Genomic DNA, 108,579 nt, shown 5'->3' with positions numbered 1-108,579 from the left:
ATATCTTGTCCTACGATTCCTTTGGGGGGATAAAATAGTGATCTGTCAATGCATGAGTACAATGGCTATAGGCTGAACTGCCATGTCAAATCAGTTGCATTTGATTCCTGCTGGACTATCTGTAAATATTAGCCTTGTTAAAACCTCCTGACTTGACCACTCTGCCAGTTTAATCAACCTCTGCTTCATTTATCGATTGATGCATTTCTGTTAAATTGTTCTTCCAGACCAATGGTACAAGAGTACAGATTTGTGTTGTGGGCTTTGAAAATGCTGATCAAGTCATTGCAGGTCTTGAAAGAATGCATGGACGTAATGTTTAATTTCCTGTCCCTCTCTCCTCCCCTGTGGTCTTGTCACATGCTGGTGTCTGGTCACATTTTGTAATGTTCCTACATGTAGTTAAATGAGCAAACTGTTGTTCCTGCTCTCTACAGTAAAAGCAAATCACCCATCCCTTACTGTGAGTGCAAAGGGCTTATTCACTTGTTTGGAGTGGAGACTGTCACCCACCTCTTTGCTGAATGCAGATTCATAAAGAATGTGTAGAGGAAGTTGCGGTGGGCTTTGTCATGGTTTGTCCCCAGTGGCAGCGTGACTGAGGACTCTCTCATGTACGGGCTTTTTCTGGGGATGCATTCCTGAGTCCATTTTCTGGAACTGCTGGAAGGCCGTCAACTCGTGAAAGATGTTCTTTGGTCTTTCGAGATGGCGATCCGGGAGTGCTGCCGACTGACACATTCCAGGCTGCAAGAGTGTGTGCTGAGGGACTCACTGAGGCTCGGCACAGCCAACAGAAGGGCGATGTGGAGAAGGACCACTCTCTTGAGTCATATCATGACTCCTCTCATTACCGGGCACAGAGGGGAAGTCCCTCAGCCAACAGAGGGGGGAAGAAATGAGAAGGTGCCACAGGGGTGGTAACAGAGTATGGAGAGAGAAAAATATGAGAAAATATCCATATGATTGACATTATGAACATAAAATGTCTTGAACAGTTTTCTTGTATTGCAAATAATTTATTGTGAATAAAGTTTTTTTGGGGGGGAATATTTTTTTTTGCCTGTTGGTCTCTAATTGGAGTTCCTGGATACAGGCAGTTACCTTTCACATCCATTCCTAGAGTCTGCCTAAAACTCTAGGGGTGGGGATAATCAGTCTGGGCTTGCAGAACAACATTACCCAGAATTACTTAAAAAGACTTAAATAAATGCCACAAATAAAATAATATAAACCATCGAATCTGTAAGGAGTTTGCATGTTCTCTCTCCGTGTCTGTGTTGGTTCTCTCCCGTACTCCAAAGACGTATGGAATTAGTTGGCTATTTGGGTGTATTTGGGCTGCGTTGGCTCCCGGGCCAGAAGGGCCTGTTATCGCAGGGTCACTCTAAATTAAATTGAATTTAAAAAGTATAAAATAAATCTTTGGCTTGGCTTCGCGGACGAAGATTTATGGAGGGGGTAAAAAGTCCACGTCAGCTGCAGGCTCGTTTGTGGCTGACAAGTCCGATGCGGGACAGGCAGAAAATAAAATAAATATAAACAATACAAACAACATTATGTGAAAAGAAACGACTGAAGATTATATGATGCAAAATATCATGCACTAGTGTGACCTCTGCCCTCTTACAAACCAATGTAGCTTTAACTGTCACTGAGGCCTCTGCCAACTGATTCGGAACCCTCTGGCATTCGTTTGAAGGAATACATCCCCATTTATAACCATATAACCATATACAGCACAGAACAGGCCAGTTTGGCCCTACTAGTCCATGCTGGAACAAATCCCCACCCTCCTCATCCCACTGACCAGCACCTGATCCATACCCCTCCAATCCTCTCCCTTCCATGTAATTATCCAGTCTTTCCTTAAATGTAAATAATGTCCCTGCTTCAACCACCTCCGCCGGAAGCTTATTCCACATCCCAACCACCCTTTGCATGAAGAAATTTTCCCTCATGTTCCCCTTATAATTTCATTCTGGCAGTACAGGCAAATATCAAGTGAAGACTCTTGTCACCCTTCAGCAAGTGTGCTCTTAACCAATGGCAATCAACATCTCAAACCATAGCCTCTGGTTTGAATATGCCCCCACTCTTAATTGAAAAAGCCTATCCACGTTGACTCCCTCTGTCCCTTTTAAAATCTTGAATACCTCCATCAAATCCCCCCCTCAATCTTCTACGCTCCAGAGAAAAAAGCCCCAGGCTGCTCAACCTTTCTCTGTAACTCAAACCCTGACATCCTGTCAACATTCTCGTGAACCTTCTCTACACTCTCTCTGTTTTGTTTATATTCTTCCTATAATTTGGTGACCAAAACTGCACACATAATAAGGTGATCATCCTTGACTCCAGTTCCTTTCCAAATGGATCTTCAAAAATTACCAGTTCTTTAATGTCTAGATCCCTGAAAGTTATTAAAATTTTCCTTGAACTGTTTTATATTGAAATGACTGAACCTGTAACTTGTCCTCCCCTCTCTAATTATAACATCTTTAGCCAGTTTGCCTTCTGCAAGTCCATGCAGAATTGGCATTTGATCATTCACACATCAAAAGGATTGGAGAGAAATTTAAGCTTATTAGTCTTCCTAAAAGTTGGTGCGTGGGCTACGAGAATACAACCAGACCACCTTTGCGACTTCTGCGTTGATCTATAAATTTTGACAGTCATGGCACAGAGTTTAGAGAAGAGCACAGAGGTAAATTCCTGCTTCTCTTTGTATGAACAGCTTCACGATCTCCTCCTGGTTCACAACCCGTTTGAAAAGTCCACCTCTACTTTTTCTTTTGTGGCAGTTGAATCATGTTGATTGCCATTGGTTAAGAGCACACTTGCTGAAGGGTGACAAGAGTCTTCACTTGATATTTGCCTATACTGCCAGAATGAAATTGCATGTGAACCCATCCATGGTTGGATGCTTCAGTGTTGGAATTTGTGGTCAGTGTTCCCTGTTAATATATAATGTCGTTTACAAGCTCTCTGCTGGTAAGTAACCCATGTGCTATGTCTGAAAGGGGACCTATGCAGAAAACTTTAGAATGTATGCACAGGCAAGCAATCCTGTGATTAAAAAGCTCTTTGTAAAGGGACATTTTAGCAGGGCAGCAGAAAGCTTTCCTTGCAGTTCTTGACCTTGCAACCTGTCGAACATGTATTGTGCTTTGGATTCTAAATTGTTGTATGACAGAACACTACTTCCTCTGGATATCACCAAAAAATTAATGGTGCAATCACTTCTGTGCCATGACATCCTGTTACCGATTTGTTTATGAAACCAGTCCATCAGGCTGATGAGTTTATGATGCTGGTCTAGGAACCTGGTGCAGTCATGAAGCTTGTATCAGAGTTTATCTCACTGACTTTATGTTGTCTCTGTCATGTTTTTCTGTGAGTCTCTGATACATATAACGGCAGAGGTCTTTAAAGCTCATCCTTTTGTTGCCGTAGTGTGCTTTGAAGTGGCTGAGATTTTCAAACAAAAGGAGAAGGGAGAATGACTTCTCGCTGATTTTAAATTTTAAATCAACTTTAACAGTGAGTTAAGCACTGAGTGACTCCTAATCTTACTCTTGTGGCAAGGTGCTTGTCTTGCAACTTGAATGATGTACTTACAACCATTATAGACCAGAAACCTTGTATAAAGGGTCCAGGATTAGATTTCAGAACGCTTGACAACAATTCAATGTAACTGGGTGAAGTTCATCTTGAAGACCAGAAAGACAAAAAAAAACTCATCTCCTAATTTCAACTGTGAAATCTGTCTGAGCAAGGTTTGAGTGCCATGTTTTAAGAGATCAATGCAATCTCTCCTCCCAGAAAGTGATGAACCTGTGGGATTTTCGACCAATGAAAGCAAATGAGATGAAACATTTAAATCTGTTCGAGAAGGAATTGTGCATTGTTCTTGGAGTCAATGGGGAGAAAGCTGAGACAAGGGACTTGATTTGAATGATCTGCCTTGTCCATGTTGAAAGGTGGAGTAGACTGGAAGGACAGAGTGTCGTACTTCTATCTTCCATGAGTCTGGCTGGCACCATTCTTGAAATACTGTTGGAATGTTACCGCACATCAATCTCCTGTATTATAGATCGTAGGGTTATATACCATAGAAATAAGAATAAATACTGTATATCCTGATGCAGGGCATGACTAGACTAATCATTAAACTGATAAAACTTGGACAATCCCACTAATTGCCCCCTCGGAACCTACCCTGTGACCGCAAGAAATGCTGCACTTGTGTGCACACACACATTTCAGGACCCCAAACAGCCCTTCCAATTGAAGCAATACTTTGTTTGTGAATGTGTAAGGGGCCGTCGATTGCATCCAGTCCTCCCGTGGTGGCCTCCTGTACATCGGAGAGATTAGATGTAGACTGGGAGATGGCTTCTTTGAGCACCTTCAATCTATCTGCCACAATAACAGGGGCCTCCCAAAGAATCATTGAAAAATAAATATGTAAGATTAGGGTTTGTAATAATCAGAATCAAAATTTATTGTCATGAACAAGTCACAAAATACATTATTTTGCAGCAGCGATCACAGTGAAAACATTTATATAAACCGCCTGACAAAAATTTTTAGAAAGTGCACAAAAGGCAGTGCCTTTGGTTCATTGATTATTCAGGAATCTGATGGCAGTGGGGGAGAAGCTGTCCTCGCACTGTTGAGTGCTCGTCTTCAGGCTCCTGTACCTTTTCCCTGATGATAGTAGAGGGCATGGCCTGGGTGCTGGGGGTCCTTGAGGATAGGGTCTGCTTTTTTTGCTAAGACACCGCCTCTTGTCAACCACCAGTCCAAAGTCTGGTGCCCGTGATGTCGCAGGCCGAGTTAATGACCCTCCAGAGTTTACCCTTGTCCTGAGCATTGGCGGCCACATACCAGACAGTGATGCCATCAGCCAGAAAGCTCTCCACTGTACACCTGTAGAAACTTTCGAGATACTTTGGTGACGTACCGAATCTCCTCAAACACCTCACAAATTACAGTTGCTGGCAAGCCTCCTTAGTGATTACATCAACATGGAGGCTCCATTCCCAAATTTGTTCGAATACTGTGATGTTATTCCTTAAATTATATGTTATTTTTTCCAATGGAATACCTTTATTCATTTCTATGTACCATTGCTGTGTTCTCAGGCTCTCTTCTGATTTCCAGGTTGACATTATACATTTTTTTGCTACAGCTAAGACTATCATAATAAATCTTTTTTGTGCTTCATCCAAATCGAGGCCAAGTTCTTTACTTCTTATATTACTTAGAAGAAGGATCTCTGGAGTTTTTGTTACATTATTTTTTTGTGATTTTGTTTAATACCTGATTTAGATCTTCCCAAAACTTTACACTTTCTCACATGCCCAAATTGCATGTACTGTTGTTCCTGTTACCTTCTTACAGCGAAAACATCTATCTAATACTGTTGGATCCCATTTATTTAACTTTTGGGGCGTGGTGTATAGGAACACAACAGAGAAGTCCTACCGCAGACCTCCACCCCCTAAAATGACAGAATGAGAAGAAGGCGAAATGAACTGACCCAGTTTGTAAAAGTAGATGACACAATTTTCTTGTTTATTTTCATTGTGTGATGACATTGTTTAATGGGTTTAATGTATCGTATACGTTGAACTTTTAGTGGGTGGGGAGGAAGGAGGGAAGAGAGGGGGGAAAAGGGGAGAAAATGACACTGTGTGTACACAAGAGGGAAATGTTTATGTGTATTTTGGTCAATATGGTTCATAGTATGAAAAATAAAAAATTTTTTTAAAAACATGGAGGCTCCATGCAGCTTATTCATAGACAGCTTTATATTTTTAATCAATTGTAGCTACGTTAACTCCACGTTACTCATCCATGGCAAACTTGTTTGTAGTTAATTATTTTCAGAAGGTCACACTGCTCTCTGGAAATTGTCATCCAGCTATGAGGGATCTACTTGTATTTTATGTCTGTTCTTTGTTTGTACTGACAGCTTCCATGGACATCAAAGACTCTGAAGTCTGAGTGGTGTTTCCCTGACATTGCTACAGCTGAATTAGATTACCCCACCCCCTTCCCCAAGATCCTAGAAAGATGCCATGGAAGAGGAGCAGTCTGATTGCCAAAGACAGTTCCAGGCTGCTGTGTCAGTCATCCAGGCCCTGCCAAAAAATGGTGAGTGCATTTTGCTTCAAAATATTGTGATGTTTCAGGAATGTTTTCGGTGATGGAAAATGTTTTTTTTAAAATGTAGGCATACAGCAATGTAACAGTCCCTTCCAGCACACACCAGCCCATACCACCCAAAGGCCCCCAATTAACTTGCAACCCTCGTATGTTTCAAACGGTGGGAGGAAACCAGATCACCCTGAGAAAACCCATAGAGACACGGGGAGAACATTCAAACTCCTTACAGACAGCGCAGGATTTGAATCGCTGGCGCTGTAACAACGGTCCACTAACCGTGCCGTCCTCGGTGCTAACTGTGCCACCCCATTTGGGACAAGGTCATGTTTTCCTTTACTTTTAATTTGATTGGGACTAAATCTCAAAAGAGAGAATTTGTAGAATGTCAACAAGATGGCTTTTAAGAGCAGCTTGTTTATAACCCCAGAGGATCAGCTCTACTGCGTTGGGTGTTGTGTGATGCTCCAAAGATGATTAGAGATCTTCGGGTAAAGGAACCATGAGTCGGCAGTGATCACAGCGTAAATGAGTTCAATTTGAGAATGAACCAGGAGAAACTAAAGTCAGATATGTTGGGATTTCAGTGGAGTAAAGGGAATTGGAGTGAGAATGGAGAGGAACTGGCCAAAGTAGATTGGAAGGGGGCACTAGAAGGGAGGAGGGCAAAGCAGCAATGGATGGATTTTCTACCAGAAGTGAGGAAGGTGGTGGATAGATACGTTAAAAAAAAGAATGTATTTGAATGGAAAAATGTCACAGCTGTGGCTGACAAGGGAAGATAAAGCCAACGTTAGCAAGAAGACAGAAGATAGGAAAGTTTTTTTTAAACTTGCAGAAGGTCATTTAAAAAAATGTTAATAAGGAGGGAAAAGGTGAATCAGCAAAGAAGATGCAAGAAGCTTCTGGAGGTGAAAGAATTAGAACATTATCCATGTCACATTTCAACTGCTTCTCCATTGGACGTTTCAAAGGGATATCACATTTGAACTTTCATTGGAGAGGCAGGGTTGTGTGAAATTGATAGGCTTTTATTCACAATAGAATGGAGTGACATCCATGCTGGTCGACTGTCCTGAACTGGGGAGGGGGATGTGGAACAGTCACCTTTATTCAGGAGTCTGTTGGAGGAAGCACAGGAGCAGTCAGCCAATGGGCATGCCAAGACAGTTAAATATACCACAAGTGTCCTTTATGTAGCAAAGGTAGGGATGCTTTGGACCCCCATCAAGATGTAGAAGAATGTTGGCAGGCGTCCAAACAAAAGGAAGGGGTGGAATTGGTGGGCAAAGGCAGGAGATGATAGGTGGAGAAGGGAGGGAGGAGACAGTAGCGATTGGGGAGGAGGGATAGCTGGTGGAGGGGAAGGGAGGGGGGAGAATTGGAAAAGGGAGGGGGGAAAAAAGGGCAAGCAGGTTAGCAGAAAGTAGAATGCTATCTGGCTGGACAGTGCCCAGATGGAAAATCAGGTGATGCTCCTTCAAACTGTGGGTGATCAGAGTGGGATAGTACATAAGGCATATGAGTGTGACCCGGAATTGAAAAATGGGAGGTCTCTGTTGTAGCAGAAGGAGCGGAGGTGCTCAGTGAAGCAAACTCCCAATTTACGACTGTTCTCTCAGATGTAGAAGATGCCACAAATGGAGCACCGGATGCAGTCAATAAACCCTCTAGATATGCAAGTGAAGTGTTCCTTCTTGTGAAAGGCCTTTTGGGAGCCCTGGACTGTGGTGAGGGAGGAGGTGTGGGCGCAAGAATTGTACCTCCTATGGCTGCAGGGGAAGGTGCCGGGGGTGGGGAGGGGGCGTGATCATTTTATTCTTCTTTGCACAAATAACCTGCCTCGCAAATTGAATGCATTCAGTGTCTCCCCATTCTCCATCTGAGACTTGCAGTTTAGCTTAATTAATTTCCAGAGGGATCTGTAGCAAGTGTGGCCTATCCTAATACTTTTGTACCTCTGAGAACCAGCTGCTAACAGATGTCACACACCAGGCCTATGCGCAATTCCTGGCTGACATTTTCTCAGTCCAGTTGCAAATGGAGAGGCAGAGATCACACTGGAAGCGTAGTGATCCATGAGTGGCATAATATAAGACTGAGAACTCTCTTGATGTTTAATTGAACAAACTAACCAGGCAGAGAAAAATACTCAATTTTTTTTGTGTAGAATTAATTAAATTTGATTGATGGAGGTGGAGAGACAATTATCTTCTCACAGGGGATTCCAGACAACTGAGTGAGGTTTAATAACTGCCTACTGAACCACTTCTCTTGAGGAAAGTGGGCTTCTATGTAAAGCAAGATACAATTCAGGCTTTTATGTACAGTGATTTTTTTTTTGGACAGAACCTGAAACTTAAGTTTTAATCTGTTTAGTGTCTAGAATAATTGGAGCATTTGATTCAAAAGGGAACTGAGAATGATCACAATAATTTTGCTTTAATTTGCTTTTGCAAATGAAAGGAGCTGGTAGGTGCATCAGTCCATGTTTGGCCTGTATATTTTGGATCAGCTTTAAAACTGTAGAACATTACAGCACAGAAAAAGGCCCTTTGGCCCTTCTAGTCTGTGCCAAATCATCATTCTGCCTTGTTCCGCTGACCTTCCGTACCCCTCCCGCCCATGTACCTATCCAAATTCTTCTTAAATGTTAAAATTTAGTCCACATTCACCACTTTGGCTGGCAGCTCATTCCACCAACTCCCTGTGTGAAGAAGGACCCCTGATGTTCCCCCCCCCTAAGCATTTCCCCTTAACGCATTTCCTCTGGTTTGTATAGAAGGTACCTATAAGAATGGTACTGCAATTTATACAGAAGGAGTCCAAAAATTCGGATGCCAGAAATCCAGACCACCCGAGACTTTTTAAAAACTCTCAAACTTTTTAAAATTTACCGGGCTTTTGTGTGCAAGTGTAAGCACCACACATCCACAGTGGCAACAAGTGGCCAAGCTTGTTGACTTTGTTGTTCTTTACATTGTTTAAAAGGTATGAAAGTAGGGATGTATTTCAAGTGAACATGTTCGAATGCTCACTAGATCAATTGAGGGGAATTTACAGATGTCCAATCAGTGCTGCCCATGTCCTGTTTAAATTTTAAATTAAATTTAAATTTAGACATGCAGCATGGTAACTGACCACTTCGGCCCACGAGCCCATACCACCCAATTGACCTACAACCTCCAGTACATTTTGAACTGTGGCAGGAAACCGGAGCCCCTGAGGAAATCCCACGCAGACACAGGGCGGACATACATTCTCCTCACAGACAGCGTGGGATTCAAACTCCAGTCCCAATCACTGGTGCTGAAACAGCATTGCGCTAACCTCTACACCAACCGTGCTGACCTCCAAATGGATTTTTAAAACCCTCATGAAGTTAATTAACAAGTTTAATTTTTAAAAGATCATTGGTTTGAGCTCATTGTTTTGAGTTTTGGTGACCTTGAAAGCAATATTTAAAAAAATATTGAATTAGTGAGAGTATGAAATAGATTTTTCAATTGATCATACTTATAAAAGGATGAGTTTGTGCCATGCTTCGTTAATCTTTAAATTATATCTGGTTATCGACTCGTCTATAATAAATGAGTCTAAACTGCCTTAAAAATCTTATTAAGGGATATGGATTGCGATGTAAAATCCATTACAAAAAGCATTTATTCAATATAAATTTGATCAATTGAAAAATGTATTCCATAAAAGTGGAAACTGTACCTAGGAATTCTAGTGGTGCCAGATAGATGTTCTGCACAGTCTCAGCTATTTGGTTCTAACCAGCGTCTTGCTGTTTTAGTTGTGGAGCTGTTGTTGTGCTGAAGGAATAATATGGCTGAAAATATACCGCTCCAGTTAATGGGGTTGAGGAGAGAGGCGGACAATGGCAAAGGCCAGAGGATTTGAGCTGGAGTCAGTAAAGCAAGTGGGTGGGTAGTGGGAATAGGAGAGGTGGGGGGGGGGGGTAGATATCAGATAACTTTCCAGGAGGTGGAAGGTGATGATGGGGAAGGTCAGGGGCCCATAATCCAGGGAATGCTGGGATTGTACTCTTGGACTGATTTGAGGGTAGGTTCCTGGACAGCACAAGGGCACAGCTCACAGATCCAGTAGCACTGGTTCATTCATGACTTTTGGTCAAGTCGAGTTTATTTGTCATCTGATTGTACAAGTACATCCTGATGAAACAACGTTCTCTGATCCTCGGTCCAAAACATGCAGACCCACAACCACTTATAACACACAAACAAGCATATGCAGGTCATGTGTTTATATATACAAATAAAGAACCAAATATTGTTTCATGAATATGAGACTCTTGGGTGGTGAGTGTAAGCAGTTCAACATTCTCAGGTGCACATGGGAAGAAGCTGTTCCTTAGCCTGGTGGTCCTGGCTCTGACACTCCTGTATCTCTTTCCCGTCAGGAGCAGATGAAAGATACTGTGTGTGGGGTCGAAAGGGTCCTCAGCAATTTTTGTGCGCTCTTTTCAGACCATGACCCCCCCCCACCCCCCGTCAACGAGAGGAGAGGGAGACCCCAGTGATCCTCTCTGCCACTTTTATGTTTCTGTGGATTAACCTCTTTGGCGTTATTGGTGTGACGTTTGCATATTCTCCCCATGATCATCTTGTCCATGAAGATGTTACCAAGACTAGAGGGTTTAAATTATAAGGAGACACTCAATAGATGGAGCTTTTTTTCTTGAAACAGAGGAGGACAAAGCTTTGCACACAGAAACCTCCTCAAGATGTATTCTTATTGTACATATGTGCATGGATGCACCTTGGAGGTGCACATACAGGTGACGCACATGCACATACATCCTGCTGCAATGTTTACAGTCAGGGTCTGTGATGCACCATCAATAACTTCATAGACTAGAATATATAGAGAAACTGATGGGCTTTTATTCACAACAGAATGGAGGTCCGTCCAGGCTGGTCGACTGCCCAGGGTCAGTGGGAGGAGCTTCAGGCCCAGTCAGCGAGGGGACGTGTCCTAGTACATCCCAACATATATACAGTGGTTTACTAGAGTCTTAAGTTCTCTCGGACTTTTCTCCCTTTCGACCTTTATTCTGATTCATTTCAACATGTTTCTCTGTCCATAAAATGTCGGAAACTTGCAATCCCTGCCACATTTGATTGCCTGATGCCTGCATTAAATATCTTTGCTATCTTAATTTCTGTCCCTACTCAAGAAAGGAGAGGAGAGGAGAGGAGCAAACAAGAAGTTATTCCACGTACCCTCACTCCTTGTATGTGCAATGTGAGAAATTCACTGTTAAAATAATTTTTTTTAAATTCAACCTATAAAAGTGTTGGATGAACCTGAGAGCCACTTTTTGGCAAATACCTTCCTGTTGCCTTGGGAGACTTAGTTTACTTTTATTATTAAAAAAATTCCCAAGATTAACTACTAATGTCAAGTACAAGGGAAACTGCATCGCTCTTAGGTTTAAATTGGGGAAAGTACAACAAATTATTGGTTAATGATGACATCTGTTCAGTACCTGTAAAGATTAGGCAGTGGTGAACACAGGTAGAAACCTTTTGAACTGAATAAAATTTGTAACATTTATGGTTTTTGCACATAAATAACATTAATTCCCATAATAAATTGGCATACTTATCTCCAGAAGTTCACACAGGGAGGGCATTTACACTAAATAAGGTTGAGTTGCACTGATTTCAGAGACTGGATGTTTGAGGTGGGGGTAGGTTGAATGAAAGTTGCTTCCAAATATAATTGAGTTTTAAAAAATGTGCAAATAATCTCTGTTTTCAGAAGGAGACCCCTCCCCCATCATCCCCGCCTCCTCTTGCCTTCGGTGGAAAGGTGACTCTCGGCCCCGTGCACCCTGTGGGAGAGAAGCAGGCAGCGGCTGGCTCAATGCGGGATCAATGACCTTGTTCCTTCCCCCTAATCCCCCATGTAGCTGGAACCACGCTGAATATCCCTGGCGCTGGCAGAGCGGTTCCAGCTGTGTAGGGGATTATGGGTAATGAAGACAGCAGTTGCTTCCGCATTGAGCCATCGCTGCAAGCCGATGCAGTGCGCTGGGGTCATTTAATGTGCGCTTTTGAAGTTGGTTTATCTTGCGACAAGTAGGAATTTCGATACATACGTACATTTTACTTGTGTATATGACAATAAACTTAACATTAATTAAGAATGCATAATACCACATCCTATAAACGTTTCATTCAAAAGAAAGGCAGGTATTTGGTCTGATGACTTTTCATCAGAATTTATTGGTCACTGAAATACACGTTTTGATGTTTTTCTATTGGACGAGTGAGCATTTCAAGTTGGAATTGTGGGGAGTTGCAGAGAGTACAAAATTGGTGGGAGAGGAATGTCCCCATCTGCACTTAATGCTGCTCTCAAGTTCCATGGCCATGTACTCACCTAAGCTCGCTCCCACAGCCATGCTTTCTTCCTGGCTATTTGCCTCTACTGCCATCTTGTGCCACTTGGCTTCCATTTCCTTTTCCGGGCCTCCCATTTTGTCCCTCACAGGAATTTCAGCTTCTCTCTCCTCCCTTTCTCTCTGCCTATGGACCTCTTGCATGTAGGCCTGTGCTCCTCCCCCTTCCTCTCCTTCCCTTTGCGTTCAGGTGCCCGCCTGCTTTCTTCTCGTTCCTTGACAAAAGGCTCAGGCCCAAAAACATTGGTTGTATACCTTTGCCTCCTCTGGTCACTGCGGGACCTGCTGAGTTCCTCCAATAGTTTTTTTTAATTTATTTACTATCAATTGTAGTGGCTTGACCTTAATTGGTGATGCTCAAGGAGTGCCTTCATCTATCTTCAGTGTGAATCACTGTCTCTGTACTCTGGAACTGGAAGTTTAGGTTCTGCACATCTGAATTCCAGAACATGATGTCACCAATTTTTGATGTTCAGAAATCTGCTTTTAAACCTTCAGACTTTGTTTTAATTTGCAGCAAAATGCGAAGGCTGTGACCCGAATCAGTGCCCAAGTTCTTCTCATGAATGTATGGTCTGTGGTGTCACATTGGTGAACTTCACACACCGTAAGTGCCAAAGGTGGAAAACTATCCAGTCTGATAACTCCTTGGCTCTGAACTTGCTCGATGTATTAAAGGATATTTTCTCTTTTACAAAAAAAAATTATATTGCCATAATTTAAATATCCTCCTGTTTCCGATGATTGGAATTTATGGCTCTCATTAAAGTTGACTGCAGCATCTGGCATCTGCATATAGCAGTTTAAAAAATGGAAATCCCAAAGTTGTCAGTGGTAATTTGTTAGATAACTTGAGCTTGTGTTGTATTCTTTTGAAAACCATGAAAGCATTTAGCCTTTTTGAATGAGGTTTATATGGATCTACTAAGTCCTAATTATTGTTGAGCAACCTCTCTGCCCCTTGTAAAATTGTTGTATTACTGCGAGTTCCCCTTCCCTGCGGTGGGGGAAAATAAAAATGATTTCTTCGAAAGGAAAATTGCATTTTTGTTTTGGTTTGCTCTTTCCGATCTATATTCTATGCCAGACTTTCTTCGGGTCCAGTAGGAAGCTGTAGCCTTTTAACACTAACTGCAAATCTGGATCATCATTCTTTTTTACAATTTAACAATACAACATGATAGAAAGGCCCGTCCCGCGCATGAAACTTGTGCTGCCCAAGTACACACAATTAACCTACCAATCCCCGCACATTTTGGAGGGTGGAAGGACTCTGGAGCACCCGGAGAAAATCCCTAGAGTCCAGGTGTTTTGCTGCAGCGTCATAGTGTAAATGTTCATATAAACCACTTTTTCAAAAATATTTTTTTTTAAATAATGCACGAAAAGTGGGGCAATGTCTTTGGTTCATTGATTATTCAGGAATCTGATGGCAGCAGGGAAGAAGCTGTCCGATAGTAGCAGAGTGAAGAGGGCATAGCCTGGGTGGTGGGGGTCTTTGAGGATAGAGACGGCTTTATTAAGACACCACTTCATGTAGATGTCCTCGTTGGAGTAAAGGCTGGTGCCTATGATGTCGCAGGATGAGATAACAACCCTCTGGAGATTGTTCTTGTCCTGAGAGTTGGTGCCTCCGTACCAGGCAGTGATGCAACCGGCCAGAATGTTCTCCACAGTGCACTCGTAGAAATTTTCAAGAGTCTCCAGCACAGATCCTTGGAGATGTTAAACGCAGGAATTTGAAGTTCTTGACCCTCGATAAAGACTGTGTTCCCCTGACTTCCTCCTGAAGTTCACAATCGTCTCCTTGGTTTTGATAACATTGAGTGCAAAATTGTTGATGTTTCACTGCTCAATGAGCTGATCTATCTCCCTCTTGTACACTTCCTCTTTGGCGTTTATGATTCTGCCAACAACTGAGATGTTATCGGCAAATTTGTAGATAGATAGGATTGGAATTGTGCCTGGCCACACATTCATGGGTTTATAATGAGTAGAGCTGTAGGTTAAGCATGCATCCTTGGGGTGCTCCGGTGTTGATAATTAGTGAGGAGGAGACACTGTTTCCAATGAAGAAGTCAAGAAACCAGTTGCAGAGGCCTAGAGTTTGAAGCTTTTTGACTGGGACTGAAGGAATAATCCAGGAAATTCATGGGGAGAATGTACAAAGGTCTTGTATACAGTCCCGAATTCAAATCTGGGTCACTGGTACTCTAATAGCATTTAAAATTAATAGAATTAATTGTTTTTTAATAATGCAACAGAAAACTGACTTTTAATTTGTTTAGAGGAGTGTAACTTGTTATGAGATGTTCTAACTTGACCAAACAACTCTGAACAGCGGCAAAATGTGGGAAAGACTATTTATTTTAATGTGGTTGCATATTGTACTCAGAATTTTCAGGAATTTGCAAAATGATTTATTAATCAATCATTACCAATGATCTGTGGGGATAGAGTGACTGCCGTTACATGAATGGGCTCTTCATTGAATATACTGAACTCTAAAGGCAAATGGCAAATCAGTCGCCCTCACAACAGGTTAACTTTTCTGGTATTGTTTGGGAAAAAAAATTAGTGCCATCCTGTGAATAAGACCAAGGAACAAAAACAGAGCTAAAAGAGAAATTAGATTATTAAATTCCCCAATCGAAGGTGGCACAATTAGAGCAGTTATCAATGCTGATACAGCGAGCCGGGTTCAAATCCAACCCTATTTGTAAGGAGATTGTACGTTCTCCTTGTGTACAGCGAGAGTGGGTTTCCTCTGGGCACTCCAGTTTCCTCTCTCACTCCAAAAACATATGGGGGTTGTAGATCAATTGGGCAGAATGGCCTGTTTCTGTGCTGTATGTTTAAATTGAAAGAAATTAAGATGGGATGTTCTGTGTAGCCAAGATGTATGGAGAGAGTTTGGGTCTCTGTGCACAGTAAATGATTAATTTCTGTAGATTGTTGTCAAGTTTGATCATCACTAATGGCCAGGAGGTAATTTTACCAGCTCCCAGAGCTCCTCTGTCTACCTTGTTCTTTTTTTCTTTCTTGTAGTGAATTCTGTGTCAATTACCTGGTCAAATTTGCATAATAAGGGTCATCCCTCCTTTCTGTCGTTACCCTATGGATTACCCCCACAGTAGAAAATAAGTGTGCAGGTCGCTGAGCTACTGGTAGGTCTGTATGAGGAGGATTTCATTACCCAGAGGTAAATCTATGGAATTGGTTGCTGTGGAGGCCAGGTCATTTGGTACATTTAAGATGGAGGTAGAAAGGTTCCCAATTAGGTAGGGAATCAAGGATTACAGGAAGAAGGCGTTGAAAAGATTAGTAAATCAGACATGTTTGAATGGCGAGACAGTGTATGTTTTTTTCCCCATTAAAACTAAAAATTGTATTGCCAACATTATCGAGTTTTGGGAACTTGTGTGGTCAAGAATTTGATTTCCTCTTTAACGATATTCTGCTTGTTCCTACGCCTTCCTCTGGTTACCCTCTAAATCATCAGACAAGCTGTATCTCAGTCTACATTGAAGGACATGTGCATCTGATCCAGCAAAATAGACCACGAGTCGATAGAAACTGGATCTATATTGTCAGCTTCATTGTGTCGGTTGTGGCTGAATTGGTCCCCCTCTTGAGCCAGAAGGTCCTGAGATCGAGGGGTGGGAGGGAAGGAGTTTGGGGTAGGAACCCCCACCCCGCCATTCCAGAGATCAGAAGACAGAAATCAAGGCTGATGCTGCAGTCTGCTACTATTAGAAGTGCTGCTGAACAGCTGTTAATTAACTGAGATGGTTGTCAAAGATCACATGAAATAGATTAAAAGAAAAATATCCAAAGTCATCCTGATTTTTTTTTTCGTTCAAACAATTTTTGGGGAACAGATTATTTAGTTATTGTTTAGGGTGACACGTTTCACGACACCCGGTTACAGCGCCAGCAACTCAGGTTTGTATCTGGCACTGTCTGTAAGGAGTTTGCACATCCTCCCTGTGTCTGCGTGAGTCTTTTCCGGTTTCCTCCAAACTTAACAAAAATTTACAGATATTGTAGGTCAATTGTGGGGTATTTGGGTGGAATGGGCTCATAGGACAAGAAGGGGCTGTTGCATTCATTATGAGAGCATTCTGATCAGGAATTGACGCAGCCTTTCCTATGACAGAATAGTAACGAACTCTCTTTGTGGACACACTTCAGGATGTCCTGCGAGGAAGGCGAAAGACGCTCCATGAATGCTAATCTTTCACATTTTCACGTGTGAAAGGCCAGCAGGAAAATGGTCGAATGGGAATTACTCGGAGCGCAAAATAAAGTTCATGTGTTTTTTTAATTTGTCTTTCTATCATCAGGTTCTTATAGCCCGTCCCATGAGAAAATGCTGAAATTTTACAGCTTCTACAAACAGGCGACTGTAGACCCTGTAACATTAGTAGGTCTGGATTCTGGGAACCCAAAGGACGCATAAAGTGGTAACCTTTTGTCTTCTCTTATTTATAAAATGGAGGTGAAGGAACAATGATTTATTCCTCATTAATAGAGATGTCATTTCATAATTTGTATAAAGACTCTGAGATGGTTTTGATTTCTCCTTCTCAGAGAAACTAAAATAAAGGGTATTTCCAGTTGAGTGCACTGTACCAGATAGCTCCTTCTGAGTTATAAATTTCTGTTAAATGACCAATTAAGATCATTTTTTTCACATTTAGAAATGACATATCTGTTCATCATTCACGTTTGCTAATCTTCAAATAAATTTGAAAAAAAACAAATCAGAAATGTAATACCCTTCAACTTGCTCTAGTTTTATTCTTTGTGTCTACATCTGTTTCCGATTGGGAGGGGACTGGATTGCTGGAATCCCTTTGCTGCATTCTGATTGATCGTTGTTGCACCTGGTTCCTCATTGGGCCATTTGGAAGTGAAATAGAAAATTACAGCACAGTACAGACTCTTCAGCCCTCGATGTTGTGTCGACCTATATATTTCTACCAAAAAAAACTAAACTCTTTCTACCTCGTAAACCTCAATTTTTCTTTTGTGCCTGTTTAAGAGTCTCTAAAATGTCCCTAATGTTTCAGCCTCCACCAACACCCCTAGCAAAAAATTATAGGCATCCACAATTCCGTGTTTTTTTTTAAAACTTACCCCTGATGTCTTCCCTAAACTTTCCTCCCTTTACTTTGTACAGTTGTCTCCTGGTGTTTGCTACTTCAGCCGTGGGGGAAAAAGATACTGGCTATTGTCCTTAATTCATGTCTCTCAGAATCTTGTAGGCCTCTATTAAGTTACCTCTCATCCTTCTTCTTCACTCCAAAAAGAAAGGTCCCAGCTCTGCTAACTGTAGTGATAGTGTGCCACCTCTAGGAGGAGTCGGAGATGAGTTTGTGGCATCTTGGGTAGATTCAAGATGGATGCCTCCACACGGTCTTGTTTGAGTGAAGTTCAGCTTTAGTTAATGAATATAGTTATTGAAGAAGAACCTGAAATGGAAGAAACTGTATCAAGAGTGGGGGGGGGGGTGGTGGGGAGAAATAAAACACCCACAGTGTGAGGATATCGAACAGAAACAAAAGCGTCTCCAAAGGAGGCATGACAAGCCAGCAAGAAGCTTGGGACCGCATGCACAACATGACACAGTTAGACCCAGAGATTCCTACACTTGGGAAAAAAATGCTACTGTTCTGAAAGTAAATCCAAGATCCTACACTGTCAGAATAGAGGATGGTCAAATATTGGGAAGGAATCAAAAGAGCCTGCTGAAAATGCAAGAGATACAGCAAGAACAGACAGATGTAGATGCATAGCAACAGAGGGAACACCACCAGTGCTAGACAGTAGTGAACCATCAGAGCTGACACAAGCACCTGTGTTAAGAAGATCTACACAAGTTGTTAAAGCACCTGATAGACTGAATCTCTAAAAGAAAAAGAACTGTTCACTTAAAGGTTGTGCTGCTGATACACATGTTACGTTTTTGTTGAACTTTAAATTGAAAGAAAACTGTATTAGTGTGTCATGTTAGAATAAACATCTCAAGGAAAGGGAATGTAGTGATAAGAGAAGTTGGAGGTGTGTTTGTGGCAACTTGGGTAGATGCAAGATGGATGCCTCCACGCACTCTTGTTTGAACGAATTCTGCTTTAGTTAATAAATATAGTTGTTTAAATGCAACCCAGGTTTCTTTATTGTAATAAAAGAAACAACTCACTAACTTTGCCTCACGATTTATTTTCCAATCCAGGCAACATCCTGGTAAATCTTCTTTGCACCCTCTCCATAGCTTCCACTTCTTTTCTTAATGAGGTGACCAGAACTGGATGCATTATTCTAAGTGTGGCCTCACCAGAGATTTGTAGTGTTGATTCTCTTGGCCTTCACATCAAAGGTGGCACCTTGACTTAGTGGTCAGGCTCTACCTGAATAATTTGTAAAAAAAAAAATTGGTGTTAGAGTGAAACTCCCACCTTACCCAGAATGCCTAGCTCAGTTCTGGTGAGGTATGAGCCTTGGGTTTAGAATTGTTGACCTGATGCTTCTTCTTTGGCTTGGCTTCGCGGACGAAGATTTATGGAGGGGGTAAAAAGTCCACGTCAGCTGCAGGCTCGTTTGTGGCTGACAAGTCCGATGCGGGACAGGCAGACACGGTTGCAGCGGCTGCAGGGGAAAATTGGTTGGTTGGGGTTGGGTGTTGGGTTTTTCCTCCTTTGCCTTTTGTCAGTGAGGTGGGCTCTGCGGTCTTCTTCAAAGGAGGTTGCTGCCCGCCAAACTGTGAGGCGCCAAGATGCACGGTTTGAGGCGAGATCAGCCCACTGGCGGTGGTCAATGGGGCAGGCACCAAGAGATTTCTTTAGGCAGTCCTTGTACCTTTTCTTTGGTGCACCTCTGTCACGGTGGCCAGTGGAGAGCTCGCCATATAACACGATCTTGGGAAGGCGATGGTCCTCCATTCTGGAGACGTGACCCACCCAGCGCAGCTGGATCTTCAGCAGCGTGGACTCGATGCTGTCGACCTCTGCCATCTCGAGTACTTCGACGTTAGGGATGAAAGCGCTCCAATGGATGTTGAGGATGGAGTGGAGACAACACTGGTGGAAGCATTTTAGGAGCCGTAGGTGATGCCGGTAGAGGACCCATGATTCGGAGCCGAACAGGATGTACCAGCTAACAAACTGGCAAACTTCATAAAGGTAGATGTTGGTTTGAATTCTTCCTTTCAAATCTTACATTTGTGTTTTTAAACTCTCACATTCTCCCAATTGAGCAACATTGACATCCAATTAACGTGTCTCAGCTGTGTCCTTTTTTGACCTGGATATGAAGGCAGCTCATACCCCAAAGCAGGATGTAGCCATCACTGTATTTTTGATGGACATTTAAATTTTTTAAAATGTAAATGTAGGTGTACAGCATGGTACAGACCATTTTGGCCCATGAGTCCATGCTGCCCAATTTACACCCAATTAACCTACACGTCTGCTACATTTCAAATGGCGGGAGGAAACCAGAGCCCCAGGGAAAACCTACACAGACACTGGGAGAATGTACAAACTCCTTACAGACAGCACGGGATACGAACCCCGGTCCCAGTCGCTGGCCCTGTAACTGCTAATCCTGATCCCCTTGTTTTCTTCTCCATATTTTTTTCATGACATGCAGAGGCCATTTGTCCTATCACTTCTAGGATAGCCCTAAGCAATTCTATCAATCTCATTCCTTCATTTATTTTCCTGTAACCAGCTGTGTTTCTTTTGTCAATCCCCTGTTGAGGATGGTGATGCCATCAGCTCATGTGATCTTGCCACACACCAGTGAACATCAGGTGTCACAGAGCGCATCATGGGTTCAGCACTCAGTCAGGACTCTGGAAAGATATCAAAGATTGGACTATGGCCCACAAACAATCAGCAAGGCTGAACAATCCTTCCCAGTACAATAACTAACCCTCCAACGCAGGCCAGAACTGAGATTGAGAACTGGAGACTCAGCAGGTCAGAAGACGTTTCTGCTTCTACTGAGCTGTGTTACAGAGCTAGAAACTTGCAAGGGTTGGAAGATTCGTTGCTTTCCTTAGTTAAGAAAATTCTTAACTCCTGTCTCTCAATTTTCTTTTGTGCTATCCGCCAAGTTGTGTCCCGTTTTGAAGAATATATTTCAATGTTTGCAAGTTGGGCCCTAGTTAGATGTTGTATTGAGCAGGAAAGGTCTCTAAGCAATATGTAAACCAGAGGGCATTGCATGGCATTTTCATATCAGAAACTTTCTGGAGCATTCCCATCTTCGTATGTCAACACTTGGGGGCGAATTATGGCTTTCTGGGTAACTAATCCCACCTCTGCTTCAGCAGTAAAATCCTTCGAATCCAGCATCTATTGGGATTGGTAGATGCCGGGTATGTGAATTTTCTGGTTGCTTGAGATTGCGAGTTATGTGATTGGTGAACTAACTACTAGGAGGTGACAATTTTAAAGTTCTGTATTTTTATTTTCGACCAATTTATTTTTCCACTATTTATTTTGCCATTTGCTTGAGTCTGCCGGTTGCTTACATTCTGAATTTTACAGTAGCTTAGTGGCTACGTCCTCACATTGACCCAACATGATGTCAAAACCTACCTGCTTCTGAGGTCGATAACGGGCCACGTGCACCTCGTGGAGCTACAAGTTTAAGTCATTTTGGAAGTCAACTTCCACTTCTTCCAAGCTAGATAGACACTAAAGGATTGGAACTGAAGGGTGAAATGGAATGTCCACCTTGCAGAGGTCCCATTCCATCATTTGCTAGTTCACTGTGTTCATTTAAGGGAGTCCAATGAATTTCCCAGATAACCCAAACTCGCTGTATGCAAATACTTGTGGCACCCTCTGCCACCCCTGCTACTTGACCTGCTATCTTGTTGGTTTGTTCCTAGAGGCTAGGACAGCTTCTTCCCCCACCTCCTCACTGGTCGAGTGCAAAGCCCTGGAGCACCTGGGTTAGTCTGCTGTTCATTTCTCTGATAACTTGATGAATGTCCAAACCAGGGATGGGCAACCTTTTTTAAACACACTTCACCTTAAGCAACCCCTATGCCATACTTGCTCTGCGATTGGTAAGGGATTGCTTGAGGTGGTATGTGAGTGGGAAGGGAAGGTTGAGAACCACTGCTTTAGATCCAATTGTCACTGAAATATTTTGCCTGAGAAAAATTGTCATTGGCCCATTTCCTTTGGAGTTATGAAACTGTGCACATAACGAGTCAATTAGGTACAATTAAAACAGTGGTTCTCAAACCTTTTTTTTTCCACTCACATATCACCTTACTTAGTGGAATGTGAGGGTTTTTTTTTTAAAGTTGTCTGCTCCTGGTCCAAACTTTGGATGGGAATTTTTAACTGCAAATGATTCTTTCTTTAATATCCCTTTTCTGTCTTCAGGTAAATGTCAAGGATTATTTTGTTCTGTACACATGGTGCACAATAGCCAGTTTCAAATTTGATGGTTTTCCAGTCATTATCTTTGCAATCATCCTGCTAAATCTGCACTTAAATCATTAAAATGTCCTTTTTATTTTCAGTTAATTGCGGCTGAAACACCCAAACCAGGCCTGAAATGGTTCTCGTTCCAATCTAATCTGAATTTTCACTTCATCTGTTGTGCAACAGGGCATTCTATGCACCCAGGGGTGCAAGGCATCCTCTGCATAATGCACTGTACAGAATCAGGATCAGACTTTATTGTAATGAACAAGTCACGAAATTAATTGTTCTGCAACAGCATCACAGTGCAAACCTTTCTTACAAAAGAAATTAAATATTGCAAGAAAAAGATAAAGTGAGGTCTGTGGTTCACTGTTCATTCAGGAATCTGTTAGCAGAGGGGAAGAAGATTTCCTTCTGCCACTGAGTGCTCATTTTCCGGTTCCTGTACCTTTTTCCTGATGGGAGCAGAATGAAGAGGGCATGGCCTAGGTGATGAGGGCCTTGTTGGCAGAGGGGAAGAAGATTACCTTGTGCTGTTGAGTGCTCATTTTCCGGTTCCTGTACCTTTTTCCTGATGGGAGCAGAATGAAGAGGGCATGGCCTAGGTGATGAAGGGCCTTGTTGGCAGAGGGGAAGAAGATTTCCTTGTGCTGTTGAGTGCTCATTTTCCGGTTCCTGTACCTTTTTCCTGATGGGAACAGAATGAAGAGGGCATGGCCTAGGTGATGAGGGCCTTGTTGGCAGAGGGGAAGAAGATTTCCTTGTGCTGTTGAGCTGTTGAGTGCTCATTTTCAGGTACCTGTACCTTTTTCCTGATGGGAGCAGAATGAAGAGGGCATGGCCTAGGTGATGAGGGCCTTGTTGGCAGAGGGGAAGAAGATTTCCTTGTGCTGTTGAGTGCTCATTTTCCGGTTCCTGTACCTTTTTCCTGATGGGAGCAGAATGAAGAGGGCATGGCCTAGGTGATGAGGGCCTTGTTGGCAGAGGGGAAGAAGATTTCCTTGTGCTGTTGAGTGCTCATTTTCCGGTTCCTGTACCTTTTTCCTGATGGGAGCAGAATGAAGAGGGCATGGCCTAGGTGATGAGGGCCTTGTTGGCAGAGGGGAAGAAGATTTCCTTGTGCTGTTGAGTGCTCATTTTCCGGTTCCTGTACCTTTTTCCTGATGGGAGCAGAATGAAGAGGGCATGGCCTAGGTGATGAGGGCCTTGTTGGCAGAGGGGAAGAAGATTTCCTTGTGCTGTTGAGTGCTCATTTTCCGGTTCCTGTACCTTTTTCCTGATGGGAGCAGAATGAAGAGGGCATGGCCTAGGTGATGAGGGCCTTGTTGGCAGAGGGGAAGAAGATTTCCTTGTGCTGTTGAGTGCTCATTTTCCGGTTCCTGTACCTTTTTCCTGATGGGAGCAGAATGAAGAGGGCATGGCCTAGGTGATGAGGGCCTTGTTGGCAGAGGGGAAGAAGATTTCCTTGTGCTGTTGAGTGCTCATTTTCCGGTTCCTGTACCTTTTTCCTGATGGGAGCAGAATGAAGAGGGCATGGCCTAGGTGATGAGGGCCTTGTTGGCAGAGGGGAAGAAGATTTCCTTGTGCTGTTGAGTGCTCATTTTCCGGTTCCTGTACCTTTTTCCTGATGGGAGCAGAATGAAGAGGGCATGGCCTAGGTGATGAGGGCCTTGTTGGCAGAGGGGAAGAAGATTTCCTTGTGCTGTTGAGTGCACATTTTCAGGTTCCTGTACAATTTTCCCGATGGTAGCAGAGTGAAGAGGGCATGGCCTGGGTGGTGGGGGGGTCCTTGAGCATAGAAGCTTCTTTCTTAAGATATTACCTCTTCTCGATGCCCTCTATAGAGTGAAGACCGGTGCCCATGATGTCACAGGCCAAGTTAAGCAACCCTCAAAATCTCCTATTTTTGTTTTCCTGTCCTGAGTGTTGGTACCTCTGTACCAGACAGTGATGGAATCAGCCAGAATGATCTGCAAGGTGCACCTGTAGAAGTTTCCCAGAAATCTTGGTGGCATACCAAATCTCCTCAAACTCCTAGAAGTGGGGGAAAAAATCCATAACAAATATTAATAGCAGAAAACTTGATCTTCTCCCAGTATGATATCACTTGATTAGATGATTTGATATTTTTCTGGGCAGATGCATAGCATGTTAAATTTCAAAACATGTAAAAGTGGTTTGTAAGTAAATGGTTATTACTGGTTCCCTTTTTAACTTCACACAACCATTTTGCACAGGGTATTGTGCAGCTAAGGGGCTGCCAGTTTCCCAGCAGCCCTCTGGCTCCCTTTATAAGAATGATCTCATCGTTAGTCGTTTGTTCATTCCACTGGCAGAGGATCGCTGTCAATGTGCACTAGGTCGAATGAGCAAGAGCTGGAAATGAGCCAAGTGTGTGCATGTGTTGCCTCTCGCAGGGATGCGTGGAAAGCTCTGGGGAATATGTCAAAAAAAGAAGCCTTGACAAATTACGTTGAAGAGATGAAAAACGCAGCAGGCGAGGTGGGTTCTTGCCCCTATCAGTTCTCTCTGCAAAGGGCAAAATGATATTGCTTCCACTGAAGGTGTGTTCATGGGCTTTTTTTTAATCTAACTGATGGTGAAGGAATATTTTAATGTGGGACAATGCAGGAAGGTTGGAAGATTGTGAACGTACACAGAGCTTTGTCACAAATTTTTAAATTTAAGATTCCTTTATTGTCATGTAATAAAGATCGTGCAATATCACATGGAATTTGGAATTTGCCATTGGCAGAAATTGCCTGAAGCACCTCTTCCAGTCAGAAAAGGGGAGCAAAAGTAAGTCCCCAAGCATTCAGAGCTTCCAGTCCAGTCCAAACCATCAGCTGCCCAAGCTCCAGATCTGAATCTTCTGACATGTTCAGTGGATTAGTGCCACAGGGAAGGTTCTTCATCAGGGAGAACCGCAAGGACTTGATGGGTTAACTGAATGAAGAGTGATTATTTTCTCAACTGAGGAGCAATGATATTGAAGAGTGGGGAAACCAGACAAAACCACGTTCCTCTGGGCCAGGGTGCACATAATGCACAGCATATACATACATTTTGCCATACAAGTCGACCTTCAGGTAAGTAGTGTCCCTATTTTCATGGCTTTGTCATATATCAGGCGGATAAGTTGGCCTCCCAAAAGTCTAAGCTGCTGTGCGTTTCCTGAGGGTGGTTCTTATCACGGAGCTTTCAGCAAAATGACAGAAGTATGAAGTGAGTTTTAAGTTGAAAGTAATAAAACTAGCCAAGAAATCCAGCAATTTTGCTGCAGTGAGGACATTTGAAGTTGGTAAGAGATTGGAGAAAGAATTAAGATACTTTAAGAAAAATGCCAAAGAAAATTTGTAGATAGCATTGAAATTGTGTTTAACCACAGTCGTGGTTTAGAGTGAATAGAGCAGTGGGCTAAGCACTCATTCTTGACGTGTGCCTGTGTTGATCATCAGTGAGGAGAATTCGTACCGACTGTGGACTTCCAATGAAGAAGTCAAGGATCCAGTTGCAGAAGCCCAGGGTTTGGTGTTTGTTGACCAGCACTAAGGGATTAATGGTGTTGAAGGCTGAGCTGTAGTCGATGTTTTCTTGGTCATCCAGAGTTGAGAGTAGATCTGTTACGGTGGGATTCTTCTTTGGCTTGGCTTCGCGGACGAAGATTTATGGAGGGGGTAAAAAGTCCACGTCAGCTGCAGGCTCGTTTGTGGCTGACAAGTCCGATGCGGGACAGGCAGACACGGTTGCAGCGGTTGCAGGGGAAAATTGGTTGGTTGGGGTTGGGCGTTGGGTTTTTCCTCCTTTGTCTTTTGTCATTGAGGTGGGTTCTGCGGTCTTCTTCAAAGGAAGTTGCTGCCCGCTGAACTGTGAGGCGCCAAGATGCACTGTTTGAGGCGAGATCAGCCCACTGGCGGTGGTCAATGGGGCAGGCACCAAGAGATTTCTTTAGGCAGTCCTTGTCCCTTTTCTTTGGTGCACCTCTGTCACGGTGGCCAGTGGAGAGCTCGCCATATAACACAATCTTGGGAAGGTGATGGTCCTCCATTCTGGAGACGTGACCCATCCAGCGCAGCTGGATCTTCAGCAGCGTGGACTCGATGCTGTCGGCCTCTGCCATCTCGAGTACTTCGACGTTAGGGATGAAAGCGCTCCAATGGATGTTGAGGATGGAGCGGAGACAACGCTGGTGGTTTCAATAGATATTTGGGCTTTCTCTAAATATACAGCAGAACAAGTTGCAAAAATTACAAAAATTTCAATTTTGTAAATGCAGGATTTTTAAAAAAATAATAATAATTAAGTCATGCAGAAAAGAGAAAAAGTGAGGTGGGGTCCAGAGATTTATTGTCTGTTCAGAAATCTGAGGGGGGAGGGGAAGAAACTGTTTTTGTTACATTTGAGTGTGTGCCTTCAGGCTCATGTACCTCCTTCCTGATGGTAGCAGTGAAAAAAGGGCATGGTGTGGGTGGTGAGGGTCCTTGATGATAGGTTCAGCAGAGGTGCCAACTAATGATCAATTGATGGTCGATGTCTGGCTTCTTTACAACTACGAATGTTAGTTTCTGAAATTCCTTCATTCAGGTTGTTAATAAAATGTCAGGGACTGAAAATGCAGAGCAGTACTTCCACCTGTTTAATCAGCTCTATGAAGTTGTTGAGGACGTGCCTCGACCGCTAGGCCTTCCACTGAAGAAAATTCCAGGTGAGAGCAAGAACCAGGTGTGCTGTGGTACCAAATATTCCCTCAAGTGATGATAAAGATTTTGTTTATTTGTGCATGGGTTGAGGAAACCGGCAGTTACAGTCCATCCCTGAACACAGTGCTCTCTCTCGCACGCTCTCTTATCTACCCCCTCCCACCAATAGTTTCTCCCTTTACCTGTATCTCCACTTTCCACGCTTTCTGTGCTTACCCCATCATCTCTGGGGCCTCTCTCCCAGTTTATTTCCCTCTTTTACACAGTAAAACCCCTGGTATATGGCACCTATGAGGATTGCTAAATGGTGGATAGGTGAATTTTCCGATTGCTTGATATTGTGTATTGCGTGATTGGTAAAATGACAATTAAGAGCCACCAATATTAAACTTTCGCTTTTTTTTTAACCTATTATTTTCTGCAATTTTTTTTGCCGGTTTCTTGAATTCTGGATAACTTTATATGCAATCTAACCAATTCTGTCTTAGATCTTTAACATTGTTTGACCTGCTGAGTTCCTCCAGCAATTCTTTGTTTGCATCTTATTTGTGCATTGTCTTTTGCAGTTACATACAAGGCCAAACCGGGTAACAATGATAGATTTTCTTCTTTCTGGTTTATCCTGCAGTTTCTCCTAATAATAGCTTTTCAATCCAGCTTGATTTAATGAACATGTATCACCCATTTGTTCACCCCCCCCCCCCATTCCTTATCTGTAGAGAGATGGCATTCTAAGCGTAGCTTAATGATTTAACGCCCACCTCACTGACAAAAGGCAAAGGAGGAAAAACCCAACACCCAACCCCAACCAACCAATTTTCCCCTGCAACCGCTGCAATCGTGTCTGCCTGTCCCGCATCGGACTTGTCAGCCACAAACGAGCCTGCAGCTGACGTGGACTTTTTACCCCCTCCATAAATCTTCGTCCGCGAAGCCAAGCCAAAGAATGCAATTTTGCCATTCACCGGTAAATGAATCCCACTTCATGGTTTCCTTATTTATTAACCTTTGTTGCCACTTTTACTGATCTTTTTTTCCGCAAACATTTTACTGCATCATAATAATATTTATTTGAAACTGTTATTTAATTGCCTCAAGAAGGCAGCTAATATCATAAAGGACCCTAACACCCAGGACACAGAATCTACTTCCTGCTCCTTCGAGAAAAAGGTACAGAAGTCCAGCAGCTCTACGTACAAGGGCCATCTCTTTCCAATTGGTAACAGGCTCTCTGTACTACCCTAACCATAAACTACTCCGGGACTTCTAACCATAAAATACTCCAGGACTTTCGAAAGATCTGATACCCTATTGAAATCTCTCTTTTTATCCTTGCTGTAACTGCAACTGTGATTATGTAAGTAATCTATATTTTATATATATATAAAAATAATCATCTCGGCATATTGATACTGTCATAGTGTGTAGCTTGTGCATCTGTGAGACTATAGCAAGTAAGAATTTTGGAGCATCTGCATATTGGGCTTTTGTATATCTACATGGTTAGCGTAGGGGTGGCACAGTTAGCAAAGAGTGGCATGGTTACCATAGGGGCGTCATGGTTAATGTAGAGGGCCGCATGATCTGTACATGGCCGGCATGGTTCGCGTAATGGTTAGGATAAAGCTGTTACGGTGCCAGCGACCCCAGGTTTGGATCCTGCTCTGTCTGTAAGGAAATTTGTACGTTCACCCCATGTCTGCGTGGGTTTCCGCCAGGCGGACCGGTTTCCTCCCACCCTTCAAAACATTCAGGGGTTGTAAGCTAATTGGTGTATTTGGTAGGCTCCGGCTGGAAGGTCCTGTTAGCATTATCTTTGTCATCAGATTTGAGTAGTGGATTAGATGGCAGTGATGCATCTCAATGTTGAAATAAACCCTTGTGGATCAGACGGAATTAGAGGTATTTTTTCAGTTAATGTGTAGGATCAGAAGCAATTGGGGGTAAAATAAAGTAAAACAAGGACTTAAATTTGTGGGAACACAACAAATCTTGCAATTAGATGAACCTCTGGCAAATGGAATAAATGTATTCCATTGGAAAAAATAACATATAATTCAAGAAATAACATCACAGCATTCGAACAAATTTGGGAACCGTACATGGTACGCAACAGAGAGGGCCTACCGTGGACCTCCACCCCCTAAAAGGACAGAATGAGAAGAAGACGAAATGAAATGACCCAGTGTGTAAAAGTAGATGACACAATTTTCTTGTTTATTTTCATTGTTTAATGGGTTTAATGTATTGTATATGTTGAACGTTGAGTGGGTGGGGAGGGGGTTGGGAAGGAGGGAGGGAAGGGGGTGGAAAGGGGAGAAAATGACACTGTGTATATTCAAAAGGGAAAGGTTTATGTGTATTTTGGTCAATATGGTTCAGAGTGTGAAAAAAAATTTTAAAAAAGAATGCTGAAGGAGAAATTTCACATTTGTATGGACAATTGTACCATTTTGAGGACCTGAGATCGCAGTCCAGAGAGTGAAGTATTTACCCAAATCTGGCACTAAACTTAAATTTGGAGATGGAATAGAGAAACTTCCCTTGGAACCTTGTGAAGTCGAAAATAAAATGAGTAAAGGCGAAAGTAGTGTATCTTGTTTTGGAAGGATTAAACCCAGAACAGAAGGTATGTATTACAACTGCTGCTAAGAATGTTGAAGAGTTAATGGCATAAAGCGTTATCACAAGGCAGTAATTAGAATAGAGCAGTATGATAATCCCAGATTTTCTAAGGACTAGACTGGGAATTAAAGATGTTAGAAAAGGGAGTTGCAGTCTAATGCAGCCATTCTCAACCATTTTCTTTGGCTATGGACCCTTCGAACTCTACTCAAAGTTTATGGGCCCCCTTCCCAGGGAAGCAGTCAAGTTTTGATTTTCTTCCAACTGCATAAAATATTTTTTTTTGTTACTTGAGGTGAAAATAAAAAAAGGTTTGTTAGTGCTATGGACCCCGGGGTAGTGGGATTGGGGGGGGGGGGGGGGAGGAGGGGGTGTAGGGCCCGCATTGAGAATGACTGGTCTGAACCACAGTGCACATTGAACAGCTTTAGTCCAATGTGATTTTAGAAGATGGATCTATTTTTGCAGGAAAGATGGTCCATTTTCAAGAGGATGTTGGGCAAGATTGTGCCAGTAACAATAAGGTGCTTCAAATGCACGACATTCATTCAGAAGATGAAAATCTTGATCCAGCGACTGAGGTCTTTCAGCTAGAAAATACCAGTGAACTCGGGAGCACCCTGCAGCCCCTGGAGGGCAGCGATGAGCTTCAAGCTGTCACAGGTATGGCAAGTGGGAAATTAATCAAAGAAAGCGTCAGGGGTATTTCATCACCCAAAGAGCGTCGTAATTAGAAAACAACATGCAGAGGTGTGGAAGCCAATCAAAGGGATCTGGGATGCAGATCCCAGATATAGGAAATGTGTTACAAAAAGGATGCAAGGCTGTGGTGAAAGAGCAGGGCGGCAAGATCAATGAAGAACTGGTTCAGAGAGTCTGATGTGCTGGGTAATTTCCAAACCAAACAACTCTTTGTGTAACTTGTGAGAAAAACCTCAAAAATAAAGCCACATTAGATGGTTGCTAATTCTGGAACTACAGTAAAACCCCTGGTGTCCAGCACCTATGAGGGTTGGTAGTGTATTTTCCAATTGCTTGTGACTTTTACAATGCCAAACTAGTGCATCTGCATAAACAGTTTAAAAGGTAAAAATGCTACACTACCTGCACTGAACAAACTTCACTTGTATGCATAATAAACTTACAAAGCATTTCACTTTATTCTCAGTCACATTCTTTAACGGTCGCTGCATCTGCAGGTTCCTCCCCTCCTTGGAGCCGTCCGAAAGACGAACAATAAAATTATGGATAATCAACATCCCTCCCCTCCAAGTTTACAGATAAAGCCTCTGACCGGGGAGACTCTCATTAAACAGGGATAAAGAGAGTCACCCCGACAGTGAGCAACGTGGACGATGCCATTTGCTGTTTCACACAACTTTATTTAAACAGCTGCCCCAAGCAAAGCCTGACCAAGGCCCTCCGCTGGCTGAATATTCGCTCCCATCTTCACCAAAGATTTACGTGTTTCTTCAGAGACTATTTACTTTTACTCTTTTAAACTTGCGTATTTTTTAACCTATTGTTTTCATTTATTTTAATTTTTTTAATTTATTTTCCACATTTTCTTTGCTAGTTTCTTGAATTTTGGATAACAAGGGTTTTACTTATTTGTCTAGAAATAAACAAGGTCTATAATTTAAGCCGATCCCACTATTCCTGCTGAGGAACTTATGTACCACTTGGCCAATAATTTTAACCCTTTAAACTCCACATCCATGCTTATAGGGACTACCAACAAGCACACGTACTCCGCGTCCCTGCTTTTCGGGACCCAACCACCAGCTAGTTCGGTTTACATATTGTAGTTTACCCATGGACCCAGTCCAGAGTTGTACATTATGAAAGGATTGGAGTCCAAAGGGTTAATGACTTATTTTAGTTGCTTCTTACCACTTTTACTCTATCTGCTCTGTAAAAGTCGAGAAATTTTTTTTTTTGGTTATCATTCTTATTTTTGTGTAATTCGAACACTTGAAACATTTCGTAAAATTTTTTGGAGAAAAAAAACATGTTCTGTATCAAAGCAGGCTCAATTCGACAGGAAGGTCTGACTCGATGAATGTTCCCTGTTAAATAATGCCCTTCTTTTCCCAAGTTTTCTCTCGTACAGTAGAGGCCGTGCATGCTGACTGATGGAAACCAGTCGGTTTTTAATTTGAAACCATCGCTTGTGCATTTCAAAGGTGTGGTTTCTCACAGGCATCGTGCTCCATTTGAGGTGCGCAAGTTAACACCCGGATGGAGGATTGTGATCTGCCAGAGAAATAACTCCAGTAAAGCTTGTGCGAAATCTCTTTGTTCTTTGTTTGACGTCGTCTTTATTCTTTGGCTTTCAGGTAGTTACTGGAGTGGTGCAGTGGATGTAATCGATGCCAATCATTACACCCAAGCAACTTTGAAAGCGAGTTCTTCTGTGATTCCGTGGAAGAACTGCACCAGGAGAAAGTAAACCAGCTGGTTAAACCTCATGAAGATAGAATTGACTCTGAAACCGAGTTGTTCTGTGATTCTGTGGAAGAATTGCACCAGGAGAAGGTAAACCAGCTGGTTAAACCTCATGAAGATAGAATTGACTCTGAAACCGAGTTGTTCTGTGATTCTGTGGAAGAATTGCACCAGGAGAAGGTAAACCAGCTGGTTAAACCTCACAAAGATAGAATTGAAAAGCATTTCCGGTCTGCACCGGGTGACAGCAGAATGACTGTCTATAAAAAAACTTTTGGAGTGTTTCAGCTGTAATGTATAATTTTTTAATGCTAATTTACTTTTTGAACTTTCTAATTCACTCTGGTCAGAGCCTGCGCCCCCCCCACCCCCCCCACCCTCCCTCCACTCATCACTGCCACCTCAGACATGCAAGGAGCACACACCTGTTTCTTCTACGCTCAGTACACTTGGTCCATGGGGAGGTGGGGGGGTGCACGATGACACCCTAGTGGCGCTACTGGGCACTGTGGTGATTTGGGAATTAATTCACATGTTTTGATTTTCTTTTGACATCGCATTAAACTTGATGGGCGTTTTCTATCTCATTCCCTCATTTTCAGTATTTACTGACTCTTACTTTCACCCTGGCGCCTGTTGGTGGCGCTGTGTTACTTATTGGCCTTCACATCCCCACCCTTGTTCTCGTGCCACCCCCTACACAGTTAACCTACCAACCGCCGTGCGTCTCAATGTGCACCCAGGGGAAACCCACACCATCCGGAAGAACGTGCAAAATCCACCAGGGGTTCGTTTCGGAACCCCCATAGTTCCCCACCAGTGCAAATGATTTCCTCGCAGAGTTGCAAAGCTAGAATATAGAGACAATAAGTGGAACTTATTTGGAATGGTAGTGGGAAGATGAGCTGCATCAATATCCCATGGACCATGGCTGAGAATATTCATTTCACTTTACGAAAATGGAAACGACATCTCTGTGTGATGTGTTCCCATTATTGCTGAGTTCACTTCTTAAAGGGAATGGTTATCAGATGTCACCCTGCTGATCTTATGAATGTTGTGTGGATGTTAAGAATTGAGTGTTATGTCGCAAGCCAACAGCAATCGAAATTCACCAAGGTATTGTTTTTCTTTTTTTTTAATATATTAATAACTAAAAATAATAACATTACACAACAGTTAACTTAACCCCAAATGTGTGTGGGTGTATGTCACAATTCTGCAAGCTTGTTCTAAAGTTCAGTCTTAGAAATCTTGTTTTGAAACTCAGACTTTGAAGCTGATGCCCAGAAGTAATTACGAAGGAGGTGGGAGACACTGGTCTGCTGGAAATTCACAAATCCTTCTCGAGTTTCTTTCTTCCTTTCATACGAATAGTTGTCACAACTCCCCTTTTCCTTGCCTAGGGGAAATGGAACGTGCGACTTCCACGATGCTTCCAGAACCCACTTGAAATGACCTTCACAATGGTCACAATTCAATACAGGAATTCACCTTCTTCCTTTACCCAGATACAGGTCAATCAAAGTGACCGATCCTTTGGTTACAATGGTTCAATAATTCCCGTTGACAAGGAGAATCAGCTGAATTGTCCATTTCGCACAAAGTCACTCCACCATCATCAGATGGTGGTCAGTGATGAAAAATCAGTTTAAGTGTCCCACTCACGTGACTGTAGTGTCCCATCTGTTTTCGTGGATGGACAACCATTCCAGCATACCAACTTTGGGTAATGTCTCGACTTAATGGTGCCACTCAATCCATAGGTGTATACAGGGTATGGCAACTGGGGCACATGGGCACCACTGTCATCGCTTTGCCCACCCAATATCAGAGCTCACCCACTCAAAATCCAAGTCCCTAGTGAGGCTAGCACAAAACAAATTCCATCCCACTTGAGTGTCCTGGAGCACCGCTCCAGGCCGACATCTATAGGGCAACTTCGGGGCCATTCCAGAATGCAAGCAGCACCTGGTGGCGGCTCAATGCAAGATCAATGGGCAAAATGGCAGTCTTCCCTACCCATAATTCCCCCATGTAACTGGAACCGCTCTGCCAGTGCCATCGCCAACCATGGAAATGCAGAGGCATTCCAGCTGCGTGGGGGATTATGGATAAGGAAGACAGCCATTTTGTCCATTGATTCCCACATTGAGCAGCTGGCGCTGAGGTGCCGGAGGCCGGAGCGGCCCAGTGAGGTGCCGGAGTCCGGAGCGGCCCAGTGAGGTGCCGGAGACCGGAGCGGCCCAGTGAGGTGCCGGAGGCCGGAGCGGCCCAGTGAGGTGCCGGAGGCTAGAGCGGCTCAGTGAGGTGCCGGAGGCCGGAGCGGCCCAGTGAGGTGCCGGAGGCTGGAGCAGCTGGCAGGGCAGGCTGTCAGCAGGCGAGCAGTGAGGCTATCACTGCCCGCCCCAGCCATGAGTTGCCGCCCCTTGATGGCCCCACTGGCCGCGTGTTGACTGCTCCACCAGCCTCCTGATGGCACTGCCAACTGCCCCATGATTGCACTGCCGGCTGCCAACTGACAGTTGGTGTGTAGTGGTCTTTTGTGCGTTTTTTAAAACGGGGGGGGGGGGGGGCGCAGTGTCAGTGCTTGCCCTAGGGCGCCATTTTACCTAGATACATCACTGACTCGATCTCACCACAACTGAATGGTTGCAACCTGTTTTAACCCTTAAAGTGACAGTCACACTATATGAAATGGGAACTCGTAATGTGAGAAATGTAACCCATTAAATTAAGTTTCATTTCTTGTGAATCAATAAAGTGTGAGTTAAGTGGCTGCAGAGTTGTGAGTGAGGTATGCTGGTGGGCATCTTTGTATTGGCCAAAGGAATGATGCTGCGGATAGTGGGGAGTGAAGACTCAGCACTGCGTGGGGTCCAGTTGCCAAGTCTGACAGCAGTCGGCTCTGTACATGCTTTAAACGGCCTGTTAAAGGATCCAATGGTGTTTTTTTTAAACTCTCAGCTGCAGGTTCTGGGCCCAAGGTGGTGGTATCTATGATCAGGAGGGGTGGCAGACTCCGGGCAATCTGAGAACTGGTGCAGGGCACCAGAAACAGGGAGACAGCCCCCACCACCACCCCCCCTAATTTGAGAAGGAGATGACCGATGGGATGGTGACTTGGTGGAACAGTAAGGGGCTCCGAGACTGAAGAACATGTAAGCAGTAGACTATTGGTGGTTCGAGGTGAGGAACTCGCATAGACGGTGGGTGTCTGTGGTCAAGGGGCTCACACCAGGCTGCGGGCTGCTGGAGACTGGATGAAGGGGGTACCAGGTGTCGGAACCAGGCGCTGGAGGCTTCCTGATCGTGTCAGAGATGTGAAATCTGGATTGCTAATTGTTCGGACTCAAGGCTGTGTGGCCGCAGAGACTGCGGAATCGCTGGTGGTGGGGGTGGGGGGGGGGGGTGTCTTTCATTTGCTTCTCCTTCTCAGCCTGAAATGGGCATTGTCAATTTATTATTGATAGCAAATCTTCGTTTGCCTTACGATAGACTAAAGGAAATTTCATGTAATATCACATTTTCTGTTTTATTACATGACAATAATTTTGAATTGCACTGAATTGTTTGGGCAACAGAAGTGGCAAGCAAGTGGAGTTGTTTCAAAGGCCAACAAGTTCTCCCAGTCCCCAGTTCCTTCTTTCAGTCCTTTTCGCTCTGTGAATGAGTAGCTGCAATGTAATCACTAGATGGAGCAGTTGGCTGTGGTTGAGTGCTGAGCTCCTCTTGCGCAGTTGGCCAAAGCTATTTTTTTTCTGATGTGCTTTACTCAGGCAGCACTGAAGCAGGCCCTGTCCAACCCACTTCCCAGGAGAGGCAAGGAGCCACAGATAAATATCCAGCAAAAATGCTGTTGTTTTCCTTCCTTGCCAGATGCAATTGGCTAAGCCCCCAGTGCACTGAACCACTTTATAGCCCCCAGTGGGATGGTATATGGGATGATATTCAGATTCCAGATTTATTGTCAGAGTACATACATAACATGACCTATAACCCACACATTCATTTTCCTGCAGGCGAGGCAGATTTATCATTTATTCCCAGTGCAAAAAGAAACTACTCAATGAACACATGTAAACAAATAAAGAGATGAAGACATACTTCAATACGGTGTAAAAAAAAATCAAGTGCAAAAGTCCTTAATTGAGTCCCTGATTGAGTTTGTTCTTGAGGAGTCTGATGGAGGAGGGGTAGCAGCTATTCCTGAACCTGGGGGTGTGAGTCTTGTGGCACCTAGACCTCTTTTCTGAGGGTAGCCATGTGCTGGGTGTTGTGGATCCTTGTTGATTGCTGCTGCTCTCCGATGGCAGCGTTCCCTGTAGATGTTCTCAGTGGTGGGGGGTTGCCTGTGATGTCCTGGGCTGTGTCTACCTTTTGCAAGGTTTCACGCTCGGGGATATCGGTGTCCCCATACCAGATGGGGATGCAGCTGGTCAGCGCACTTCCCATCAGGGTTCCAGAGTGTCATACGAAGGCCCTGCAAACTCCTGAGAAAGTAGAGGCGCTGACGTACTTTCTTCAACATTTGTGTATTGGGTCCAGGAAAGATCTTCCGAGAGAATGATTCCCAAGAGTGAGTCACCCTCTGCATCTCTGATTCCCCAAATGATCCTTAGATTGTACGTCTTTGGCTTTCCCTTCCTGAGGTCAACAATCAGCTCCTTAGTCTTGGTGACATTGAGTGTGAGGTTGTTGTTGGAGCACCATTCGGCCAAGTTTTCAATCTCCCTCCTGTAGGCTGGCTCATCAATATCAGACTTACAGGGCAATAAAACGATTGAAATCTAAAGGGTTCATGCCAGGAGGAGGGAAAATGTGATCTATGTGTATTTCTTGCTTTTCTATGAAACATGGGATTCGTACAGGAGAGGTAAACGACCAGCCACAATGATGGCCGATTTTAATATGAGATTGGAAGAAATAGTTGTGAGCAAGCCGTCCATCAGCTACATTTTCTTCAATGAAATAGAAAGATTTGTCAAGTCAAGATTATTGTCATCTGATTGCACAAGAACAACCTGACAAAACAGCGTTCTCCAGTCCTCGGTGAAAAACACACAGACTCCCCAACCAGACGTAACACATACAGGCAAATAAAACACATAGAAGACATGTATATATATATTTTTACTTATTTATATACACGTATGCACACATGTGTGAGTGTGTAAGTAAATAAATACATTTTGTTTTGTGAATACGAGGCTGTCAGATGGTGAGTGTGAACAGTTCCTTTGGTCATTCAACATTCTCACTGCCCGTGGGAGGAAGCTGTTCCTCAGCCTGGTGGTGCTAGCTCTGATCCTCCTGGATCTCTTTCCCAACGAGAGCAGCTGAAAGATGTGTGCAGGGTGGAAGGGGTCTTCAGTGCTTTTGTGTGACCTCTTCAGGGAACTATCCTGGTAGATCTCATAGATGGAGGGGAGGAAGACTTAATTGATCCTCTCTGCCACTCTTATGAACGTGCATTTCTCTGTAACAAACATACCACCCTGTGATGCAATCAGCAAGGTCCCTCTCGATAGAACTGTTGAAGGTTGACATAATGGTGGCCGGTAGCCTTGCCCGCTTCAGTCTTCTCAGGAAGTGCAGTCGCTGTTGACCCTTCCTGACAAGTGAGGAGATGTCGAGTGTCCATGATAGGTCACTAGTTAAGTGAGCTCCGAGGAACTTGGTGCTCTCCACACTCTCTCCACTTCAGAATTGTTGATGTGTCGCAAATGGTGGCCATTCCTGATTGTCAGAAGTCCATGATCATCTCCTTCATCTTGTCCCAGATGCACGTTGATACTCTCACGCCACATCACGAGATTTTCCAAATCTTCCCTGTAGTGCGACTCATCGTTGTTGCTGATGCAGCAACGGCTGTTGTGTCATCTGCAAACTTGACGACACTGTTGAAGCTTCTGAAGTCACCAGCTCTTTGGGTTTCGCTTGTCCAGTTTTGAAGATGTAGGCGTCACTGGCAAAGTCAGCATCGGTCTCATCTTTGGGTTCTTTTAATTTTAAATTAAATTTAGACATTCAGCAACAGGCCCATTCGGCCCACTAGCTTGTGCTACCCAATTACACCCATTTGACCTTAAACAGCAGTAGATTTTGAATGGTGGGATGAAACCAGAACATCTAGAATAAACCCATGTGCTCGCGCGAACACACACACACACACACACACACACACACACACACACACACACACACACACACACACACACACAGAGTGCTTTCATACTTAATGAGGCTCTGATAGCTCAGTGGTTAGAGCATTGGCCTTGTAAACCAGCGATTGTGACTTTGTTCCTCGCTGGGGCAATGTTTCTGTGAGGGTCGCTGGGCAAAGTGGCAACTTTCTCTCTTCCGTACGGTAGACAAAATATCTCGTGTAGTTACATTCTAATGTAGTATTATGTGACCATAATGGAACCTTTACCATATTGGTTCATATTGCTTTTTCTAAGTACTGAAAGAAAAAATATTTAAGATGGAGGATGGTTGAATGAGTTACTATATATACTCCTGTTATAGTCTATCCCATGTAAAAGTAGATTCCCCTCCTCCCTCCTTTTGGCCCAAAAATCACATTTTCCATATGTTCTGTGTAAAAGTTAACCCCTCCCCTCACTATTTTTTGCCCCGGCTGGCCGCCAGCCCATCCAAGCTCCCGATGCCCCGACTGCAGATCCTCGCCTCAGCCACCCGTCCATCCGAGCTCCTGACGCCCCAACCCGGGATCCTTGCTTCAGCCACCCGCTCATCCGAGCTCCCGACGCCTCAACTCCGGATCCTTGCTTCAGCCACCCGCTCATCCGAGCTCCCGACGCCTCAACTCCGGATCCTTGCTTCAGCCACCCGCTCATCCGAGCTCCCGACGCCTCAATCGCAGATCCTCGCCTCAGCCGCCCACCCACCCGAGCTCCCAATGCATTGAATGACGCATGTACTTACCACAATCAAAGGTAGTATCCGGGTAAAAGATGGCACCTCCCCCCAAAGCTGACTTGAAAAACTGGTCCCCAAAACCTGACTATTACATGAGTATGTACTTGATGCTGCATGGTGCTGAACATTTTGAGAGTTTTGAGCTTGCCTTCATCCAGGCAAATTAAGCTTATTCTATTGTGATCCTGATGTGCCCTGGAGATGATGGAAAGTCATTGGGGTGCCAGGAACGGAGGCACTTGCTGCAGGAAACTTAGCCTCTGACTTGCCAGGTGTCTGAGTGAACGTGGAGATGTTAGTATGAGGCCAACACACCAGACAAAACCCTGTCAAACCACAAAATGCAAATACCACTCGAGTTCCAGCAGTGCATTTCAAAAATAAAGAACGGGGCTTAGGTGGAGTTTGTTTTGGTCTGTGGAAAGGGTCATCCCTCTGTGGCTCCTGGGAGTTCCTGCTGGATCGACTGCCTTGAGGTAAATCTGAATTTATTCAGGACTGCATCAGGGAACTGCAGAATCTCGCCCAATGTGTTTGTGATTTCAATCTGGCGTCAATCCACATGGGTCCAGTCCAGACTTTATCTGCGTAGGTTGTGTGGCCCGGTTGGCAATCTATACAGACCAATAGGGGTCGTAAGCAGCCACTTTTTTTGATTTAAGTACTAAATTCCATTGGAATGGGGTTGTTGGCAGGCCTAACTATATGGTGTTTGGTAAAGTACATTGAAGTGAAGAGGGATAGAGGGAATTTGTGCGTAGCTGCGAGCCAAGCGAGGTTATTTTGCGTATCAGTCCCAAAACTTCCCATCCCTAAATATCCACATCTCTTCCTTCCCCCTACTAATAAATGGATCAGCGGTCCACTTTGATCTATAATGCTCCTGAACATCCTTCACCATTAAAAAAATTTATAATTAAAAAAAAATTTAGACGTACACCATAGTAACACGCCCTTCCGGCCATGAGCCCATGCCACCTAATTGACCTACAGCCCCAAAACCTTTTTGAAGGGTGTGAGGAAATGCAGGCACGGGGAGAACATGCAAACTCCTTACAAACAGTGGCAGGTCCCAATTCCGGTGGCTGCCGCTGTTACGGCTTTGAGCTAACCTCAACGCTCGCCGTGCCGGACCAATTTGTTCTTCAAATAGATTTTATCCAGTCAAAAACTACTCTAATTTTGTGGCAGTATGATAGAAGAATGTAATATTTTGAACGTTTTGGAAAAAGGCACGTAGGAGGGGTTTCATGTGCTTTCAGGGGAGGGTGTATTATGCAAGATCAAATGTACCTCAAGGGGGGAGGGAAAAATCAAGGTTAATAGCTTTGGAATTCAATTCTGGGTTAAGTGTTTGGGGCAAGAATTACAAATGCCTTCCTGATTAGATTGATTGGATGGATGAAGGAGAGTAGCCAATAGGATATGAGATTATGTGACTAAATCGATCATCATGTAAACTTCCCACTATAACACTTGTATACTTCAATGTAAGATTCAGTAGCTGAGTTGTCACAGGTCATTCTCATCTTTCCTACCAAGCCTTTTGGACAGTGCGAACCTGGAATACTAACGCTCCTTGTCAAAAGGCCCAAGTGAAACATTTGTACGTAAGTAAGTAAGATATTGACTTTGCAGACTCTCAACTAAAAGTAGGCCAAAATCTGTCCAGGTAATTAATCTTCCAAAGAATTTTTAAGAAGTATGGATGAAACTTCAAAGCAGAGATTTGTACATTCCTGTGTAATCTCATATGTAGAAAAAAGATGGTCTGCAGATAGATAATCTTCCTTTTGTGTTTTCCAGGTTTTCGAGTCTCACAGCAGCACAGCGACATCAAAGGATTTTCAAGACATTGAACACCCTCCATCAGTCCACAGTGAGATGTCGTCCAATTGTAGGCCGGCTGGACGCCAGCCCACAGCTGAAGGTTTACATCGTTGCCAACCCTCGTGCACGAGTAGCAACGGAGAGCATGGATTGGTGGCAGGAACTCAGAAGGAGAAAAGGACAGAGTTTGCAAGCCCATTCTTGAAACCAAAAGAAAAGGAAAATGGTATGTGCAATGGTCACTGTGCAAGTTTTAACCCTCAGCAGTAGAAAGGAAGAAGGCTTCAGTTGGGAGGCTGTGACGAGCAGGGTACTGAAGACACCAGCTGTTCTTAATCTATGTCATTGATTTGAAAGAGGAAAGTGAATACACAGATGCTTCTCGACTTACGATGGGGCTGCGTTCCGATAAACCCATCATGAGTGGAAAAGTCGATGAAGAATACCACACCTACTGAACATCATAGCCGAGCCTACCTTAAATGAGCTCAGTCTACTTACCACTCCCTACAGCTGGGCAAATTTATCTAAAACAAACCCAATTTTATAATTAAATGTTGAATACCTTTTATTCCACATGGGGGGGGGGGAGGTAGGGGGTAAAAACAATTTTTAATCATAAAATATAGCGTCAGCGTACTATCGTAACTGAAAAAACTTAAGTTGAGCCATCGTAAATAGAGGTGCGCCTGTGATATATGCGACAATATAGTCAAGTGTCAATGTGAGTTGTGAGGAGGGGACATATAGAGGATTCAAGCAGAGATAGAAAGGTCAGCAAAATCGAGAAAGTCACAGCAGATGGAATATAATGAAGAAAAATATGAGCTCATTTGCTTTGTTTTTTTTTAAATAGAGGCAAAAAGTTTTTTTAATGGTGAGGGTTTGAAGGGGGCTTGTCCAATGAGGGATGATTTAAGATGAAAGGTTGTTTCCCATGGAGAGAGAGAGTTTAGGACAAGAGGACACAACTTCAAGATTGAAGGGCAGAGATGCGGAGGAATTTCTTCAGCCAGAAGGTGCTGAATCTGAGGAACTTGATGACACAGGCTGAGGCCAGATTACTGTGTAAATTTAAGGCAGAGATCAATAGGTTCTTGATTAGCCAGGGCATCAGAAGTTATGGGGAGAAGGCCGGGCAGTGGGGAAATGGACTAGCTCATGATTAAGGGGCAGGGCAGATTTGATGGGCTGAATAGCCTATTTCTGCTCCTATGTCTTATGGTCTTCCAAGTGCTTGGGTTTTGGGGAAAAAAATGCGAACTTGTTTGTTAAAATGTACAACATTCATCAAGAATTCACAGGATGGATGGAGGAATGATGCTTCCCTTGGCTAGAGGATCTAAAGCAGGAGGTCAGCATCAAATTAAAACTTGAATTTTCAGAGGAGGGTGAGTCTTTGGATTCTCTACTCAAGTCCCTGTATGGGTTAGGGATGGTGGGAGTTGGGGTGGGGTGGGGGGGGGAGTGAAAATTATTTGGTATCTATTATGTAATGTTATAGCAAGTTAAATTGAAATGTATGAAGATACTAATAAATAACATTTTCCAAAACAATATGGTCATCCCTGGAGGCTCAGACTCTGAATATATTCAAGACTGAGATCAGTAGTTTTTTTATATATTAAGGGAAACAGCAATGTCGAGTTAGTGCAGAAAATAGCAACTAATGAGATTGAATCCAGGTATGACACAGGTATCTGCCAGTGTTCGTTGAGATCAGTTTCACTTTTCAGTCGCCTGATCTTTCATTCGTTCCCAATCTCTAAGTATAGAGGGAGGAAACTGAGGATGTAATTCAACTCTTTTACAATCTAGAACCAGTGTCCATGCTGAAACATGTCAACTCCTTTCATCTCTGTGATAGATGACTGAGTCAAATTTAGGTCAGACGTTATTTGGCTTGGTCTGTAAACTACTTTATTTCACAAGGAACACAGTGACGGTGTTGAAAACTGTTTGGCACAGTCAGTTCAATGCTTGTACGTGAACTGTTTCAAAATCTAGAACATGGGTATGTTATCTCTTTCATTGGAGAGGAGTGGAATCCTTACATTTTAAATTTAATTTTTGAAAATTTAGACATACAGCACAGTAACACGAGCCCGGGCCGCCCAATTACATCCAGTTGATCTACAACCCACAGATGAACGGTGGGAGGAAACCAGAGCACCTGTGGAAAACACCCGCAGACACATGGAGAATGTACAAACTCCTTACAGACGGCGCGGGATTCGAACCCTGGTCCTGATTGCTGGCACTGAAACAGCATGCGCTAACTGTGCCATCCCATTGCTGATTTGTATTCCCAATTGTCTGGAGCTACAGGAAAAGAAAAGGAAACTTGCTCTTCTGAAGTGGCTTTCAAGCCTTGGGTGAATCCCCAGGTACCTAAAGTCAATTAAATAATTTTGTAGTCACTATAATTTGGGAAGAACACTGATCTGTGGACTGTGAACGAGAGGAGTGTTTATATATTTTTTAAAAACACAGTGGGAGAGGTAGGTGCTTATTTAAATACTTCCATTGGTTAATGAGCTATAGCCACTTAAAGGAAGGGAGCAGACATTGTGTGAGTGGCTCAGTGTAGGAGTGGGAATCTGAGACTTTGCCTCAGGAGGCTTCAGCGAGTGGAGGTGCAGGAGTTGAAGCTAAAGTAAGGACAACCCTGTTGAGGAATAAAATGGTTCTGCAAGGAAGCACTGTTAAGGACAAGTTTTTCCTAACTTGTTTTATTTTCATAGACAGTGGGAATGCTAGAGCCAGAACAGGGATATGCTCCTCTTGCAGAATGTGGATGGTCAGGAAAGCTAACAGTATCCCTGACGACTTTATCCGCGAGTCCATCTAACTGCAGCTCCTTACATAGAGTTGAGTAAGGCAGTTGGTCTTATTCAACTATGACGACTGGAGAGTTTAGTTTGTCACTAAAGGACTACAATTAAATCATTAATTGGATCAGAAAGATGTAGAATCATTTGGGTTGAGTTAAGAAATGGCAAGGGTAAAAAGCCACTGTTGGCAGTTAAATGCAGACCTCCAAAATGTAGCCGAGATGTGGACAATGAATTACAGAGGCAAATAGAAAAGGCTCGTCAGAAGAAGAATGTTTTGGCAGTCATGGGGAATTGTAACATGCAAGTAGATTGGGAAAACCAGGTTGGGACTGGATGTCAAGAGAGAAAACTTGTCGAATGCCTTTGAGATGGTGCATCGACAAGCTGCTCTAAAAAGTCCTCTCGGGAATCGGCTGTACTGCATTGGGTACTGTGTAATGCACCAGATCTTGGAGTAAAGGAATCATTGCGGGCAGTACAATAGCATTGAGTTTAGAGATTTAACAAGGAGAAACTAAAGTCAGATGTGTCAGTATTACAATGGAGTAAAGGGAGTTACAGTGGCATGAGAGAGGAACTGGTTTTATGGGCCCAGAGGACCCCAAAACCCAGCAGCAAAAGAAATTCACCAAGACAAATGGTTACTTAAACAAAAGTAGTTTTTAATTTTCTTTCAACATAAAAAACAGGATCAAACATTAACTTATTACTATTAACTTAAATTAATCCCCTTCTAATTTTAAGCACATGTATGTAATGTATATATGTTCAGGAAAGTTCTTTGATTTACAGTCCAATGTCACTTCTCACTCCTCCAAGTTCACCGGTATCAAGCACAGAATTTAACATTTATGATTTTTCACCAAGCTCTGGTGCTTAAAAGTAATTGGTTACCACTCAGGAAGGTTCTTGTTGGTTTCAGAGAGAGATTTGTTGCTTGTTGGACACACACAAACAAACAACCCCCTGATCAGCCACTTCAGTGTCTTGCTGAAGAAGCTTGCCCCATCAGGGTTTTCCAAATGATGACCTCTTCTTCTGCAGGTCACCACAGAGTTCCTTTTTGTTTCCTTTCAGGTGAAACACTCTAGCCAGCCATTTCCTCTTGTATGGACCATATGAGTTTTAAACACACTGAACTCAGAACTCACAACCCATCTTCAAAATGTTTTTTTTAAACAAGTGGCTAGCTTGCCATTCTGCAGAAACCACTTCTCTCTCTCTCTTAGAGAAAGTCTGGTTGCTCTCTTTTCCCCTCCCTGCAAAACCACATGACGTTCTTAGAACAGCAAACTGCCTTCAGACAGATTGCAGAACCGGACCCGATGTTCTGCGTCCATTCATCGGTTACTTTCAAAACAATAATCCATTACTCCACAACACGTCCAATTAACACCTACTTGTGAAGTCCTTATAGGCATTCTTCAAAGTTTTTGCAAAGGCACTCGGAGCCTGGTCTGTCTGGCTTGAGCAGAGCTCTGGCATTTTAAATGAGATCTGTTTTGTGAGGTGTTTGTTTGTGACCTACACTACCCCCACAATCTAGCTTCTTCAAAAACATATCTATATATAATATAAAATATTATCTAATCCGTCACACTGGCCAAAGTCGATGGGAAGGGGGGACTAGTAGGGAAGACAGCAATCCAGCAATAGATGGATTTTCTGCAAGAAATGGGGAAGGTGCAGGATAAATACAGACCAAACAAGAGGAAATAATCAAATGGAAAAAATGTCACAAGAGTGGCTGACAAGGGAAGTCAAAGTCAGCGTAAAAGCAAATGAGAGTGCATACAAGGGAGCAAAAATTGGTGGAAAGATGGAGGATTGGGAAGTTTTTAAATACTTGGAGATGGTAGCTAAATAAACCTCATAACGAGGGAAAAGATGAGGTTGAAAGTCATCAGCAAATAATATCAAAGAGGATATAAAAAGCTTCTTAAAGAATATAAAAAAAAAGAGGCAAGAGTAGATTTAGGACTACTAAAACATAATAATGGGAGACAAGGAGATGGCACAGGAACAAAGTGAGTATTTTGCTTCAGTCGCTACTGTGGAAGACATTAGCAGTGTGCCAGATGCCGAGGGGTACCAGAGAAGGGAAGTGACTGCAGTTACACTCACTCAGGAAGCTGGGTGGATAAGTCTCCCAGACCAGATGGATTGGACCCTCTGGTTCTGAAAGAATTAGAGATTGTAGTAATGATCTTTCTGGCATAGTCCTGAAGACTGGAAAATCGCAAATGTCACCTCACTATTCAAGAAGGCTGGGAAGCAGCAGAAAGGAAATTGTAGACACGTTAGCCTGACTTCAATGTTTAGGATGATGTTGAAGTCCATCGTCAAGGATGGGATCATGGAATACTTGGAGGCATGTGACAAGATCAGCCAAAGCCAGCATGGTTTCCTAAAGGGAAAATCTTGCCTGACAAACCTATTAGAATTGTTTGAAGTAACAAGCAGATAATGGAGATGCAATGGATGTTGTGTATTTGGATTTTCAGAAGGCTTTTGACAAAGTGCCGCACATGAAGCTACTTAACAAGGTAAGGGCCCAAGGTATAACAGTAAACATGCTTGCATGGGCAGAGCATTGACTGATTGGCAGGAAACAGAGAGTCGGAATACTTGCTGCCAATTCCTAGTTGTGTTCGACAGGGATCGGTGTTGGGCCATTTCTTTGTCTGCTGTATCGTAATTATTTAGATTATGGAATGAATGGCTTTGTGGCCAAGTTTGTGGATGATACGAGGGTAGCTGGAGGAACAGGTGGTGTCGAAGAAACAAGGAGGCTGCAGAAGGTCATAGACCGATTAGGAGAAATGGCAAATGAAATGCAAATGTCAGTAAGTATGGTAAGTAGAAAAAAAATAAATGGGAAGATTATTTTCTAAATTGGGAGAAAATTGAAAATACCAGATGCAGGAGGACCTGGGATGGCCTAGAAGTAAACTTCCATGTTGATTTAGTGGTGAAGAAGGAAAATGCAATGCTATCATTCATTTCATGAGGAAATAGAATATAAGAGCAGAGATGTGATGTTGAGACTTTAAAAGGCACTTGGAGTATTGTGAGCAGTTTTGGGCTCCTCAGTTAAGAAAGGATGTGCTGATGTTGGAGAGGGTTCAGGGGAGGTTCACAAGGATTTCTTCAGTGAGAGACTGCGGAATTTGTGGCCACGTGCAGTTCTGGAGGCCAAGTCATTGGGTGTACTTAAGGCAGAGATTGATAGGATCTTGAATAGCCAGGGCATCATGAGGAGAAGGCCGGGCAGTGGGTTGAGTTGGGAAAATGGATCAGCTCATGATTAAATGGCAGGGCAGGCTCGATGGGCTGAATGGCCTATTTCATGGTCTTGTGTTCTTCTGATAGCACAGCCAACTTAGTCCAATCCTCATTTTCCTTTTGTTGGATAGATGATGACCTGGTTCCAAGAAGTCGATGGTTGTACAAGTTTCGTGTGGGAAGGTTAAAGCCTGGGGCTTCATCGCCCTTGTCAATTACCAGGTTATGGCCAGTGATATTGACACTTAGCCAGGAAGAGCACCACTGAGAGGTGTGCCAAATGATTGTCTTAGTTTCCCCACTACAAGCATTGGTCTAGATGGCTTTACATTCCTTAATTTATGGTTCTGCTAACTTTTTGGGACATAGTGACACACTTGCAATACTCCAGTCTTCCAATACCATTCCTATTTCTGAGGGTGATTGGAATGCGGTTACTGGAGACTCCATTGCCTCTTTTGGCACTTCAGGATGCATTCCATCTCGACTAATAGGCTTTTCTGCTTCAAGCATTGCCAGCAGGTTCAGCTCTGTCTCTAGCTGTTTTAACCTATAGAATCATTTAGCTATCTCCACTGAAACAGTGATAGCATCTTTCTTGATGAGAGATGCACATTTAGAACCATAACAATTTTATTCTCGAGTTGGTTAATATTTGTGTGTTTTGGGCACCTTCTCACTTTACTGGGTAACCCCCCACCGACGGAGACGTCCCAGCCATTGTGTGCTCAGCAATATCTGCAAGCAGCCAGACAGCATTTTTATTGCAGAGATAAGCATTCAACAGGTCACCAGAGATGCCTTGCCTTTCATGCTCTTCTCAGAAGTAGTTCCATAGAGGTAGCTGACGAGGTTTCAGTTTGACATCTCATCTACCAGACAGCATCTGTGGCAGCTCGGTAACCCAAGCTGGGTAACCCTTTATTGGAGCACCAGACTCGATGTGGCATGGAAATATTTCTTCTTGTAGAGCAGCGGTTCTCAACCTTTTTCTTCCCAATCACATCCCACTTTAAGTAATCCCTATGCCATCGGTGCTCTGTGACTTAGTAAGGGACTGCTTAAGGTGGGATGTGAGTGGGAAGGGAAGGTTGAGAATCACTGCTCTCGACCCAATTGCTACTGAAACATTTTACTTGAGAAAAATTGTTATTGGCCCATTTCCTTTGGAATTCTGAAACCGTGCACATAACGAGTCAATGAGGGACGATTAAAACTTTTTCTTTTTCCACCCACATCCCACCTTAAGCAATCCTGAGCACCAATGGCAGAGGGAATACTTAGTGGTATGTGAATGGAAAGGAAAAGATTAGCTTTTACTTGCTTCTGAATGTCTTCCACTTCTCGATGCAATAGATGTGAAATTAAACTCAGTTGAACATTTGGGTGAAAATTAGTTGCTAGACGATGACTTTTACAAACAAGAGCAGATTTTTGCCTACATGTTAAGCTCTAGCACTGAAAGCCTTATGATCATGTGTAGCCTCACTTTTCATGTGATGTTTAAAAAATGGTTCCAGGTGATCAATGCTCCTTGTGTTTGCTCAAATGGAGGGATGTGTTTATATTCGGAATTTTACCTGCAAAGATTTCTTCTGGAGAGGACAATCTGTTGAACTCTTTTACAGTTCCCAGCGCAGTCTTGTGCCTTGAGCTATCCAGTAGCACGTGGAAGAGATTAGGAGGCAAGAGGCTTTTCTGTTTTTGTTACATGCATGTGCTGTGATGACAAAGGACACTGGATGATCAAGTAAGTTTTTTTAAAAAAGGATTTTTTTTATATTTAGTCATGCAGTATGGTACTAGGCCCATGCTTGCCTAATTACACCCAATTGTCCTAAACTCCCGGGATGTTTTGAACATTACATTAAATATGGTTTGACTCCCCCCCCCCACAAGTTCTTGCAGAAACTCCCATAAGAAGACAGACAGAACAATGAATAATAACACAAGTTTGTTTGTATTCATGTCATCAGTTCTGTGGGTATTTTAGTTGTGTAATTGAAATATTTTTTTTAATTGAGAAATGTGCAATCAGCAGGTCTTCTGTAGCAAACTTTTGCATGGAGATTTTGTTCTGCAGTGGTTTATGAAATAGCTTTTGCCTGCATAAACAGTTTAATGGAATAACCAGTCCTTTCAATGTAATTTTAAACCAGGAAAAATAAGAGCTTTGTCAATTATTCTATCATACTAAAATCAAGTTTGCTAAAAAATACTGAAGAAATAGTTTGCTATTCGCATTCACCATTTAATAATATCTCACTGCTTTGATTTGCAATTTGCTGGTGCGATGGACCTTGTAGTGGGCTTTATAATGAACCTTGTTCTTCAGAGCAATGAGATTGATGGAGCATTAGCAAGAGCCAGCCCAGTTCAGGGTTGTGTTCCTGAAGTCTATGCTAATATTAATGAAGCAGATAAGGAAAGAAGGAAGCCTGCAAAAAATGGCTGACTCTAATTAAGAGTGTCTAACTTGTACAATAGGTAGGGTGGCCAGATGTCTGGTTTTAGGCCGGACAGTCCGGCTTTTGAATAATTGAGCCAGACATTAATTTGCCCTCCAATTGGGGGTGTAGGGGCCATAAAGGGGCACTTGCCATGTTAAATGTGGCATCCCAGGGTCCATAGACCATGTGTGGCCTGTTTCTTGCGCGCATGCGCTAGTGCTGGCCGGTGCGTGCGCAATGGATTGGAGTACCAGGGCTACTAGCATCACTTGTGTCATTTCCGTCGGAGGGAGCCACACACAAACCCTAATGGTAGGTGTCATTTTTCTACTGTTAAAATGTGTAAAATGAAGAAAAAAAATTGTAATGAAGGCCAGTTACCCGAGCTTAGTGGCAAGAGTTTTAAGTCCTTCAAAAGGAAATTGCTGTGCAGGGAACAAGCTAATCATTTCAAAAGTCCAGTGCAGGGTTTAAGGTGCATACAAACCTCCTCCTCCCCTTCGACATTTCAACCCCTTAGCAAATCCTACCAATGTTGTCTTCCTGCTGAATGCATAATTTCTTCTATTTGTTCGTGGTTGCAATTTCCAGATTGTATCCGATTTCCATGGAAGGAAATTGCCCCAGAAATTCCGACTGGACTTTATACTGTCCATTTATGGGCTTTTGCTCTGCTCTTGCCCGTTTCCATCCTGTCAACTCTCCTAATGATTTGAAAGACTTCATCAGGGCCTCTCCTTCCATCTTCTCTTTCTTACAAAACTAGCTACATCCTGTTTAGTCCTTTCCTGGCAGATAAAATTTCACAAATCTAATATTTATTCTTGTAAAGCAGATCGATTGTATTCTTACACAATTACAAAATAGTTCACCTTATCCTTACTATATAACACTTTCCTAGAAGAGATGCAAGATTCAAATAACAGAAGAGACTTTACTTACTGATGACTCCCACCATCTCAGGAAACTGTTCACACACATTCATATACATATACATACCCCCCCCTCACCGTGGGGCACTACAGTTACTATGGTGAGAAAGGTGTATTCTTACACAGTTACAAAATAGTTCACCTTATCCTTACTATATAACACTTTCCTAGAAGAGATGCAAGATTCAAATAACAGAAGAGACTTTACTTACTGATGACTCCCACCATCTCAGGAAACTGTTCACACACATTCATATACATATACATACCCCCCCCCCCCCACTGAGGGGCACTACAGTTACTACGGTGAGAAGGGTGTATTCTTACGCGGTTACAAAAAAGTTTACATTATCCTTACTATATAACACCTTTCCTAGTAGGTGTATACTTTTCTTGGAATTTAGATATTAGAACTGTACATGGTATCCCAGGTGCTGCTCGGCAGAAGTTTCGCGTGTTTGGTTATTTCATATTTTGTCATTTTGGTGGGGTTACAGTTGGGGGGTGGGGGTGTAGGTGTGTGTTCTTCTACACTGAGTATAGATCAGAATCGATCTCTGGGTAATGCACCTTCGAGAAGAATGACTGAAAATGCCAAAATTATGCCATTAATTAAATGAAATGGATTGATCCTGATTCAAAATGTTTCTTCAGATCAATCTGAAGAAGCATTTAGAACAAGAGAACCATAATTTAAAATTGTTTTTTCTTCGCTTTGCAGAGGGAAGGAAAGCTCCCATTTTACTTCCAGTTACTTCAGAATTTGACAGCTAAAATGGAGACAACTCCCGGCTTCAAATGGTACAAGTGCAGTGCATAAAGAGCTTTGTTCTTGCGCTGCACATCATTTGATTTCCCCCCCCCCCCCCCCCGGTGCATTGTCTATTAATAATCAGCCTCTGTGTTATATTATGATGAATTGTGGCATTTAAATTGGTTGAAATCTGTATTTTTGGGAATTACTTCAGCTCTTTGTGTTCCTGCACCCAAAGCTTCATAGATGTAGAAAAATGTGCAGATGGTTATGATTATTTAAACACAGAAAGACTAAGTAGTTCAGCACTAAGATCTTCATTGTTGAATTCCACATAAAATTTCTCAAATTACATTTTTTTAAATTTTCATAAAATAACCTAGTGAATTAAGAATTGTGCATGGGTGAGAATGTTTCCTGGTGCTACATTGAAATGCACTGAACAGCAAGTGCTGCTATTTAATTTTTCCACTAAACAAAAGGACATTCTGAATGATTCAAAAGAAAACTTTGCCAAAAATGAAATCTGAATGAGAAAGTTCTGGAAGCACCCAGCAGGTCAGGCAGCATCTGTGGAAAGGGAAACAGAGTTAACCTTGCAGATGGAAGATCCTTCATCTGAACTGGACAAGCTAGTCTTTGATATGAAACATTAACTTTTTTTTAATATCTTCACAGATGTCTCTTGACCTGGTGAATGTTTCCAAATTTTTAAATTTTTGTTTCACATGCCTCACTCTCCATCAAAAATCCACATCTAGCCCCTGGAGAGGAGTATTGAATTATTCAGAAGTGGAACAGCTGATTCATATGTAGGACCCAGGATTGTTCAGAGCTAAGTGAATTCAGTTTGGAAGATTTGGAAGCCAAACTGTTAGACCTCAACATCCTTTTATAGGGAGGAAAGGCTTAATTAGGTCTTTGCTCTTAATGACCATCTAATAACCTTTCTGTTATGTCTCTGATACTTGGGTGACTTCTTAAATAACTTAGAGATGCAAGATTCAAATAACAGAAGAGACTTTACTTACTGATGACTCCCACCATCTCAGGAAACTGTTCACACACATTCATATACATATATATAAACCACCCCCCCCCCCCCACTGTGGGGCACTACAGTTACTATGGTGAGAAAGGTGTATTCTTACACAGTTACAAAATAGTTCACCTTATCCTTACTATATAACACTTTCCTAGAAGAGATGCAAGATTCAAATAACAGAAGAGACTTTACTTACTGATGACTCCCACCATCTCAGGAAACTGTTCACACACATTCATATACATATATATAAACCCCCCCCCCACTGTGGGGCACTACAGTTACTATGGTGAGAAAGGTGTATTCTTACACAGTTACAAAATAGTTCACCTTATCCTTACTATATAACACTTTCCTAGAAGAGATGCAAGATTCCAATAACAGAAGAGACTTTACTTACTGATGACTCCCACCATCTCAGGAAACTGTTCACACACATTCATATACATATATATAAACCCCCCCCCACTGTGGGGCACTACAGTTACTATGGTGAGAAAGGTGTATTCTTACACAGTTACAAAATAGTTCACCTTATCCTTACTATATAACACTTTCCTAGAAGAGATGCAAGATTCCAATAACAGAAGAGACTTTACTTACTGATGACTCCCACCATCTCAGGAAACTGTTCACACACATTCATATACATATACATACCCCCCCCCCCCACTGTGGGGCACTACAGTTACTATGGTGAGAAAGGTGTATTCTTACACAGTTACAAAATAGTTCACCTTATCCTTACTATATAACACTTTCCTAGAAGAGATGCAAGATTCAAATAACAGAAGAGACTTTACTTACTGATGACTCCCACCATCTCAGGAAACTGTTCACACACATTCATATACATATATATAAACCCCCCCCCCCTCACCGTGGGGCACTACAGTTACTATGGTGAGAAAGGTGTATTCTTACACAGTTACAAAATAGTTCACCTTATCCTTACTATATAACACTTTCCTAGAAGAGATGCAAGATTCAAATAACAGAAGAGACTTTACTTACTGATGACTCCCACCATCTCAGGAAACTGTTCACACACATTCATATACATATACATATCCCCCCCCCCACTGTGGGGCACTACAGTTACTATGGTGAGAAAGGTGTATTCTTACACAGTTACAAAATAGTTCACCTTATCCTTACTATATAACACTTTCCTAGAAGAGATGCAAGATTCAAATAACAGAAGAGACTTTACTTACTGATGACTCCCACCATCTCAGGAAACTGTTCACACACATTCATATACATATACATACCCCCCCCTCACCGTGGGGCACTACAGTTACTATGGTGAGAAAGGTGTATTCTTACACAGTTACAAAATAGTTCACCTTATCCTTACTATATAACACTTTCCTAGAAGAGATGCAAGATTCAAATAACAGAAGAGACTTTACTTACTGATGACTCCCACCATCTCAGGAAACTGTTCACACACATTCATATACATATACATACCCCCCCCCCCCACTGTGGGGCACTACAGTTACTATGGTGAGAAAGGTGTATTCTTACACAGTTACAAAATAGTTCACCTTATCCTTACTATATAACACTTTCCTAGAAGAGATGCAAGATTCAAATAACAGAAGAGACTTTACTTACTGATGACTCCCACCATCTCAGGAAACTGTTCACACACATTCATATACATATATATAAACCCCCCCCCCCCTCACCGTGGGGCACTACAGTTACTATGGTGAGAAAGGTGTATTCTTACACAGTTACAAAATAGTTCACCTTATCCTTACTATATAACACTTTCCTAGAAGAGATGCAAGATTCAAATAACAGAAGAGACTTTACTTACTGATGACTCCCACCATCTCAGGAAACTGTTCACACACATTCATATACATATACATATCCCCCCCCCCACTGTGGGGCACTACAGTTACTATGGTGAGAAAGGTGTATTCTTACACAGTTACAAAATAGTTCACCTTATCCTTACTATATAACACTTTCCTAGAAGAGATGCAAGATTCAAATAACAGAAGAGACTTTACTTACTGATGACTCCCACCATCTCAGGAAACTGTTCACACACATTCATATACATATACATACCCCCCCCTCACCGTGGGGCACTACAGTTACTATGGTGAGAAAGGTGTATTCTTACACAGTTACAAAATAGTTCACCTTATCCTTACTATATAACACTTTCCTAGAAGAGATGCAAGATTCAAATAACAGAAGAGACTTTACTTACTGATGACTCCCACCATCTCAGGAAACTGTTCACACACATTCATATACATATACATACCCCCCCCCCCCACTGTGGGGCACTACAGTTACTATGGTGAGAAAGGTGTATTCTTACACAGTTACAAAATAGTTCACCTTATCCTTACTATATAACACTTTCCTAGAAGAGATGCAAGATTCCAATAACAGAAGAGACTTTACTTACTGATGACTCCCACCATCTCAGGAAACTGTTCACACACATTCATATACATATACATACCCCCCCCCCCCCCACTGTGGGGCACTACAGTTACTATGGTGAGAAAGGTGTATTCTTACACAGTTACAAAATAGTTCACCTTATCCTTACTATATAACACTTTCCTAGAAGAGATGCAAGATTCAAATAACAGAAGAGACTTTACTTACTGATGACTCCCACCATCTCAGGAAACTGTTCACACACATTCATATACATATATATAAACCCCCCCCACTGTGGGGCACTACAGTTACTATGGTGAGAAAGGTGTATTCTTACACAGTTACAAAATAGTTCACCTTATCCTTACTATATAACACTTTCCTAGAAAAGATGCAAGATTCAAATAACAGAAGAGACTTTACTTACTGATGACTCCCACCATCTCAGGAAACTGTTCACACACATTCATATACATATATATAAACCCCCCCCACTGTGGGGCACTACAGTTACTATGGTGAGAAAGGTGTATTCTTACACAGTTACAAAATAGTTCACCTTATCCTTACTATATAACACTTTCCTAGAAGAGATGCAAGATTCAAATAACAGAAGAGACTTATTGATATCTTCAACCATCTCAGGAAACTGTTCACACACACTCATATGTATACATACGCCCCACAGTGGGGCACTACAGTTACTACTTTCTTACGCGGTTACAAAATAGTTTACATTATCCTTACTATATAACACCTTTCCTAGAAAAAACTGTGGAGCAGTAAAGATATGGCAGCTGGAATTTGACCTATGCCCCCATTCTGTTTTGCTTTAATCAACTTTCACAGGGAATGGGATACTAAATCGAAATGTGCATTTTTCTGGTGCCTTTCTCATTCCCTTTGGAATCCCACAATTCCCTTTTAAGTCAATGAATTGAAGTGTTGGCATTTTGGAAAGATGGCAGCCAATTTATGCAGAGCAGCCCGCAAATGGCAATGCGATCTATTTAAATAATCCTGTGGAGAATAAATATTGGCCAGGATTTTGGGGTTAGTTAAATTAATGTGGTTTAAGGTCTGCCAGAGAGGATGGAGGAGGTTTCATGTCAGAAGGTAAGGACCTTTGACAGTGCAGTTCTTCTTCAAGTGTCTGTTTGGGCAGTAGCACCTAGGGAGTTGTGAGAGAATGAGATTCCCTCATTTGAGAACATCAGGGAATCAGTTAGAATTTTGTGATCAACTAGTTAAATTTTTCCCCAAAAATATAGATTATTCATAAGATTTATGAATATATAGTAAAAAAAAAAACCCTGTATCCAGCACCTATGGGGATTGGTAGAAGCTGGATAAGTGAATTTGGCGGTTACTTGAGATTGTATACTGAGTAGATTGGCAAACTGACCACGAGGAGCGTCAATTGCAAACTTTCATATTTTTTAATCTATTTTCCATGATTTTTTGGCGGTTGCTTGAATTCCAGGTAATGGGGATTTTACTATACAATGGAGTTCCATTCACCTGACACCATTAATAGTTTAAGACATGCCATTTTATTTGTTTGCAAGATTTATTCTTTATCAGCACGTCAATTTTGGTTGCACGTTCATTCCTTCAGAAATAGTCCCAAGAGGTCATCACAGGTTCCAGTCTCTCGTTGTGCAATTGGGGGTGTGGGAAATATCTAAAAGAGTGACCTGGCCCCCGATGAGTCCTTGCATTGGCTTCACCCATCAGCGCTGCCCCTTGCATGAGCAGCCATATGTAAATCCTTGAGGACGGAAATTCTGAGTTCATTTGAAGATTGTTAATTTAATACTTGTGTGGTCTTTGTTTCATTCCAATTTTGTTTTGATATCTGCCACACACATTGTGCTTTAAGGGCATTCTATTGTTGTTGTTGCAACAGGCTTTCATTATTCTGAAGGCAGGTGCTCACTGAGGTTAAGAAATGGCCTTATCAACAGTGTTGAGGACAGCAAAAGGATACATGGTGGGAAAGGAGCCGTCAACCTCAATGACAAGAATGGCCTGGTCCTCCTTCATCTCCAGCAAGATATGCAGAATGTCTTACAGCGACTCAGCCAGTTTGAGAATATGACCACGTCTCAGGTGAGCCAATAATATTGGTGGAACATTCTGGAAGGGACCATTCTTTTCCTTTAATTTTAGTACTTAAAAACTGGAGGGATTCACTGGGAGGAAAAAGGCTGACCTCAAAATTCCAACCAATCAATTTAAATACAGTCATTTTGAAAAATGGTTTGGAATTAAGAGATCAAACAAAACACTTTATTTAGGTCATCAAGATGAGTAATAATTTATAATTGTTTAATACTCATTCACAGCATTTTAAAGCGATTCACCTTGAGAATCCTTTTCACCTCTGAATTAATAAGATTTATAAGAATAAAAATGAGAATGAAGAGCCTATATGTTATGTTCTCGCTTTCTGACTGCTATGATAGATGATTAAAAAATTTAAATTTCATGATCCTTCAAATGAAGAGGACCTAGCAAACTGTAGATCGTAAACCAGAGTTAAAACTTGATACTTTATTGCAGTGGATGGCAATACCAATGGGCATCTGGTAACAATTAGAAAACCCAGCTACCTGCGGACAGCGCCCATGGCATTGTACAAATGTGTATGGGTAAGAGGAGCAGGGTCCTCGCTGAAGGAAATCCCACAGAAAGAGGAGTCGTTCATTAATGGAACGACAGTCTCTACAGCATGTATATACATGACACATCAATGCAGGCAGTCTGAAATGCAACTTAATCCCATGTCACGAGAGGGAATTATATCATAAATTATGAACAAGGAGGTAAAGGGGAGACTTGTGGAGTTCGGACAATTGTCAGTCGATGATGGTGACAAAAATGAGCAGGGGAATAACCTGAGTCAGTCCCAATCTTCAGGAGACTATAAGTCAGTAAACATGTCAATGCACTGTATGACTTGTATCTTGTTCCACAGAAACCTAGGAATGAAGGGCTACATCTCCTCAACTCCTATTAAAATAGTTCTCCGCAACTCCTATTGATATATGGGGGACACGGTTAGTGTAGCAGATAGCGCAATGCTGTTACAGCGCCAGCAATCGGGACCGGGTATCGAAATCGGCATTGTCTGTGAGGAGTTGGTATGTTCTCCCCATGTCTGCATGGGTTTCCCCAGGGGCTTCGGTTTCCTCCCACCATTCAAAATGTACTGGAGGTGTAGGTTAATTGGGCGGCAAAATGGCTTGTTCCTATACTGTATGTCTAAATATGGTATAAAATTCTATAATTCTATGTCTACTATAATCTAAAGTACATTCTTGAGTTGTGATCCTGACCAGTTTACTTCACACTATATGGTTACAAATTCCACAAACCAAGCTTTGTTTTTATTGGCATTTTCAACATCTCAATGGTTTCCCAGAGCTTCCACTAATAAATCCTGCCGAGTGAAACAAAAAGTCTGCAGATGCCATGATTGCAGTAAAATCACACAGATGCTGGAGCAACCCAGCCAGTCCCGCAGCGTCCATTAGAGGTAAAGATATACATATTACTGGCATTTTGGGCTTGAGCCCTTCCTCAAGATATGAGTTTAAAAAAATGTTAGACAGGCATCTGTATTCAAAGGCTGGGGAAAAAGGAATAAATGGAAAGGGGAGGAGTATAGACAAACGGGCAAAGGGTGTTAATCGGATAAGAGGACAGAAGAAAGGAAAGGTAAGAATTGGTTTTGGCTTTGTGAAAGGAGACAGAGGGAAGAGAGATAGAGAGAACTAGAGACATGGAGAAAGATGGAGAGGTGGGTCTAAATTAAACTGGAGACGCAAACAGGGAGATCGCTTCAGCTCGGCTGTCTGCTGCAACAGCTTGGATCTCCCAGTAGCCACCCATTTAAATTCCCCGCTCCATTCCCTAGCTGATATGTCTGCCAGGCTGAGACCATGTGTAAATTGGAGGAACAACACCTCGTGTTTTGCCTGGGCACCCTCCAACTGGATGGCATTAACATAGACTTATCTGGTGTCCATTTGACCCACTGCCTCCCATCTTTCCCCATATCCACTTTCTAGTTTATCTCTATCTCTCCTTTTTTTTCCTCTATCTCCTTCCACAGAGCCAAAATCAATTCTCACTTTTCCTCTCTCTTGTTCGGTCCTCCTATCATATCCATCAATTAATAGCTTTTATCTAAAAGTAAGCACACAATGCTGGAGAAACTCAGCAGGTCAAGTAGTGTCCTTTATATTAGCAAAGGTAAAAATTTATAACCAACGTTTCGGGCTTGAGCCCTTCATCAAGTATGTATTTTTATCTTTGCTGTATAATGTACTCTGCTTGACCTACTGAGTTTCTCCAGCATTGTGTTTTTATTTCAACCGCGGTGTCTACAGGTTTTCATGTTTTACTTCTAATAATTTTTATCTGTTGGTCTGCACACCTCCCCCTCCCATTCTTTTCCCCAGCCTTTGTATACAGACACCATACCTGAGGAAGGTCCAAAACGTTAGTAATATATCTTTACACTGTGAGACCGGCTGAGTTCCTCCAGCATTTCCCTGTTTCTTTTACTAATGAATCCTGCTCCCAGGATAATGAAGTTACAGTTATTGGAGACTACCTCGCTGAACCCAATCTATATAAACTGCTCTCATCTGTGGCAACAGCTGAAACAGTTAATAGCTGATTTAAATCTCTCAGCGATGGCAATAAACTTAGAATCATTTTAAAAGCTCACCTCTGACAAACCCTAGGAACTGGAGCAATATTGATCCAATATTTTTCATCTGAGAAGTACTTACATTTTCATCCTTAACTCATCTCTATAACTCAGCTTTTCTCCATGGCCTGAAGCTGTTCAGCAGTGTCTTCTCCTCACTAATCCACACTATTTACAGATCATGGAGTTTCCCAGTGATCTGCCTTTAGAACTTCATTCTTTATCCCTTGAATTATTCCCCTGTGGAATTATTTTAATTTTTTTAATGTTAAGTTTAGATGTAGAGCATGACAACAGGCATTCTGGCCCATGATCCCACACTGCCTGATTACACCTGGGTCCAATGAAATTACTAACCATGTAATGTAACGTAACGCCTTTGTAATTGTGGGAGGAAACTGGTCACAGCAAAGAGCCTTCAAACTGCTGACACAGCGGCGACCTCCAATTCTAGTCATTGGTGCTGTAATAGTATTGCACTAACCCCTACGCTAACCATTATGCCCGTGGTTATCCCATCCTTGTTCTATGATTTTGTTTAATCCTCGCTCCTTACAAGGACAATCCTTCTGCTTGTCTTTTGTGCGATCTCCTACTCAATTCAACGAGCATTATTAATTGCGCCTTTTTTTGAAGTAACTACATCTTTATGACTCCTCTTTTGAAAATCATGTCAGAAGCATATCTCTTTAACCTTTCTTTTCTCTTCCACCTGACAAGCCATCAAAAAGGCAGCTTTGGCCTTTGACGATAAAGATCATTTATCAATGCAAGATGGTGTTGTTTTTATTGTTTAATTACCTGATATGGAAACATGTGTAGGAAAGCGTGAGCTGTGTTACTGAAATGTGACTAGACTATCATCCAGAGTGAGAGGTTTGACTGACATATGGAAACCTGGCAGGGTGTTGATGGCAAATTAAATGGTTCACTCTGTGCCTACCTCAGTAGAGTATCCACCATCGTACATGTGAGAAGTCCTCCTGGCAGCCCTCAGTAACCCAGTTAGACCACTCATCAGTCCTTTTCTTTTTTTTTAAATATTTTTATTGAGTTCAACATATAAACTTACAAAATTTTAAGGGTTCTTTGGATTGGGGATTGTGTGAGGAGGGGGTTTGAGAACTTCAGGGATACCAACGCAGCATGGTGGTAGAACTGCTGAATCAGTTCAGGGTAAATTAAGGTAGAACTACAAATTAAAATAGGACTGTTTCAAAATTATTTTATTGTCATATAATAAATCAGAAAATGTTATCTTACATAAAATTTCCTTTAGTCTACTGTAAGGCAGACAAGGATTCACCACCAGCGGACATTGTCCAGTGTCCCTTACAGCAAGAGAAAGGGAACAAAAGAGAGGACCCCCCCCCCCCCCAGTCACTGAGTCTCCATGGCTTTGCCTCCAACACTCCCTCAGCCACACAAAGCCTCTGCATCCTCTCGCATAGCAGTTCAGAAGAGGTCTGTCTGGTTTAAACAAAGCGGGGGGTGGAAATCAGATGTTGGATAGGAGTGTGACTTCAGCAGTGAGATGGGGAGAACTGAGAATGAACCACCAATCTTGGTTTACACCCCAGTAAGATTGCTTTCTCCTTTAACTAACCAACAATTACAATTGCTTCTCCTGTTCTCCTGTGGAAGCACTAAGGATTTCATGCGGGTGGATCTTTTTGCCACCTGAGGTAACAGATCAAGCCAAGCACATAAGCATCATTTCCACTGATGATTCAAGGGAATCTCCTGATATTCCATTGTGCAATATAACTGACCCTGCAGATATGATACAAAACAAAGATGGCAATTATTTACCAGCATCAACTTTTCAGTTATTTGTTGTTAAACAGGAAAGTCTGCAGATGCTGTGATTGCAGGGCAATACACAAAGGTACTGGAGAAATGGAGCGTGTCACGCAACATCCACGGGAAGCAAAGGTATATAACCAAGGTTTCAGGCCTGAGCACTTCACCAAGGTGCGTGCAAAAGGCAGGCAGATGCCCGAATAGAGAGGGGAGAAGGGAAGAAGGGGCAGGCGGGGAGGAGCACAGGCCAACAGGTCATATGTGGATCTGGGTGGGAGGGCAGAAGAAAAAAAAAGTGGCCTGAGAAGGGATAAGGGGAGAGGGCTGCTTTCTGAATGGAGCGAAGGGGGTGAGAAGCTGGGGAAAAGAGAGAGGGATAGAGAAAGAGAGAGAGAGAGAGACGGGAGGGGCCTTTCAGAAACTGGAAAAGTCGATGTTAATGCCATCAGGTTGGTGAGTGCCCAGACAGAATATGAGATGTTGTTCCTCCACTTTGGTACACCACCTCCAATGTTTTGCAACACTTGTGAACCTGCAGGGGCCATTTACTGCTTCTCATGTTCCCATCGTGGCTTCCACTACATCGGACAGACTGGACACAGATGAGGAGGAGATCGTTCCATTGAGCTCCTTCACTCTGTCTGCTGCAGTAACAGACATCCCAGTGGCCAACTATTTCATTTCCACACCCCATTCCCACGCCGAGATGTCTGTCTATAGCTTCATACACCGTCAAACTGAGGCTAGCTGAAAATTGGAGGAACAACGCCTAGTATTCTGTCTGGGCCCTCTCAAATCATATTGCAATAACATTGACTTCTCCAGTTACAATTAAGCCCCTTCCCTGTCTCACCATCTTTCTTCAGCCCTCTGTCTCCCCATCTTCTTCCCTATCCATTCAGAGAGCTCTCCTCTTCCCCCATCACTTGTCAGTTTTTTTCTCTTCTGCACTCCCACCCATACCCATTTATGACCTGTTGGCCCGTGCTCCTCCCCCTGACCCTTCTTCCATCCTCCCCTCACCTTTATATCCAGGTGTCTGCCTGCTTTTACCCCTATGAAGGGCTCAGATCCGAAATGCTGCTTCCTATGGACGCTGTGTGACCTGCTGAGTTTCTCCAGCACTTTTGTGAATGGCATAACATTTCCATTATCTCTGCCAGACCACAGAAAATCCAGAGGAATGTTTTCTTTACTTGGCACCCACCTCTAAGGGTGATATTAGGGTTGATTTGAGTGTAACACGTATCAGAGGGCAGTAGCTGGATTTGATGGGCCAGTGGCAGCTATTAACCCACTGGATTTCCTTCCAGTGGCTGTCCTTCAAAAAATATGACTGGGTTATGGAAGTGAATCACACACAGTGATCCAGATGTACCTCATTAACACAATGAATAACAACTGATAGCGATTATTTTAATTTCTAATAGGAGACTTGAAAATCAATTGTGTTTTAAAGTAGGAAATAGCTTTACCATGTTTTGATGCAATTCAGTGGGGGGGGGGGGGGAGTTTGCTTGCAATTGATTGCTCTTGTTCCTGTAAATCTCAGAGAGAAATATACGGAGAAAGCAATCACGGATGATCACTGATTGATTATGAATAGCACATTTGTTTAAACACCAGGAAGGAGAATTGAAGTGGAAAGCTGATTTTTGGCTCCAAACATGCTTTTCCTAGGGACTGCTTCATTTGCAGAGGACTGGGAGGAACTGTTAATGTATGACCGTCAAGCAAAGGGAGAAAATGGAGATATAATTCGGGGAATGTACTTTAAATTTCTTATTTTCAAGTAATTGGTTCTAACTGTTAACATGAATGTGCAAAAATATAAGCATTCAACAACAACCATCCATGAATATTTGAACATTGACAAATAATCTACTTTGCACACTTGTCTGATTATGGATTTATCCACCATTCATAAAACATTACACTTGTTATCAATCACCAACCTTGTTATGTTCTTTAACAAGTCAGTTATTAATGAATCGTTTTGCATGTGGCAAATTTATCTAGTAATGGCTCAGAAGTTCCAGTGCGAAGTGGGAAGCTCAGATTCATTTCCTCTGTTGGCCTCCTGTTGCTAAATAAATGTATGGTGCACGTTTTCTTATTGGAAAATTTGTCACCAGAATTGACCTTAAGACCAAGTTCAGGGGGAATAGGATGGTTGGCCTGATCAAGCCATGCGGTGGCTGGGTAATATGGGAAAGAATCATCAGGTCAAATCAAGTTTATTGTCATCTGATTGAACAAGTACAACATGACGAAACAGGATTTCTTTGTGTCCTCAGTGCAAAACATGCAGACACATAGCCAGACATACCACATATAAGTAATATATATGCAGGACAAGTATTTTATCTTTTAAAAATAAATAAATATTGTTTTGAACAAATGAGAGTCTCTTATGGTTAGAGTGAGCAGTTCCTTTGGTTGTTCAGCATTCTCACTGCCCATGGAAAGCAACTGTTCTACTGGCTCTGATACTCCTGAATCTTTTCCCCAATGGAGCAGCTGAAAGATGCTGCATGCAGGGTGGAAGGGATCCTCAGTGATTTTCCATGCCCACTTCAGACAATGATCTCGGAAGATCACGTCGATGATGGGGGGGGGGGGGGGGAGGAAGGCTCTCTGCCACTCTTATGGTCATGTGGATTGACCTCCAATCTATTTCTTTGCAGCAACCATACCACACTGTGATGCAGCCAGCCAGGTCGCTCTCTATAGAGCTCCAATAGGTTGACATAATGGTGGCCGATATCCTTGCCCGCTTCAGTCTTCTCAGGAAATGCAGTCACTGTTGAGCCTTCCTGACAAATGAGGAGATGTTCAGTGTCCATGATAGGTCACTAGTTAAGTGAACTCCAAGGAACTTGGTGATCTGCACTCTCTCTACTACTGAGTATTGATCTATAGTGAAGGGTGGTCGTCCTTAAGTCCACAATCTTCTCCTTCATCTTGTCCATGTTGAGACTCAGGTTGGTACTCTCGCACCATTTCACAGGATTTTCTACCTCTTCTCTGTAGTGTGACACTTCATTGTTGAGGACAACGACTGTTGTGTCATCTGAAAACTCGATGACACTGTTGGGGCTGGATCTGATTATGCAATCATGGGACAGTAGCGTGAACAGGAGTGGGCCGAGCACACAGTCCTGAGGTGCGCCAGTGCTCAGCGTGACAGTGCTCGATATTCTGCTAGGACCTGGACAGTCTATGGTTTTTCCATTAGGAAGTCTAGGATCCAGTTACAGAGAGTGTCCCAGTGAGAGAAACTTCTCTACCAGCAATGAGGAATGACCATATTAAACGCCGAGCTAAAATCCATGAACAGCAGCCTGGCATATGAGGCGTCATTCCCAGGTGGGCCAGGATGGAGTGAAGCAACAAGTCTATAAGCATCATCTGTGGAACGGTTTCTTCTATAGGCAAATTGAAATGGGTCCGGCATCTCTGGCAGGTGTGCTTTGATACGTTCCATCATCAGATGCTCATTGAGACCTGTTATTGTCTCCCTCTTGGGTACTGCAATGATGGTGCAGTCTTGAACCCCGTGGGAATGATCGACTGCTGCAGTGAGGTGTTGAATATTTCTGTGAAGATCTCTGTCGATTGGTCTGCGCAGTCCTTCAGTACCCGACCAGGTACGTTGTCTGGTTCTGCTACCTTGTGCGGGTTCGCCTTAGGTAGGGTTCTCCTAACCCTGGCCACGGCTATGCAGGAGACCAGTTCAACAGGGGGACACGGAGCTTTCTTTGGCATCATCTTGATCTTCTCATCAAACCATGCATAGAAGGTGTTCAGTCTGTCTGGGAGGGAGGCATCAGTGTCCTTAATTTGCAAGGTTGACATCATCTGTTATAGTCTTGATCCCTTGTTACATGCGTCTCATGTCACTGGTGTCGGACAGCTGTCCAGATCTTCCAAGCATTCCCATGCTTTGCCTTCAGGATTGCACAGGAGAGTTCAGCCCTGGCTGATCTTTGTTCCATCCTACACCCTGTCCTGAAGGCAGCATCACGAGCTCTGAAAAGTGCCTGGATCTCTGCATCCAACCATGGTTTCTGGTTAGCCCTGGTTGTGAAACATTTGACCTTGGGGACAACCTCAAGGCACTTACTGATGTAGCCAGTCACTCGTTTATGTTTACATGAGTGTTGTAGGTGGCCGCCTCACTGAAACAGCTCCAGTCTGTGGTCCAAATGCAGTCTTGTAGTGCTGCTGTTCCACCCCTCCCCCCATTCTGATCTCCCTGAAAACTGACATAGTGTGCTTTCCCAGCAGTCTCTATGCCGAGGTCAGCAGGATGGATACGTGATCCAAGTAACTGAGGTAGGGGTGAGATGCAGCCTTGTACGCACCAGGGACGTTGGTGTACACCTGATCCAGAGTGTGCTCTCTGGTGGTGAAGTTCGTATGCTGTTGAAACCATGGTAAGACCGTTTTCAGATTGGCATGATTGAAGTCTCCAGCAACGATCATGGCATCATAACGCTCCTTCATGGCTTTACCCTTATTAGCCAAAGGTGGAATATAGACTGTGGCAATCAGCATAGCCGAGAATTCCCTGGGCTGGTAGAAGATCAACAGAGACAGATTATTATCACCCGTAGGGAAGAGGTTTGGAGGTCTGCAGTGCTATCTGTGTTAGAAGTTGAGGGAAACATCCATTGCCCAACTGCGTCAACGCCTGGTTTGGAAGCTGTACCACCTTGGACCGCAAGAGCCTGTAGAGTAAGTGAGGTCAGTGGGAAAGATCATTGGAGGGACATCTCCAAGACTCGATGCAGACGAAAGGCAATAAACATTGTGAAGGACTCCACACACCCCTCATGTAAACTGTTCTCCCTTCTGCTGTCTGGTAGAAGGTACCATAGCACTCAGGCCCCAATGTCCAGATTGGGAATCATTTTTTTTTCCCCAAGCCATCTGGCTCCTGAATTCCCAGAACCTATATGAATAGCGTAGTGTGAACTTTTACTGCATACATCCTAATATTTTAATATTTCAATGTGTTTAAATTCTATTCAAGTTTATATTTATGGAAATATCCTCCATGGTCCTGGAGAAATGCTTCATCATCTTTACCGTGCAAGCATGGTATGAATGATAAGTAAAGATGACTTGACATCATGGAGTCCGAAGACCAGAATATCAGAGTAGAACATAGAACATTAGAGCATAGTATAGATCCTTTGGCCCATGACATTGTGCCCACCTGTGTAAACCTACTGCACAACATTCTAATCCTTCTCTATCTTACACCCATAACCTTCTATTTGTCTTGTATCCATGAGCCTTTTAAACATTCCTATTGTACCAGCCTCCAGCCATCACCCCTGGCAATGCATTCCAGGCACTCTCTACCCCTGACATCTCCCCTAAACTTTCTTCCACTTGCCTCAAACAGATATCCTCTGATATTTGCTACTTTTACCTCAGGGGTGGGGTTTGGGGGAAGGTGCTCGCTGTCCACCCTATCAATCTTGTATATCCCAATTAAGTCACCTGAGTGTTGGGGATTGATCTTTGGAAAGGGAGATGATATGAGCTCCCACGTCCGTAATGATGTTACCCTTTCCTTCCTATGGATGCTGTGTGACTTGCTGAGTTTCTCCAGCACATTTGTATTCAGCATTTTATGGTTAAATTTCTGGATAAATTTGTTAAAACAACCTTTTTTTCACATTTTCAAAATTCCTTCCTGTTTTCCAGCTGGTGACTGGTGTTAGGCAGGACAATTGATTGCACTTCCAGATGAAACCCCACTGTTGTATTTAAATGTTTAATTTAGACCTACGCCATGATTACAAGCCCTTTTGGCCCACGAGCCAAATTACACCCAATTGACTGACAATCCTGGTGTGTTTTGAAGGGTGGAGGAAACCGGAGTACACAGAGACACAGGGAGAATGTACAAACTCCTTACAGACAACAGCAGATTAGAACCCGGGTCACTGGCGCTATAACAGTTTCCACTAACTGCCGTGGTAATCATGCCATCCTTCACTTGCTGATGTGATTTTGGAGTCAGCCTGTCCCTTGAATTCTCCAGTTTTCCTCTTGCACATTTTCCTTGGTCTTGAAGCCATGAATACAGTTGGCATTGTGCTATAAGACTTCTCACTGCCAACTGGAAAGCAAACAAGGGACCCTGGCAAGGATTCTGATAGCATTTGCAGAGTGCTTTCACACCACTATGATTAAGGGCTCAATGGCATGGGAACCATATTGGCATTGCTACAGTGCAATGGTGCCCTGCTGGTAGTTTGTAATGTTTCCCCCCTTGTTGGTTAATATTTTTGACTGTGTCACGAGATGCAGTTCATGAAAAAGCCCACTACTTCAATATGTGGCATATGTTTGTTAACCAGTGAGTCATTGAATCGCAGCTGCTACAACTGCTCCCGTCGAGTCAAGTTGTAGTATTTGTCTACATTTAACTATTTGAAAAGCATAAATGTTTTAGCCTTTTGTATGACACGATCACCCCCTTCTTTTAACATCAGTTATGTATCTTCACCTTTGTTATTTAAAGGACACGGTTTGACCAACTGAATTTCTCCAGCATTTCACGTTTTTACTTCTACAAATTTTCATGATTTCCCCCTTCTTTTAACCTAATTTTTCTGTCAATTAACAGAGTAAAACATCTGGTCATAAATACTAATCCCCAGTTGGGTGCTGTTGCTCTTCATGCTGAATGAGGTTTGATGCTCTATGGTTACCAAAAAAATTCTCAATAACATCTTTAAATGCCTTCCAAGCATGTCCAGGTCTAAGACAACATTTGTATAGCAACTTGCACTGAGTGCATGCCCAGGCATTCTTGGACTGACCAAAACAGGTCAATATTCTAGTAGACTTAAAATATGACAGAAAATCACAAAAATAGGTTATAGCTACAAAATGCTCCATGATAGGAAAATGTTACGGTGCTTTTTGTGATCGGCTGCCCAAAATTCATAAAATACACCCAACCGTGTTCAGGAAGTAAAATCTTCATTGTCCAGTGTAATTTGTAACCAGGAAAAATTCGCATGTGGGTTTCCTCTGTCAGATTTTTTTTTTCCCCTGAAGGCACTGACTTATCCAAGCCCGTAGTGAGCGGTGTCCCATTCATCTGGTTAATGGAGCATTCAACAATGGAGGTCAATATCAGCAAGCCAGATCTGCTTTCCTGAGCTCCACAAATGTTATTTCTGAGAGATATCAGCAGGTGGAGACCTGGAGCCTTACCATAGCCTGAATTCCCCTGCTGCTTGAGGGAGCTGTGATTAATATGAACTGGTGAAGTTGAAATGCGCAATGCATAATGATGCTCGTGCAGTAACCTCACTAGTCCAGGTGCACCAAGGGCTTGATGTCGACACTGTAGTTTGAGGATAATGCCAACTCGGATAAATTCCCATGCTGATATTTCATATCTCACTCTGCTTATGATCTGCATTGCATTTTTTTTTCTTGTACTTGCTTACTTTGGATAAAACAACCAAGTGAAGTTGCAAAATATCCCCCTTGTTCATTATCATCATCAGTCTCCCTCTCTCTTTCCCTTTTCCTCCCTCCATTTCTCTCTTTCTCCCCTCCCTCTTTCTTCCTCCCCTCCCTCTTATCTCCTTTTCTTTCCTCTTCCTCTCTCCTTCTTCCCCCTCTCCTTTCTTCTACCTCTTCTTTTTATCCTCCTCTTTCTCTCCCCTACCTCTCCTGAACTCAAGTGACTCCCACTTTGGTCACCCTCCAAGTGCAGCATTTCTTCTGCAATTAGAATCCTTTTTGTGGGTTAGTCGAAGTAGTCTTCTCGTCCCTCTATAACTAACAGGAGGAAATATGACATTTTGCCTATGACCACGCAATGAGGCCAAGTGGGTTTCTCATTCCTACAAAGGAGGTCAAAGAGTTCTTTACTCCAGTGCTGCCTTCTTAAAATGGCCTCCTCAGCAAGTTATGCACTGTCTTTTCAATAAGCTGGTCACACAGTCTCTGCTTCAGGGCGCTTTCCTTCACTTTGCAAGTGTATTAACTTTTGGAGCATGCTGTCTTCAAAGCTAGTTCACAGTCACTTTCTAGAACCTTCCGGCTTTTGTTACAGCTGTTCTCTTAAAGTGACAGTTCCACACAAATAAAATGAACTGAAAAATGGGAGAATGTCACACTCAACCTCTCCTTCTCTACCCCTCATTCTCTATCTCTCCCTTTACCCTTTCTTAACAATCTTCTATGCTTTTGGTGTCACTCTTTCCAATACTGTATAGGCATGGTTATGAGTGTATTTTCTGATGCGCATAAAATTGATGTGAGGACATGGGTAAAAACAGAGTTAAACAAAGTCTGCTGGCGCTGGGGTGCAAAACACCAATGTGGTGGAGAACCCATTTGCTGCTCAAGGACAACATGTATCATAGATGCTGTGTTTTTTTAAAAGATAAAAAGAACTTGAGATCTGCAGTTGGACCCTTGCTTATGGTAAAGAAGGAGACTGTTCAGCCCAACTCCTCCATTCTAGTTCCCAGCAGAACCCTCATTTCTCTTCATTCCTCTGTAGGCCTTCTTACTCTCTTTCCTATGACGATCAATTCTGCTTTAAATCCTTTACCGTTTATTTACACAGTAAAGGGTATTTAAGCCCATTAATTTACCAACATATATTTGAGATGTGGAAGGAAATTAGAGTGCCATTTAACAGTAGCTTTACCCATCTCTTTTTTAAAAAAAAATTAGTTTAATTTAACAGGCCTTTATGGCCCGTGTGCCCAATTAGCCTACAACTTCTATGTGTTTTGAAGGGCAGGAGGAAACCGGAGCAAACACAGAGAACGTATGAACGCCTTACAGACAGCACTGGATTCAAACCTGGGTCACTGGTGCAGTAGTAGCATTGTGCTATCCGATACTTATTCATAATTTAATGGTATTCAAAGTAAAGATGGACATGAATTGATCCACTCTGAATTTAACATTTTCCCCTGACTCTCAGCAATCTTGACCAAATCCTCAGTAAGTGCATTTCTTCCAAAAGAAGCTGAGCTGAAAGAAATGTTGTACATGTTTGTCATTTGTAGGAATTATCCAGCAACAGGTAGAAAAGTTTAATGTTTTTTTTCCATGATATGTAGCCTTGAAAATCTGTTCTTTTGGGGTTATTTTAACTGTAAATTTTCACAAAGTAGAAAGCACAAGGAACGTAAAGCTGGAATGAATATACAGTTGTTCATTGACAATCTCATTCCCACAAATATGCTCAGGCCAAACATAATCCTCCCATGGGCAAATTTTTTGAGTTCTATGAAAACAAGCCATTCTTGCTTGGAACCTAATTTGTATTGCATGCTCCCCATCGATCTTGGGTAATAATGGAAGTTCACTGATGTATGAGATCACGTTTTATACTGTATATATTTTACTTTCCTATTACAGATGAAAACAGCTGAGTTGGAGCCTGCATGCTTGAAAACAGCTAAGATGAAGGTGAATAATATTGTGAAAGGTTTCTTTTTACTTCTGTGCAAGCCAATATTATGTATTTGGACCCACGGTTAGACCAAAGGGAAATGCACTGATGCATATGTTTTTAAGATTGATTTCTTCTTAGCAAAGTTCTCTCTCTGAGCCACCAAAGCAAGGAAAAGTTGGCTATATATATTTACCCCCCCCCCCCCCCCCATGGACGTTACGAGACCTGCTGAGCTCCTCCAACACTTCTGTGGTTTTAATTTGCAAGCACAGCATCAGCAGACTTGCATGTTTCACTCCAAGGAAAGGTCAGAAACGGTTTCTTGCCACTGTTTACACCTATGCTCTTCCATGTTATAAGAACGTAAGAAATAGGAGCAGGAGTTGAGCCTGTTCTGCCACTCAACAAGGTCAAGGTTGATCTGGTCATGGGCTCAGCTCGATTTACCTGCCTTTTCCCCATAATCCTTAATTACCTTGCTATGCAAAAATCGATCTGTGTCTTGCATATATTCAATAACATACCCTCTACTACTTCTTTGGATGGAGAATTCTAAAGATTCACTGCATTCTGGGAGCACTTACTCCTTACCTCACCCCACCCGCCCCCCCCCCCCCCCCACCTTCACCTCCCCTAGATCTATAGGCCATGTCCCCCTACCAGTGGAAACAAACTTCCTTTTTCTATCTTATCTCTCTCTCATGATTCTATATATTTCTTTAAAATCCCTTCTCATTAAGACCACAAGACAAAGGAGCAGAAATAGTTCATTCAGCCCGTTGAGTTTGCGTCACCATTTAATCATGAGCTGATTTACTTTTTTTCTCTGAGCCCCACTGCCCAGCCTTTTCCCCATAACCTCTGATGCCCTGGCTAGTCAATCTCTATGACCTGACCTCCACAACTGCCTGTGGCAGCAAATTCCACAGATTTGCCACCCTCAGGTGAAGAAATTCCTCTGCATCTCTGTTCTAAGTGGGCGATGTTCCCTCTTGTCTTAGACTATCCCACCATGGGGAAACAACCTTTCTGCATCCACTCTTTTCATCATTCAAAATGTTTTAATGAGATCCCCCCTCCCCCCCTCATTCTCCTAAATTCCAGTGAGTATTCCAAGAACCATCAAATGCTTCTCCTATGATAACCCTTTCATTCCTGGAATCATCCTTGTGAACCTCTGAACCCTCTCCAAAGTCAGCACATCCTTTCTTAAATGAGGAGCCCAAAACTGCTTTCAATACTCCAAGTGTGGTCTCGCCAGTGCCTTGTAAATCCTCAACATCTCATCCCTGCTCTTATATTCTATTCCTCTTGAAATGAATGGCAGCATTGCATTTGCCTGCTTCACCACCAGCTCAACACGCTAGTTTACCTGCCAGAAGACCCTCAGGTGCTTTTGCATCTGGGTATGTTCAATTTTCTCCCTATTTAAAAAATAGTCTGCTCGTTTATTGTTTCTCTACCAAGCGAGTATAGTCCAAGTCAACTTAATGTCTCCTCCTAAGTTAAGCCCCTGGATTCAATCTGGTGTACCTCCTCAGCACTGCCTCCTAGGCCAGTCTACCCTTTCTCGGGTGAGGAGACCAGAAATGTGACGTCATTTGTACCCTGTACAGTTGCAGCAGAATCTCCCTGTTTTTATATTCAATCCCTCGAGCAATGGAGGTCAATATTTGCCGTCTGGATGACCTGCTGTACCTGCAAATAACCTTTAGAGATGCATGCATACGCACACACAGGTCTCTCTGCACAACAGAATGCTGCAATCTTTCTCCAATTTAAATAATAATCCAATCTACTTTTTTTTTCCCAAAGTGAATGATTTCACATGAGAACAAAGTGATTTTTTTTTTTAAACTGTGTTCCTTAATCAGGCTGTAGAAAATAATCTAATATCTCTTCATCAAAGACCAACACTAAATGCTGTACCCTTAAAATAATGTATTTGTTTTATTTTGAGAATTTTTTAAAAAGCCTGCAAATGGGTGAAAATAAGTTTTTTTAATGATTTAAATTTTATTGTTCAGTTCTTAAAGTTATGTGAATCATAATTTACAACACATCCATAAAATAGAAACAAACATGGCAGCATAAAATATTAATATAATAACAATATGTGTCTATTTAGACCTGTAGTAACAGAGGGAAAAAAAAACCTGCCGTCCATTAATGTGCTTTACCACAACATCCACCACTATTTCCGCCCAGGAAACCTAGATACTTGCCCCATTTTTGTGCCTAGACATCCAACTTATCAAACTGTAAGGACGTGTTCCAACGCTGCCCACTTTGGTCATTTCTGAAGCCCTCTTCTAAAATGATGGTTCCCCTCCCCCCACCAATTCTTCCAACCTCTAAGTATAACTTGTCTTCCTACATTGTACTTGTCTGAATCCAATTTTGAGAGTATTTATCCTCAAATAACTCAAGTGTGTCTCCCAAGACAAAGGGTCTGGGTCAAAAAGGAATTTGAATACCTGAAACTTCACCCATATACTTAAATATCATCATTGAAAATTCTTGAATTCTAGGACAGGCTGAAAATATGTTTGACTGAAATGTATTTATTATGTGTAAATGTTACTGCAGGAGGCTGCAGTCTTCCATGGATCAACAATGATACATATGCAGGGATATGATGCTATTACTGATTGCTTTCTTTCAGGTTTTGCATCCATAGACACAAATTCAAGCAGAGGCTCATTTTGCCCCCTATCTGTGCCAGTTCACTATGGTTCTACTTTCTGAAATATGTTATAAATATTCCTAAACCTCCCCCACCAGAGGTTCACCAAAATCCCCTGATTCCAGCACCTAAGTGGTTTGCTGGATATGCACGTTTTCCAGTTGCCTGAGACTCACTCTTACAATGCCTAGTTAATACACCACCATTAAGAATAAACAGTTTAAAAGACTAAAGACAGGGCAAAATATAAAATAATTTGAAAAAAAAAAATCGGTATTGCTGTCCTTAATTATGTAAAATTTATTTTCATCAGGTAATTCCCATAACTTACAGAATTTGAATTTGAAGCCCGGTCGCTGGGGCTGTGATAGCGATGTGTTATCTGCCACACTTACCATGCTGCCGTCAAAATTAACCCTCCTGTACCCAACTTTACAGATAAGCCTTACTAATATACTTAATAATAACACCATTCTAAATGCCCCTTATTCGTAAACTGTGGCATCTGGTTCTGGACTCCCCCAACATCGGGAACACGTTTCCTGCCTCTACCGTGTCCAATCCCTTAATAATCTTATATGTTTCAATCAGATCCTATCTCATCCTTCTAAATTCCAGTGTATACAAGCCCAATCGTTCCAATCTTTCAACACATGACAGTCCCACCATCTCAGGAATTATCCTCGTGAACCTACACTGCACTCCCACAATAGCAAGAATATCCTTCTTCAAACTTGGAGGCCAAAACTGCACACATATTCCAGGTGTGGTCTCACCAGGGCCCTGTCCAACTGCATGAGGACCTCTTTGTTCCTATACTCAACTCCCCTTGTTATGAAGGCCAACATGCCATGAATTTTCTTCACTGCATGCCGTACCTGCAGACTTGCTTTCAGGGATTGATGAACAAGGACACCTAGATCTCGTTGTACTTCCCCTTTTCCTGACGACACCATTCAGATCGTAATCTGCCTTCCTGTTCTTGCCACCAAAGTGGATGACCTCACATTTATCTACATGAAACTGTATCTGTTCACTCACCCAACCTGTCCAAGTCATCCTGCATTCTCATAACATCCTCCTCACATTTCACATGACCATCCAGCTTTGTGTCCTCTACAAATTTGCTAAATGTCACTTTTAATCCCTTCATCTAAATCATTAATGTATATTAATGATTTATTAATAGCTGTATATTAATGTATATTAATAGCTGTGGTCCTAGCACCGAGCCTTGTAGTACCCCAGTAGTCTCTGCCTGCCATTCTGAAAGGGACTCATTAATCCCTACTCTGTTTCCTGTCTGCCAACCAATTTTCTATCCATGTCAGTACCCTACCCCAATACCATGTGCTCTAATTTTGCCCAGCAATCTCCTATGTGGCATCTTATCAAAGGTTTTCTGAAAGTCCAGGTACACTCCAACTACTGCCTCTCCCTTGTCCATACTTAAAAAATTTCAGAAGATTAATGAATAGACAATAGGAGCTGGAGTAGGCCAAATCCATGTTGGCTCAGACCAATCCTGATACTGCTATTTCATCTTTTATAATCGACTCCAGCATCTTCTCTACCTCTGATGACAGGCGAACTGGTCTATAATTCCCTGTTTTCTCTCTCCTTCCTTTCTTAAATGACTGCCTTATTAATATGGATGTTATAGCAACTACAGTTTCATATATCTTCCAAATCTTATTTTATGAGGCAGTCTAATAATCTAATCATACAACCATAGAACATTGCAGCACAAAAAAACAGGCTATCTGGTGTTAGGTCTGCTTTGTTCATGAATGAGTGAGACAAACACCAGACTGAGTCGAAATCAGGGTTCTTTGTTCTTTATTACCGGATTGTAACACTTGCGACTAACCATGTTAGTCGGAGAATGCATTCTGCCGTTATCAGCAAAATGGTGATTTTTTATACCCTTGGATACGTGCTTAGAACATCATCATATCATTACTTGTCCAATGACTAAAACTGTTGCTATCCTTTCCCTGCTAGCTTCCTGCCTCTCAATCCATCAATGTCTCTCTTATCTTGTAAGTACAAGGAGGCATTCACATCTTGTTACAGCCCTGTACATTCCCATCTCATGATGTTTTACCTAACAGGAGTACAAGGACACCTCCCCTTCTTGTTACTGCCCTGTACAGGGTAACTCCCTACACATTCCCATCTCATGATGTTTTACCTTACACTGGCCCTTCTAATCTGTGCCGAAACATCGTACCATAATCCCACTGCACCGTTCCATAACCCTCCAGACCTCTCCCATCCATGTATTGATCCAGTTTATTTTTAAAACTTGAGTGAGCCCGCATTTACCACGCCAAATGGCAGCATGTTCCAAACTCACTCCACTCTCTCAATGGAAAAAGTTCCCCCTAATATTCCCCCTAAACCTTTCAACCTAAAGCCATGTCCTCTTGTATTTATCTCTCCTAATTCCTAATTGGAAAGAGGCAACTTGAACTCACTCTGTCTAATCTTCTCAAAATTTTGTAAACCTCTATCAAATCTCTCCTCATTCTTCTACTCTCCAAGGAATAAAGTCCTAACCTGTTTAATCTTTCCCTGTAACAAAAATCATGTTGACGTTACACCGACTTGCTTATGACATTTGAATTTGCTTTTTTTAAAAACAAAATGATGTATCATTCTTAAGAAAGCAGAAGTTATTTTACAGAAAATAGAATTTCAGGCTTAGTGATGTGGTGAACTGTTGCATCAAGAATCAACTGAACAATTTAATTGGGATATCTTGCCTTTTTCTCCCAAGTATAATGGTTTTAAAATTTGATCTACAGCGTATAACCATTCTGGTTTTTTTCTTGGTCGTTTGAGTTTTCTGAAACAGATTACCTGTTTGTAATCTACCTGTTTGTGAATCTAATACAGATATTTTCAGTGTTAAATACGTCATACCCATTTCTCAATTTAATTAAGAGAAGAATAGAATCGTTTGTTGTAATATTCAGTAGCATTATCCTGCTTCTCTTCCAGTCACCCCACATCAGTTTTGACTCCTCCGCCCCTCTACCATTACACTCTATCATCCCTGAATGGAATTTGTACAGTGTTCATGATCCAGATATTTCCCATCCTGAATTTGACCATCTGCCTTGTTCATAAAACATTGTCAGTGGTTCCTTCCTTCAGCCACTATCCCTCTCCCTTTCCCACCAGAAAAAAAAACAGGTTCTTGCTCATAAAGGATTCTCTTTATCAAAACGCTAAAATTTTCTTGTGTTAACCTTTGTCCCATTTCACTTGGAACTATCTAAAGAATATTATGAAAAATACCTTCGGGGATTAAGCTTATTGTATATTATTTCTCTTCAGTTTTCCCACTAGAACTTGTTCCCCTTCTTTCCACATTAAGTATTGTCAGTGGATATTGTCATGGGATGAATTTTCACATTTACTTTGATCATTTATACCAGTTCATTATCTCTTTTGAATGCTGGGACGACTGAAGATTGCCGATTGAATTAATTGACTATATTCCTCTCCCTGACTTGCACCAAGCAGTTTAGGATGTCGACACTCTGTTTGAACCTCAGCAGAATTTTAAATCTCACGATTAACCTGTCACTAGGACTCCACCGTCTCAACTTTTCAGTGATGATTGAAACCATGCTGAATGACTTTGTTATGTCCAGATTTAAGGGACCTGTTGTTTTTTTCTCTCTCTCACTTCACACTTACAACATGTTAAACAGTTGCTGATACATAACATCCTCACCAACCTCACACCTCTTGCATTCAGAAACGACAACAAAAATTTCAGCATATCTTATAGATGAGGAAATGGGGAATTATTGCATGTGATGGTTTTCTGTCGAGTAGGGGAGACTGAGGCGAAATCATTTGATTGAAATTTTAGGATTGCAGCAAAATGTTATTTTTTTAGAGATCTTTCAGATGGCTGTTCAGCCCATCCAGACGGACCTTCATCTTTCTGGTGTTGTGGCCATTTGTTGCTCAGTGGTTAGTTCATGTCTTACTTCGCAAGAGAAGGAGCTGAGAAACAGCGGTAAGTGTTTGTGTTCTGGAAGGCTACCTTTTGGGAGCCAGCTTCCTAACACTGGTATAATCCATTTGAGTGGCCTCATCTGAAACTCTGTTGCATTTTGTCTTTAAGATATATTTTCTATGAGAATCTGATCCTTTGTAGGGAAAACTGAGAGATGGTCGTGTTCCATGTTAATTCTATTCAAATCCTGAAACCGAGCTTAAAATCGAACATCACAACCCCTTTGGCCCATGATGTCGTGCAGTTCTACAAATACCTACCAAAAAAAACTAAACCCTCCCTACCTCCTACCTCTATCATCCATGTACCTGTCTAAGAGGCTGTTAAACGCCCCTATTGTTCCAGCCTTCACCACCACCCCTGACAATACATTTCAGCCACCTAAAACTCTATAAAAAGAAATTACCCCTGATGTGACCCCTAAATACTGCTACTGCCTGGATAAAGGGTGCTGGCTGTCTACCTTATCTTCACCTCTCATAATCTTATAGACCTCTATTAGCTCACCTCTCATCGTTCCAAGGATAAAAGCCCCAGCTCTGTTAACCTTTGCCTCAAAAGACATATTTTCCAATTCAGGCATCATCCTGGCAAATCTCCTCTGCACCCTCTCCATGGCTTCCATGTCTTTCCGGCAATGAAGTGGCCAGAACTGAACACAATGTTCTAAGTGTGGTCTCACCAAAGATTTGTAGAGCTGCAACATCACCTCACGACCCTTGAACTCAATCCCCCGACTAATGAAGCCCAGTATGCCATAGACCTTCTTTACTACCCTATCAACTTGTGTGGCAACCTTGAGAGATCTATGGATTTGGACCCCCATTAACCATGTACAGTTGAGTTAAATCCCTGGTATCTGGAATTCAAGCAACTGACAGCCTCAAGCAACCAGCAACAAATAAATAGGTTAAAAAAAAACAGGCTTAAAATTGGTGCCCTCTCACAGTTAGTTCACCATTCATGTAGCATGCAGTCTCAAGCAAATTCACTTATCCTGCATCTACCAATCCCCATAGGTGTCAGATACTGGAAATTTTACTGTATTCTGCCTTCAAGTTGGATCTACCAAAATGCATCACCTCACACTTCTCTGGATTGAAATAACCATAACCTGGAAGAAAGATTGTCTGGCCTTTCCCCTTTTAAAGTAAAACAGTTGGACAGTCTGCAGATGATCTGTTGATTATATTTTGGCTGTCAACCTCCATTGTTTACTATGAGGTTTTCAAGCTGTTGTTACAGTACTGTAGATCAATGGCAGAGCCACATGGTCTGGCAGCTTCAAGTGAAAATAAATAAAGACCTGAATTACTCAGCAAGGAAAGGATTTGGAGTGTTTCTGATGAGGTATTGTTTTGCGGTGGATCTGGTCTCTCATGCGCTTGAAGAATTTCCGGATAGTTATTTGACCTGTTGTGATGTTGAAATCCCACCACTCACTATCAATTCTATCATGTGCCGGGAAAGCTCTTGTCACAAATGGAAAAATAAGACAGTTCCTATGTAGAGTCATAGCAAAGGTCACTTTGTTACTTCTTGTGAAGTGAAAACAACATTTTAATTTTTTTTCCCTGCATTATTATTTTTTGTCAGTGCTCTTTGTGAATGAATTGATATCTTCCTGGCAATACAAGATGGCCTAGTGCTCTTTTCCTGAAAGGAACTGTCGAGTTCTCACTCAGAACCTGAGCGAGTCGTCAGTAAAAATCACAGAGCTTCATTTTGTCTGTGTGTATCCTCTGACATCACAGTCTGACAAACCAAATTGAAGTTGCATAGGTCCAGAGTCCAAAATCCCATCTCGATTTTAAAGTGCAATTCTTTCAAGGCAGCTGTCTTCCCTTCATTGTGTTTGAATAATAAAGTAGAATAATGTTATTGAGGCCAAATTGAGACAGAAGTTTGCATCTCCTCTCAAGATAAAATTATAGGGTGTCGCAATGAATTTGTGGAATTGATAAGCTGGGGGGGTGGGGTGTGGACACTGGCAGTCAATTCGAATGCTAGCTCTCTTAATTTTATTCATCATAATTACTATTCATTGAAATTAGATGACCATTTCTGAGTCCTTTGTTTCACTCTAGAATATTAGCCAGGTATTTCCCTGCTTGCACAGCTGATGTGTCACTGGATGAGAACCTAATGCTTTATTTCGCATTGCTGATTTAAATTCTATATTTTATTTTCCCCCGATACACCTCTGTTGTGTGGTTATGTCTATCATGTATGTAATAAAATAGATCATTTTATGTTTTTAGTTCATGGTTTTTCAGTACAGCAGAGATTGTGGGTGTTTAGCTCATATCAATATTTTGATCTTTGGCAGGCACTGTTTTTGCTGATCACTAGAAGAACTGAGACTGCAAATGTTCACACTACAGGCCTGAAGAAAATAAATGAAGAGCCTACCCCTTTTCAGTCTTAAGATATAACATATTTTGTTGACAAAGAAAAGTGATCCCAAATTTAGACTGGACTGAAAAGGGTTTTTTTTTTAAAAAAAGGCGAACAGTATAGGGAAAAGGTAAGTTCAACAACCATCTACTTTTTACACACACAAAGGAGAATGGACACCACAATTGCCTCGATTGCTGCTTTTGATACACTGATGAACCAGGTTGCATGTTTAACTCTCAAACCCAGACAGGGAAGGAGCATCATTCTTCTTTGCTGCAAGCAACATAACCATATAACCATTTTATCAATGATGAAAGTAGCCTGAGGTCTAATGTGGTGAGAGCCTCTGCATATGGTTTTATGTGAAATGTGTTGAGCCCAGAGAAACTTGGTGGTTAAAAGAAAGAAAGTTATGGATGTGTTGAAGAATTCCCATAACCCAGACCCAAGGAGAAATGTGCAGAGATTTATATTTGATTCTCATAAGGCCGTGGCTGAAGGTGTAGCTACATTCAGGAAGTTGTCACACAGCTGTAATTATGACAATTCACCCTTCTTCTTCTTTCTTCTTTGGCTTGGCTTCGCGGACGAAGATTTATGGAGGGGGTAAAAAAGTCCACGTCAGCTGCAGGCTCGTTTGTGGCTGACCAGTCCGATGCGGGACAGGCAGACACGATTGCAGCGGTTGCAAGGGAAAATTGGTTGGTTGGGGTTGGGTGTTGGGTTTTTCCTCCTTTGCCTTTTGTCAGTGAGGTGGGCTCTGCGGTCTTCTTCAAAGGAGGCTGCTGCCCGCCAAACTGTGAGGCGCCAAGATGCACGGTTTGAGGCGTTATCAGCCCACTGGCGGTGGTCAATGTGGCAGGCACCAAGAGATTTCTTTAGGCAGTCCTTGTACCTTTTCTTTGGTGCACCTCTGTCACGGTGGCCAGTGGAGAGCTCGCCATATAATACGATCTTGGGAAGGCGATGGTCCTCCATTCTGGAGACGTGACCCATCCAGCGCAGCTGGATCTTCAGCAGCGTGGACTCGATGCTGTCGACCTCTGCCATCTCGAGTACCTCGACGTTAGGGGTGTGAGCGCTCCAATGGATGTTGAGGATGGAGCGGAGACAACGCTGGTGGAAGCGTTCTAGGAGCCGTAGGTGGTGCCGGTAGAGGACCCATGATTCGGAGCCGAACAGGAGTGTGGGTATGACAACGGCTCTGTATACGCTTATCTTTGTGAGGTTTTTCAGTTGGTTGTTTTTCCAGACTCTTTTGTGTAGTCTTCCAAAGGCACTATTTGCCTTGGCGAGTCTGTTGTCTATCTCATTGTCGATCCTTGCATCTGATGAAATGGTGCAGCCGAGATAGGTAAACTGGTTGACCGTTTTGAGTTTTGTGTGCCCGATGGAGATGTGGGGGGGCTGGTAGTCATGGTGGGGAGCTGGCTGATGGAGGACCTCAGTTTTCTTCAGGCTGACTTCCAGGCCAAACATTTTGGCAGTTTCCGCAAAGCAGGACGTCAAGCGCTGAAGAGCTGGCTCTGAATGGGCAACTAAAGCGGCATCATCTGCAAAGAGTAGTTCACGGACAAGTTTCTCTTGTGTCTTGGTGTGAGCTTGCAGGCGCCTCAGATTGAAGAGACTGCCATCCGTGCGGTACCGGATGTAAACAGCGTCTTCATTGTTGGGGTCTTTCATGGCTTGGTTCAGCATCATGCTGAAGAAGATTGAAAAGAGGGTTGGTGCGAGAACACAGCCTTGCTTCACGCCATTGTTAATGGAGAAGGGTTCAGAGAGCTCATTGCTGTATCTGACCCGACCTTGTTGGTTTTCGTGCAGTTGGATAATCATGTTGAGGAACTTTGGGGGACATCCGATGTGCTCTAGTATTTGCCAAAGCCCTTTCCTGCTCACGGTGTCGAAGGCTTTGGTGAGGTCAACAAAGGTGATGTAGAGTCCTTTGTTTTGTTCTCTGCACTTTTCTTGGAGCTGTCTGAGGGCAAAGACCATGTCAGTGGTTCCTCTGTTTGCGCGAAAGCCGCACTGTGATTCTGGGAGAATATTCTCAGCGACACTAGGTATTATTCTATTTAGTAGAATCCTAGCGAAGATTTTGCCTGCAATGGAGAGCAACGTGATTCCCCTGTAGTTTGAGCAGTCTGATTTCTCGCCTTTGTTTTTGTACAGGGTGATGATGGTGGCATCACGAAGATCCTGAGGCAGTTTACCTTGGTCCCAACAAAGCTTGAAAAACTCATGCAGTTTGGCATGCAGAGTTTTGCCGCCAGCCTTCCAGACTTCTGGGGGGATTCCATCCATACCTGCTGCTTTGCCACTTTTCAGTTGTTCGATTGCCTTATATGTCTCATCCAGGGTGGGAACCTCATCCAGCTCTAGCCTTAGGGGCTGTTGAGGGAGCTGGAGCAGGGCGGAATCTTGGACTGAGCGGTTGGTACTGAAAAGAGATTGGAAGTGTTCTGACCATCGGTTGAGGATGGAGATCTTGTCGCTGAGGAGGACTTTGCCGTCTGAGCTGCGCAGCGGGCTTTGGACTTGGGGTGAGGGGCCGTACACAGCCCTTATAAATGTTGAAGCTCAGGTTAATGCACAGAACCAAGAGTGACTGGATTCACAGTCAGTTATTAGAGTGAATCTAAATTTTATGAATGCACCAGAATTATCAAATAAAATTTGATAATTTGACGCAAATGAGGCCAGTGTTCCATTGGACATCAGGGACAAACTCCAAAGCAAATTGTTTTGAAGCAACATGAACACCATTTTAAAATGACAAACAAAAGTTGTCAAACACCATAGATGAACCTTGTGCCTTTCGAATATTTGTTCAAGCCAAGAAAGGATCACCTATGTAGTTTTAAAAACAAAATGAAATAACAGAATTTAAAAAGTTGCTCACAATTTCTAAAAGGTCACATATAAAGGAAGCAAATGAAGACTGTAATGCAGATGTGTTTAACAAAATATATAACGATGGTAGAACCACCGATTTTTTTTTTGTGTCTGGAAAGGGAATGACAGATGTGAGCTTTAGATTGGATGGAATGATATGCAGATGAAGTAGGTGTAACCGAGTGCCCAGAACACAACACCTGAACTTACAAAGACACCACAGAATCTTAAAACCTGCTACATGGCTGGAAGCATTGCAGTTACTGGCTTGACACCAAAATACCAAAAGTATCACCACAATGAGTTGTTCCCATCTCAGGATCGAATCTGTTGGGAAGAAGAGTGGAGGAGTGTTCATCATGTTAGAAGTAAGGCTTAAACATCACATGAGGTGCTATGGAAACACCAAAAGGATTTCAAAGGAAAGCTGGGAACAATAAAGGGCACCCAAGCCAAAGCTCGCATTGACCCTGACACGCCATCATGGTTCTTCAAGCTAAAGGCTCTGCCTTATGCAATGATACCAAAATCAGAGGCGGATTAGTTCAAACTTTTCAGATAAATAATAAGTAAACCCACTGAGTTCGCTAAATGGGCAACCCCCATTGGGCCAGTGTTAAAGTATAATGGATTCATCAGAAATTGTGGAGATTATGGGCTGTCTATAAATCAAGTTCTTTCACTGAACTGTGTCCCAAGCCTGGAAAAGAAGAATTACTTTTGTTTTGCATGCAGGGAGGCAATTCACTAAATTGGAAATGAGTCGTGTATGTCAACTGATAGGGTTAGAGAAGATCTTGACTGTCCACACACACAAGGGATGGATCAAAAATGGTGATGGCCTGACAGAGTTTTGTATACTTGTGCTATCTTTTAAAGAACCATTCAGGGAAGTTACATTTGGAACATCTCCTGATTCCGGGAACTTCAAGAGATGAACAACTACCAAATCTGGAACAAGTAGTGAACAGATTGGTAAAGGCAGGATGGTGGCTCAAGAGAAGTAAATGATTTTTGTGGTGAATGAAAACAAGTGGAAAGGACAATTTGTGAACAGTGAAGTACTTCATGCAGTTGAAGAGAAGACCCAAGCCATTACTAATGCAGCCGAGTGAAAGGTATTTCTGCAATTGTGAATTATTACAGTGCCACTGACCAAGAATAGCTGCAATCTGCTGATATGCTAGTTTGCTCCTCAACATCTGGAAAGTTAATCTACCTTGTCACTCGTCACCATACATATTGGTGCTGTGTTGTCCCATCTGTGTTTTTTCATGTCCACAGTGCTGTCAACAGCAGAAAAAAAAGTACTCCCAGCTGGATTAGCCATCATGTATGGAGTGAACTATGTCAGTTAGGACACCTATGGATTTCACTTCATTATTTGTACAGATCACAAACCCCTGATTTCCCTGTCCCATTAAATAAATGTGCTGCGTCAAGTAGTTTCCCCAAATGGGTTTAAACCTTAAGAATGTGACTACGCCATTATGTTCAAAGCAAAGAAATACTTATGGAAACATGAAACCATTGTCATCTGGTGTCAGAAGGGATTCTGGACCAAACATGGATCCCACTGCAAATGTGCAAATAGATGTCCCAGAGAGAGATCTTCAAGCTATTTGAAAGGTTCTGTTCAATTATCTTGCTGGGGATGGGAGGATGTGGCAATGTATATAATTGATGTGTTAAATATATATATATATGTAGTTTATCATTGACTGATGCCATTTTGATTGCTGGAAGGCCTGCTTCTCGTAATGTTAATTCAGCAGGGTTGAAAATAAATGAACTTTGTAAAGGATAAAACTAAGCCACGACATTCTTGGATATTACGCTGATAACACTGTCCACTTTCTCTTTTTCTAAGTTTCACTTTGCTTGCTGGAGACTTTCTGCTCATTTTTTAAGCCAGTCTGAATCATCGCTGCAACTTCTTCTGCCCTCTACTGTGATATCAGAACTTGGAAACTGCTTGCAGTGCAATGCAACCACTGGTTTTCTTTAAAGGCCAGGAACGAGAGCCGGTCATAGGAGAAGCTACAACCACAGACAGGGAGACAAAGAGGGGGAGGGTTGCCAGGACTCTCTCACCATCACCATAGCATGCCTCCTTAGCTGTCCTCTGCCCCAGCCTGAAGAATTTCTAAGACCTCCCCCATCTCAAGTAGCAGATTCCAGTTACAGTAAACTCCCCATTATCCCAAATTCAAGCAAAAGAAATTGTGGAAAATAGAGAGGTAAAATTGCATAAGTTTAACGTTAGTGTCCCCTAGCAGTTTTTTCCGATCCAATCAACTTCCACTCTCAAGCAACTGGAAAATTCACTTATCCAGCATCTACCAGTCCCCGTACGTCTGGATACTGGAGTTTTACTGTACTTGGTCTTGAACTTAAAGGAATTGGTGGCACAGAACATTAATAGCCATATAGAGTCATAGAATTTTACAGCAGGGTTTGAAATCAAGCAGGGCTTTAGATTCTTTTGGCCTAATTTTGTCATGGTAGACAAAATAGCAAACACATAACCTTAGGCAGATAATGTCCAATCGTAAGCTATGATCTCATGCAGGAACAAGGGTTCTACCATTCTACATGTTTTGTTAAACACAACATCTTACCCTGGGTCACTTTATACCACTATCTCTCCTGGCACCATAAGCCTAGATGCATTGGTAGCTGTGCAGAAGGCACCTTAACTTAAGCAGAGTGAATAAGGACGATCTGAGTTGAAAACACGTATAATAGATGTGGATGATCATTGATGTAGCATTTTTCATAATCACTGGTACAGTTGGAGCTTCCTGCAGCTCATTAAGTTCTTTTGAAATCTGATCTAAATTGGGGAAAAGCCAAAGAGCCAACATGAGGATGACCAAACTCCCATTGTTCTGGAGTTTTGTGCAATGCCACTTACCAGGTAAACTTTAGTTAGGATCACTAGATAACCTCCTGGTTCTTCAAATTTTAAACAGCCCTACGAGGATGTCAAGCCCTTGATTTTAACACTTCATTCAAAATACATAATAAAGCACACCAAAATACTGGAGGAACTCAGCCAGTCTTTCCGCGTCCGTAGGAGACAAAAATATATTTTCAACATTTCGGGCCTGAGCCCTTCAAGGAATAAGCAAAAACAGGAAATCTCAGAATACAGACAGTGCTGGCTGGGGGAGGAACCCGGACCAACAAAAAAGTGTGAATTGGATATGATAAGGAGAGATGGGTGAATTGATTACATTCGTGCAAAAGGAGACCCGGAAAAGGGAGGGAGGCAGAGCTGGGTGAAGGCGACGGAAAGACATGAGTAGGTCAGTGGGGGGGGGCTTAACAAAAGCCAGAGGTCGATATTAATGTCATCCATTTGGAGGGTGCCCAGTCAGATGATGAGGTGGTGTTCCTCCAATTTGCAGGTGGTCTCAGTCTGGCAGTGCACGAGGCCATGGACAGACGTGTCGGCAAGAGAATACAATGCCTCAGTGTGGCCCTGAAGTATAAACACAATGCTGGGGAAACTCAGCAGGTCAAGATCTAGTAAAGATAAAGATACAAGGTTGGGCTTGAACCCTTCATCTGTTATCATACCCAACGTTTTGGGCTTGAGCCCTTATCCATACCTTGGATAAAAAGGATTGAAGTTTCCCCCGCTTTTTTTCTGTTTGACCTGCTGAGTTTCCACAGCTTTGTGTTTTTTTTTCAATCACGGAGTCAGCAGACCTTCGTGTTTTACCCCTGTTGCACTGAAGCGCCAGCTGAGAAAATGTGCTCAAATCCCTACACTGTGAAAATGAGATTTCTTGTTAGTAATGATATTATGAAGAATTTCATGATATACAGGGTTATGTTGTGATGGATATTGAAGAATTCCCTGCTGCTGGATAACACAATTAATAATGATTTTGTATTTTCAATATATTATGAATGTGTTGAAATACGCTGCTAGTGATCAACCAAATGAATCAAATTCTCTGGTTAATGGTCAATAATTTAGCGCAGCCAACGTTGCTAGTGAGATCTCTTGCTAGTACTTGCTGTACAAACTGAAAATGCTCTTTGCCCACGTTATGAAAAATCCTTGGATCTAGTGTATGATGTCCAATGTCTTGTAATGTGTTTCATAAATGCATTTTACTCTGCTTGGATGCAGATTAAAAAGTGGCACAGTTTGGCTTTCTTTCTGGTAACATATTGTACATTCATGTCTCGAGGCAGAACCATTTGGTAGACAAAATAGCACAGTTAGTGTAGCGCAACACTGTTACAGCATCAGCGACAGGTGTTAGAATCTGGCGCTATCTGTAAGGAGTATGTACGCCCCCCCTCCCCCCCCCCCCCCCCCTTGTCTGTGTGGGCTTCCTCTCGGTGCTCCTGTTTCCTCCCACCATTCACAATGTTTTGGGGCTGTAGGTCAATTGGGTGCAATTGGGTGGCATGGTCTCTTGGGCCGGAAGGGCCTGTAATTAAGCTGTATGTCTAAATTTAAAATATGTAATGCCAAATGATAATAAATGACAACGTGATTTAAAATTATTTATAGACTGAGAGATTGCAAAATAGATTAGAAAAAAACTAATAAAGTTCATCGCATGCATTTTATTTGTACAGACATTGGGATTAACTTCAATTCCCCAGTGTCTCACAATAAAAATACCAATAATAAAATAAGTAAAGGGCATTGCAAATGTTACATTCAGATATTCTCTTAAGTACATTGTGATTTTTTTCTCTTTCTGCAAGATGAAGATTAAAAAACATACTTTCCTTGGGTAATAAACAATCACTGTATCACCATCTCAAGTTTTCCCAATTTTTTTTTAACTAAGTTCTCCTATCCCATTTGTAGAATTATTATTGCCTAACATTTCCAGTGCACCCTTTAATGGTGTATTAGATGCAATGAAACATCACAAGCATTGCAGAAATTAAGTTCTCTTTATTTTCCCCACAAAAGCATGCCTCCTGCTTCGCTTCTCCTTAAGTTCAGTTCAGGAATAACAGCAATAGAGGGCAACAGGGAGACTGGCAGATGAGGGAGTTGCAACTAGGGGGACATTAAGTTCTTACCTCCATTCTTTGAGAACGCTCCAACACATCTTGAGTGCTAAGAGTGGACCAGGAACGGAAGGGAAGTGATTGGAGGCACATCCTTCATGAGGAGATGGTTCAGAGCCCAGTAGGTGTTGGTTTGTGGGAGCAGGCATGTCCTGAGAAGGGGACTGAAAGTCGAGATGGAGGTGGTATGGCGGTGCTGGTGGAAAGTGGCAGTAAAGGTTGCGGGGGAGGTGGAGAGGCATGTTTGACACCAGGATCAACATTAGGATTGGGGCTGTTGGTGGGGAGAGAGGGGAGAGTTGTGGCCAATATGAAGGTAAGTATTTTGCCTGCTTTGTAGACTTCCCAGATTGTTGATAAGGATACAAAATCCAGATGTCCCACTGGGGCAGCACAGTAGCAGTTAGCGCAATGCCTTTGCAGCGCCACCAATCAGGACCAAGGTTCGAATCCCGCACTGTCTGTAAGGAGTTTGTACATTCTCCCCATGTTTGTATGGGTTTCCCCCAGGGTATCCAGTTTTCTCCCTCCATTCAAAATGTACCAGGGGTCTAAATTTGGTGGCACTGACTCGAAGGCCAAAATGACCTGTCATTGTGCAGTATGCCTACATTTTTAAAAATATAAAAAGTACAATTTATTTTTTAATGTAATACGGTGCTCTGTAATAGGTGGCCTCCGAACAATGAGACAGAGTTTCACTGAATTGCACCAAAATTAGCAGAGTGAATACAGTGCATGCATCTCTAATACAGAAGTTGCAGTGAGGTGATTCATGACAGAAACTGTCTGAAATTTCCCGTTTACCCTCAAAATGCCCCCAAGTGTGAGTAACTCACATTATGGTGACAAAGCTACCACAGTGGGAGCCAGTTTCCAGGCAGCCATATTTGAGTGATTGCTCAAGGAATCTGCTTGGTATAATCTGTTTTTAATTGAATTTTTTTTTCAACAGATGAGCCAAAGTTATTCATTTCCGTTCTCCCAAAACGAAACATCTCCAGTAATAAAACATAATATCCAACAGATTGTGAGGCTTAGGATATCATAGCTTCCTTTTATTTCATTAAAATTATAGGCTGGCACAGTTGACATAGCAGTTAACGCAACACCTTTACAGCGTCAGCGATCGAGACTGACCTGGTTTGAATCCCACGCTGTTTGTAAGGAGTATGTACCTCCTCCCTGTGTCTATGTGGGTTTCCTCCAAAAACATACCAGGGTGAAGGTTAATGGGGCGTAAATTGACCTGTAACAGTGCTGTATGTCTAAATTTTTTTAAAGTCATCATATATTTTCAATAAATGTTGCCAAGATTGCATAAAACTAATTTGTATAATGCTCTTGCTTCTACAACTACTCCAGAAGAATCTTGCTGTGAACAATACCTCAGATATCTGCAAATAAACAATTATTTTATCTCAACCTTGGCTCTTTTCCCTTCCTGGACAATCCCAGTTTCTTGTTTTAAATCAATTTTCTATCGACTGATATTGTTACTTGACTTTGCAAAATTGGAAGTTTGTCAAAATCTATCCTACATATACTGTATCAGTCATGTCCATACTGTGAATATAATTTCTTTTAAACTGCTCTCTGTTTCCCTTTCTGTTTTAATTAATCCTTATGTACTTTCATTTTTCTTTAATTCATCCCTTTGCAGGAAAATTTATGAAATAATTATTCAATCAGTATTAAAACCTATTGGGGTGTTTTCTGATATGCTTTGATTATTTTTAAACAATGGCAGAACTTCCCAAATATAAGAATCTCAAAAATAATCTCAGAGATGCAAAAATTTAAATGTTCAGTTTAGATTTGTAAATCATATGCCGTCTGTATAAAGATATTTGGGGATAATTTTAAAATAACTAATTTGGAACTCTGCAAACAGTTGAACCAATTACTATTTAAATCTTTGGCTTGGCTTCGCGGACGAAGATTTATGGAGGGGGTAAAAAAGTCCACGTCAGCTGCAGGCTCGTTTGTGGCTGACAAGTCCGATGCGGGACAGGCAGACACGATTGCAGCGATTGCAAGGGAAAATTGGTTGGTTGGGGTTGGGTGTTGGGTTTTTCCTCCTTTGCCTTTTGTCAGTGAGGTGGGCTCTGCGGTCTTCTTCAAAGGAGGTTGCTGCCCGCCAAACTGTGAGGCGCCAAGATGCACGGTTTAAATATTTAAATATATATTACACATTTACATGATGGCCCAGGCAGGTAAAATTATTGCTCAATGTGCTTATAAACGGTTGGCAAATCATCCAAAGAACATGGGCCAAAAAGGAATTTATTTGCTGAAAAAGAGCCACAGGCTTTAAATCTGTTGGATTTAATTGTATGGTCTACGCATTAATTTTATAGAACAGTCTGTGCAATTTAATTCATTGAACTTTAATTGATATCATCTAATCAATGTTTAGCATTAATGAACCTCATTTCCTAATTCAAAGAACTAGATAATGTGTATTTTATGCAAAAATAACTGAATTGTCAGTTGATAGCATGTATGATTAGAAAAGAATGGTAAAATTATCAAAGCATTAATGTTTGAAACCTATTTTAATTATTTTGAAAATTACAAGATCACCATTTTTATTTTAACAATAATCTGTAAAAATCCATAATATATTACCAATATAAAATTAGTGTTTTCCCAGACATGATTAATTTTTAGCTCCAGATTTTGAATCAAGATTGATTGGATTAAGAATGGTATCAGATATGAAACCCTGATGCCAGTCTGCTCTGTGAAACACCTTAGCTCCTTTTTAATGTGACAAGTAACAATGAAAATACAGGCTAGATTTATATGTGTCCATTGATTATGAAAGTCAGTTAACATCCAGCAGTCCGTTCATAATCAGTATAATGAAGGCAGATAGTGAATATCTGCTTATCAGACTTCTATAATTTAAAAATGTATCAAAAGTAAATTAATACTAATGTAATGATCACTAACATTTGTCAGTTGGAATGCATTAATATCACTTTCATTTTTTTTATCTTCGAACTAGACATTGGGGTTGCATTGAGATTTGCCTGCACCCATTCCTAAAAGATCTGCTTCTAGTGGGGAAGATGGTGCAGCCCCATTTCATATCCAACCAAGATAAACCATGATATTTAGCAACCAATAAATTATTTATCCAAGAAAGGATGTCGGTGCAGTTTGGTGTACTTCCTCAATCAGATTTCGACCGTAGTTTAAATGCAAAAATTATATTAAAGTAGAATAATGATTTGCTCAAACCCCAGTCACCATTGTGTTTGTTCCACTTCTATGACGTAAAAATGCAAAAAGAGCTACTTGCAGCTCATGAAATAAAGGTTGACCATGCCTGTGGTTGACCACAGTGCAACCATATTTAATGGTGGTGGCTACTGCACAAGTAATATATATACTTCTTGAGAGGATATAATTGAGCTTCCTGGCCACATAATTTAGCAGAAGCCTTCACAGCCATCTCAATTAGCCAGTGGAAGTAATTCAAGCTGAAGAACCTCCTGCTTTAGGATGCAGCTCAATGATCTACCCAGAAGCTGCTGGGACTTTCATCCCTTGTTAGTGATTAATGTTGCATTAATGAGCAGGACTTTATTCAATTGCCAACATCAAAAATTTGTCATGTCATTGTATGCATTCTATAAACGGTTCAAAACGTTGACAGTTTCTCTTGCTAGACATTTCCAGTAATAAAGCTTGTATTGCAGATTTGCAGGGTTTTTTTTTTATTTTCTGTGAGCTTATCACTCATTATCAATCTGAGCCAGTGTCCGGGTTGTGATGCCAATGTAATGGGATCTCAACAAAAGTTGGTGCCTTTGTGGGGGAACAAAAAGTTAGGAGTTTAATAAGTGAGTGATTTAAACAAAAATCGGAGACCAAAGAAATTACTTTAAAAAGAATGAACATTTATAACTCCAACATTCAAAGCATGAACTAATCATTCTACCTTTGAAAGAACACACTGCACCTGCTTCTTGATGAAGGCACTTCACTTTAATTTTGAACAAAGGGAACAGGCTGGAAATATTTATTTATCTAACTTCTATAGCAACTATGCTTTATATGCCAATAAAATTAAATAGGTTACCAGCAAAGCTTTGGAGATCTTAGTTCTCAGTGTCATGTATGGATTTGTTGGTTGAAAATGTCGAAGTGCAGAAGTGTGTAAATGAATCTATAAAGTATTTGATAAAGGTTTTCTAGAATTGAAAATTAGATACCATATAAACTTGTGTAACAATCAATCACGTAAAAGTCAACCCCCTATTTTTGGTCAAAAAATCTAGAATTTTGCATCCATCTGGTCAAGAAGCTGTAAACTCTAGGTCTCTGTCCCCCTCTCTGCAACTGGATCCTTGACTTCCTCATCGGAAGACCGCGGTCAGTACAAATTGGAAACAATGTCTCCGCCTCACTGGTTATCAACACAGATGCACCTCAAGGATGGGCGCTTAGCCCACTGCTCTCCTCATTATTGACTTTGTGGCCAGGCACAATGCTAATACTATCTACACATTTACCAATGACACCACAGTTGTCGGCAGAATCACAAGCGGCAATGAGGAAGTGTACAGGAGGGAGAGAGATCAGCTCATTAAGTGGTGTCACGCCAACAACCTTGCGCTCAATGTTATCAAAACTAAGGAGATGATTGAGGAATTCAGGAGGAAGCCCAGGGGAAGACGACCCAGTCCTCATCGAAGGTTCAGTAGTGGAGAGGGTCAAGAACTTCAAATTCCTGGGTGTCAACATCTCCAAGGATCTGTCCCGGAGCCTCCATGTCGATGCAATCACGAAGAAGGCTCGACAGCGGTTATACTTTGTGAAGTGCTTGAAGAGATTTGGTACATCACCGAAGACTTTCATAAATCTCAACAGGTGTACCAAGGAGAGCATTCTGGCTGGTTGCATCACTGTCTGGTATGGAGGCACCAACTCTCAAGACAAGAATATACTCCAGAGGGTTGTTAATTCGTCCAGCAAATTCACAGGCACCAGACTTCATCCATCAGAGGATATTTAAAAGAGGCGGTGTCTTAATAAACCAGCCTCTTATCCTCAAAGACCCTCACCACCCAGGCCATGCCCTCTTCACTCTGCTACCATCAGGAAAAAGGTACAGGACCCTAAAAACAAGCACACAATGGCACAAAGTCAGCTTCTTCCCCGCTGCCATCAGATTCCTGAATAATCAATAAACCAAGGATACTGCCTTACTTTCATTACATTTTTTATTTATTGTTGTAAAAGTGGTTCTAAGAACGTTTGCACTGTGCAAATTTTGTGACTTGTTCGTGACAATAAATTCTGATTCTGATCTATTTTGTGTAAAAGTCTCTCACCTTGGCCCCGGCCGCCCGCAGGCCAGAGCTCCCGAAGCATTGAATGTGGACTCTCGCATTGGACTTGGGCGCCCACCCTTTGGTTCCCGATTCCTCAGTCGCAAACTCACACCAGCTGCTTGCCCATCAGAGCTCCCGACGCCTCGTGGATTCTCGCCTCGATCCCTTTGGAACTCCAGTTACCTCCAACGATGCAGGTACTGACCTCCACCCGCCCCCCCCCCCCCCCACCCCCCTGTGGTAGGGTGTCTGTTTTGATGCACAGACTATTTCTACTGCAATTCATTGTGTCTTTTATTCATTTAGCAATCATTTGGACTTCGGCTACTGATACAGCATTTTGGATTCTAGTGTGAATTTCAGCCCCTCAAAAGTAATATCCATGTAATAGTTGATCCAATAAAGTTAGCAATTAAAAAATAGTCTGCAAAATTTGACTTTTACATGAGTATATATGGTAGATCGAGGTGTTTAGAACTTATGATTGGGCTTCATGGCAGAAACACTGGCCATGCAACAAACATTTTAAATATGTATTGCAGATCTATTACATCCTGTTTATTATAATTAAAATAATTAAAAATTGCAGCTCCAAACACCATGAATGAGACATTTACTCCATTACACATCACCCTGTACTTCAGTGTATAATCGTGACATTTCATCGTGCCAACAACACATTTTGAACGAAACTATACATGCAGTCATGAGCAAACTTCAGCAGTGTATTGACTGTCCCCACGTGAGACTCGCCAGAATATTGACTGTCCCCACATGAGACTCGCCAGAGTAGTGGCTGTCCCCACGTGAGACTCGCCAGAATATTGGCTGTCCCCACGTGAGACTCGCCAGAATATTGGCTGTCCCCACGTGAGACTCGCCAGAATATTGGCTGTCCCCACGTGAGACTCCCCAGAATATTGGCTGTCCCCACGTGAGACTCGCCAGAATATTGGCTGCCCCACGTGAGACTCGCCAGAATATTGGCTGTGCCCAGGTGAGACTCGCCAGAATATTGGCTGTTGGCTGTCCCCACGTGAGACTCGCCAGAATATTGGCTGTCCCCACGTGAAACTCACCAGAATATTGGCTGTTCCCACGTGAGACTCGCCAGAATATTAACTGTCCCCACGTGAGACTCGCCAGAATATTGGCTGTCCCCACGTGAGACTTGCCAGAATATTGCTGTTCCCACATGAAACTCACCAGAATATTGGCTGTCCCCACGTGAGACTTGCCAGAATATTGCTGTTCCCACGTGAAACTCACCAGAATATTGACTGTCCCCACGTGAAACTCACCAGAATATTAACTGTCCCCATGTGAGACTCACCAGAATATTGCTGTCCCCACGTGAGACTCGCCAGAATATTGGCTGTCCCCACGTGAGACTCGCCAGAATATTAACTGTCCCCACGTGAGACTCACCAGAATATTGACTGTCCCCACGTGAAACTCACCAGAATATTAACTGTCCCCATGTGAGACTCACCAGAATATTGCTGTCCCCACGTGAGACTCGCCAGAATATTGGCTGTCCCCACGTGAGACTCGCCAGAATATTAACTGTCCCCACGTGAGACTCACCAGAATATTAACTGTCCCCACGTGAGACTCGCCAGAATATTGGCTGTCCCCACGTGAGACTCACCAGAATATTGGCTGTCCCCACGTGAGACTCGCCAGAATATTGACTGTCCCCACGTGAGACTCACCAGAATATTAACTGTCCCCACGTGAGACTCGCCAGAATATTGCTGTCCTCACGTGAAACTCGCCAGAATATTGACTGTCCCCACGTGAGACTCGCCAGAATATTGGCTGTCCCCACGTGAGACTCGCCAGAATATTGACTGGCATTGCTGAGAGAAGAGAGATGACATGTTTCGAGTTGAATACTAGGCTTTTGTTCAGTCTGCAAGCAAATGGGAAGTGATACACACCCATGAATTTTGTATCAAATATGTTTTACTCCATCTCAATTTGTACAAAAGAACTGGGCTACCAAATGACATGGGAGTGTTGTCTATATTCTGTTAGAGCCTCTGCAGCAGAAAAGTCAAGTTTCAATTCATGCCTTTGATTAAAGAGAATGGAAAGGGGACAACCCGTTGAAATATCTTCCAACAATTGCCTGATGTACTGAGATTTGAAGTGTTGTCAGTAGGGTGAGCTGAGCGACGGCCAGAGAAGAATAATTTTTGAGTTAAAGGGTAACAACACTGAGAAATAAAAGATTGGATGGGAACTGGTTCTAAGCAAAGAGAATCTCTTCACAATGGTTAACATAAAAGGTGACTACAGAATCAACTCCTGTGTCTCCACTGTGCTGTTGGTGCTTCCCATTTCTAATGGTGTTTCTCAGTTTACAATAGAAACAACCCAGTGAAATGGAAGGATTGTAATGGCAGCTACATGAAATGAAACTCGCAACCACCTCGTTGGGGGTTTCAACGACTGTTTTTATTCAAACTTCACGCACGAAGGTAGCATGAGTTCCACCCCCGCGTGGGCGGTGATGTCATCATGCTCACCTGAGGCGCGCACTCCACTCAAACTACACGGCATGGAGGTCCCCCAATGGCACCATCTTCTCATGGCTGCCCCGCAGGTGCGGCGGTACAAGTGGGACCAGTTCGCCACAAGTATGTGCACTGCCACAGGATGTCAGACCTTTAAATTAGAATAAATATTTCTGAAGATTTGAACAATTATTTACCTCAGAGAAATAAGCAACTCTTTTTCACAAAGGTAATGAATTTCAGGCATGCATTTACTTCTGAAAGAGACTCTGATAAAGACTAGGAAACATTAGAGACTCCTGAGCCCAGGTCACGACCTGAAACTTTAACCATTCCTTTTCTCCTTGTCTCACGGATTTCCTCAAGAAAATTATTTTGCCAGCAGTGGCTGTTGCTCTAGACGCTGTAAAAGCCTTTGACAGAGTAGAATGGAATTACTTATTTAAAGTATTATAGAAATTCAATCTACCAGAAAAATATATAAATTGGATTAAAGCATTGTATAATGGACCATTGGCGAAGGTAACAGTAAATGGATATGTATCGAGTCACTTTAAATTAAGTAGCTCAACTAGACAGGGATGTCCATTATCCCCCTCATTGTTCGCCTTAGCAATAAAACCATTGGCAGAACTGATAAGAATAGAAAATAAAATAAAAGGGATAAAAATAAAGGAGAAGGAGTATAAAATCAGCTTATTTGCAGATGACATCATAGTATACCTGACAGAACCAGATGTATCAGTAAAAGAATAACATGAGAAATTGAAGGAATATGGAGAAATATTGGGGTACAAGATCAATGCAATTAAAAGTGAAGTGATGCCAATGAGTAACGCAGATTATACAGAATTTTAAAAAGAATCACCATTTAAATGGCAAGAACAGGCAATCCGATACCTAGGGATCAGGTTAGATAATAACTTAAGCCACTTGTACAAACTAAATTATCAGCCACTAATAAAGAAATTGCAGGAAGACTTAGAACATTGGAAAGAATTAGGCTAACGTTGATAGGGAGGGTAAACTGCATTAAAATGAACGTGTTCCCAAGGATACAATACTTATTTCAAACATTACCAATTCCCTTAACAGAAAAATTCTTTCAGGAACTAAAGAGAATAATAGGGAAATTCTTGTGGAAAGGGAGGAATCCAAGGGTAGTATTAGATAAATTAACAGAGAGGTCTAATCAAGGTGATTTACAGTTACCAAATTTTAGAAATTATTATAGAACCACACAATTGAGGTATTTATCAGATTTTTTACCAGACAAGGGAAAAACCAGACTGGACTAAGATAGAGCTAGATAAGGGATGAAAAGGTGGTGCAATATAAAAACTCACCAGTACTGCATCATTTACTTAATACATGGAAGAAGATCCACTTAGAAAGGAAAAAAACGAATTATCAAATACCAAAATTACTATTAATGCAAAATCTGCTAATCCCTTTTATAATAGACAACCTTTCCTTTAGAGAATGGGAGAGAAAAGGAATCAAAAGAATCTAAAACTGTTTTTTGGGAAATAATTTATTAACATTTGAACAGTTGAAGTACAAATATGGAATAACTCATGGTACAATGTTTGCACATCATCAATTGAAAGCTTATTTAAAGGATAAATTGGGAAGCAGATTGAGATTACCTGAAGGAAGCAGCTTTGAATATGTGATTACAGACGCAATGATAATTAAAAGATTTATAACCAACATGTACATTGAGCTGCAAGATAAGGAAAATGAAATAAAATGTAAACCTAAGCAGAAGTGGGAAAAGGATCTAAACATAAAGATAAAAAATGAAGTATGGGAAAAGTTATGTTCTGGAACTATGAAGAATACAATAAACACAAGGTTACGCATGATACAGTATAATAGGTTACACAGGGTATATACCACTCCTCAAAAATTTTTAAAAATGGGACTTAACATCAATAGATAGATGTTTTCACTGTAAGAAGGAAATAGGAACAACATTACATGCAATTTGGGCATGTACGAAAGTAAATACGTTTTGGGAAGAATTAAATCAGATACTAAATAAAATTACAAAAAATAACATACCAAAAAAACCAGAGATATTTCTCTAAGTAAGGTAAGTAGTAGAGAATTAGGCCTCAAATTGGATAAAGTGCAAAAAAAATTCATTATGATAGCCTTAGTGATAGCAAAAAAAAAATGTATAATGTCAACTTGGAAAATGGAAGAGAGCATGAGAATACAGCAATGGTACATGGAAATGAATCAATGTATTCCATTGGAAAAAATAACATATAATTTAAAAAATAAAGTCACAATGTTTGAACAAATTTGGGAACCTTACATGGAACATACCAGAGAGAGCTTGCCTACGACCTCCATCCCCTAAAATGAGAATGAAAATGATAAATAGATAATAATAAATAGATGATGCATTTTTCTTGTTTATTTTCCTTTGTGTGAAAATATTGTTTTATGGTTTATTGTATTGTATATGTTGAATATTTATGGGTATTGGAGGGGGGTGGGTAGAGGGGAGGGAGGGAAGGGGGAGGAAAAAAAGGGGAGAAAAGACCACTGTGTAAATTTAATGAGATATGTTTGTACATATTTTGGTTGATACGGTTCGCAGTGTGAAAAATAAAAAATTATATTAAAAAAAGATTATTTTGTGCTTGGATAAAGATTGGTTTTCATGTTCATGTCTTCACGATGTACTGCCATAACCTCCAATTCATTTTTAATAACGTCATGTTGAAAAAGCAACTTAATGTGATTTTGAAATTTTCACGAGTTGATTGTAATAGATTATTCACATTTCAACAATGTTTGGATTTAAAATGCATAAAGAATGTCATTTTAAATTTAAGCATACAGCACGATAACAGGCCCTTCTGGCCCATGAATCTGTACCGGCCAATTAACCTACACCCCAAACGTTTTTAGAGGGTGAGAAGAAACCAGAGCACCCTAAGGAAACCCACACAGACACGGGGAGAAATGTAAACTCCTTACAGACATCGCCGGATATGAACACACATGCCACCCTTCAACCAATGGACTTGAAAACTTTTGCAAAAGAAATTACAAAGTAGCATCAAAGACGGGAAATGTAAAAATTGAAGAGGCTCATATCCAAGATTGTAAATCTGGGTGGGGTTTGGTTTTTATAGAAAGGCAATTAAATCCCTTTCTGACTCATCTAAAACAAGCCCTCACTGGCCCTGACTGAAAAGGAGGGATCCTATCAGGGCTCCAAATGACAACTAAGAGAAACAGATATAGGACACGTACCCTGGTCTGACCAGCCTGTGGTGGGACTGCCTTGGCAGAGGGTGTCTTGTATTTAAAAATCTGAAACACCCAATGATACCACCGGATACAACTGAAGATATGTCCATTACTGGATAATATTCCTTAGTGGTCATCCTCTATTAAAAAACAGGTATAAATTAAAACAAAAAGAAACAGTTAGACAGGCAAATGGATAGGCTCAGAGGGACATGGGCCAAACACAGACAGGTGGGACTATCCCAGGCAGACAACGTGGTTGGTGTAGACAAGTGGGCTGAAGCACCCACTTTCCTGACTGTGAAACTCCATTAAAGTTTCCGAGTTTTATGTGATAAATGTTGAATTGTTATTATGTGACCAACTGATACTCTTCAGCATCATGGCTCAAACAGTAATTAGCAGACTGATTGCAGGAGACTTTGAATGTCTCTTTAAATCACTCGAGCTCACCTGGTTTGCATTAATATTCCATTCGCCTTCCATTCTGTTTTGAGCAATAGACAGGCTTATGGCTTTAAATTTTGATTAGAATGGGATTTGAGTCCAAAACATTTCAATGCAGAGATGAGTAGTACTTCGAAAATTTTGTGGAATGTTGTTGGAGAATTATCATATACTTTTAGCTGATAATATCCAGTTGTTACTTTTAACAATGCAGTAATAAGGAATTTACTTCCATTGCTGTTTGATTGTAACTCTTTTTTTTACACAGTAGGGACGTGAAACAAGCTGCCTAAGCAAGTAGTAGAATCACATCTGAAAAGAGAATTGAACAGGTATGTGGACAAGGTGGGTTTAGAGCAGGGGTGTGCAAATTATGGCCCTGGGCCAATTGCGGCCCATTCCCATTTTTAAGTGGTCATGGGTGAATTTTTAAACTAAAATGGAGTATGGCCCATTAGAACATAGTATCTAACAGTAAATTGCACTGTGTGTACTTTGAATTTAGTTTCAGTACTGGATATCGCTGCCATTTTGAACGACTAGACCAGTGGTCCTCGATCTTTTTCTTTCCCATTACTACTTGCTCTGCCACCTCCATTCCTACCCCTCCACTTTCAGTAATCTCCCATCACATCTCTTTCACATCCTGTTGTCCTCCCCCCAAACAACCTCCATCTCATGCATCACCCACACTCCATTCCTCCCTCTCAGCCATTGACCTCTCCTCCACACCTCCTTCGGTCACCCCACTCCCTTCCTCTTCCCAGCGACCTAACTCTGTTTCTCTGGCCTGCTGAGTAGAACACTGCCACACACTTTGGCCCTCGATGTTGTGCTGACACCATCTAACTACACCATAACCCTCTATTTTCCTTCCATCCGTGTGCTGGTCCAAGAATCTTTTAAATGCCCCCAATGTTTCAGCCTCCACTGGCAAGGCATTCCAGACACCCACAACTGCATTTTTTTTTTAAAGTTACCCTAATCTCTCTCCTCAACCTCCCTTCCTCACTTTGTGCACATGTCCTCTGGATGTTTCCTATTTCTACCCTGGAAAACAGGTGCTGGCTGTCCCCCGATCTGTGGCTCCCACGAACTCGTAGACCTCTCTCAAAAGCTAGCCTTGCCTCATGACATTTTCCAATCCAGGCAACGTCCTGGTAAATCTCCTCTGAACTCTCTCCAGCATCCTTCCTGTAACGTGGTGACCAGATCTCAACGCCAATCTCCGGTGTGGCCCCACCAGAGATTTGAAGAGTTGCCACATGACATTTGTACCCTGTGAAATCAGAAGAGGCAGATATTTCCAGCATTTTCTGTTGATTTTAGATTGCAGGAGCTGCAATATTTAAAGAAATGTTCTTTCCCCTTCATTGCCAGCCAGTATGAGTAAGGTATGGCTGAGGGAGGAGGACAGAGGAATGAAATGGAGGGAGGGGAGCTAGAGAACCAGACCCAACTCATTCACACTGACCAAGTTGGCTTCTGTTTGGCCCAGTGGCTCTCAACCTTTTTATTCTCACTTGACTAAACCGCAGGGAACTTTACTGCTCTGCCCTGCACCCACTTAATGACAGTCAGCAAAGAAAAGTCTCCTACCCGCCTTCCCCACATCCTCTTGCAAGGTGATTGGTGAGAGGCCGGGCCCCCCCCCCGGAACGTTGTGATTGACAGCACTGGCATCCAATGGCGCGGGCGGATTTCCGTTCGTCACGGCGGCAGTGGAATTTCATCGAGGCCAATCGGACGCGGGAGGGAGGTGAGGGGGGGGGCGGCCCTGCCCCCCTCCCCGCGCGGGAGGGCCGTCGGGAGATGTAGTCCTTGCTTCGGCGCCGCGGCGGACTACGAAGCCCAGAGTGCTGCGCGCGCGCGGGCGGATGTCTCCGAACGTCAGGCGGCGCCGTTCGCCGGGCGGGGGAAGAGCAGTCGGAGGTAGGTGAGCGTGGCGGAGCTTGTTGGGCTGGGTGGGTGGGGAGAGGGAGGGGAGGGGAGGGGAGGGGGTGGGGTGACGGTGGGGAATCTGGCGGCGGGCGAGAGCCGGTGCTTGGGCCGCAGCGAGGAGGAATAGGCCAACGCGGCCCGCCACAGCCGGGGGCCACCGTGTCGCCAGGCAGCCGGAGTGGGAGTGGGGGTGGGAGTGGGGGGGGGGTCGAGTTCCTGCAACAGGACTTGTCCGAGCGCTCCCACGCCGAGAGACTGCAGAACATGACCAAGCAGGAGCCACTCCGAGAGTGCCTGGGCCCCCCCCCCCCGGGCGTGCCTGGGCCCCCCCCCCCCCGGGCGTGCCTGGGGCGCCCCCCCTCCCCGGGCGTGCCTGGGGCGCCCCCCCTCCCCGGGCGTGCCTGGGGCGCCCCCCCCCTCCCCGGGCGTGCCTGGGGCGCCCCCCCCTCCCCGGGCGTGCCTGGGGCGCCCCCCCTCCCCGGGCGTGCCTGGGGCGCCCCCCCTCCCCGGGCGTGCCTGGGGCGCCCCCCCTCCCCGGGCGTGCCTGGGGCGCCCCCCCTCCCCGGGCGTGCCTGGGGCGCCCCCCCTCCCCGGGCGTGCCTGGGGCGCCCCCCCTCCCCGGGCGTGCCTGGGGCGCCCCCCCTCCCCGGGCGTGCCTGGGGCGCCCCCCCTCCCCGGGCGTGCCTGGGGCGCCCCCCCTCCCCGGGCGTGCCTGGGGCGCCCCCCCTCCCCGGGCGTGCCTGGGGCGCCCCCCCTCCCCGGGCGTGCCTGGGGCGCCCCCCCTCCCCGGGCGTGCCTGGGGCGCCCCCCCTCCCCGGGCGTGCCTGGGGCGCCCCCCCTCCCCGGGCGTGCCTGGGGCGCCCCCCCTCCCCGGGCGTGCCTGGGGCGCCCCCCCTCCCCGGGCGTGCCTGGGGCGCCCCCCCTCCCCGGGCGTGCCTGGGGCGCCCCCCCTCCCCGGGCGTGCCTGGGGCGCCCCCCCTCCCCGGGCGTGCCTGGGGCGCCCCCCCTCCCCGGGCGTGCCTGGGGCGCCCCCCCTCCCCGGGCGTGCCTGGGGCGCCCCCCCTCCCCGGGCGTGCCTGGGGCGCCCCCCCTCCCCGGGCGTGCCTGGGGCGCCCCCCCTCCCCGGGCGTGCCTGGGGCGCCCCCCCTCCCCGGGCGTGCCTGGGGCGCCCCCCCTCCCCGGGCGTGCCTGGGGCGCCCCCCCTCCCCGGGCGTGCCTGGGGCGCCCCCCCTCCCCGGGCGTGCCTGGGGCGCCCCCCCTCCCCGGGCGTGCCTGGGGCGCCCCCCCCCCCCCCCTCGGGCGTGCCTGGGGGAAACTGCCTGTCCCGGCTGGAGGACAGGATCAACCGGCTGGAAGGGAAAGGTTGAAAACGAGCAATAGGAACAAAGGTGTTTGGGGGGAGGGAAGAGAAATATTTAGACATCAATTGGTGTAAGCGTTTTATAAATCTACATGGGAAGAATACTTGCAAAAACAATGCTGGAGAAACTCCAGCAGGAGATAAAGACCCCAACATTTCAGGATTGAGTTCTTTGCTCCCTCTATAATATACATTTTGACCTGAGTTGTGTTTTTACTTCATCCATGGTGTCTGCAGACCTTTGCATTCTTGGAAGAACACTTTGCCCTTCTTATTTTGTTGCCTGTGCTGAACTTGGGCTGCTTTACTTCCTTTTTTTTTGGAGCTCACTGTGTACAAGGTTAGCGTCCCTGCGAAACTGTGATGTTTTATCTGTCTTGTACATCTGCGAAATGACCTCTGGAATGGTCGAATAATAAACAGTGCATTCGTCAAGTGACAACGTTGATGTGTTGAATGTAAGGAATTGAAGCCACGGTCAAGCTCTCTGCACCTGTTAATTGCCCACTGCAGGGTCAGGGTGTCTTGACAATAAGAGTGCATAATGCTGATGAATGTCAACTGGTTGGCCCCTGCTGAAAATACTTGCATGTTCAACAAATGTAATTGATTATTACAAAATTGCCTTGCAACTATTTAGCTGCAATGTCCAACAGCGCATCTTTCACCCTTTTTTGGGTGGTGTAATTGTCGATCACTAACAAACACCCATCCCAGTTCTTTAAAGAGCCTAATCTCCCAAGCAGAAAAAAGGGTGTTGTGGTAATGTGAAGTGTATTCTGATTACAATGCAAGTGGTATATCTTGGTATATCCCTCTACAGACCAAAAGCAGGAACCCATGGGCCTTTTAAATTAATTGGTTTTCTACATTTTGTGTTTTGGCACTTTCAATCTTTTACTCCACTTGCAGTGAATTCAGCATTCCTAAACAGATTTGATCCTGAAAAAAGCTAAGCAAAACAAGAGTTAATTATTTGAAGTAAAATGAGCCCATGCGTTCCCTGTTTTAAGAACTACCTCCTACCATTTATTGCAATTAGGATTCAATTACACTTTTATAACGAGAGACGGCAAACTCTAAACCTGTCTTACAGATGTATTTAAAAATAGAACCCGTTATTTTCAAAAAAGTCACATGTACATCTATGTAAATACATGGGAAGTAAATATTACAATGTTTTTCAAACTCAGTGAAGCTCTTAATCTAACGCACTATTTTCCTAATGTACAAAACGCTTTCCTCTCTGAAAGAATTGGATACAAACACTCCCTTAGACAATTTTGGTCTATTTTAAATCGTGGGAAATCCACATACTTATCAACAGGTTAATGCAATGCCTTTATGGTGCCAGTGATAGGGACTGGACCTTGGTTTGAATCCTGCACTGTCCGTAAGAAGTTTGTATGTTCTCCCCATCCTTCTGTGGGTTTTCTCAGAGGGCTCCGGTTTCCTCCCACCATTCAAAATGTAGCAGGGTGTCGGTTAATGGGATGTAAATTGGGTGGCATGGATTTGTGGGCCAAAATTGGCTGTTACCATGCTGTAAGTCTAAATGTAAATTTAAAAACGTTAAAACAGGGTGTGTGGAAAGAACAATTCATTACTTAATTGAATTGACTGACTCCTTTTAAATAGCATTTGGTGAACAATTTGCAGGGAGCAGAAGTAGACTTTATTTCCTGAAATATGAAGCTCTGCACATGGCTTCCTCCAGAAATGGTTAGCACAGAACTGATCAAAATGTCCAAATGTTCAGTAGTCTCATGTTCTTGGTTGGCTGAGAGAAATTCAGGTAACTAATAGAATAGTGTAGGAAGCCTTTTTTTTAAATTATGGATCCTGTTAATCCCAATCCCCTCTTGAAGTATGCTATTGTGTCCACCAACCCATCAGGCAGGGAATACAATCAAATGTATAAATATGTTTTGCATGTCAACACTAGTTTGCCTTTCACCTCAAACTTGGGTCTTTTGGTTTATTTGTTTTTATTTAAATTGGAAATGCTTCCTGAAACCCTTGCTACGTTTTATTGTTTTCAAAAGCACTTTAATGATTTGTGGGGGAACAAAAATCATTGCAGCAAAAAGCATACTGATTATTTGCAGCATTTTTTTTGCTTCTACATAATGGCATGCTCTGAATTCAGCCTTCTCCCTCTAAATTTCACCAAAGTTCCAATTCAGTCATACTCCTTTTGTCAAAGTTCATGTCTGTGAGAATCTTTTTTTTGTCTGAAAGCAGTTTCTGCAACACATTCCTAATAAATTTCTAATTAACTCCAGTCCTGTGTCATAGTTATGGTTGGGAGTTAATTATCAACTGATGTTCAGCTACACATTTAAAAACTAAAACTCAACAGGATAGAAAGTGCTATATCCATGTTTCTTGTACAGTTATTTCCTATTCTTCACACTATTACTTTTTCTAAGTTCCCTCTGTATTCTGATTCCATTTTACTGGAAACAGAATGAAAGGGCATGGTGTTTGCAATCTGACTGCAGGATCGTATAATTACTTCATGGACTGTATTGTTGACAGATTAATAACTGGAGCTTGGCAATGATTTTTTTTCCTACATCCCGTGAATGATTTTTAAAATAATATCTGTCCTTATCCTGGGTTACTACATAAGCTGAACAATATGGTCACGATACTGTTACCTAAGCCTTTTACCTCCCTTCTACATGACAATTTTCTGTTTTATGCAATCTAAAGTTGCAGCAGGATTGGTATCTTTGCCAAGTTGTGTGTTTTGAATTTCTAATCAAACTCACACTTAATTCAATTCAAAAAGAGATACAGGAGCCACAAGACTCACACCACCAGGTTCAAGAGTATCTGCTACCCCTCCACTATCAGACTCATTTAAGGGCTCCTGTGCACATTTATTGATTTTCTTTTTGATCTCTCTGTAATGCACAGTCAGTTTGTTCACATTTGTTATCCATTTACATTTATTTCTTTGTTTACATGTTTTACGCTGTGTACAGTTTATTTTTTGCATTGCCAATAAGTGGTAATTCTGCCACGCCCGCAGGAAAAAAGAAATCTCAGAGTTGTATGTGGTGGTCGTGTATGTCTGACAAGAAATCTGAAGTTCATCAGGGACTTTCACGGGCAGTGAGAACACTGAACGACCAAAGGAATTGCTCACACTAACCATCCGAGACTCATTGTACAGAACAATATTTATTTTTTCTTCTATATATAAAACTTGTCATGCATATGGATTATTTGTCTATATTTGCATTATGTCTGGTTATGTGCCTGCACGTTTTTGCAACCAAGGACCAGAGGACGCTGTTTTCATTGGGTTGTACTTGTACAATCAGATGACAATAAACGTAACTGCTTTTGGAAAATGAAGTTTAATTGACAGAATTTCTTGACTTTCTCCAATAAGCAATCAAATCCCAAACATTGCTAAAGGTCACTTTCTGATCATGGAAGTACCATGGTTTTACATGGATTTAATAGCATGGTGTGTGTATATTTTTTTTAAATCAATTACCCCACACGCAGCATCTTCTAGCTCTGTCGGGAAAGAGATTCAGGAGTATCAGAGCCAGAAGCACCAGGCTGAGGAACAGCTTCTTCCCATGGGCACTGAGACTGCTGAACGACAATTGAACTGCTAAAACAACTAAGAGTTTACTATTTATTAATAATATTTAAAATATGTAGTGTGTGTATGTGTGTTTGCACTGTTTTGCATGGACCGGAGGATGCTGTTTTGTTGGGTTGTACAGGTAAAATTGGGTGATAAATAAACTTGGAAACTTAACAGTTTAGACAACACAGACGACTTACAGGAGGATCCCTTACAAGATGACAAAGGAATAAAGATTTCTTCTGTGTTCTCTCTGAACATGAATTAATATTGTATGGTTATGCACTCAGATATGGTTAACGTGTGGAGATACTGATTGGGCATAGTCTTACTACCAGATTGAATGCTGAATAGAGAAAAATAGTCAAATTCAAACCCATATATGGACATTTCTGTCCTTGGATAAATCAACAAAACCTCATTATTCCACAAAGAATGCTTTGATCCTCTCTCAGACCAATTCCCGTCCCTTCATTTCATTACACTGACCATTCAAAGCTTTTAATCCAAAATACCAATCATCAAAAATTGAATGTTTTAATACATTAGTCAAATATATTAAAATGTCTGTAAATGTTAGATTTATTTTTAGCAACAAGAGTTTAGACATAAACATTTGTTATTGCTATATAAAGCTATAATTAGATGGCATTCAAATGTTCAGTTCTAGCATTGTACATTGGAAGGATAAAGGAACCGTGATGTGGATGCAAGTTTAAAGGGTTATGAAAACATGGCAGGTAAATATTTTTTGTATCCAAGCCTGTTGAGATTAGGTCAATTGAAAAAAAAAATTCAGAACTGAGAGATATATTTCTTACCTTAGGATATTAAAACTTCTAGATTAAAATAATGCAAATCAAGTATTTTCCTGCATATCTGCCTTTCACTAATCTACTGATGAAACTTGCAGCTCACAGCATATAAACATCGAGGTTTTTTTTAATTACAAGGACTAGTTCTGTCTAACTAGCTGTGTATGTATGTACTGTACATGTGTGATGCTGTAATCCTTAAAATGAAGAATAGGGGGATGTTATTTTTATATCGAAGTTTTTACCAGAAGGTTTGGTTCTTGGAAAAATCACTTCAAAAACGTACCAGGGTGAAAGTTAATGGGGTGTAATTTGGGCAGCAGAGCTGAATTGGCCTGTAACAGTGGTGTATGTCCAATTTTTTTTAAAAAGCTGATGATAAAGGACCGGAGGATGCTGTTTTGATGGGTTGTACAGGTAAAATTGGGTGATAAATAAACTTGAAACTTAACAGTTTAGACAACACAGACTACTTACAGGAGGATCCCTTACAAGATGACAAAGAAATAAAGATTTCTTCTGTGTTCTCTCTGAACATGAAATACAAGGACTGTAGAAATACAAATAACTTGCTTGACTGTCCCATCGTGAGATCATATTTACTTTGGAATTTGTGGGAGGAAATCTAGGCAATCCCATTCAGGCACCCTCTCATGAATCCCAGGGTTCATTATGCATGATAAAGAATTTCTCCTGGCATGGCAAAATATCATGGATACAGAATTCACCATGCTGACACTCGCGGTTATTGAATGTGACACACAAACCAATAAATTTGGCATGAGCCCAAATTGCAGTGTCTGAACCAATATTTTGAATTTAGTATAACCCACAATCGGATAAAGAGAAATACAAGGTATTTTTCTTTGTCATCATACAATCAATATTAAGTGTATCACATCATCTACAAAGCAAAGGCCCCTTTAACTTAATGCAGCTATTCAGCTTCACCACAGGAAATGCATCTCCCTCCCTTTATAAAGAGCTTGCTTAATTTGCATTAAATTGAAATCAATAACATGGAATCATTTAATTGATGGGTTCTATAAAGCCAACAAGTGTGTTTTCATTTATACCTTCAACACCATCATTCTCTCAGTGCTGGTGAGCTCCAAAATTTGGGCCTCTGTATTTCCTCTGCAACTGAATCGTTGACGTCCTCATAAGACCAGTCAGTACAAATTGGAAACGTCTCCTCCTGATTATCAACACTGGCACACCTCAAGGATGTGTGCTTAACCCACTGCTCTGCTCACTCTACGCCCATGACTGGCGAGGCACAATTCAAATGCCGTCTACAAATTTGCCGAGGACGCCGTGGCCTTCGGCAGAATCACAGACAGCAATGAGGAAGGAGATACAGTGCCCCTCAATAATGTTTGGGACAGACACTTTTTATTTGCCCCTGTGTTCCACAGTTTTAAATTGTAATCAAACAATTCACATGTTATTCATGGTTATTTGTGTACATTTTGGTTTGACCGTGTGGAAATTACAGCACTTTTTATACGTAGTTCCCTAATTTCAGGACACTATAATTGGAGCATTTGGCTTCATAGGTATTTGTGAATATTCAGGTATGTTTAATTGCTTCATTGGTGCAGGTATAAAAGCTAGGCTTGCTTCTCAGCTTTTGATCACTTTTGGAATTTAATTGCCATTTTTAACCACAAGGTCCAGGGTTGTGTTCAATGAAACCCAAAGAACCCATTATGAGGCTGAAACAATATTAAAACAGTAAAAGACATCACCCAAACTGTAGGATTACCAAAATAAACTTTTGGAACATATTTAAAAAGAAAGAGTGTACTGGTAGTCACAAAGTGGTTGGTATTCCAAGGAAGACCTCCACTGTTGACAAAAGAAAATTC

At 42.5% G+C, this 108,579-nt stretch overlaps 1 protein-coding gene and 1 long non-coding RNA gene across 2 annotated transcripts; both read left to right on the top strand.

Moving 5' to 3' along the window:
- The first annotated feature begins 5,910 nt into the window (after positions 1-5,910).
- On the top strand, positions 5,911-80,128 carry LOC138746677 (uncharacterized). Its single transcript, XM_069904967.1, is given in 19 exon segments — positions 5,911-6,162; positions 16,951-17,013; positions 17,016-17,070; positions 24,477-24,561; positions 26,644-26,764; positions 29,853-30,052; positions 31,728-32,012; positions 40,584-40,875; positions 42,754-42,982; positions 45,665-45,896; positions 45,949-46,003; positions 46,103-46,299; positions 48,127-48,249; positions 50,833-50,912; positions 55,410-55,447; positions 56,241-56,443; positions 70,281-70,331; positions 76,920-77,042; positions 79,372-80,128. Coding segments are annotated over 18 exon segments (2,499 nt in total). The 5' UTR covers positions 5,911-6,086; the 3' UTR covers positions 77,034-77,042; positions 79,372-80,128.
- Positions 80,129-100,875: 20,747 nt separating this feature from the next.
- On the top strand, positions 100,876-105,645 carry LOC138747234 (uncharacterized). Its single transcript, XR_011347383.1, has 2 exons — positions 100,876-100,911; positions 102,518-105,645. It is a non-coding gene; the product is annotated as an uncharacterized lncRNA (long non-coding RNA).
- The last annotated feature ends 2,934 nt before the right edge of the window (positions 105,646-108,579 follow it).

The sequence above is a fragment of the Narcine bancroftii genome, chromosome 12 (assembly GCF_036971445.1).
Source record: "Narcine bancroftii isolate sNarBan1 chromosome 12, sNarBan1.hap1, whole genome shotgun sequence".
Lineage (NCBI taxonomy): Eukaryota > Metazoa > Chordata > Chondrichthyes > Torpediniformes > Narcinidae > Narcine > Narcine bancroftii.
Note: the sequence above shows the minus strand (reverse complement) of the source record. Positions and strands in the feature narration are given on the sequence as shown.